This window comes from Puntigrus tetrazona, chromosome 8 (assembly GCF_018831695.1).
Source record: "Puntigrus tetrazona isolate hp1 chromosome 8, ASM1883169v1, whole genome shotgun sequence".
Classification (NCBI taxonomy): domain Eukaryota; kingdom Metazoa; phylum Chordata; class Actinopteri; order Cypriniformes; family Cyprinidae; genus Puntigrus; species Puntigrus tetrazona.
Genome location: NC_056706.1, coordinates 19,480,963 through 19,606,346, shown reverse-complemented (window position 1 = coordinate 19,606,346; position 125,384 = coordinate 19,480,963). Strand labels below are relative to the sequence as shown.

The 125,384-nt window shown below is 37.3% G+C and overlaps 9 protein-coding genes across 14 annotated transcripts; 4 read left to right on the top strand and 5 right to left on the bottom strand.

The window, feature by feature from the left end:
* Window positions 1-6,229: 6,229 nt before the first annotated feature.
* Window positions 6,230-9,769, bottom strand: LOC122350025 (odorant receptor 131-2-like). The gene is made up of 2 exons (XM_043246217.1): window positions 8,878-9,769; window positions 6,230-6,279 (listed from the first exon to the last, which is right to left on the bottom strand). The coding sequence occupies exons 1-2, from the start codon at window positions 9,767-9,769 to the stop codon at window positions 6,230-6,232; spliced, it is 942 nt and encodes a 313-aa protein (XP_043102152.1).
* A 6,064-nt stretch (window positions 9,770-15,833) lies between these two features.
* Window positions 15,834-16,763, bottom strand: LOC122350024 (odorant receptor 131-2-like). Its single transcript, XM_043246216.1, has one exon. The coding sequence runs from the start codon at window positions 16,761-16,763 to the stop codon at window positions 15,834-15,836; it is 930 nt and encodes a 309-aa protein (XP_043102151.1).
* Window positions 16,764-23,102: 6,339 nt separating this feature from the next.
* On the bottom strand, window positions 23,103-24,035 carry LOC122350022 (odorant receptor 131-2-like). The gene has a single exon (XM_043246215.1). The coding sequence runs from the start codon at window positions 24,033-24,035 to the stop codon at window positions 23,103-23,105; it is 933 nt and encodes a 310-aa protein (XP_043102150.1).
* A 4,421-nt stretch (window positions 24,036-28,456) lies between these two features.
* On the bottom strand, window positions 28,457-34,036 carry fmodb (fibromodulin b). Its single transcript, XM_043247731.1, has 4 exons — window positions 33,907-34,036; window positions 33,666-33,726; window positions 30,884-31,843; window positions 28,457-29,376 (listed from the first exon to the last, which is right to left on the bottom strand). Exons 3-4 carry the CDS (start codon window positions 31,824-31,826, stop codon window positions 29,225-29,227), a joined length of 1,095 nt encoding a protein of 364 aa, XP_043103666.1. The 5' UTR covers window positions 31,827-31,843; window positions 33,666-33,726; window positions 33,907-34,036; the 3' UTR covers window positions 28,457-29,224.
* A 1,077-nt stretch (window positions 34,037-35,113) lies between these two features.
* Window positions 35,114-39,068, bottom strand: mapkapk2b (MAPK activated protein kinase 2b). The gene is made up of 10 exons (XM_043247422.1): window positions 38,835-39,068; window positions 37,957-38,096; window positions 37,663-37,727; window positions 37,475-37,554; window positions 36,501-36,627; window positions 36,348-36,423; window positions 36,131-36,255; window positions 35,964-36,049; window positions 35,784-35,864; window positions 35,114-35,257 (listed from the first exon to the last, which is right to left on the bottom strand). Exons 1-10 carry the CDS (start codon window positions 39,066-39,068, stop codon window positions 35,114-35,116), a joined length of 1,158 nt encoding a protein of 385 aa, XP_043103357.1.
* Window positions 39,069-39,590: 522 nt separating this feature from the next.
* Window positions 39,591-45,516, top strand: eif2d (eukaryotic translation initiation factor 2D). Its single transcript, XM_043246130.1, has 15 exons — window positions 39,591-39,790; window positions 40,253-40,443; window positions 40,540-40,623; window positions 40,699-40,789; window positions 41,644-41,751; window positions 41,852-42,117; window positions 42,200-42,317; window positions 42,455-42,500; window positions 42,601-42,707; window positions 42,783-42,938; window positions 43,017-43,106; window positions 43,665-43,760; window positions 44,075-44,195; window positions 45,066-45,240; window positions 45,335-45,516. The coding sequence occupies exons 1-15, from the start codon at window positions 39,735-39,737 to the stop codon at window positions 45,403-45,405; spliced, it is 1,776 nt and encodes a 591-aa protein (XP_043102065.1). The 5' UTR covers window positions 39,591-39,734; the 3' UTR covers window positions 45,406-45,516.
* A 16,799-nt stretch (window positions 45,517-62,315) lies between these two features.
* Window positions 62,316-106,790, top strand: slc12a5b (solute carrier family 12 member 5b). Its single transcript, XM_043247413.1, has 26 exons — window positions 62,316-62,558; window positions 85,045-85,145; window positions 85,235-85,366; window positions 85,527-85,673; window positions 88,426-88,480; window positions 88,706-88,836; window positions 89,866-90,113; window positions 90,193-90,404; window positions 91,404-91,571; window positions 91,779-91,877; window positions 92,119-92,176; window positions 93,279-93,453; window positions 93,534-93,652; window positions 94,741-94,839; window positions 95,017-95,136; window positions 95,889-95,993; window positions 96,106-96,274; window positions 96,364-96,559; window positions 97,346-97,515; window positions 97,739-97,870; window positions 97,948-98,055; window positions 98,898-99,023; window positions 99,406-99,593; window positions 100,798-100,812; window positions 100,982-101,115; window positions 101,196-106,790. The coding sequence occupies exons 1-26, from the start codon at window positions 62,504-62,506 to the stop codon at window positions 101,285-101,287; spliced, it is 3,354 nt and encodes a 1,117-aa protein (XP_043103348.1). The 5' UTR covers window positions 62,316-62,503; the 3' UTR covers window positions 101,288-106,790.
* Window positions 106,791-106,938: 148 nt separating this feature from the next.
* rh50 (Rh50-like protein) lies at window positions 106,939-112,210 on the top strand. The gene is made up of 2 exons (XM_043247414.1): window positions 106,939-109,291; window positions 111,017-112,210. The coding sequence occupies exons 1-2, from the start codon at window positions 108,845-108,847 to the stop codon at window positions 112,007-112,009; spliced, it is 1,440 nt and encodes a 479-aa protein (XP_043103349.1). The 5' UTR covers window positions 106,939-108,844; the 3' UTR covers window positions 112,010-112,210.
* Window positions 112,211-113,847: 1,637 nt separating this feature from the next.
* rbm39b (RNA binding motif protein 39b) lies at window positions 113,848-125,080 on the top strand. Of its 6 annotated transcripts, XM_043246700.1 has the most exons (18): window positions 113,889-114,161; window positions 114,475-114,531; window positions 115,506-115,576; window positions 116,858-117,007; window positions 117,283-117,335; window positions 117,426-117,617; window positions 119,076-119,141; window positions 119,266-119,319; window positions 120,638-120,755; window positions 120,856-121,008; window positions 121,103-121,240; window positions 121,346-121,411; window positions 121,949-122,153; window positions 122,277-122,357; window positions 122,982-123,096; window positions 123,221-123,326; window positions 124,142-124,220; window positions 124,303-125,080. In XM_043246700.1, the coding sequence occupies exons 7-18, from the start codon at window positions 119,077-119,079 to the stop codon at window positions 124,401-124,403; spliced, it is 1,281 nt and encodes a 426-aa protein (XP_043102635.1). In that variant the 5' UTR covers window positions 113,889-114,161; window positions 114,475-114,531; window positions 115,506-115,576; window positions 116,858-117,007; window positions 117,283-117,335; window positions 117,426-117,617; window position 119,076; the 3' UTR covers window positions 124,404-125,080. The 6 variants fall into 6 exon arrangements, with proteins under 6 accessions (XP_043102631.1, XP_043102633.1, XP_043102634.1 ...); XM_043246696.1 differs by lacking the exons at window positions 115,506-115,576; window positions 116,858-117,007 and having other exon boundaries at window positions 113,848-114,161; window positions 114,472-114,531; window positions 119,272-119,319; XM_043246695.1 differs by lacking the exons at window positions 115,506-115,576; window positions 116,858-117,007 and having other exon boundaries at window positions 113,855-114,161.
* Window positions 125,081-125,384: the final 304 nt, after the last annotated feature.

The following is a 125,384-nucleotide window of genomic DNA, read 5'->3' as shown; positions in this document are numbered from 1 at the left end:
TGTAATATAATTTAAATTTGCAGATAATATAATATAAATGAGATAAAAACCCACTTAAATGTAACTGAAGCAAGTACACTTTTATAACTAATTCTGTAGTTAAAGTAAAAGTATTTAGCAATAATGTCAAAATTTAAAGTTGTAATAAAGTTTTAAAGTTTTGTAATAAATCTTAAAGTAGCCTACAAAAGCTGTCGTTGTACATATTAGTACCTTTTTTTGAAAGCTTTTGATAGTGTAGCGTAACTTGTGCATGTCATCTGAAAGGTGCAGTAAAATGTACCTTTAGAAATATGATGAATTTTAAAGAAATGTTGGCAGTCACGTCAGTTTTTGAGTTAGACCATCACAATCCAAAACTGTTAGCCACCTAGCGCCTGTCAGAAACTATCCAAGAGTAGGAATGACTGTTTTTGCACCGTTTATGACAATGAAAACAGAATGAATTGGCGAGGATAAATGCAAGCTTTCACTTCTCACCCGCATGCTCTCCCACTCCCACACTCCGTCAACGCAGCTCTAGACGTGCCAGAAATAGCAAAGACCACTGAAGCTGCCCGGCATACAGTGAGTAATTTACATACACAAACACTGACTTGGCACGCAGTCCACTACTTTTATGGATGACAAGAATGAGCGGTTGTGCAACGCCTACCAGATACAGGCTTGTGCGTGAAAGGAACAGGTGCATTCGGACGCGCACGCGCACACACACACACGCACACACACACACACACACACACACACACACACACACACACACACACACACACGCACACGCACGCACGCACTACACAAACTTCAAGAGGAGATATTGGGCACATTCCACAGGAAGCTTACACTTCGCTCCTTCCTCTCTGCCTGATCCGAGCTGATTGTCGTGGGAGGAACGAGAGATAGAGGAGATGAACCAACGACAGCAGAAACATCATCACCTTCCTCCTCACTGTAAAGTTAGATGAATGACTTCATGAGCGTCTGCTCTTATTTCACACCTTATTGATAAAAAAGAGCTAAAGAAAATAGCAATTTTGACACGTATTTTGACACAATTCATCCAAGATGTTCATGTCTTTCTTTTTTTAGTCAAATGTGTTAAAGTGCCCCTATTGACAGCTTTTATGCCGCGTGTAACGCAGCTCCAGCATCCTGCACTTTGTTTAAAGTTATTGTTTCTCCAAACAGAGTCGAATCTGAATCCATGTTGACGTCAACGGGACACATGAGCATACTGCCCGTCCACTTGTCAGTCTTTTTTTTTTTTTTTTTTTTTTTTTTTTTTTTTGGTTTGAATGAAAATGCTAACTCATTCTTTGCTGCTTTTGGAGCGGTAAAATAACAGTTTCCTTGGAAACGCTGTACGCAAAGAAGCACTACGCTCTCAAATGCTGCTCAGTACAGGCATGATTAAATGAAAATGAGACCAATCGGACCAATCACAGTCCCACAAAGAAGGGGTGTGGGAAAATTCATCATTGATAAAGATATCGTCTAGCGAGACGATCAGCTATTTTGTCATTTTGAAATTATGGATGTATGTACAGGCTATAAACCTATAAATGCCAGCAAACAGGATTCCTGGCTGAATATCAATATCCATATACTGCTGAATCTTTGTTAAATTGTAAGGAACACTATATATATCCAGTCCAAAAACCTGATTGATTATTGTTTGTTGTAATAATACTACTTTATTGAACATTTTCATCATTCAATTGACAAAATGACCTTTTTTTAGTTTGCTGTTGGTATTCCTTTTAAAAAACTAAAGTATGAGTCCATTCCTTTCTTCTCGTATTTGTCCTTGTCATAACAGTGGAAATAGTGGGCAGGTCTGAGCATTGTGGGAATGAGACGGCGAGGTGTGACTCTGGAGCAAAGCCATGCCGACATTGCTGTAAAACGAGAGCATCCTTTAGAAGGAATAAAACGGAGACAAACAGTCAGCAGAGCTGGAAGAGAAAAGTCTGACTTCAATTTTCTGCATGGCCGATTTCAGCATTGCGTTCAGTGTGTTCTTTCTCTTTGGGAAAAGAAACCACAAATTGTTCAGACTCGAGAGTTGTCAAATGTCTGAGGAGTCGTTTCCTGAGGCTATTGAAAATGGGCAACTATCAGACAACGAACTAGCAGTGGCTTTAAACTGTACGCTGATGCTCAGTTTTATTCTTCATGATAGATATGTTCTTCAGAAAAGGACAACGCTGAGCTGACTATCTGTGACCACAGACCTTAAAAAAAATTATAATAATAATAATTTAAAATGCACAAAATGACATTTTAAGTAATGCGTAATTTAATTCAACAATGTGGCAGTAAAGACGTTTTAAGTTATTAGTTTGTTTTAAATGCATGCTACTCTTCCGCAGCACAAATGTTTTCAACATTTATAATAATAAATCTTTCTTGAGCCCCAGATCAGCATGTTAGAATGATTTCTGTCATCACAGGAATAAATTACATTTATAAATAGATTCAGTTAGAGAAAGGTTATTTTAAATTGCCTTCTCTTCTTCTTCTTCTTCTTCTTCTTCTTCCTGTTTTACTGTGTTTTTGGTTAAATATATACAGTATGGGTACAAGATCTAAGAAACTAAAATCTTAATACCACAATGACCCACTTCACCCACAAACACATTCAGGTATTTAATAGAGTTCTTTTCGGACCACTTAGTCATCGAGCTCATGGTTAAACAACATAAATATTGTATCAGATGCTGATCCATTCTGCAGCTTATTATTAGTCCAAAACCACCCACTTCCACAGGAAGAGAAGCTTGACCGACCAATTGTGTAATTCATACAGGCCACATGCTGTTTAGGAGGTTATCTGATAAATATCACAACACAGATCAACTGGTAACACTTTACAATAAGGTGTCATTTGTTAACATTAGTTAATGTATTAACGAACATAAACCATGAACAACACATTTATTTGATGATTTATTCATCTTTGTTAACGTTAAAAATGTAATCTTTCATTGTTTATTCTTGTTAGCTCAAAATGCATGAACTAATGTTAAACACAAACTTGATTTTTTTTTTTTTAATAAAGCATTAGAACATGCTGAAATTAGCATTAATAAAGACTGTGAAAGTATTGTTCATTCTTAGTTCAAGTTAACTAATAAAGGTGCATTCATCTCTGAAACTATTTTAAAGAATTGATTGTTATTAATCTGATAAATTTGACAAATCAGTGATAAAACATTTCATTTTTTTAGAAACTAAAGTAGAAACTAACAATACAGTTCAATTTGTTAACATTGTTTAATTCAGTAGTTACTAAAATTATAAGCAACAATTTCACGGCCTTATTTTCCTTGGTTGAAATGTAATTTTACATACACTAATACACTAATACAAGATTTTGGCTTGCTAATATCAATTAAAAATGAACAATATTTATATTAGGGTATAAAAACATTTAAGGGCTATACATGTTTTATATTTTGTATGTTATGCATTAAGGGAGAATCCACTCAAAAATGAAAATGCTGTCCTCATTTACTCATCCTGTTCCAGATCAATATAAATTAATTTCTTCTCTAGTACATAAAAGAAGGGACATTTTAAGAAAAAACAACAGCGGTTTGGCGTCCAGCGTTCTTCAGCAGAAATAAAAGATCTCATCTGTACCTCACACAGCTTTAGAATGACTCGAGGGTGAGTGAATGATGCCAGAAAGTCCATTTTCGGGTGGACTGTCCCTTTAAGTGATGTAAACAAACGCTGTTATCATCATTGTTGTGTATATTATTCACACATGCATGTAAAGTTTAATGTCATATACCATGCATCTTCTTTTAAATAAAGTCCAGAAGAGTTTTCACAACAGCTGCTTTTGCTCTGAATAATAAATCACATCTTTTTATTTTCTGGCAGCAGTGTCCACTTTGTTTGGAGTTGGGCCACTCAGGACAGATTGCACTTGTTTTTTTTTTTTACCAGCATGTCAATTATCACAATTCTACTATTGCCCGTGCTTATGTTTTCAGGGCATTAGATCAGCTTTTGACTTGACTCCTGAAAGCACGGCGCGGTACACTCTGATATGATTGTCAAGTTCGGTTCATTGCTTGTGGAAATCATTAGCTCTCTGATAGATGCTGTGCATATTTAGAGCTGTAGCCAGAAGACTAGAGGAAGCTGCCCACTCAGGTATTCACCCCTGACTGTGTCCAACGCGCGGATGGGATCCAGATGTGCGGTGTGTTTCCTCATTGGCTTGAGTGAGATCAGTGTTGCCATCTGGAGCGGCGCGGGAGAGAAACCCGCATTTACATACATCTACCCCGCCATGATGCCGTCGTAAGAAATCAGAGATTTAGTGTTGCTGCGAAACAGTCTGCACTGAGACTACACAGTTCGCTATGCATGCAAATTTTGCTGATTAAAATAGGTACCACACACTACTTTTGGTAACTCCATTCAGTGCTTGACTTGGTCTATATTTGCATTCGGCTTGAATGTGGTGCATACTTTTTTGTTGTAAGATGACCTGATTCACATTTTGCCCTGTGATCAGACATGAGTCGCCCCACGAACGCAATCACACACGTTAACACCCTTTATTTGTAGTATGCCAGGTTGAGGGAGGGACTTTAAAGTCAACATGATATCAGAATCGACCCTGTTTACTTTATTGATGCACTTTACTGATCTTATTGTGATCGATTCGTCTGTATATGTTATTCCAAAGGAAAAAAAATGTTTGTCTTTGTAATCTTTAATCAAAGTGTAATAACTCGCTCTTCCTCTGTAACAACTTTCCTCTTCCGTTGACGTTAATCTGACGGCATGAATGAGGACAGACGGATCGGGTTTGGCTAGGGTTGCGTTATAAGCCCCTGCTGGTATCTGCCATAACTACACTATTCAACTGTTTAGTTAATAAAAATGCTTGTGTTTTAAAATAAAAATGCACTTCATTGTTTTGAATGTGCATTTGTTGCGTACTCAAAATATTTAAAGTGTGTGTGTGTGTGTGTGTGTATATATATATATATATATATATATATATATATATATATATATATATATATATATATATATATATATATATATATATATGAAGACTTTATTTGCAAAAACTATATTATTGTCTTAGCTATATGTTAACATAATCAAAATAGCCCAACTGCAGTTAAAATAACAAACTGTAATCATAAAAATTGAAAATGATAAAGTCTGTTATTATTATTCAAGTGCACTTTTAATTGCTGTTTTAAAATGCACTTGATGTTATTTTTGCACAGATGTTATATTTAAATGTAAGAATTACATTTATTTTGACGTGCTGACTAACATATAAAATTCCTTGTATTTCACACGTATGTTCTTTTAAAATAGCATATAAGACAAAAAACGATAATGGAATATTTACATTCTAACATATGCTAACAAAAATATGCTATTTATTTTATATTTTATTTGTGAGAAAGAAAGAACAGTGAAGGAAAAAGAACAGAGAAAGACAAATCATCAGAGAACTGAATGCAATGTTAAAAGATTGTCACTACAAAGCATTCAAACCATAAACAACACTGACACTGACTATTTTAAAATGGCACAGATAGGCAAAGAGGTTTTTAATTAGAGCGTTCACACATCAGTGAATTAAATTCTCCACAGCGGCTCCAGACCTCTACATTTCATTGCTTCATTAACAAGTTTCTTTTTTGATCATTTACTTTTTTGAAGTTAATACCTTTATTTAAACATTCTTCACTTTGACTGCATGCCACATCTACTTTGTGGAGCTCCTTCATATCTAGGATCATCTCTACCACGGGACTCAATCTCCACTCTAACTCTCATTTTAGTCTTCTCACGAAGGTTTCCTGTCATCTGCGATAACCCGTCTTCCTATCTTCCGCCCTGACCTTATATAAAAGATGCTTCACTTCAAAGAGTCGGGGAGAAGGAACTCGGTCCTGAGGACAGAACGGACATTTCTAGGACAGTGTGAGAGAAATCATCTTCTGCAAACAGAAGCTTCTCTAATGAGGCATTAAGACCAACCCAAACATATCAGAACTCATCTCTCTCTCTCTCTCTCTCTCTCTCTTTTATCCATTTGTTGAAACTGTGCATGACCCACGAGCTTGTGATTGTGAAAAAAATTCAATATTAGAAGATTGTCTGATTACACTGATTATTTGACTAATAAAGCAAAATCAACTTTTGTCTGTTACTAAAGCTATGTTGATGCCGTCTTAATGGGTTAAAGCTGAGGTGAGTCCTTTTCCTCAAATAAAAATGTCCTACTGGAGCCTTTTTATTTTCAGTCAAGAAGCTGAATTTCAAAATCTTTTTATACAAACAGAAATTAAATCTTAAAACACAGACATGGTATGAGACCATGACCATATTCTTGCAGAAGACTGGGAAATTTGCTTCATTTTATTATTTTAATAAATAAATTATGCTACAACACCACCATCTAGTGCTCAAATGGTGCTTCAGAAAAGTTGAATTAAGGCGTTCATTGGCTGACAGACTATTTGAAATCTCTCTTTGTCTCTATCTTTTTAGGCATAATGTTTACGTATTGTGTTGGTGTTTCTGAGTTCTTAAATTCTGTAGATAGGCCTATATATATTAGGACTATAACCAACATAGCACATGGGGTTACATTTTTAATGGTCTGCTTAATTATGTGGTATAATTGTAGATAGACGCTGTGGCATATATCAGAACATTACATCACTACAAGGGCTCCTACATAACAGCTTCTTTTTATCGGTTACTTTGTCTATATATATATATATATATATGTATGTATATATATATATATATATATATATATATATATATATATGTATGTATGTATGTATATATATATATATATATATATATATATATATATATATATATATATATATATATATATATATATATATATATATATATATAGCAGTGAAGGTCATAACTGTTCCAGGTTTGATTTTGTGATCCATTTAAAAATCCATGTGAATGGGTGTTGTTTTATTTCTGCACATGAGTTTTAGAACCAAACAGTGTATCTTGGTTTTCTGTAAAAGGAAGTCTTAGAATTTTAGAAGATTTCATGACCATATATTAGAGATATTGGAGAAAAATTCCATTTATCAGTGATCAACATCAACATCAAGATCAACATTTTTCTCTTTTTTTCTTATTGTGTCTTATATTGTCACACATTCTCATATGCATCAGTGTTTGACCCTTTTTTTATTGTGCATTTGAGGCAGAAAAAATATAGACTATTTTGGCAATGATTCGTTTTTTTTTAAAATCTGAACGGATATTAGAACAGCTAAATCAAATAAGAAGAGCAGAAGTGATCAAGTTCCTCCGTTATAAATAACTAAAGATAGATTTAAAGTGCACAGCGTGAGCCATCCAATTTACAACACCCTCACACAGACTCAGCCCCGAGACATACGGCAGTGCTGAAGAGCAAAATGCTAAATCTAAATATATCCTTTTTTTTTGTAGTGCTTGAGTGTGAGCATCCTGAACTTTACTGACACAGATATAAAATCAGTCATAATCCCCCATCCTCCTTCGGACCAATCAAATACCAGTTAATTATCAGACGGTATACTAACACAATGTTCATAAGAGACCATAACAAAAACTTATATTTAACAAACAAAAAATGTTCCAAGATTTGTTCTAAATTAACTTAATAAAAACATGATAAATATAATCAGTTTGCCATTGCAGACAAAACTGAACAATTTTAATAGCCGAAGCGGTAGTATAAGCCAGAGACTCTGAACTCTTAGACACAGAGTCTTTACACTTGATCCTTTTTTTTTTTCTATGGAATTCCAGAAGTTTGTTTTACATTTATCAAGTGCACAGTTGTACGGTTTCATTTTTTGCATCTTGAAAAAATATTTTGTTTAAATGTAACTTTTCTGTTTGGGAGATAAAGCTTTTACATCTCGTTTTTTGTAAATGCTTTACAAGGTATAAATAGTCTTCACTTTAGATGAGCTCACAAAAACGGACAGCTGGCAAATACTATACGTTTTATAACTACCTGACTTAATCATGAATTGCAGCAGGTGTGTTAATGTGTTAATAAACACACAAATGGTGTAAAATTTTGAATAAGTGTGCATTTGATCTAATGGCGTTGACAGAACAAGAGATATCTGCACAGCTGGTGAATATTCGTAAGGAAATGGAGGTCAAAATTCAGCTATCTCTGGAATATCCTGATAAAGAACTTAATTCAGTGCTACTGGAATGTAGCCAACATATTGCATAATTAAAAAAGGAGATTATTGCTTCCAGGAAGAGTGAGTTCAAGAGAGATGTTGCTGATTATGCCAATGATCAAGTTTATCAGTGGAGACATCATCCTTCAACTCGTTTTAGTACAATAACTAGCCTTTTCAGGTCTAAACAACAATAGGTTTAATGATCAAAATTTAATACAAAAATATATATTAGCCTTCTCACCACATTAAGCTAAAGCGCCAGATATAGTGTGAAATCAAAATAGACATTTCATAGAATAGTTCATGTATAGAGACATTATACATTACATTTAAGAGGAATTTCAGTCGCAGGAATATTTTTTTTTTTTGCAGTTCTCTCCTCTAGCCACACCATACAAATGTATTGGTTTTGCCACTATTTACACATTGAAACAAATATTTTGAGAATGATTACATTTTAATACAGTTTGACATTTTGTAGATTTTATAAAAAGTAACACTGTTTGAACTTTAACTATATAGTCTAGTCCATGTCTATGCTGAAATGGAAAACAGAATTTAAAAATGTGAGCGTGTGAGTAAAACCGAGCTTCCCAGCATTGTCGGGAGCCAGTTTACTAATCAGAAGGTTCAACGGTTCTCTTGTCGGAGCCACATATCAGTGAAATCTTCATGTACTTTTTAAACTTTTGATCCCTCATGCCATATATTAGTGGACTCAGCAGACGTGGTAAAATGCTGGTGAGAACAAAATCGCAAAAGTAGATTACAGACTGGTAGTAAGGAAAGAGAGAAGTTAAGGCCCCGTCCAGGACAGTTGTGAAGAGGGACAGTGTACAGAGCAGTAACTGGACTCCATGCAGTAAAATGGTTCTCCTAGCCTTCTGTGCTTGAGCTGGTTCTGAAGCAGCTGCTTTAGCAGAGAACAGAACTTTGAAGTAAGTGTAGAAGAGCAGTATCCACACTAAGCACATGTAGCCGATGTTAAAGACAGCATGACTTATTATATTATATTCAAAATCAAACACATTTTGCTGATAGCACTTGCGGCTAGAAGTGAAAAAGGAGAGCGGACGAAAAGTCAAGACCACGAGCAAGTCCACCACACTAGGCAGAGCTCCCACCAGCCAGATGATGCCGATCAGGATTTTGGTATTTTGGATGGTGCATACTTGTGCATGATGTAGAGGGTAGCAGACGGCCACAAAGCGCTCAATAGCCATGCCGGCCAGGTTTAGTGGTGTGTTCTTGTAGACACTGCTTCCAATTAAGATGAAAATGCAGCAGATAGCGACATTTATGTTTGGCAGTAAGTAAACAAACACAAACAAAATCACACTGACAGACAATGTAATGATGTCATTGATGATCAGATGCATGTAGAGAATATAGCGGGGCTCCTGAGCGAAGACAGGGTTCTTGAAGAAAATATAAAGCAGCAAACTGTTGATACAACTGATAATGATGCCAAATAAAACAACAGTAAAGTTTTTGAAAAATGTTTCCTCTAATAATTCTTGACGTTTGATAAACTGTGAGGTGTTCATCTTACAATCATGAATAGGTATTTTATAACCAAAAGTCCTTTTAATTAAATGTAATTTAGCTTATAATTAGAATTCAAAGCAATTATAGAGGTCTTGCATAATACAGTAGATACAAAAAGACCTTTCTGAGCAGCTTACAGTTTAAATCTGTACATCAAAGATGTCAAACTCTAATCCTTTTTTCTCCTTCTTGACCTGCCTTTTATTTATATACTGTCTTAGTGACAGGGGTTGCCATATCCTCAAGAGCCTTGCTGTATGGTTACCGAGTCCCCAGTCAGCTTGATACAAACAATACTCAACCTAAAAATAAATGGACCTTTTTTGTTTTTTTTCTTAAACAGTTGGCCATTTATTAATTTTCCAGGTGAAAAACAAGAATGGCTTTTTATATCTTATAAGCGGTGAGACATATAATATAAATAAACTTGAGTAGCCCAAATTTTATTAGTCGCAAAAAAATAAATCCACATTGGCATGCAGATCACACAGGTCACACATGCTCACCTATCATTCAACAACCTTAAACATGAATTATGACTTATCTGAAACTTTACATGGCCTCTTAATCTAATATTAACCTAGAAAAATGTGCACTGTTAAAGCAGAGCAGCAGCATACTAACTCTAGGACAGATGACTCACTTGTTCTTAAAATAATCCAAATATTGCAATTTTGTAAAATAATGAAACCAAACAGAATGCGCTTTCTGGCACCTTGGTCTCAGAACTTAAACACGAAACTATGTTTGCCTTTATAGACATGAAAAGAATGAAATGTCTATTTATAACAAACAAATTCAAATGGAAGACAAATTCTCAGATTAAGTAATTCATATGAAATATGTATATAGGAGCAGCCTGGACCCTTGTGTAGGGGAACCAGCTGTAGCCTTTGAGGCTCCCCCCAATGATCAGATGCCAATCGCTGCATCAGAGGGTAAGCCAGATGTTTCTGCAGATGAAGATTGGGCTGGTTTGGTCCCAGATATAGATCCAGAAGAAGGTCGGGCTTGAGTGCAAACTTCCAGTGCGTCCCGAACCCAGGGTACACCAGGATCCCTCCAGTGGAGCGGTCGGTAGCATTGCAAATGTGTCCTAATACTGCTTCCACATGACGGGGCGAACCATTGCTCCCCTCTTGAGGCTGTATGCACTCATCGGCAGTGCCTATACAGCCTGTGGAGAAGCTGTGACGGACCTTGTGCTATGGGTTGAGCCCGGGCCTACACCAGAAAGAGGGAGGCTCCCATCGGACACTGGAATGGGCAGCATCCATAATTTGTTGATCACTGATGTGACGCAGGAGTGACGACTAAAGGGGAAAGTCTCTGTTACGTATGTAACCCTCGTTCCCTAAAGAAGGGCACATCCTGTACCGCCGCTAAGTAGCTGGGCCACCGACACGGCTCCTCAGCAAAAACCTGAATATGCACCAGTTGCTCATTTATACTGACACTATGATCAGCTGCAGCTGGATGCAATAAGTGCATGATAATGTGCATTGCGTCATTTAAATACCCTCAAAGTGAATTGGCCTTAAAAAAAAGGTACCAATTCATCTGTCACCAACAAGACATTTAGTAGAATTGTCATTCCTCACTTAACCACCTCATCCAATTACCTCATTTCCCAAAACTTACTTATGTCAGGCCGACCTCTTCATTGTTCATCTCATTCTCTCAAACAACTATGGATACAGAGATGCAGATTAACTCACCTGATACAGACGATAATCTGTTCAATTCCAACTCCTTTCAATCGGCGATTAGCTTGCAGCCATTCATACACATTCCCTGAACTTGCTAACATTCTCGCTTGAATACTCCTCAAGAAAACTCTTCAACTCCATTGCGATCACAGGCTGCCTCATCTTCAGCATCAATATCTTTTAACAGAAATAGCTGTACCCACTGTAAACATGGAAATCGCCCATCTCACTCTCCTCGTCAGCAGCCATTCTCCCAGCACACAACTCCTGCTAGTGCACTCCGGCCATCTCACCGCATGTCCCCCAGAACAAATGACAACATCTCAAATTGGACAGTGGTTCTTCTTCTTAAATTAGAATCAACTAAAACTTCCAAAACAATTCAAGATCATCCACTCCTGGTGTCAAGCAGCAAGTACCTCCACCGTAGTTCCAAACAGTTTTGCCGGCTCCCCCTAGAGATGGACAAGTTGTAACTACACAGCTACGTCAGCCAAATTCGTTCAAACCATGTCATCTTTTTTTATCATCTTTTGTGTTTATAAATTTAATCAAAATCCCCAACCACATTCATCCAATCATCCATTCCTTCAGCTGTACACTGTAACATGGCTATGCTCCTGCCACTATCCCTCTAGTCCAGATAACCCAGCCAGTGCCCCAAGAGCGTCTATTCCACTCAACCTAAATTTTCTCAACCTTCAACTCTTCTTCCAAGTAGTCTATCCTTTGCTTTTACAATTGTTAAATTTTGTTTGTGTCTGTCAAATATTTTACCAGCTAACTGCAAGTTTTAGATTCCTGCTCCTTTTGTAGTGGAGCCCACGCAAGAAACTCCTACCCTCAAAATCCTACAACACCAGCAAAGCGACTGACTTTGCCACTGCTTTAAAAAAACACAAATGGTTTCCATCCAGGTATAGACAAAAAGCGACTAATACTAGCTACTAGAAAAATTAAAAATCATTATTGCCAAATTATAGCCATTCTGTCTTTCCACAGCAGAGCCATGTTATACAGTGCATGCAAAATAGAAATGTGCCTGTGGTAACAATTTCTCTCTTCTTGAAACGGCATCTTTTTTTCTACAATGAATATCACTAACCCTGACAACATTCAACTGTACACAAATGCTGCATCCTCCATAGGATTTGGTGGCTACTATTGAGGATGCTGGTTTGCCTCCATATGACCTTCAGAATTTGCCGCTCTCAGAGCTGCTCACATAACACGATATCTTAATGCCGTAGCTGACTCACTGTCTGGTTTCTCTTTTTAAGAAATTCAGGCTCTTGGCTCCAGAATCAGACTCCGAATCAGAATCAAAGCGAATCAGGCCTCAGAGATAAACACGCCATAACGTTTCGACGTGGCATAATGTCTCTGTTCCCTCCATCAGGTAACATAAGTAACAGAGACATTCGTCATGCTGCAATAACACTATAGTAAATACTCCAGTACGCTTACAGACTGCTGTCCTCTTCTGCTGACTGATTGCTTCTACTAACAAGTACTTGCAAACAACGTAAATTATACCTGGCTTTGGCCATGCCTACTTGTCAGACTGAAACTGCAAAGTCATGGGACAAGCATGAGGTCAAACAGCTTGCTTCCCTTGTGGCACTTCCCTTCTGGCTGTGTTTTGAGCTCTAAAACATTTCCTTACAGTCCTGAGGGGACATCATGTTTCACACAGACAACACATATGTGGTCTGCTACATCAATCAACAGGGCAGGGTTCAGAGCTCCCACTACGAAGAAACCTGTATGCACTGAAGCAGAAACTGTTTACTTCTTGATGTGGACAACAACTCCCGGACCCAATTGCCCAGTTGGTACAGTTCTGAGGTTTCTGCAGGACACTATATCTCTCTTGTGGGTGACAAGATACATAGCAGACTGTTGTCACTCAATAGCTGAATATCTAAGTGGTGCCAGCTTTTCATTGACAATTGGACAAGTTTTTGGGGCAGACCTGACCTGTTGAAATGAGGTTTTTATCACTTATATTATACATATATTATCCCAGATATACAATTTTACCTGTAAATAATTATATGAATAATTGCAATTGCATATTGCATTCAGTAAGCAGAACAAACAGATACACAGAAACGCACATATGCATTCACACACGCACACACACGTACCTATGTATATATTTATATATACACACACATACTCTATATGTACACTGTTATACACTGTAACTCTCTTTCCCAGATAACAGAGTCAGAGAGAAGAAAGAGATGGGAAAAGAAAAGTTAGGGTTAATTTATTGGCTGTTACAATGCTCTCCTCTCACACATGAGAGATTAACTCTTTCTTCTTGGCGTTACAAATAAAAAGAAAAACAAAAAAAAGACGGCAGAGCGAATCTATCATCCCTGTTTCTTCTCACACACTCAGTCACTCTGTCATCACCATACGGCGTGGGTTAATACTGAACAGATTTAGTTTCTTAAAGGGCACACCGCACAATAATATGATGCATGTGAATATAGGTTTTTGGTCGTTACAACACACACAAGCATACATATTCATATTCATATCGCCAAGTTATCGCTCTATCTACGACATAACTAGATATATTTATGTGTCTGTAAAGGCATCTCCGTCACTGACTAGCCTACTTTCTCCCGATCAGATTCAAAATGGTCAAAACACAATCTACATGCATGATCTATATTATGATCTATTATCTATTATCTCAGAACATTCTGTTTATGACAGCCATGTTTTTATTTTTTCAAACTCTAATCTTGAAGTCCCATAACTCATTAAGGACATGCGCTAGGGCTTCCCCTACCGTAATACTCCTATAACAGGGATTGACATAAAATTTGTCTTTGGGGAAAGAGTTAATAATGTATTTAATGAGTTTGGCATTTTAAAAACACTGTCTTAAAGCATTAAGTCATGTTAAACGTATTCCTCACAGGAGGAAACACTGTAATTAAACACATTGCATACACTTATCTGTGTGTTTGTACATCATATGCTTTATTAAAAATACTGTTTTAATGCATTAAGCCATGCTTAATGTTTAAAGTGTCCTTGCATCTGCTGCTGGATTTGCCGCTGCTTACTTTTACACTGAAATGTTTGCACACATCCACATATGAAATCACTTGCATATATGTATATACATAACTAAAGCATGCATCTTTCTTATCACAATACTATGTTTGTGAATTTTATTTTGTATGTTTGCGTGAGTGTTTAATGGGTGTGCATGTGCAGACTGAGTTTGTGCAAGAGATAATAGGTGTGTATGCATGCATCAAGTTTGTGTATACAGTGCATACAGTGTGTGTGGTGTTGTAGTTGTATATGCATGGAGTTTATATGTATATGCAAATTATTCACAAATGTAAATGCAATTATTACTAACATAAGATGTACTGGTGTGAATTTCATTAGTGTGTACATGTATTTCATATATATAAATGATTGATTGAACATCCCGTAGTATATACAGTGAGTAATTTGTAGGTGTATACTGTATATGCAAGTGTTTTATGTATGTATTGATGAGAAAAGTTTAATTTATATCCTACACGGCGCCACATAGAATAATGCAATTTTTGTACCAGGTAATATTTAATTGGGGGATGTATGTGTGCACCTGGAATTTATCATGTTATGGGGACCAAATTACCCCACAAGGACAGGAATACCTGTAAATTTTGACCTTGGGGGTACATTTTTTAGGTCCCTCTGATGAAACAAGCTAATAAAACACACTATTTTTTTTTATTTAAAAATATGTTTCCTGTAAGGTTTAGGCTGGTATAGGATAACAACACAGTTAATTAACAGTCTGTACAGCATAAAAAAACATTACGCCTATGGAATGTCCCCTTAAAACATGGAAACATAACATATAAGTCTGTGTGAAGTTGATATAACCTCTGTGAGAGCAGTCACAGAAAATAAAGTCCTCTTTGAGTCCAACTGACCAGAACACATGATGGATATTTATCATAATTCAGTTACATACAAGTTACATAAACTGAAGTGATGTTAATGGGTTAGATCAAGTACACGTTTCTCTGAAATAAAATATTACCAATTTTTTTCATCCATTGTACGCTTTAGTGTGCCACCTTTAAAGTTTTTACTCTGGCCACAACATAAAAATTTTCCTTTTAAGTGCCACTGCTACAGTTTTGGTGATTTTGTAGATTTGTATTTTTGTATGAAGTAACACTGCTTCATTTTATAATCTAGTCCATGTTTATGCTGGAATACAAAACAGAACATAAATAGCGGGAGGGAAGTTACAACTTGAACATTGCAAATATTTGATTAAGTGAAACTGAACTTCTTAGCATTATCAAGAGCCAGAAAATTAATCACAAGGGTCAATGGCTCTCTTGTTAAAGCCACACATCAGTGCAATCTTCATGTACTTTTTAAACTTTTGATCCCTCATGCCATATATTAGTGGACTTAGCAGACGTGGTAAAATGCTGGTAAGAATGAAGTCGCAGAAGTAGATTTCAGACCTGTAGTAAGGGAAGAGAGAAGTTAAGGCCCCGTCCAGTACACTTGTGAAGAGGGACAGTGTACAGAGCAGTAACTGGACTCCATGCAGTAAAATGGTTCTCCTGGCCTTCTGTGCTTGAGCTGGTTCTGAAGCAGCTGCTTTAGCAGAGAACAGTACTTTGAAGTAAGTGTAGAAGAGCAGTACCCACACTAAGCACATGTAGCCAATATTAAAGACAACATGACTTACTATATTGTATTTTAAATCAAATACATTTTCATGGTAGCATGTCCGACTAGTGGTAAAAAAGGAAAGCGGACGAAGAACCAAGACCACAAGCAGATCCACCAGGCAAGGCAGAGCTCCCACCAACCAGATGATGCCGATCAGGATTTTGGTATTTTGGATGGTGCATACTTGTGCATGATGTAGAGGGTAGCAGACGGCCACAAAGCGCTCAATAGCCATGCCGGCCAGGTTTAGTGGTGTGTTCCTGTAGGCACTGCTTCCAATTAAGATGAAAATGCAGCAGATAGCGACATTCATCTTTGGCAGTAAGTAAATAAACACAAACAAAATCACACTGACAGACAATGTAATGATGTCATTGATGATCAGATGCATGTAAAGAATATAGCGGGGCTCCTGAGCGAAGACAGGGTTCTTGAAGAAAATATAAATCAACAGGCTATTGATACAACTGATAGAGATACCAAATAAGACCACAATTATGTTTTTGAATAAGGATTCCTCATAGAATTCTTGTCGGTCGCTTAAATCTGAAATATTCATTTCACAATTCTTTTTTTTCTTTTAAATAATAAAATTTCTGTTAGTTAAATATCATTAAGCTTATGAAAGGGTTTGAATGCTTCATTAAATCCTAAAAGACTTCAGGGCTTCTTACAGTTGAAATCGGTACATAAAAGATATTAAACTCTGAACCATCTTTCTGTATCTTCATCTGTTCTTTATTTTATTGCTACTTGGTGGCTTTATTCAAGGGTTGCCATATTCTCATGAGCCCTATTGTAATGCCACTACTCAGTCTCCAAAGTCAGAAAAACAATGAGGTTGAAGCAAACACTCAAGCTAAAAATAAATTGACCTTTATCATTCAGAAACTGTCTTTACACTCTGGGCATTGTCATTCACCAGAAAAATCCCAGGGCCTTCCACACTGCATGATTTAGTACATTGCTCTGTCCTGTCTTCATTACCGTGCTCTAAGAATACCTTTTTTATGTTCTACACTCGATTTAAGCATTTCTTTGGTTTATGGTCATATTCAGTTCATGCTCCAAAAGCTGCTAATTGTGTCTTTTCTCTCTCCTTGGTGGATTATGCCTTTCTGTCATGGTTTAGTTGACATGGGCTCATTGGAAATATTTATCAAATACAACTCTGCTAAACTAAAAAAATAATGTGCTTACATTTATAATTCACTGCAATTTACAGCTGGAATGAACACTAGAGGCAGTTTCAGTACTGAGCTGAAGCAATATATATATACTTTAAAATTACAATACATATTTCATATATTTTTTAGAGAGACTGTATACAGTAAATGTATTTACACAGGAAGTGCATAGGACAGATTTATTTATTTTTAGTTCACACATCAATACGGGGTTGGCAGTCCGATCAGGCAAACAATACAGGTAGGTATAATCTGAGAGACGTGAAACAAGGAAACAAGCAAGGTTCATACACAACAATGGCAATCAGAAGATATGAGAGAAACGCTTGGTAAGGCAGTGAAACTGGCAATACTTCATGATTAGCACGTGGAGAGCCCTCTGGTTATAAAGGCTGCAGACAGGAAGTAACCAGTGAAGCAGTAGAGACAAGCTAATACTCAAATGAGGGCTCCTTCTGGTGGAAACCCCCCTCTAGGAGCGACTCCTGGAGCTCTATGTGGTTGTCCCTGTGGTCAACCTCGTGGTCGTGGAGCTGGACGATCGGGTCCGGCTATAGCAGGAAGCTCAAGCCTATAGTTCACATCATTAATTATTTAATTCTAAGAATCTTAAAGGGACCTACACACCTAGGGCTGAGCTTCCTGCTTGGTAGCCACAACCTGTTGACCTGATTGGTAGGGAGGGTGTGGCCGCCGACGCCTGTTGACTTGAATCAGGATGCATTGGAAGGGAGTTAGGCCTGTGGAAGAGTGGGCCAAGGAGTTTTGAGCATATTTGGCCCATGGTAGAAATTCTGACCATCTGTGCTGTTCTCAACAACAGTAAGTTCTGAGGTTTTGGTCGATCTCTTGGTTGAGGTGTTCTACCTGGCCTTTGGATTGTGGATAGTACCCAGAAGTGAGGCTGACGTTGATATCAAGTTGCTTACAGAAAGCTCTCCACAATTGGGAAATAAACTGGGTGCCACGATCGCTGACAATATCCTCAGGGATTCTGTATACTCTGAACACATTATGGAAAAGTGTGAGGGCTGTTTCCATGGCAGTGGGGAGTGCTTTTAAGGGTACTAACCGTCAGGACTTGCGCCCTCAAGCCAGTGTCACCATTCCTCGATTACAGCCTTCATAGATAGAAGCTCCTTGTTTCCCACATCATAGTTTCTTTCTGCGGGTGTGAGCTTCCTGGAGAAGAATGCACAGGGATGGAATTTGCCTAAGGGGTCAACTGAAACGTTGACTTCTACAATGAAAGGGCATTTTGGATCATGGTGCTTGAGAATAGGTGCCGAAGTGAATCTCTCTTTGAGGATTGTGAAGGCTTCTGGTGTCCAGTTCAGCTTGGGAGTGCACTTACTTTTAGGAGTGAGGTAAGGGGGGCTGCTACTAGACTGTAGTTTCTGATGAACCTCCTATAGAAGTTTGCGAATCCTAGAAATTGTTGAAGTTCTTTTAACTGTTGTAGGTTTGGGCCATTCTGTTATGGCGGTAACCTTGAGTTCATCCATCTTTATCCCATTTGGACTAATCTCATAGCCCAGGAAGGATGTATGGGTGACATGAAACTCACATTTTTCAGCCTTTACATATAGTTGGTTCTCCAACATTCTGGACAGTACAGTTTGTGCATGTTTAATGTGCTCGTTTCTCAGGGTCAAGGAAAATCAGGATGTCATAGATGTAGGCAATGTAGGCAATGACAAATTGGTTCAGTATATCTTTGAAAATCTGATTGATGAAGGACTGGAACATGGCTAGTGAGTTGGCGAGCCCATACAGCATAACTTGATATTGAATATTCTTGTTGTAAGAAATTTGGTTTTCCACTCATAGCCCTTCTTGATTCTGATGAGGTTATATGCCCTCCTCAGATCTAGCTTGGTGTAAATAGTGGCTTCCCTTATTTGTTCTAGGGCAGATGGGACTAATGGAAGTGGATACCTGAACTTCTTGGTGACTGTTACGACCCCACGTGAGGTCTAGGGGTACTGGGGTATAACATTTAAAAGATAGACATTAAAAACGTGTGTATAGTCTGTGGGACAAAGAAAACAGTGCAAACTAATGTACAAGATAATAATTTTATTTGTGTAGGTGATTATTAAATACAAGAGGTGCAATGGTGATAGAACTAAAAGGAAAAAAAGGTAGATACACGTACACTGTTTACATTATTTACAGGAACAAAAACACAAGACGAAGGGAACGGGAAGAAGAGACGAGGGCGGTGCTAAAATAAAGAAAATAAATCAAAACCGTCTCCAGCTACTTAACTTCCCCTAAACTATCTACCAACAGTAATTATATGGAAAGAAAAATGTCTTCAGCGTCCGTGACACTAACTTATACTACGCTCACTGATCCAAAACCAAAAGTACATGGGGTGGCAGCACGCGCTTCTAACCTAATGTACTATACAAAACAGATTCCTACGTGTTGCAATGTAAGTCACGTGATGTTCTTACCTGTCCACTTCTCCCCGCCCTCATAACACGCAACGAATGATAACTAACAATATGAGCGGAAAAGGGAACGAAAAAACAAGACACAGTAACGAACATCAAACAACGCAATATACAATGGTAATCAGTATTCAAACAGGTAGTGAGCAAACAGCAAAACAAAATGGGGGCTTGTGGGTGGTCTGGCGGGCTCTTTTATTTGAGGTAGTTTGGAATGATTGGAGACTGCGGAATGGGTGACGTCAGCGCTGATGATGATTGATGGGTGACGGGAACCAATGACCGGTGACTAAGAGTTTAAAGAGCGGAGAACAGATAGAGGGGAAAAACAAAACACACGACACAACGCGAACACGTGAACAGTGACACTGAGTCCATGGTAATCAATGCAGGGTCTCGGTCCTCCATCTTTCTTCTCTACAAAGAAGCCTGTGGCAGCTGGAGAAGTAGAAGGGCGGATAAACCCGGACTTGAGGGCTTCTGAAATGTATTCTCCCATGGCGAGACGCTCGGTTCGTGATAAGGGATAAAATTTTACTCTTGAGTGGCATGGCATTGTTAAGTAATTCAATTGCACAATCAACTGGTTGATGAGGGGGAAGTTTTGTCGCTTTAATTTTACTGAAGACTTCTAGAAAATCATGATAACAAGGGATGTTAAGTGTCTGCTGGGTTTCAGGGCTTTCGATGCGGGTGGTCAAGCATGGTAGGGGCTGGTGTGGAAGGCATTGGTTCAGACAGATAGGGGACCAATTCAGAAGTTCACCATGGATCGTGAGTGGATAGCCATGGAAATCCAAGGATTATTTCATGCTTGGGGGAGTTGACTACATAGAGGGAGATGGATTCTTGATGTTTTATTGATGTTTTGTTTTTGTTTTGTTGTTGTTTTGTGTTTTGAATATCACAATTCATGTTAGTTAAATATTATTATGCTTATAATTAGGATAACAATTAGTTAGATCACTAGTTAATATCACCTCACCTTCGCCCTGTTTGATCTCTATGAAATCGTCTACATGTGATCTAATTGAGAGTGCATATTATATGTCGATACCTTTGCAATATATCCATGTTCTAACAACAATTAACTCAAAAGCTGTATCATTAGACAGACATGGACTATTCTATCATTATTTCCCAGTTTAGAAGGTAAAAGGTTTAGTGCCATTCGCATTTGGAAACTATTGCTGTGAACACACGGGAAATAATGGAGTCTCCAAACCAGTCAATCAAATCGTCTTAAAAATGTCCATTGGTTCCTCATAATGGTTTTCAGGGGCCAGTTGTAACTCACCCTTAACAGCAGGAGTGTGGGAGGGGCTTCCCTTTAGACCCTCAACCTCCAAAAATCTCTCTTGGGGAAGGGCAATGCTGCCGGCTTAAACATCTGTTCAGACAACTTTTGAGGCTGAGGCTCCTGAGTGATGTTCAGCTCAGTCTCGGGTTTAAACGCTGGCTCATATCAAGCAAGATCATGCTCTCAGTCTGCAGTGAGTTAAGGCATTTGCTCTATAAAGAAGAAAGCTTTGGGAGTGGGGCTAGAGATAGCCTCCTCAGATGGGCATATGGAGAAATACAGTCCATTTTCCACATTATCCATTATCCATTATCCACTCCACAAAGTCCACAGCTGTGTGCATGTGATCAGTGCAATGGGTAATGTAGTCTAGGGTGACATGTAACAGTATGTGTGGTGTGATAGTAAGTAGAATCAATAGGCATGAGTCAACTCCTGGTGGCAATTGGATGGTTGTCCATTAATCAGATTCGTGACAGAACTCCTCCCCAAAGAGCGGCTTCCAGATGCACCCATGTCATGTCTGGGAAATGGGATTATAAGATTTTTGTGACACCGCAAACATGAAGACTTAAATATATTTTTGAGAATAAAGTAAATTTTAAATAAATAAATAAATTAAATTAAAATAAAATAAATGTTCCAGGACATATTGTAGAAACACTCTGTTGCCACAAATCAACAAGCTGACCCTCTATCCCTTCTTTCCCAATCACAGAGACAGAGATAGCCTGACAAAACAGTTCTTTTATCTGCATGGTCTAAGAGGGCACACATGGTAACTCATGTTTAAGTCTGTTGCATTTTGTGTTTAATGTTGTTTTATATCAGTTTGTAAACAATGCTATTTTTTGTGTTGTAATTGGATTCGGATTTGTCACATTCACTTGCATGTCAACGGATATTTGAATGAGGGACTGTGAAATAGGACTCTGAGAAATGCATGCTTGACTTTTTTATATGCTTTATTTCTCGTAGTTTTCATGGTGTCTGCTAAAAAAGAGAGAGCAGAGACAGAAATACATAGCAAAAAGACATCAGTACAAAGCGTGGCTATCATTTCATGAGACCATTGCAGCTACATATGTCAAACATTGATGACAGGAAGCACATGTATACATAGACAGGATAACATCGACGAGTCTGTGGAGAGCACAGCATCATCGTGACCGGACAAAACAAAATCCAACTTTTAAAGGGAAACTAATGACTGTAATTAATGTAACACACCTGGACCTAATTACAACAATAAAAAACACTTTACGAATGTTAATTTACTCATTAATCGCAGTCTGTAAAGGTAATATATTTGGTTTTTGTTTGTTGTATAGACTTAGACTTTACTATTTCCATATCTTAGTCACTTACTAATCAGTTGTTTTTGCATTAACCAATGTTTATGAATATTTGCTTTGTTTCATTTATTTTATTTTTCTTTCTTAATTCTGGATTTTTTATAAGCTTTTTAAGATTTTTCAACATTTGTGTAAAGGGTGGTTAGTTAAATTTAGATAAATGCTTGGTAAAGACATTACATACATTGTAACTTGGGTGCAAAACGTGTTTTTTTATTGCCTCAACACTTATTGTGAATCATTTAACAGAATATTCTTCATACATCAACAGGAGGGACAAATTTTCAAGAAAATGCTTTATTTGTCATTTATCAAAATAATGCAATATAAATGTTTTCAGTGTGCATGATCATATGAATTACAAGTTTAATGACATTTTTAAGCCTTTTAATTTACATTAAAAGTTAATTATTATATAATGTTTCATACATTTAGTAAACATTAATAAAGAAAATGAGTTAACACTGTTTGATCGTACTCTACTCAGTGTCAGTGCTGAAATGCAAAACTGAATTCTAAACAAAAATAATAAACTAAAAGTTTTACAGCTTAAATATTAAAATGTTTTTCACTCAGTGAGTGAACATGACAGTTTTGCTAATCAGAAGGGTCGATGGCAATTTTGTCTGAGCCACAAATCAGTGAACTCTTCAAGTATTTTTTAAACTTTTGATCCCTCATGCCATATATGAGTGGGCTTAGCAGACGTGGTAAAATGCTAGTGAGAATGAAGTCGCAGAAGAAGATTACAGACTGGTAGTAAGGAAAGAGAGCACTTATGGCCCCATTCATGAAAGATGTGAACAGGGACAGTGTACAGAACAGTAACTGGACTGCATGCAGTAAAATGGTTCTCCTGGCCTTCTGTGCTTGAGCTGATTCTGAAGCAGCTGCTTTAGCAGAGAACAGTACTTTAAAATAAGTGTAGAAGAGCAGCAACCACACCAAACACAAGTAGCCGATGTTGAAGACAGCATGACTTATATAATAGTTTTGATCATCATTGAAAAGATTGTGGGGGAGGCCAATGCGGTTAGAAGTAAAGAAGGAGAGGGGACGTTTAATTGCGATCACAAGCATATCCACAACACCAGGCACAGCTCCCACCAGCCAGATGATGCCGATCAAGATTTTGGTGTTTCGAATGGAGCATAATTGTGCATGATGTAGAGGGTAGCAGACGGCCACAAAGCGTTCAATAGCCATGCCGGCCAGGTTTAGTGGTGTGTTCTTGTAGACACTGCCTCCAAAGACGAGGATGAAGCAGCAGGCAGCAACAGGGTAGCCTGGTAGTATGTAAGCAAGCACAAACAAAATCACAGAGAGAGACAGTGTAATGATGTCATTGATGATCAGATGCATGTAGAGAATATAGCGGGGCTCCTGAGCGAAGACGGGGTTCTTGAAGTAAATATAAAGCAGCAAGCTGTTGATACAATTGATAATTATACCAAATGAGACCACAGTGAAGTTTTTAAAAAAAGCCTCCCCAAAAACCTCTTTACGTTTGCTAAATTCTGAACTGTTCATTTCGCAATCATTGAATTTAAATGTATAAATAAATGTCCTGTTAATAAAATATCATATAGTTATAATAGTTTAAAGTGACATAATCTATAATAGGAAAAGCAATTCAAAACAAAAAGGCATACTGCAGTAGATGATGCCAAAGTGACATCAAGGAATCCAAAAGACTGATCTTTGTTGCCTGTGTTGTTAAAGTCTGCGCATCGCAGATCTCTATTTTCTGTATATGCGCTTAAATTAAACATGATCTTATATTGTTGTTGAGTATGCAATTTGGGGTTTGCCATAGTCTCATGTGCTTTACTTTAATGTCAGTGTTGAGTCCCTTAAGTCAGACAAACAATGAGGGTGAAACAAACAACAGCCAAAAACATGTCATTTTCAAAGCTTAATCAGCTGATTTCCCCAGGTTTTTTTTTACTGTTTTTCAATTTTCCTTTACAAACTCTACTATGTGTCATACCATTCAACTATGACTATCTTCACAAATGTAATTTAAATAAATGCATACCATTCTCTGATTTAATCTCTCAAACTATTTGAACAGTGGTCTCCAAACTTGGTCCTGGAGGGCTGGTGTCCTGCAGAGTTTAGCTCCAATTCAAATGAAACACACCTGAATCAGTTAATAAAGGTAGAAATATCCGAATCAAATAATTATGCAAGTTACTAATCACAACATCCTCCTCATATTCATTGACCTTTAGTAATTGTTGGTTCTGAAAGTTTGAACAAAAATATTTTAAAACTGGAATACTTGGTAATATCATTGTTTTTTTATGTTTTCCATGCATTTATTTACTTAAAATGTCCATAGGTGAGGGTAAACCAATACCTAAGGTAAGGCTAAAAGTAGCTTATTGTTAATGTAATCTTTTATCAACAAATATTATAAACCCATCTTTTTAATTGCCATGGGTCATGTAGGTGGGCTATTAATATAGTATAGCATTTTCAGTATAACATTTTTATTTCAATGGTTATTCATACAGCCAATAAATTATATACAGAATGCTAGCTAAGTGTCCTGAATTGTGCCTCTGTGGCTAACCTCCCGGCTGGTAATGCTGAGTGTTCTCATTCTACCGTGGTGTTTCCGTGTTGATCTTAGACTGTTTGTTGTGTCTCTGATTGTTTGCTGCCTGCTTTTCTACCCCTTGCCTGGATTCCTCGACGCTGATGTCTCGCTGCCTGTCTCGACCCATCTCTGGTACGGTTTATGATTCTGTCTCTGATATTACTGACACTGTTGTTGACATTCTGGATCCGAACGTCTCTGACTTTTCGTCACACTAAGAAAATTAGCTTTAATAATTTAAAAAAATTATCTAGGGTTTTAACTCAAGAAGAAAGAAAAACATTGTTATATTCATTGAAGCTGTCGGCACTGTGAAGTTAGTCAGCTTAAATTGGATGTACATCACCAATTTTGTGCTTCAGGAAGTTCAGTCTGCAGTTAGGAGAGAGGCGATGATACTGAAGTTCTTAATGAAGTGCAACGAAAAGTTAGCAAAGCCAAGAAAGCCTTGCATGACTTTGTGCTCATAGTGCCCACTAGTCGTGGAAAAATTCATCTTCCATTCATCTCCCTCCTGAATGCAGATTAAATTGAATGCACTGCATAAGTCCAACTTGGTGTAATACCTTGCTTGGCGTAGTTGTACCAGGGTGGCAGGCACTAAAGATAGAAGGTGTAACTAGGTGTAAGTAGCTCAAAATGGGAACATTTATAATTAATTATAGCTAGGTATAATTAATAATAAATATTTAGATTAGATTTTAGAATTAACTGTAGCAAAATTAACATTTAAAATGAATTATTTATCAATTCTAGGAAAGGTTATATTCCTGGCCGAGGATGAATAGCTTTCCTACTCTGCAGTACATTTTATTAGTAAGCTCCTGTCAAATTTTTACTGTGTTACTCTGAGATGCACGGCTGTTCTGATGTGATCTTTGTTTGGAATTTAGTTTTGATATGCTAATCAAAATAGAGTATAAATAGTCAATATTGAAAATATTGTCTGAATTGTAGAGCACTTAACATCGTTTGAGCTCTTGATATTGAAAATTGACGTGTCTTATTGTGTTATTTTAATGTATTGTTTTAATTATGAACACATTGTTTTTTGTGTAAACAGTTTTACCATTACTGTTGTTATTCTCCTCATTATTTACCTATAACGTCTAACATACTGGAAGCCTCACTCATAGGCCTATTTCCATGTTGAGGAAAAAGGTGGATACCAGAATTATGGGAAGAAAAAATAAGGAGAAGTCTTGGAATGTCACAGATCAGCCAGACAAACTGAATCTCATTGCCGAGTCGGATTGTCCAGATGATCATCCCCCCATCGGTGTCAAAGACCTGTCTGGAGGTGTGCAGCAGTGGGTTGTGACACTGCCCTGATCCCCAGAGAGACTGGCCAGAATCATGTGGGGAGGCAGTCATTCTCCTTTCTTGGCTGCTGGCAATAAGAGGGGTGCTGTGGGCGGCAACAAGAGGGTTGTGAATCAAGCCTGGAGGACAAGGAAACTGCTCTCAAGGAAACAAACCGGAACCAAGTATTCTCCACCTGACCCTTCTCTGAAGAGTAGTGTCTTGCCTGCCTGAGCCCCCCATCTCAGAGCCACTTCATCGTCTTCCTAGAGGACTTAGAGGCTGGCTTTGACTGGGTTTCCGAATGGGTGGAGCAGGTGTGGAAGCTGCAGGAGGCTGCCCTTGGCGACGTGCAGCTGGAGGAACACTCCGGGGCAGGATGTGCTTGATCGCCTCGCACTGCTGAGAACTGCTTGGTGAAGTCCTTGACAGTGTTGCCGAACAGCCCAGCCTGAGAGATCGGAATTTCAAGAAAGCGAATCTTCTCAACGTCCTTCATTTCTTCCAGATTGAGTGACACTCCGGGCCAATAATTTGGACATCGCCTTCTCAAGCAAGAGCTGGCGTGGTCCTACAGGGCCTGGAAGGGAAACGCGGATGATCCCACCTGGCGGTGGCATTTTACACAAGTGCAGCGCAACTGCCCCCTCAACGTGGGAAGAGTACTGGTTGTTTCAAACCATTAAGGTTAACGTAGGCTACATGCTTCTGTAAGCCTTCAGTGAAGCAAAATGTTTTTTTTTTTTTTTTTATCTTCCACAGTTGTGTGGCATTGCGCGAACCTGTTTCTCAGTTCTTCAGACATTTTTTTTTATTCACCTTAATGTATGGTTTTTGCTCTGATATTCAGGGTTAGGTTCACTTCACATCTACAAGCAATATGAATGCTCCTGAGCTAAATTTCAATTTCCCCAGATAAGGGTATTGAATGCTTATGCAAGGAATCATTTTAGTTTTTTTTATTTTTAATAAATTTGCAAGGATGTTTAAAAACCTGTTATGGTGTATCGAGTGTAGATGTTCAAAAAGTATTTTAACATAAGTTTAGCATAAGGCAGCAACATAACAAAGTGTAAAAAAAAAAAAAAACTTGAAGGGGTATAAATACTTTCAAGCCTTATAGCTTGTAGTCATAAGAGAGAAATCATCCACTATTAAAACAAAGAAACCTTCTTCAAAGGAGAACTTACCAGCAAAAGTAAAGTGAGTCTGTAATGACTACTTGATTTAGACTGGCTTTTAATAAATAGTGACAACTCTTTAAAATAAAAACTTCAAACCATTTATACCAATCCAGAGATGGCTCTTTTCCTGCTCAATGGGTAAAATCTTCTTAGTGTTTTCCTCTTCCCGATATAAAACTTACCTCATATTTTGAAGATTTAATTTAACGTGAAAGGCCAGTATAAATATAAAAAGTCCATACTTAGAATTAGAATCAATAAATTGTACGACTTCAAAATGGGTTCAAAATATTAAATACATTATTGGCATGGTTAGGTTTTAGGGTAGGGACTGAGATAAAACTATATTTTTGGACAATAATGTTGATCCAGGATCATGTTTTATTTGGCAAAATCACAGCGACCCTGCTCAGAGACCCCAGTGCAAAACTGATTGTTTATGTTCTGCCAGGTTATTTTGACATTTCATCAGCTCCTTTGGGCAATGAGGAACAAACTCATCTCCAGTAATTAACATTAAAACCGTCCTTGTGGAACCAGCTCCCTATAGAGCTTTCACTGAAGGTCAAGGCTGTTTATTAAACCTAATGAATATGCCTGGGATTTGCACAATCTGGAGGGGAAACGTTAAAGTTCATCTGATTAAAGAAATCTCAAAATATTCCTAAGTGACAACGCATTACGGTAAACACTGATGTACTGTGACAAGAAGACAAGAAGGTTTGCACAATATATATATATTTTTTCTGTTCCTTTTTTATTCCTTTATCATAGATGTTATTGTTATTGGACAAAAGATAATGCCAGTGATGCAAGCTTTGAGCAGGATACTGTCGGGCTACTGTTGGTTTACTGAATTTTTGATCTTTCCTCAGTTTTCAGTTAGATTTTCATGAGGTCATCCTCATTGACTAACCAATTAAATTGACCTTCGGGCAATTTATCTTTTTCCACTTCCAAAAATACTGGCTAACAATTACAAAACAAAACCCAAAGTTTCCCAACCAACACCATTATTTGTATCATGCATTTACTAAAAAGTTAAAGATAAATGAATTTTAGCTAATACAAAAATGAGCTCATAATTCAAACGTTAGAGAATAAGGTAAAAAAAAAAAAATTCTCACAATTCTGTTTCAGAATATATGTATCAAATGGGTAATTGTAACTTTGTTTCTAGCAATTTATTTTCTTGCAGTTGCAAATTATATCTCCAGTTACTTTTTTTCAGAATTAGAAAATAAAAATGTAAATATGCAAATCAAATTTGCAATTACCTTTTTGATATTTTTATAATGAGACAGAAATGAGCTTCCATGCATTCCTGTCCTTATTGATTCAGTAATAAAATAGTTTGTAATCAGACATTCACATTGATTTTAAGATACCCATATCAAAATTCCCAGGCTTATTCACAGACAAAAAACACATGGTTTTGTAATGGTATCATCATTATTCGTACATATTTTCTTTTGATACTGCAAGACGTGATATTTTTACTTATTACAACCCCCACAATCATTTTACTGTCGAAAAGATAACTAAACCCTTATTTCCAAGATGTTCTCTCTCTTGCTCCGTGTGCTCATGTCTGACAGTAGGTTTCTGTGGATGTGCTGATGTCAGGCCTACAGGTCGATGTTGGTTGCCAGGCGCAGACACAGTACAGCTTCAGTCGGTATGTCTTGGGCTTTAATTTCGTTGGCCTCCAAGCGCAGTACACGCAGATTAGAGTAATTGTTTGTATCCACAACTCTGCAGAAGCTGCTCACTGAGAATTCTGAAAAAATGTAGGGAAAACTGTAAGTTCCTGTCTCATCCAAGCAGGCCCACAGAGAGCCCTACATTAGAGTAACCTGATCCTACAAAAAAGGTCAAATTAGCAGCTATCAGAGCTACACATTCATGTTTTTATGGAATGCATGAAACAAATGATTACTTTTAAAGCACATTTAAGATTCCTTCAAACACAAGTTTCTTCAACTAGGGATATTTTTGGTCCTACTTTGGTCGCATTACGTTTTGTGTCTTTAACTATAATCTATTAATTGTTTAGTACAGTCTATGTTTTGTGTTCATGATGTATTGTGAAACTTGCAGGAATTTTTGCAACTATAAATAGAATTTAAAAAATGTGTATACATTATGTGCATTTGGCTGTAATCCAATGGCTTTAATTGAAATGTTTGTAAAGACACTTTATTTAATAGCTTTGACTTTCTTGCTAGTTTGTTGTTTATTATCTGTATCTGCAGTTTTGTCTATAAATGTGTTTTTTAATCTGAATTTCACTTAAAATTGAAATAAAATTCAGTGGAGATATTCATTCTAGGCCAAGAGTAAAACAATAATCTCCATGCATAAAATAGTTTTTTATATTAGCGAAAAATAAATTAGGTCATAAGGTTTACAAGATAGTTATATAACAAATAGGCAAAGTTTAAATGTGTTACTTTAAGGCTTGTATGACTACATATAATGTGAATGATGTCTCTGATGTCTGAAATGTGTAGTAGAAAACCCAAGAAAGCTTTTGTTTTTTGTTATTCACATTGTGCCTTTGAAAACAATGTATACACCCCGTTTACGTTTCATCCTCTTCTTTTAATGGCGGTTCACAAACTGAACACTTTGTTGGCGCCATCTAGGTACGACCTAAACATTTCTCTTTTGCATATGACTTTTTCAAAGCCAGTTTAAGTTCAGTAATCCACCAGTCCAGCAAACGCTTGAAAACACACGTCAAAACCTTACCTTGCCAAATTTCACAGTTATTGGCTGTGTTTTTCGCTTGATATTTGCATAAAGACGAAGAACGCTCAGCCTCTTTCATGCTCTCGGGGAACACTCGGTGCTTTCTCTGCACCCCTTTCAATCCCTTTCAATTAATTTCCATAGAAATTCATTTAAATAATGGCACCCACTATAGTCAAAAATATGTAAATGTATAATAATGTAAATCTTCCATGGGTTTTCTGCTACATATTTAAGTAGTGTCAAAATGTACATTATAATAAGCCCTAGGGTTCCCTTCAGTGAACATCAACCTGGGGAAATAAAGTTGTCCAAAGTTGAAGAAACACTCTTGTTTGCAGATTTTTTTTAGTTCATGTACTATGAAACTATTTCACCTTTTTAAATGGAAATTTTTAAATCAACTCTTTATATATATATATTTTATTTTTATTTATTTATTTATTTATTTTTAGAAGAAGAAGATTTGCATACAGGCTTTTGACATGCCTTATGTGCTGTAACATCTTCACATTTTTCGTTTTTTTCTGTACCTTTGATCTTGTTGGCCTGCAGATAGAGATTCTCCAGACTGGTGCTAATAGTGGGAATCCTTTCCAGCTTGTTAAAGGATAAATCGAGCTCTACGAGAGTGCTGACATTGAAAGCGTTGGCTGGAATCCCCCCGTTGGTCAGCTGGTTGTGGGACAGACGTATGAAGCGCAGCTCAGGCCGCTGGCTCAGAAAATCAGCAGGAACGCTGGATATGCGGTTGTACTCGAGGTAGAGCTGGCTCAGCTTTGGCGGCAGGCTTTCGGGGATCTTCTTCAGTCGGTTTACTCGTAAGTCTAACAGGGTCAAGGAATGCAGACCCTCAAGTGCATTGCCGAGGTCTTCAATGGCGTTCACTTGAAGGTGCAGGGCGGTCAGGTTTCTCATTCCACGGAAAGATTGGACCGGCACCTTTGAGATATTGTTATGATTCATGTATACATATCGTAGGGAACGTGGTAAATCCTGTGGAACCCGACTCAGGTTGTTGTTGTGTAAAAAGAGGCGCTCGAGGTTTGGTAGTTTGGCGAAGACTTTGTCACCAATCTTGTCAGAGTTCAGTTTATTTGTGTGTAGGCTGATCCAAGCTAAATCTGGAGCATTATCGAAGACTCCATTTTTGATGGTCGTGATCTGGTTGTTTTGCAGGTATACATACTTGATGTGAGATGGGACAAACGGGACGTGCTGCAGTTTGCGGTTGTTGCAGTACATCGCACTGGGGTAGGAAGGAGGGCAGTCGCACTCCAAAGGACAGTCCGGTGCAGGAGGCTCATCCACATCCTCTGCTCTTAGAGAGGCGTGGATGTTATTGTGACTGCGGCCATAACCGTGACTGTAGGCTCGGTTGCGCAGATAACTTAGCCAGGTCAACGAGTTGGTCGGATGTGTCATAGACAAATTAACAAGCTTTGCCACCAACAGAAGTAAAATCCAGCCTTTCATTGTTACTGAGACAGTTCCTGTCAGAATACAAAATACAAATACGGTACATCTCTAAATATTAGTTTGGAGAAAACTAATAAATTCCTAATAATAATGAAATTATCATTTTTGTAATTACTACTACTACTACTATTACTGCTACCACTAATGTTTTCGTTTTTATAAATAAATGTAAAAACTTTAACTGGATACTCTTTATAACAAATTTTGTAAATCTAACGGGTAATTGTAAATAAATGATCCAGAATTCGGAATTACAAATTCTTGAAATTATTGAATAGTATTATTAAATAAATGAATACTTATGTTTAAATAAATTTAGAATGAAATCAGTAATTTGTATTTTTGTACACATTCTTTTTTTTTAATTATCAAATGACATTGTTATTGTTTTACTTTTTAAATTAAAATACAAATTTTTATTTGAAATGTAAAAAAAAATATTACAAATTATTTCAGCTATTACCGAATTGTCAAATACCATTTAATATAATTGATTTTAGTCAATTAAAATTAATTGACTAAAATTTATTTTTTAACATTTCATATATTATTTATTTATTCTACATTTTTCACATGTACATAAACAAATATATTAGACGGGTATGAAAACAATACCATGCATATAAAATCCCAGATATCAAAAGTAGTATAGAGCCAGTATAGGCACACAACAGCTATTTGTGTTTTATAAGCAGCTTCTAAGAACTGTTTTTACAACCCATAAGGATTAAGACACAGGCATGCATGCTGTAGATAATAATTGTTTCCATATATATGCTATAATTACAAGAAATAATCATCATTATTTACACATGTTTTATATCTCTCAAAGCAATGCTGTGGTTAAAAGAGACATCATAAAATTTCTCTCAGGTCTGGGCAAGTATGCTATATATAATACACAGGAGGGTCGTTACTAAGAAAACACAAGCTTTTTGGAAAGAGAAGCGAGTTTCGCCTGAGGAAAGCTTGGGTACTGTTTACACAGATGAAGATTGATAAATCCAGCTCTCAGTGCTGGTGACAGCTTCACATCTTGCGGCAATATTGAAAATAATACACTAATATACAATAAATCGTCTGTTTACATTCGTGTTTGAACGTGTACTGTGTTGGATTTGATTTTTAGGGATTAAACAGGTGTCACTAATGTCTAGTTTCCTCCTTCGTCAGATAAATGATTTATGTCTTCCTTCAAAACCCATGCATAATTTCCAAACAGTTAAATTGTAATCAAATTAGTAATTTTGTTTCATTACATGATATAACATTGATTGAATGACAAATACAAGGCCTAGGAGAAGTTGCCATTATATGTCCATATCTTCTCTTTTTATTTATTTATTATTAAATGTTTTCATATATTTATTTGAAAATTAAGTTTAAAGTTTTGGGCTGTAATGCCAATAATAAAGACATTATATTAACATTTTTTCATCTTCATATCAAGTAACTCCACATCAGAGATACTAAAGTAAAATGAAGGGAAGTTTAGAAAGGGGAATAATAATAATATTATTATTATTATTATTATTATTATTTTATACCGTAATGTTAACACTTTACAATAAAGGTGTCATATGCTTACATTAGTTAATGCATTAACAACAAACAAACAATGAAGAATATATGAATTGTGGTCTTTATTCATCTTTGTTGACTTAAATTATTATTAGTTAGTTTTTGGAGCATGTTATGCAATCAAATAGTGATTCACAAAAACACAGTCCTCGACAAAAATGCAGTCCTTTTTTTCAGTGAAGTAAAGTAGAATGTTTTATCATAATTCATTGTTTTCATGCAATATATCTGATAAACTATAGATTAAACGCATACCTGTGATTGCAGCCTCTGCTTTGGTTTTTGTCTTTTTGTCCCTTTTTGTGTTCTTCACTTGCTTTTGGGGGGTGAGGGAAAAAAAATAAGGCACATAAGCAAGATCGAGAGAGATAAAAAAAAAAAAATAATAATAATAATTACAATGAAATCATTATCCTAGTGCAGTTTGTATTACACTCATAATCGAACAATTTTGAAATACTTTTATACAAATGCGGAAATAAATAAATAACTGTACCTTATAATAACGTGCCCCGTACAGCTGCTTTTACAGCATTAATACAATAAATCACATTCCAGTAGATGGATACAGTCGCACAGCCCAGAGCCCTCGGTGTAAAGCCTGTATACAGTGAAGCTTTGTCTACTGCCTCACTAACATGTTGCGCTGTGTTCTGCGCCTCGAGGCTTTGTGAATATGAGTGCCATGTGTGGAGAAGGCAAAACATCTGCATTTTAACAGCCTTACTTCATGGACTCTGTCAGGACGGGACCCCTGCCTTATCATTATCCCTGCACGGGATGAGCCTCTGAGCGTGCTTTCCTGAGTACGACGGGACACGTTTCGTCTTTGGTTGGAATTACAGTGGTTTTACGTGCTGGAAAAGTTTCCGTAATGTTAAGCTCAAAACAAAAAAATAGCCCGTGTAGTGAAAACATCATGGACTTTAGTGAAAACTGTAGCAGTGGTGTCAAATTAGCTCTCTTGCAGTTAACCAGCTGGCTAGCAAAGTATTAATTGTGCCTTTTTTAAACGTAACTGTAATAGAAAAGCTAAACAAAATGAATAACCATTGTGTGCATTTTAAAGGTTTTTAATGAATGGAAGGTGTTGTTGTCGTGTGCAGATCAGTTCAGTCATATTAAGAAATGCCCAGGATGCTTGGAAATCATTATGCAGCCATATTTATTTGTTTTCATAAAAGGCCACGGTGCGTTTAATGACGTCATGATAAACATAATGTGGAAAATACTCATATGGAGTCAATTACTCACAAGGGAGTGTTTAAGCAGCACTCTTTTCTTTAGCTTAATGCAGATTCATTCGTACTGTATTTAATTAATGCACACCAGCGTTTATATAACGTTGTGATGTAATGTTTTTTGCCTGTTCTTTTTTTAGTTGCTGATTGGTTGGTTGGCTTTTTAACAGGATGCATAACATACTCCCCTTCAGTGTTATACACGGAAAACGTGACAAAACAAACATTAATATTTGGTTTTTTAAAAAAGCGAGTAAGACAATGGATACTGTTTTCAAACAGCAAGTACTCTTGCTACAGATAAAGTTATGTGATACAGATGTTAACACAAATATTATTTACGCTATGACTAACTTGCGCAGGCTTTAAAAAGAGAAATGAAGACTAAATGCCATTAAAGGCCCCATTTTTTAATCAGACTTTTTATTAAAGTGTCCTCTTCGTGATCAAGAGCTAAAGATGTCACGGTCCTTGTGCTTCTTCCATTGCAGCGGCCATTTTCTTTCTTCTTTTCAGAAGAAGAGGATTGGACGCATCCTTGATCGGTTTGATCTTTATTTGTTCATAGTCCACTCTTAATGTTGCTAAGGCGTTAGTCATCTCTTCCTGTTTAATTACACACAAAACAGACGCGGCAAAAGCACTTAGAAAAAATAATGACTGTCATTGTTCAAAAGATTGGGGTCAGTAAGCGTTTTTGGTTACACTTTATATTGTTTCTTTGTGTAATTATAAATGAGAAAAAAATTAATGAGTGATACTAATTTAAATACATGTACTTATATGGTTGCTTGCATGGAGTACTTGCACGTAATTATGTATAATTTATCATAATAGTGTAAGTACTGTGTAACAAGGACACCATAAAATAAAGTGTTACTGTGTTTTTATTAAGTTTTGGGTCAATATTTTTTTTTACCAAAGCTGCATTTGTTTGATTTAAAATAATGTCATTAAATGTGATGCTCAATAAGTGCAATAATTATTTTTTAGGAACAATTATATTGTTTTTAATGCAATAAAAAATCTGTGTGAAAATATAAATTCCTTTTCACAAACCCCAAATTTTGAACGGCTCTGCAGGATAAACTAGTTGATTCATGCATATCTGAAAAAGCCACGAGATACAGACCTTGACTTTATCCCAGACGTGACTCTCTTCCTTAAGAACTCGACTTGTGTGTAGATGTGTTGGAGGAACATTCATCGACATCTGCATACATCCCGAAAGAGAAACTTGCGAATTATAAATATGGAAATCAAAACGGGAGCGCAATGTTACGTGCATCATTGCTAAAACGGTAGCGCTCACATTGATCCAAGAATGGTTCATGAACTGTGTGATGGTCATTCTCTCCGTAGGGTCTGTTTTCAGTAGCTGGCAAATGAGCTGCTTTGCTGTCGGGTGAAGGAAAGATGTCATGTCGCATAACGTATTTTATTATGTTTGAAGAAAACGTGGCATTAATCTGTAATGACCTTCCTCCGACACCTGTGACCATTCGGGGTTGGGAAATTCATACTGGCCGTTTCGAATGCGTTTTTTCATTCCCGGTGAGAGCGGTAAGCCGTGGTTTGAGTAAAATGGTGGATACCCGCATAACCTAAGATTATAAATATGGGCTGTGAGCCAAATGGAAACGACACATGAAGAGCTGGTGTGATATTTCATAACCATGAGGTTGTTTTCACTCACAGGATGTACATGATGACTCCTAATGACCACATGTCACATGACTTATCGTATTTCTCTGGACCGAACACCTCGGGGGCTGAAAAGGAAGGATCCGCTTCAGCTTCACTATATTATGATTTCAAATTAAAAGTCAAAACTGAATTGTCTGCTTACCCACATAATAAGGTGTATAGCACGGGGTGGCCAAGCATTTGTTGGATGTGGTCTCTTTGGCGAATCCGAAGTCTGTAAGCTTGAGCTGGGCATCCGGTTGCTTTGAAGAGTACAGTAGATTCTCTGGCTGCCAATAGATTGAAATATAAGAGAAATGCATGGAAATATAGCTTTATGATGTGTGTTATCAAAGTATGTCCTATGTTGTTAATTATTAATAATAAGTTAGTTATAAAGAAATGGCATTGAATGAAATGTGAAGCAATGAATATAATTTCTTATGATCTTCTTTAAGCTTTCACACTAGGACTCAACAAGTAATATTAGAAACATTTTAACAGTGTTTTTAGATGGACTAAAATACCGATTGACTTCTAAATGAACTCTACATGTCGAGTTTCCTCTTGGCTTCCAGCAGTGAGCGGGTTTAAGGTTACAGAATGACTGATCTTCCATAAATTTGCTGTAAAATGTATTCTCGGTTAGATCATTTGCAGGTTTTAACACGGTTATTAAATTGCCATGTTCAATTAAAGTCAAAGAAACCTAATTAGCTACATTTTGAAATGGAAACCACTGCTGGTTCCATAATATGTAGGATAAGCCAAATGGCCTCAGGAAAACAAGCAAATTTACAAAGTTACAGTATTGCTGTAATACGTTCTGCCTTAATTATACTTCAACTTTGTGAGCCTCGACCAGAGTTTAAACACCATCTCTAACCATTCAGCATTGTTTCCATGTGTCTTTTTGTCTTTCTAAAAGAACTTTGAGGACATGGTTAGGTTACCTTATAAATTCCATATCATAAAATCATTTATAGAAACCCAATATAAAAACAGTAACATTAATATTTTAATATTAATACTTATTTTTAATGTTATTATTAAATCTGTGTTTACAGCCACTTTATTTTTTGCATTCTTGCTGAATAAAAGCAATATAATAATTTAAATAAATTAAAAAATATTTACCTTGAGGTCTCTGTGAGCAATGTTAATACCATGCAGAAACTCCACGGCTTCTCCTATATTTCTCATAATTTCTGAGGCTTCTACTCATCGTGTGGAACAGAAAAACGAAAAAAGACAATTAGTAATTGTGATGTGTTTACTCGTCAGAACCTGTGTGTGTGTGTGTGTGTGTGTGTGAGGATCTGTACCTCTTTCAGTGAAAGCTTGATCACCATGTTCCTTAATGTGTCGAAAGAGTTCTCCCCCCTCCATACTGTTTAAATAACAAATTTATTTTTTTGTCATAGACTTGCATTGGAAATTGATCAACACAATATATTTATAAAAATGACAATTATAAAAATAGAAAGCAATATCCCAGCCATAAAAATTAACATCAAAAAACAAAAAATTTCCTTGAAAAATCTGTTATGAAGGTACTTTGATCTGTTTTATTGTAAATAATATATTGATCAGGCTTTAGTTGTGTTAACAAGCCCTACCACTCCATGATGAGAAGCAAGCACTTTTTGCCTTGGTAGTAATTCTCAAAGACATCTTCAATTCCTACAATAAGGGGGCAGATGGACGCCCTGCAGTGAAGCTCCACTTCCCTTCGAGCCTTAGGAGTGTCCCGCAACATCTGAAAGTGAGCGTTCAAGCGTTAGATTAAACACTAATAAACAGTGTAAATTAATAATATCTTTTGTGTGCAATATAATAATTAGCATTTTCAAATATTTCTAAATATATTTAAAACTTACAAAACTATATGCATATATGCATTAAAAATTTTCTGTCTTTTGTTTTGTGTATTCAGAATGCATTATAGTTTCAAATAGGCAGATAATGAATGACAGAGTGCCAAGAAAGGGAGTAAAAAAGATAATTGAGGCTATATATACAGTAGGGTTTCTCAAATTACCACACTGGCAGAGCTCCTAGAAAAGGTCTAGACAGTTTTTTGAGGAATTTACAAAGTCTATAGCTTAAGTGCTTAATGGATCCCATAAGTTCCTGCCAGAACCCAACAGACGTTAATAGCTCCAGTAACCCTCTTATACTGGAAAAGGTTTTAATGCTCAGTTCCTTTTCTACAAGAATCAGATTTTTTACAGAATGAGAATGTCCATGTATTTTCAGGAATAACTGATTGGTCTCATTTACCAAAGCTTTTAATGATATGAAAACCTGGACTCAAAAGGGACCGTGTACATTGAATGAAATTAGTTTAACCATCATACCATGAGACTTTCATAATAATAATATAATTAACAATCACCCTCTTTTATTTGTTTCAATAATTAGAAAGTTAATTTGGTAATGAAGCATTCAAATTAACGTAACATTTTTTTAAAAGGATTAATAAAAAAATCAATACCTTTAGTGCGTAGTTTTTGCCACTTTTCTTCTGGAATATTTCCCAGACCTTGCCGTTGATTCCTATCCCAAGAACTTGTCCTGCAAGCTTATACTCCTCTGTTATTACTTTCTTCTTTATCTTCAGTGTGGATTTCAGCATCGACTCTGGAGGCAAAATGTTAATCTGATGCTGACTTTCTTGATGCTCATTGGAAAGCACTGAATCATTTTTATTTTCTGTCTCATCTAACATAGTGGTAGACCGTGTTCATCTCAGTCCAGGCAGCAGTGAAGACTTCTTTAGACCAGCTTAAAGGATTTTGAAAGGATCCAATTAACAGGGCAGGTTTGAATATCTTTACTCACTCAAAAGGAATCTTTACACAGACGCAACACCTCTCTACGCTGACCTTTACTACACAAGGAGATCCAAAGCAGACAGAAATAATCTGCACTTTGACTCGTTTGCTCTTTGACTGATAAAGTCTTCAACTTTAGGTAGTCGGTCGGTTTAGATAGTGGTCGGTCACTATTGATTTTCACTGCAGAACAGTGTCTCAGAAGAGTTAATTAAGAAAGACGTGATAATCAATAGCTAGCCTGTGATAATAACACGGTTTTTAGTTTTGGAAAATACTTAAAAAATAAAAAAAAAAAAAAAAAGATTATACAACATTCATCTTAGTACAAACAAATCAGTTCATTAACTGATATTATTGACCGGTCTGGCGGTCACTTGAACAGACACCGGTATTTTCCGGTCGGACATGTTTCAGCGTTGCACCCGCATGCCGCTCAGAGCGCAGCGTATGATTAAACGGCTCTGATAAAATAGCTTTTATAAAATGACGGATTAGAGAACTGCAGTTCTGTGGGTGATTTTAGCGGCTTCTAGCGAAGAGCTAATCGGAATACTGAGATGTTTGCAAAAGCGTTTCGTGTGAAATCTAACACCGTTATCAAAGGATCTGACAGGTATTCAACCAGTTTGATTTTTAAGCATAAGTTAAAATGAACGAAATACCCTTGCGAAATGCGTCTGTGTCTGCTTTGAGTAGATGAACTGTCCAGAGCAGATAGCTGTTCTTTATGTGTATTCATATTTCAACAAACTATCACATAACGCCAGAATTCGTCAGGTGTTTATTATTATTATTACAAGATACCGTGATGCGTTTTACTTATTTACAATCATCAACTGTATTTTCACATAAAGTGCCTTACAAACGTGCTGCCATGTTTCTGTGTGATTTTATGATATCTTGATGAAATGACTTTTTTTTTTTTTAAATATCTGTAACACAAAGGCTTCTAAAGAGACTAAATAAAATCAATAAAGACGGAGTTCTCCCATGGTTTTCAGATATCAGTTATGAGTTTTATTATTATTATTATTATTATGGTGACTATTCATCGTGGTCTGTTCTGTCTATACAGGAGGAAGCTGAGAGCGGACATCTCTGCCACTTTCCCTTCTCTCCCAGCTGAGGAACTAAATGAGCTGATCCCAAATAAAGAAGAGCTGAACATTGTGAAGATTTACGCACACAAGGGAGATGCGGTCACTCTGTACGTTCTCCATAAAAATCCCATATTCTTTCAGCTGGACAAGCAGCTGTTTCCAACAGGTGAGTCTGCAGGTAACCCTTGGTTTTGTTAATGATGATGGTGTTTCTTTGCGTAATAAATGTGTGTGTGTGTGTGTGTGTGTGTGTTGTTCTCAGTGTACACACTGTGGCGGTATCCCACCATGTTGCCGGCACTGGTCACGTGGCCTCCGGTCCTGCAGAAGTTAGCTGGTGGAGCAGGTCAGCACTTATTTGGTAGTGATCCATCTCTGTGACTCAGATCTCAATGACATCTGAGTGATTTGTCTCCTGCAGACCTCATGTTGCCTGGTGTGGTGGTGGCTGCTGAGGGTCTTCCTGAGGTAGATCAAGGAGACTGCTGCGCCGTCACGCTTGTGGCGAGCAGGTAACGCTCACTGCATTTCCTCTTCTTCCCGTCATTGGATTTTTTCCCCCTCTTTTTCTATGATCGTATGAACAAAAGCGACAAAAATGCTTAATGTAAAATTTAAACAGGCCAAAAAATAAATTCATAAAGCATGTTGTGTCATATTTAATAGGCACATTCCAATAAAACATTGCTGAGAAAAAATGTTGCACACAGTCTACTACATGCCTTCTGTAATCTGATTGAATTTTTTTTTTTTTTTAACAAATATGGCCTTTTAAAAAATTATTACTATTAAAATGCTTGTAATAAGTCAAGGCTATCACTTACTTTTTTTTAAATCATAGGCCTAATATATCAGATATGATATCCAAAAAACAGCATGTTTTTGTTTTGTTTTTATATTTTAGAGTCAATAAACGTTTCATTTCATTTTTCATATTTCATGTGTCAGAATACACAGGGTTAAAAAACTCATTCATGGATTTTTAATTGGCAGTATCTTCATTAAAATATCTTTATCAGACTAAAATGAACAAACAACGAGTATGTATAATCATATACTTTTTTTATTATTTATTTTTGTTTCTAAATAATTTTATCTGGGTAGTCAAAACATTATTATCCATATTACCTCTAAACTTTATCCATTATCTTCTAAATATTGCATAACATGACGTTACCGTGCGTATTGTCAGCATGATCGGATTACGTAAATGTGCTGAATTACATAAAAATGTACTGTTTTGTGTAACTGGCAAAATAACTTTTGTAGTTAAAATGACTCTATATAAAGTCTGTACTATTATAAATGCTTCTAAATGAAGTTCTCTTATGGGGAAGTAAATGATTGGTCATTTTGTGTCTTGAAGGGCCCCAGTGTCTGTTGGCACAGCAGCTGTGTCGAGCGCTGAGATGAGGAACAGCGGCATGAAGGGGAAAGGAGTGAATATTTTACACACATACATGGACCAGCTGTGGTGAGTTTTGCATCGCATCATTATCCTGTCTTCACGTTCATTCAGGCTTCATTCCATTACATTCACTTTCTACAGAACATCTCCCTCAAACTCTCCACAGGGCGTTTGGTGACAAGTCACATCCTCCTGTCATACCGGTCACAAACTCTCCATCGGAGGCGGAGGGGGAACCGGGGGGAGAGGAGTGCGAGGATGAAGAGCAGGAGGTGGAGGACGGCTCCCATCCGGCTCCAGTGGAAACATCTCGTCAGAGCATGCAGGAGCTGAGGCTGGATGAAGACGAGCTGTTGGACGAGGAGGAACCGCTTGAGGATAAAGAGGGAGAAAACACAGATGGAGAAGACGGAGACCCTAGATCCCCACAGGGTAAAATGTCTTTAACTTCCTGACGCATGTCCGCTTTGTGGCTGTTTGCCACATGTTGACTTTCATGCCTGTCTCTTTACAGAGCAGATGAACGAGTTACTGCTGCAGTGTTTCCTTCACGCGCTTAAGAGTAAAGTCAAAAAGTCAGAGCTGCCACTTCTGACCAGCACCTTCCAGCGCAACCACATGATGTCCTGCTGGTGATTATTACCTTTAAATCTCTGTCACCTTATCTGGGAACACTGTGATAAATCTATTAAAATAAATGGTTACTTTAAAAAGAATGACAGTAAGGACACATACGATGTTTTTAATGTAACTAAATTTTTCCCCACAGTCCGAAAGGAAAGTACTTGGATATCAAGAAGTCCCGTTACAAAAAGGTACTAACTGTTCACAGACTTTGTGAGATTATGGTCCACGTGACTGTAGACTTGCTATCTTTGTTTTGGTCGGTCGCAATGATTCTTTCTTCCGTTCCAGCTTTCTAAGTTCCTGCAGTGCATGCAGAAAGATCACAGTCTGATTCAGGTGAAGGAGCTGAGTAAAGGTGTGGAGAGCATTGTGGAAGTTGACTGGAGAAACCCTGAGTATGACAATGGTCAGAACACATAAAGAGTTAGATGTGGTGTATCTTTTTTCTTAAACTTGCACTACTTTTTCAGGTTATGTTCTTTCAGGATACCGGCGGACTTTGAGCCGGAGAAAGAGTCCGAGGAGGAGGGTGGATCTTCTGAGGTGCCGTACCAGCCCCCTGAAATCACACCACTGTATGGGGTCACCGCACGCCTGGAGCCTCTCTTTCAGGACGCCCAGAAAAAGTTAACCACTGGAAACATTTTGTTGTACTTCTAAGTGTGTTGTTGAGAGTGGTTTGAGCATGTGACTTTGTGTTTCAGGAAGGGGACTCCTCTAAAGGCCAACGAAGTGAGGAATATCATCACAGAATATGTGAAGAAAAACGAACTTGTCCATGAAACCAATAAAAAGTGAGTTTATAATTGCATTGATACACTTTTTATTCTCACTTTCATTCTTTGTAATATTTTGCTCATCAATTCCGCATCATAAATGCAGGAAATGTGTTATAAATGTGTTATAAAGGTAAATATAATGACAATTTAACACAACGGTTTTCTATTTGAATATATTTCAAAATGTAATTTATTCCTGTGATGCAAAGCTGAACTTTCAACATCATTAGTCTTTAGTGAAACATGATCCTTCATAATTCTTTTTGATGCTCAAAAACATGTATTATTATGATTATGATTATATATTAGTATGTTAAAAACAGTTTTTATTTATATTATATTAAATATAATTTTTATGCCTTCTTGGATGCATACAAGTACAAAATAAGAGTTATTAAAATACAAACATTTGTAATTTTATGAATGTATTTATCAATGTATTTATTGCATTCTTATTCAATAAGTATTCATTCCTTAAACAAAAAACCCTAAACGTGAACAGTAGTTTAAGTTGAGTCTATTGCAGGGTTTCACATGGATTGAATTGGTCTCCTCTCTTCTCTTGTTCTCCAGTTATGTCAACATTAACCCTACACTTTGCGACTGTTTGCTGGAGAAGTCTGAATACCAGGAAGTAGAGAAGCTGAAATGGGACGACCTCTTTAGCAGGTAACTCTACACCAGACTGTTCTTCTTTTTTTTTGTTTCATTTCTATGAGAATCACATAACTGTCTTTCAAACCAATTTCTTGAAAGGGAACGGTATATTAACCCTCTGTAAACAAAGCCCCTCTGTTTCCCAACTGTATATAACTGGCAGCTGCTTAAATTGTCAGTCTCCAGTCCAGCTGCGTCGGTAATCGCTAACGTATGATTTAGAATTGAAGTAACTAGCTTTTTCCTTTTTTATGATGAAATAGCTTTATGTCGATGACCGTGTGTAGACATTGATCTGAATGGGCAGTGTTTCTCTGTGTTCTCAGGACTCTCAGCAGAATGCAGGCCTGCCATGAGCTGCTGTTTCCAGGTCAGCCTCCCGTGGTTAAGAAAGGACAGATGGAGCCTATAGACATTACGGTTGCCTCCAGGGGCTCCAATAAGAAGGTATGAAGCTGTCCTAAGGCCGTGACTATATATAGTGGCCCTGATAAGCGTTTGAATGCTTGTGCCACAAATCTATGAATAGAATTTATTATAGAACGCTATATTAAAGTTTACTTCACTTTTCTGTGCTATTTTGAATTTTAATCAACTGGTTTCAAGATTAGCGTTCGTGGATATATGAAGTGAGTTTAACGCACTTGTCCTATCAGAGCAACCAAGGATCACGCCACAGTACTTTTTAACATTTTTTTTTAAAGAAGCAATTGTAATTATTTACAATTTAAATATACTGTATAGTAAACTTTTATTTATTCCTGTGATGCAAATCTTATATTTTTAATATCATTACTTGAGTCTTCAGCGTCACATGATCCATCAGAATTAATATGATGGTTTGCTGCTCAAAAAACATTTACTATCAATGTTAAAATCTGTAATAATTTTTTTGTATTCTTTGGTGAATAGAAAGTGCAAAATTAGAGCATGTATTTAATATGTGAACATTTTGTTATTTTATAAATGTCCGTCATGTTTGATATAATCATAGCATTCTTGCTAAAATTGTTCATTCCCTTTATAAAAAGCAGACCCTAAACCATTATTTGTTTTTTTAAAAAAACATTATTACTATCAATGTAGAAAACAGTTGTACCGATTAATATTTTGGTGTAAACCATATTGCATTTTTTTCTCCCATAAAAAGTTCAAAAGAATAACGGTTTAAATGTCTTTACTTTCACTTTTGATCAATTTAATGCATATTTGCTAAATAAAAGTATGAACTTCTTTAAACAAAAATGACCTTCATACCGTTTTTAAATGTGAAAACCCACAAAAAAGATCACACTCATTGTATGATTTTTTTTTAAGGTTACAATGATTAAGAATCTGGAGGCGTTTGGGTTGGATCCAGCTGTGGTAGCAGACACTCTGCAGCATCAGGTTCAGGCCAGCTGTGTCCTCCAGGATTCCCCAGGAGCCAAAAACAGAGTCCTGGTTCAGATCCAGGGAAACCAGGTTCAACAAGTTGGCAAACTGCTGCTAGGTACCGTATAAATCAAAATCTACATGACCGTTTGCATCTCTGCCTGCAACCTTCTGCTTGTGTGTGTGAGTGTGCTTTTTTCCCTTTGTTACAGATCGGTATCAGATTCCACGGAAATATGTGCAAGGTCTGGACAAAGCGTCCAAACCAGGCAAGAAGAAATAGCAGATGACACCTTAAAACAGGAGCCATATGTTGCTGTAATGTGTTTCAAATAATGTCTGGCCCAACCATAACATCATTTGTGCAATAAAATAAGTCTGATTTCATTCTGAACGGTCTCTTTGATGAATCTCGTTCTTCACATAATGTTTCCTCTTCGTGCCACAGCAAGCACTCATTCAGAGCTGGAGTCTCTAGTCTGTCCTTCTGATCTAACCCACAGAATCATCTTTTACAGGGATGTATTGCCAGGTTAAAAAGTATACAAGCAGCGAATTACAGCTAAACGTTAAGGAATGTTTGACTAGGAGTCGACCTGTTTTGGAAGAACACAATGGTTTTAAAAAATATGAGCCAGGACTGTGTGTAATATTCATTTATTCTAATGAAATCCCATTAGAAATTGGAGCCCGTTTCAGCTTGGGTCACAAAATTTTTATTTTGTTTATGGTTTCATTTTAAAATCACTGAGACTGTTATAGTTTTTATTAATTGCATTAGTATTTCATTTTTATGTTAAAGTATTCAACTTGGTAATTAAGTGTTTTGCCATGTTTTTAAAATATATTTAATTATCATTTTTTCCTTTGATCAAAATATTAAAATTTAGAGTATATATTTACAATTTGTGCCACAGTTCTAACTCTAACAGCTCTCAAATTAAATCAAAATTTACATCTTGCAATTCTACATTTCCAAACGTGTTTTTTTTATTATTATTTGTTTTTGCCATTTTATTGCAACTTTTTTTTTCTCGTACAAATTAAAACTTCTACACAATACATTTCTTCACAGAATTTCAAGTTTATGTCTCATGAGTCGATTCTACATTTATATCTTAATTCTGAGGAATCTGAATTGCTAAAGAATTTAGAATTGCTAAGAAAAAAAGTCATAATAGGGAAATATTAAAATATTAAGGGTAGTGTCTCCGTTAACTTTAATATTTTAATTCCACAATTATTGATCCCACCGTTATTTTGATTTTATTAGAGGAAAAAACAGCTGTTGGCCTTCTTTCAGCCTCTTATTTTCCTCTGTTGTGGAATTGCGTGGTAGTCTATTAAACTGTGTAACTAATTTGTTACAGTTAACTAAAAGTAAAGGTTAAGCATCACGACTTGCTTATCTCATTTAATGTGTAATATAATTTAGTAATCAGCTGCGGATTAATGAAGCTCTTGATGAATGAATGAGTCACGTGACACATTGACAACGTTTACCTGAAACATGCGGAATAATGGCCACAGTCATCTAACTGTGTGTGTGTGTAGGACGGCGTGGTGAAGGACCTGAAGGGACTTCCAAGACAACGGCCTTCAGCGTGACCGAAAGCGATCGTCCTAGTGACCAGCGCCTCTCATTGGACCGAGGGAGAAATGGATTTCTTTGGCCTGATAATGGTCGTGTTCTCGAGGAGGCTTCTGCACTAGGAGATAAAGTGGTTGAGGGGGTTCTGGATTTTATGTACAATAAATTATACAATAAAATATACATCGTCGTTGAAAAGTTTGGGTCTGTAGGTTGGATAACTAAACTTGTACTGCACTGAGCCGAATGAAATTGCTTTCCGTAGAGTTTGTATTTTTCCAGTGAAGCTGCTTTGAAACAAATGCTTCACTGGAATAAAAAAAAAACCCATGTATTTTACCCCTCCTTTTTTATGAGGAGTTCCCCCTAAAAAAAGCGACTGGGCTAGTTTTGAGTAGCAGTTGGGAGGGTTTTGCTTTGAAAATCTGGCAACCCTGTTCTTAAGCACACTTAAAGTATCCTAACTGGCCTCTTATTTATTTAATTATATTACATTTTTATAGAATATTAAGGTTTGAAATGCAGTGCAGTAAAACACAAGGGATGATTCATTAAGGTATGAAGTTTGCTCTGTTAAATGCCAACATGTAATGCTTGCAGGGTGCAGGATGTTGAGAACACCCTCGTCTGTCATGTGACCCAACCCTTCCCTTCCCTTCCCTTCCCTTCACCTGTCCTGATTATCCACAGATGAGAACAGAGACAGCATCTTCAACATCTTCTCCACTGTGAAGTCCTCTCCAGAAGAGGGAGACATTTCCTGCTGTACTGTGTACCATACAGCTCTCCAGAGCAGATCCAGAAGATGGGTGAGACACTGCTTTACTGCAGATTTCTGATTTATTTTCTGAGACATATGAATGTCGTCAGCGGTGAATATCCCGATCCTGTTCTGGTCTCTGACTCTTGTGCTGCTGGTGCTTTCTTCCTCATTAAAGAAAACCACTGCATGGGTTTGACACACACACACACACACACACACACACATATATATATATATATATATATATATATATATATATATATATATATATATATATATATATATATATATATATATATATATATATAGTATCTGCAGCAAAAAAAAAAAAAAATTAAGTGTAAATGCAAGACTGATCATCTTTCCTTTGCATCTTTCATTATAGACACGGATATCATAAATCAAACAAAAAAAGCACATCAAGACTTTTCCCTTCTAAAAGCACCACTATTATGGGTTCAAGAAAAGGACATCCTTCCCGCAGGAAGCACATGCGTGGATCTGTTATGAAGTTTACCGAGTGCAGTTTTGCCACAGGCACTAATCTATCAGCAAAGATCATTTCTGGCACGGTTCCTCTGTGACTCCCTAAGAAGCTTAGCCCAAAACATTGACTCTTGGAATGGTTTCGCTTGTAATCCGCGTCATCAGATATTCCTGACCATGAAAAGAGATCAAGGCTTTGTTTTGCCTGTGGGATATAAACTGATGCATGGACAAACTCAAGCCAGCAGGTGAAACCAAATCCAGTCGAGCTTTTTTTTCTTCTTTTCTTTTCTTTTCTTTTTTCCCCCCCGAAAACTACACACCGTCACCGATGCACATTTCAACCGAATGCATTAGCAAAAACTATTTGCGTATAGATATTTGTAGATATCTCTCGCAGCGTTTGATTTAACCCAATCCAATTAATGACTTGAGATTTTCTCCACTGTATGAACCGCACAGGATCAGCGTCCAGAACATCGACCAGCAGGTGGCATCCTTTGAAAGAACGATACGATTATAACCAGAGGCTGATCAAAGCACGCGGGGAGGATGTGGAGCAGACAACCTGTGCAGGGTACAGCCTGGAAGTCATAGAAAGAAGCGAAGGGATCGCATGTCAACTCCAAGGCTGTTAGCTGATCTCATACTGACTTCAAGGCTATCATGCATTCTGTAAACTTATTGTGAGATGCCTAACGTACAGACCGTCACTGCCCAAGAAAAAATAAATGCATCTCTCCTCTATCCATGACACTGCTTTCTGCAGTGAAACGGTCATCTTGTCAGGGGAGAAAAATGCACAGATCAAGGAGATTTTATAGATTAGACTCACGTTTTGAAATAAATGACAGCTCGTTTCTATCAAACACAAAGCTTTTGTCTTCGCAATGGGAGTTGCGGTGTTTATATCAGCTGTTTGGACTCTCATTGTGACGGCACCCGTTCACCGCAGAGCAACCATTTCTGAGCGAGTGATGCACCGCAATGCTTCATTTCTCCAAATCTGTTCTGATGAAGAGACAAACTCATCTACGTCTTTGAGTGCGTGCGGTTGAGTAATCTTCACACACACACACACACACACACACACACACACACACACACAATCGTTGCATAGGTTTCCAAGAAATTCTCTTTAGTCGCTTTAACCAGCAGCTAACCCACAGAGAGAAAGAGAGAGAGAGAGAGGTGCCTAGAGCTGATTGGTATTCTGCGCGTGTCGCGGATGCGCTGCAGTTTTCCCCGGCTCGCGCAGCAGCGCCCCGGCGGTCAGCTGACGCGCTAAATGACCCCATGCGCGCGCTAATATGGGTTTGTGCGCGAGGGAATTCCGTTCAGTGATAGTTCCTCTGGGACAGGCTCTCCTCCTGGATGCTGCTGCCGCCGCAGAGCCGCGCGTGCAAACGCCTTCGTAGCAAAACATGAATTAGATATTTTTATCCTAAAATTCTTTCATGATCCTCGGGCTATAAAAGCCACGGTAACGCTATGTTTTCGGTTAACGTTCACCCGTTCCCTCCAGCTACCCACAATTGTTGCGAAAAGCTGACAATAGTAGCTGCATTTAAACGCGTGCGTAGACTTCAGCGCACTTATAAAACAAACAGAAGTAACGTGTGGCGGAAACAATCAAACGAACGCGTTTTCAGCAGCTGAATAAAAATAGAATTTAGCACAATAAGAAAAATTAGTCTATGAACTCGATTCGCGAACAAATGAATCGGATTTTTGAATCGGAAAAGCTTTTAACTGCATCGAGGTCATGTGATAGGAAATGGATCGAGGTAGTGTTTATATCCTCATTATATTTGGGCCTTTTTTAAGTAACTGCTCTCCCGCTGTACTTAAACCACGGACAGCCTTTTTCAGCTTTGTTTTCTTCGTATACGAAGATCTCGATCACGGAAACTAATAGGTAAAGAATCAAATCTTCATTTTAAACATCGCAACGAGGCGCCTCGTCCCGTCATTTCCGGCCGAGACATCAAAACAAACACACCTTTTAAACATCACGTTACGCTTGATTTGATTTCTTTCGGATAAAATTGGCATTGATAAATAGGCACAGTCATGAAATCGTCTCTCTTCACTGATATTTACATTTTACCTGCAAGTGCATATAGCCTGCTTCCGAGGCTTAAAATACGCTGCAGGCGCACACGCAATACATTTAAGCGCACTTAAGCGTCCTGCAGGTAAGGCTGGTTAAGAAGTCTAGCACACAGGTGACGTTTACCACAGGAACATGAGAGGCAGGGTGAGGTGAAAAGATATACACACCCTCTCATCCATCCAGATTATGACTGTGGTGCTGAGAGGATTGCTGGACAAAATGGATTACAACATTTATGTTTTTTTTACCTTCTTTTTTCTATTTCCCAAAACGGCTTAAACGATTTCGTAAAAAAAAAAAAAGAGAGTCCAATGAAATGGCCTAAAGCGGAGAGATCAGGTTTTGGGCCCCTGTGCAGTTTTGGATTGGTGCTCCTGAGTCACAGATAACTCATGTCGGCTGGACAGATATACACACCAGATGATATTTATTAGCAAATGTAGATGCTTTGAGCTTTCATTCATGTGCTCTTTTAGGTTCGTTTCGGTTTCGTCCTCATTGCGTCTGGCAGAAATCCCCGTAAGCTTTCACTGCCCAAAATGAATCCACCACCCATCGCACCGCAAATGAAAATTTATTATTTTTTCATTGTTCTTAAAATATTTTGAATCTCGTTTTTTGGCGTAGTGGAAAAGCAAAGTACGAAAAGCAAATAAATATACACGACGGCGATACGGAGTGCTAGAAAACAGCCAGGCGATGTGTTGTGTCCATGCAGATGTGTGTGAGGAGAGGTGTGAAGTTTGCAGTGCAGTGTTTATGGCCCGTGAATGATTCATGTAAAAGGCCTCTGGCGGTGTCCTCCATTAAGGATCTGCATGGCTTGAGGGAAGTTGTGTCGGCCCTGAGGCTGCGGGAGCTACCTTTTCGAATGCCCTCCGACACCCTCGCCCTTTCAAAGTCAAGTCTGCTCTGTTGTCCAATGCGGTCTAGTAACATCTCTGCCGCGTGTTCGCCGTTTGAGGCGGACGGTATTATTTTGCAGACGTCAATGGCTGTGGCAGGCCTGCTCACTGCCGCTGTAACTCATGTGTCTTCGTGTACTGTAACGGTTTCAGATGATGGATGCAGTTCACCTTTATACACCTGTGCCTGGACCTGCTCGCGCTTTCTCACCGACTGAGGGGAATCGGACAGAGATGGAGGGATTTTGGATGTCTGCTGCATCAACAGTCTTCTCACTAGCGTAAGGGGAATTCAAAACACAGTTGCACCACTTTTGCACATACTGTAGTGTTTTAGGGCAAAGTCTGATTTGGAAAAGGCTAGAATTTAAATCGAGTAATTATTTTTTTTGTGCGTTCACACATCTATTATGCATTAGTTAGGCTGATTATATAGGTTTTACAGAATAACAGTGAAGAGGAATTTAATTTATAGCAGTAATTTAGCAAATGATAATCCAATTATGAGAGACAATGGTCATGAAAGGGCACACGGTATTTACGCAAAAAAAAATAACAAATAAAATAATTGATTTAGGAAATAAAGAGAACATTTTGCACTAACGTATGGAATGTGAAAATGCATTTTAAGATCAATTTTAATTGCCATAAATGTTAGTCAGGCACGCAATTCAAAGACGATTTGCTAATTAAAAATAATATAAATTGAAACTATTATACTTTTTTTTGAATTGTAAGGTATATTAAGTGTCCGAAATAATTAAATATATTCTTTCATAGGATTCTGTAATGCATACTCTTTTTAAAAATGTACTTGTTTTTTCGCAAGACCGTACTGTCAGTATGCTAAGCTAATACACTAAGTAGCTAGCTTAAATAAATAGATGTATAATGTGATTAAAATTTCATACCGTACATTATAAAGCAATTTGGCTTTAATCAGGCAATAAATCGAGGTAACAGAGTACCAGTAGAGTTATTGCAGTCAGTGGAATCTAGATGCGTTCAATTCAAGACGCGGAGTAAATTGATTATTAACGCCGATTTTGTCCGTTCTCTGGTTGATGTCCGTTTAGCTGCAAATCACGGTCAATGTGAATGCCTCTTTAGTGCATCTGTCTTTATGCCTCATGTTTTGCACTTTGCACAATGAATATTTACGACCATTAATTAAAGAGCGTTCCTGCAGATTTTCCTTGCTTTATTTATGAGTACTTGTCAGGCATTGTCATTGTGGGTGTTCATTCAACTACGTGATTATGTGAGTCTGAACACAGCTGAATCACGGCATACATTATACTTTAGTGGTGACTTTCTGTTTTATAAATGCTGATTTAAAAGGTTGTTACTGAATAATAAGCATTTGCTAGGAGCTGTTTGGTCTGGAGAGGGTGAGCAAGCACAGTTTTGCCGTCACTGTTCACACACACACACACACACACACACACACACACAGACACACTCAGAGAGAGAGAGAGTCAGTGGGATTTACTGCAGTGACGCAATGGTTCTAATCTTTACAGGTCATTATAAGGTTGCATGATATACGTGGACATATGTGCAATTCATATTTATTACAGGATCTGCATCGACTGCCATCCTTCGTGGTAATGACATAAAAATTCACAAATGAGGCGAGCATCGTTCACATGCAATATTCATGCTCAACGTGACTGCAGCACAGAGGAAGACTGGCTCTACACTCGCAGCTCGTATACTGTAAAAACTGATCCTTACCCTGTTTCTACTTCATCTGACCCTAGGTGTTGTCTTACCTATAATAGTTTACATATTAAAAAAACTATTCTTCTTTGGTGAAATAAAATACATTAGTTATATTTATGAGTCCAGAATAAAACATGAGGCACATTGTTTTAGGTTCATGAGAACTATATTTACCGTGCACACTACAGGACATCTCTTGTAAAAAAGGAAGTTGAGTTGAATATGCACATGTTGTGTACCCAAAGTATGTTTAAAAAGCTGTGGTATGTTTTAGTATACCATCAGTGCCTTCAGCAGAGTATTTAGTGACATTTTAGACAATCGGATAGTCTTGTGAATTTAGTTAAAAAATGAGAATGTCACACTGTTAGTGCAGACTTACTACGAGTTGATTTCTCTAAACTGTACCTGCAAAAAGCACGGAAATTAAACCATGGTGACACTGTGGCTGAAATGTGTATAGTGTGAGCAGTGATTCACAACTCAACGATCAGATCATATAGTGTGAGCTTAGGCTTGCATGTGATTTAATTTTATTTACAACCCTAATTCCGGAAATGCTGGGGTGTTTTTTTAATTGAAATCAAATGAAAACTAAAGGACTTTCAAATGACGTGAGCCAATATATTATTTACAACATAGACAACACAAATGTTTAAATGGTGACACTTTCATCCACTAAATGATGCCTGCTACAGGTCTCAAAAAAGTTGGCACAGGGACAAAAAAGCAAGACATTTTGAAAACATTCAGCTGGAAGAACATGTAGCAAGTAAATTAGCTAATTGACATCAGGTTTGTAACATGATTAGCTATAAAAGCAATGTCTTAGAGAGTCTGTCAGAAAAAAAGATGGGCAGAGGCTCTCCAATCTGTGAAAGAGTGCATAAAAAAAACAACATTCCTCAGTGTCAAAGGCTTTGCATCTCATCTGCTGTGCATAACATCCTCAAAAGATTGAGAGAAACTGGAGGCATGTGTAAGGGACAAGGCCAAAGACCTTTGTTGGATGCCCGTGGTCTTCATCCCTCAGACAACACTGCATCATGAAATGGGCCCAGGAATACTTCCAAAAACCACTGTTGGTAAACGGTCGCCGTGATTTTGCCATGACATGGAAAATATAGACTTTTTCCAATCCCTACACTTAAACCTAAACCTACCCAAAATGTAAACCTAAAATCGATGGCTAATTACCAACGGTCATAAGCCTAAAACAGAAGTTTCCTAAAAGTCTGATTGATTAATTGGGAATGTTGATCCAGGAACACCTTGTATTTGGTGAAATCACACTCATCGTCGGTGAACACAATTCGCTCTGCCAAAGCTCACTTAAAATCGGACTGTTCTCAAAAAGCGCTCTATGGTCAGACAAGTTCAAATTTGACATCTTGTCCTCTGGGCCAAAGAGAAGGGAGACCTTCCAGCTTGTTGTCAGCGTTCAGTTCAAAAGCCAGCATCTCTGATGGTACAGGGGTGCATACGTCAGTGCATACAGTACGGGCAGCTTGCATGTTTTGGAAGGCACTATGAATGCTGAAAGATATATAAAAGTTTTAGAGCAACTTATGCTCCCCTCCAGATGACGTCTATTTCGGAGAATACTGCATACTGCAGCTATTACAACAGGATGGCTTCTTAGTAGAAGAGTCCGGTGCTGAATTGGCCTCCTGCAGTCCAGATATTTCACCTACAGAAAACATTTGGCACATCATTAAAGAAAAATACGACCACAAAATCTTCAGCAGCTGGAAAAACCAATTTCAGGCAAAAATTCAACACCAAAATTCCAGAATCTCATAACATCGATGCCTAGATGTCTTCAAACTGTTTTGAAAGGGAGAAGAGATGCTACAGCATGGTAAACATGCCCCTGTCCCAATTATTTTGAGATCTAAAGCAGTCCATGCCTTGATTTGGTGTGCTGCACTGATTCTGTATATTCTTGTCAACATTACTGTGTTGTGTTTTACCATTTTGTACAGGTTTGTAGTTTCTGGCTTAAATAGTATAGTACTAATGAAAATAATTCCTTCTTGCCTTTATTTTCAGTATTTCTAGCTGATGTTTTAAGCAATGGCCTTTGACTTCAGGACTCATTTTCCCTGGTTTTCTACAAAAAAGACACACAGAGACATATTTAGGGCTTTTGTTTGTTGGAAGTGGACATAATTGTCATCCTGAATATGCCTTAGCTCTCTACTGCATAATTTATTTGCCAGGACTCCTTCCTTCCTTGATCTATTTATAAACACCAGTCTTTATTCATTACTCAACTCTCTCTTATGCGCGCACACACATACACACACACACACACACACTGTGTATGTCTTTCTTAAAGACATCTGACCTTTTATTTTTTAACTTTCTTTCTTTCTTAATTTAAAAACCACAGGTTATAAATCACTAGAGTGCAACCTCTTTTTCTGTGGCCCTGGTCCTAAACGTGTTTTTCCCATTCATTTTTTCCCCCAGATATTTTTAAGTCCTAATTGAAGTGTTACAAGCCATATACTAAACCTACCAGCTATGAGGTAAAGCACAACATTACAAACTTTGATTTGAGAGTACTTGAAAAAAAGCATGAAAAAAGTACAAGCCTGTATTTATGCACAAATAGCTCAGTGCTATTCTATGCTGTTCTGTTATGTGATTCTATTATGCATTTTACAGGGATTCATGTGAGTTGTGGAACACTGTAGGATAATTTTTAGTATGGTGTGCATGCCATTCATAATTTATGCAACAAAATAAGGTTTTTACTAGACAATTCCAATGTCGAGCATGTTTGTTTAATAATAACTTGAAATAATGCAGTCTGGTGGCTCCAAAACAAGCAGATACCTTCAATTAATTACATTGTAACTCACTAAGTCTTCCTTTAAAGTTTTCGTAAAAAAAAAACAGCTTTGTTTTAGGATATCAGTTGATATCCTCTGTAATGCTTTGGATTGTGTTGCTAGTTTATGCACGCTTTTTTCTTACTGTAACTTTTAGTCTGCCTCTATGTTTTATAATTGCCTTCCTGTTGGTTGGTTTTGTGTGAACACTGTTCCCTATTCATTTCTCTGGCCATGATTTATACATGCTTTGCACTCAAGCCTGCACTCTGTCTACACTCCACTGAAGTTAACACATCCCAAGGTCTTCTGTGGAGAGATGATATAACTCTTAGGGAAAACCCAAAAACCTTAGAGAAACCTACCGCGTCGCTGCAACGGTACAAATCCAGATCAGGTTGTGCAAACAATAAAAAAAAAAATGAATGCATTCAGAGCCCACATAAACAAATAAGCGGCGTAGTCCCAACAGTGGCACCTCTTCAAACAAAGTGCGACTCAGATGGCTGAGAAAATGGGACACATGCACATAGATCCTGTTTATTATGTGACCATCAGCCATTTAGAGTAAATATAGACATTAGAGATACACCGTATACTGTAAAAAAAAAAAAAAAAAAAAAAAAAGACTATGGAAGCCTGTTTCTGCCACTGAATAAAACTATTTTTTTTTAAAGATTATTGAGACTTTTTATTTTAAAAAATCTGAAGGTTTTTTTTTTTGCATGATACAAACTTGCAATTGCAAGAAAAAAATCAGAACTGCCTGATATAAACTGATAATTGCAGCTATAAAGTCAGAATTGCGACTTTATATCTTGAAAAAACAATTTCTACCTTTATTAGTTGGTTCTGAGATTCTAAATTATTTGTATTCATTTAGATTTAGTATACATCATATATATTATATGTGAAATAATATAATGCCCAAATGAAAGTCTCTGTTATTAAAATCCTTACAATTAAATCAGATTGTATAAGATGCTGTTTCATAATAAAAAAACACTATTACTACATTGATAAACACTAAGATGTCAAAGGGTCGAATATTTCTTTGGGCCACAAAAATTAAATATAATATAGATTATAGAATTGCATCACCTTAACTGTTTAAAAGAGTGTTATGTTTCATGGATAGATCAAATTGAATGGATAAAACATATTCGTTTGGAAGTATATGTTGGAAACTGAATCTGTGACCTTCCGTTGTTGGCCTATGGAAAATATATGAGCTGAGCGGTAAGTTCACTGATTAATGAATTATATTGAATTTAGTGTCATGACATGCATACGTCCTGCCCTGCTGATTCAGACAACTGTAAATGAATGTCACATTTCCTTAATATTCACGCGCAAATCCATGCCAATAACAGAACAGCACACTTAGCAGTTTTTTTCCTTTGCAACAGATAACACATCATTTAGGGTCAGAATATCTGCAAGAGCGGAATGAAACATTCAATATGCCCTTGACTTCCTTCAGGGGTGCATTCAGGACAGGCTCAATTTCTCTTTCGGACTTTTCTTTTAAATGGTTGCTCCTCTCCCTCTCTCTCTCTCCCCGGCTGCTCATAAATCTCAGCCGTTCTCGCTGCAGTGCCAATAACAGGGTTGCAGAGGTTATAGCGAAAGGTGAAATCAATATGTTCTGCAACGCCTATCATACCTGTATCGTAAAAACATATTGTGCAGACTTTATTGTTACATATATATACTTACATATATACTCCAATACAAAGGTAAACTTTCACAAGTAACATTTGCCTATATTTTTGCCATAAACATAATTTAACTCATATTTTTTTCTAAAAATAATGTTTTTTGGTGTTTTTTTTTTTTTGGTGCTCGGGCAATATTGCTTATTATTTGTTTGTAAGCTTACTTTTCCAATATTCTTTGATGAATTTTTAAAAGTTTTAAAAGAACTTTTATTTGAAATAGAAATGATCAGTGTAAATTAATATGCCCTAGCTGTATAACTATTAATTTAGTTCTTTTTAATACAAACCTTTTTTTGAATGTTAGTGTATATAATTCTATTAATAGTGCATTTAATTCTATCGAATGCTATCATAACCATGGCAAATGCGTGGAGTCTGATTAAGAGTCGTAAAACCTTTACTTAAAATACACATTAGGGATATATATAAACGTAATAATCGAACTGTCCATCGAAACCTCTAAAAGGCTTTGCAGTCGAATCATGACATTCACACAGCTCTTGGAAGTCCATCATGTCCTGTGGCATTTCACCTTACGCAATATCAGTTAATGATAACCAGAGAGCACTTTGTGAAAGATCGTCATCGGAAAGGTCATTTTCTGCCCTCCGGTTTTAATCTTCACCCCAGTACAGCTGCTGGTCAGCCTAGCGCTTTCTGTAATCCCAGTGAAACGTCCTTGCTTGTCCCGGAGCTAAATGGACAGCTCATTTCACTTCCATTTAAACACCGGCGAGCCTTGATAAAAAAAAAAAGAGAATCCCCAACTGCTCATTGCTCAAACGAGCTTATTAGGCGCTCATATCCATGTCTTGTTCTGTCGAATCGAGTGAGATGACTCTTACATTCTTGTTTCATTTTTAGCTTAAATGAAAAAGCAAATTGCAACATTTTTCTATGGCCTTAATCTGTGGATTAGGTCAGCTTTTGCAGTCTGGGAGGGTTGTGTTGTGTATATGTGTATGCGTAAAGATGGGAGGTGCCCTCCGGGTTAAGCGCTAAAGCCGCTTGGCCCAGATGAAAATGGTATTCAGGATGGATGCCAATCATGGCAGAATTTGAGATTCCAGCAAACTTGAGGGAGTCTGTCCACATCTGGACCAGGCCTTTCCATTTCACAGCACAGAAGATGCGTGATCCTTGAAGACTCTGTCAGCTCCGCTTCCATAAATAATGATTACTGCCATTGTAAAAAAGACTGCATTTAATTCATTTTTAGTGTACTTCACGCATTCAGTGCATGCATTAGATTCCATGATTGTTTCTTAACACAGGCAAGCGCTTTTAAAAGTGCATTTTGCATCAAATTAAATTTAAAGGTTTTACTTCTATTTTAAAACGTCTTAAAATCTGATTGCAATACTGTAGCCATACTCCATAACCATATTTCAAAGACTTTAGAGTTATGAAATTACATGTAAAGAAGAAGTCGTATTTAAATGTATTCAGATCTTCAGCTAATTGCATTTTATGTAGATTTGAACTATAATGCATGTTTAAATAATTAGTTAATTTGCACGATGTCAGAAAATATTACATTGTTTACACTTTGTGTATTGGAAAAAGCTTTTTTTTTGCAATCTTTTAACCTAGTCCAAATAACCCAACTGCAGGTTGATTGAGATGAATTGAAATAGTCATTGAAAATGAACTCTTAATTTGTAAAAAACTAAATACAGTAAGTGTAGCCTATTGTTTTGAATGTATGCGTGAGTGTACTTCTTATTACAAAGGTGCAGCTGATCGATGTGAGAACAGATTAGAATTCTCAAATATATTAACTGTGCCAAATTGTACAAATGAGCCATAACTTGTCTCATCATTAGATAATTCATTGGTTTAATGATATTTAATGCCTAGTTGGACTTGACTGTGTAATTATCATGTAGTTTTCCACTGACGTTTGGTTCTCTTCCTATACAGAGAGAGATTTGATATATTTCTTTAAGCGTTAATTTGAACTCGTGAACATGCACACAAACGGCATTGTAAGTTTTTCGCTTTTGGGCAAAAATGCAAATGACAGTGAAAAGTCTGTGAAGGTGCTTCAGTCTGTGAATTCATGTGTACTGCAGGAAGGTTTTTGTTCTCATCTATCTCTTATATAGACCATATATAGAAACGTGTCTTTACACAGAAAAAGATATGCACAGATATGAGAACATATTCTTTAATCTTCAGAGTTCAGAAACGTTTTCTGTGTCTTTGAGCTTCTGATGCTAAAAATAGGTGAGAAGCCGCATTTAAATGCTTTTAGGAGGGAAAGTGTCGGTCTCAGAGGAGATTCACTGCATGAATACAGCCAGGCCAGCATGTTCTCATGCTTCCCAAAACCTTCCCTGCTTTCTTCACCCTGGACCTTGATACCACTTAATCTGCACAAGCTTCATTGGTCTGTGTTTTTTTTATTCTCCTCCATTGTTTTTATGTTTCTTTAATTCAGTTTGAATAACATTTAGAACATTTAGCAATTTTAGTACATTAGAGACAAGATGCTCCAAGTGAAAAGGGTAAAAACTAATAAACATCACAGTATATAAATATACAATATATGTATGTTATGTGCTGTTCTTGTTTTTTACTCATCATTTTTTCTGGCTTAGTCTAATTAAATAGAGTGTGTGTGTGTGTGTGTGTGTGTGTGTGTGTGTGTGTGTGTGTGTGTGTGTGTGTGTGTGTGTGAGTGAGTGAGTGTGTGTGTGTGTGTGTGTGTTTAGGGATATGAAATTGTTTGATTTCTTGGACGTTTTAAAGTCAAAGCTTACAGACTATATTTCTGTTATAAATCAGAAAATACTGTCAACAGCCAGAAAAATAAATAGATGCATCACCATATTAAAAAAAAAAAAAGGCAACTATATAAACAAATCTTTCTGTAAAACCCTTCCCACATTTTATAGACCGAAACAAAACTAACACTAAACTAAAACTGCTATTGAAGTTATTTCTAACTCATTTAAAACTGCCTTTTAAAAATGCACATTGGAATCGAATTCTATGCAAATAGATGAAGTGCAATAATATCAACATATACAAGTGTATTTTTGATGTTTTCCAAAAACGGTGTCTTGCCTTTAGTAACTTTTTTTTTTTTTATTAAATATCAATGTAATTTGAATTTCAAAGAGCATGAGCTCCACAAGCTGATCATGTCGTCCATCGAAAAATACTGTATGCTCAATTTCATATTCAGTAAAATCAAAATGTTTCTATTTAAAACTGTTTAAAACTTAGTTTATTCAGTTTTAATTCGTTTTTAAATTCCATGCGGTTTTATACATTTAAACCCTATGTATGAGAACATTTTATTCCAAAGCCTCATATTCGTTTCCACACTTTGACCTCTTCAGCTTCACACAGTGGCTTTTATCCATCGGTGGGTCTCTCCGAGCAGATCTATCATTTATGCGTCTAACCATTTTGTGCGTCCCTGATTCCTGATGTGTGCTCTTTCTCACCATACTGCACTTTAGAAAAAACCTTTAAAATCTCCCATACCTTAATTTATTCTCTGTATTTATAGAAAGCTCTCAGGAAGGAAGGCTCAGTGGAGTTTACCTCTGAGGTCAGAAGGAAAGTATGTATAAAAGACAGCAGAAAGCAAGATTTCCACCTCACTTCCTCTCGCGCCGACGCCACAACCTGTAGCGTGACATAGAGCCTGTAAAAGCCTCTGGCAATCATTCCTTACATGGTTTATTCCTCATAAGTATTTCATCACGTATAGAAACATTAAGGTGGAAGGTCGAGGTGTTTGATTCACGTGTCTCATGAAACGGCAGAACTAAAATATCGATCAAACCCTGTTTTCTGTAAAATAGTTGAAACCTTTACAAATTTTTAACATTATTAATACATATAGTTGTTGTTTATGAAAAATTACTTTGAAAACTTGACGTGCTCATTAAAACAAATGAATTAGCAAATGTGGAAATTAACATAAACCATACTTTTTAAATAAAGTATTATATTAAACTAGAATTATGTATTATTATTAATTTATTTAATTATTAAAATTCATTTTAAATTTCTTTTGTAAATTATTTAATTGTTTAAAGCCCCAAAATATATTATATTTTTATATTATATTATATTATATTATATTATATTATATTATATTATATTAATTAGCTAATTATGTAAGCCTGTTTCTGCTACTGAATAAAAAATAAAAGTAATAACAACTTTTTATCTCACAATTCTGTGAAAAAAAAGCAGAAGTGCGAGTCCAATTACCTTGAGGGTAAGGCTTTCATACCTACTGTTAAGATGCAGTTTTATCAGAAAATAAAAGCCTCAGCCTGTTAGGGTCGGTTCGGTGTTGGTCTAGCTGGTTCCTAAAAAAACAAGAATTCAGAAACAAGCCCTTTACGGTGATTGTTTGTTTGTTTTGATCTATTGACCATCTAAAATAAATCATTCAACAAGCCGTGTTGGTCTTTCCAGCAAGCAAGGGCAAAAATATAAATATCTCTAGCTTTCAGACTTGCAAATTGGAAATGCATTGGACTTGCAAATTAGCAGCATCCAGAACAGATTAGCAACTGCATAGCAACACCTTTGCAACCACCAGAACACCAATATCAGCACACGTTTAAATCCACCTTAGAAACAACCTAGCAACCAGCCATTACACCCTTACAATCGTTCAAAAAAAAAAAAAAAAAAAAACATGCAAAAATGCAGATTGCTGGTTTTTTGGTTGGTGCGTTCTCCAACAACCTGAGAACGAAAGCTACAGTTTTAACCCACAACCACGTGCAATCTTTTCCTGATGCGAGCACAGTTTGACACAGTGATGACACAGACATTGCAACAGACTCTACATGTAAGCGAAGGCGATTCCTGATCGCTGCATCGTGCGTGTAGTGGTGAGGCGCAAGCAGCCTGTAGTTGCGTAGCAGGGAGAGAGAAAGAGACGACATGCTGTGTGAGTGTTTGAGAGAAAAAAAAATGTGCTCTTAAGCATTCCATCATTTACGTCCCTGCAGCCTCTCTCTGTGTCCCCCCCCAACCCCTCCTCCTCCTACAGAGAGAGAGAGAGAGAGAGTCAGTACGCAGAGAGGACTCCAGTCTGCTGGAGCACAGCACTGCTCGCTTTCTTGAGAGGAGAGAGGCAGAGCACCACGAGCCGTCTCCTCCTCCTCCGTCCGTGTGAGGCTGGTACACGCGTTGGCTGGTGGACACAGCAGCAGTGTTAGCATTAGCAGGGGATCTGGGCTCCAGCTTCCAAAATGCTCAACAACCTCACCGAATGTGAAGAGGGCGATGGGGGACCCAACAGTCAGGGTGAGTGGGCTGATCCTGCAACAGCTATTGGGTGTGTGTGTGTGTGTGTGTGTGTGCATGCAGAGGATGAGCAAATGTGTCTTGTACCGGGAACTAGTGATGGTACCAGTTCAAGCTGGAGTGTGTGTGAGTGTGTGTGACAGTCATGCACCAATGACTGATAGCTGCTTGTCAGTGTGTGTGGGTGATGCGAGATGTCAGAATATGTCAGAGTGCAAATACTCCGTGCATCATAATCAGTGGTGCTTTTGTGGTTGTTTGCATGTGTGTATGTGGCAAGGAAGCATTCACAGGAATGATACGGCTGGAAATGATTGTATGTGTGTGCGTGTCGGTGTGTATGCAGCTTTGGCAAAGGCTCGTGCTGCAAGGTTGCTGTGAGGAGAATGATAATGCTTTCTGTGTCTGTCTGAGGAAGTACAGAAAGCAATGTGTGTGTGTGTGTGTGTGTGTGTGTGTGTGTGTGTGTGTGTGTAGATTTTCATACTCTAAGAAAAGTCAGTCAAAATAGACTTAAAAATACAACAAAAATTGTGTTTAGTATAATTTAAATATATATATATATATATATATATATATATATATATATATATATATATATATATATATATATTAAACTGAACATGACTTAATGAACATAAATATGTAAATCAGGTAGAAATAGCTCCTTAAGGTAACAGTTGCTGGTTACCAATTTTTACAGTGCATGAAGGAATTTTCCATATTCATTTTTCTATTTCAACTCACACATTGAATTGTGCTATTTTAGGGTTAAAATTACCAGCTAATGTCCTTGCATAGTTTTTTTTTTGCAATTTTTTACAATGCACGATCTTCCTCTTGTCTGTCCTTTTCTCAGTCTGTCTTTCTGCTGCTTAATCGCATTTCATTTCTGCAGGCAGCGGATTCGTCTCCCTGTGTCTTAGATCCTTGGGAATAATTGGAATAATTGGAGCGCTTTAACAAAAGCAGACCTTCGGTGCATTTCATGTCATTAACCTCTTGAAAAAGGGGAAGGGGCTCTTAGATGCGAGATCTCGGTCTCTAAAAGCGTTTCGTGCCTACAGGTACAGCTCAGCTCCAGCCCGTGAGAGAGGAATTAAATTAGCTTGTACCTGACCTCTTCTCGCATGCGTTCTTATCAGCCCCCTGCAGTACAGCAGAACCTGCACTCATTATGAGTGTTGAAACGTTTTTTGCATGTTTCACGCACATTACAAATTGAGTCAGTTTAGCAAACAGCTCTTATTAAATGCGCTGTGGTGTAACTGTCATGATTGGATTGCAGCGGTTGCAGCAGAGACTCTGTCCGTGGTGCTGAAATGGATGCTCATTGAGCCGCTGGCATCGGTGGAACTCTCCATGGTTCTGAAACAGTCAGCGATCGCATGCGTTGTGAACGCAAAAGCCATTCCGGGCCCTCCGTCACTGACGGACTGATCGGTTTCGTGTAGACATGAGTGGAGCTGGCTGCAGACTGCTGCATTATAGCTTTTGCTTCTTTTCAAAGGGTTTCTCTCTCTCTCTCTCGCTCTCTCTGCTTCGCTTCCTTCAAAGTCCAATGCTGCCCTGAATTCGTTCTCTCTCTCTCTTCCTCCCATCAGGGGGTAGGGACAGTACTGCAGTGGTGCTAATGCCTATTTGGTCATAAAATTCATGCTTGGAAGCTCACCAGCTAAAGCTGTCCCAAAACAGTCTCGTTCTGTCATTCTTATTTTGGGGGAAATAAAAAGCAGGCATAATTCCCTCTTAAATTTAGACTCAAGTACATCCAGCGTAGTGTAATTAAGTGTAATAAACGAATAAGCAAACTACATAATATAACATAGTATGCACTGGACAATTGTTTGCATGTAATTTTGCTAACACCACATTGAATTAATTAGAAATTTTGAAATCGACAGAAAAAAAAAAAAAATGTTATTCATCGAAAAGCAACAGGGTTGCACTTTACAGTTGGTTTCTTGCAACAACGCATAAAATTCACGCACTCTTCAAGTCTTACGAACTTTCTTTCAATGTAGAGAATGTCGTTCTTTTGTCTAATGGTTTGTCAGTTAACAGCCAAGCTGCACTGTGTGAAATGCTGAGCGTTCTGTGAACGATTAGGTGTGTTATTACCAGTCACAAGCTTCAGCAGCTTCACAGATAATGTGCATTCTAAGGACAGTCACTGTGACAATGCCGTTACATCACTCATAGAGCATTCTGCCTGACGCATCAGATCGTTTCGGACCTAAGGTGCTTTCTCTCAGTGGATAATGAGGTTTGAGATTGCATTATGACACCGGTGATCTTTGGCATTTCTTAGCAGTGAAGAAGGCTGGATTAGATTAGCTGAGAAATTGGATGGGAGGCAGAAAGAAATTGATTGTTGATCGACTTCAGGGGAGCAAATAAAGACCCTATCAAATCACAGCTCCGAATTATACACACAACAGAGGAAACTGATATACCATTTAAATGTAATGTTTTTGAAAAATGTCTCATGCTCACCAAGGCTACAATTACTTGATTTCATAAACACAGCAACTATTTAAAATAACTCTTTTCTATTTGAATGCATTTTAAAATGTCATTTATTCCCTTCGGGAGATCATTTATTTGAAAATAATTAATTATACATAATTATTGCAGACCTTAATCAGAGATGAGTGGCTTAATTTTGCATACTGCAATTTAAAGAAGGAATGCCGGAAAAGAGGGAAAAGAAATGCGTTCTGTGAAGAGCGTACGGGCTGCTTGTCCTTGTGGTGAAGTCTCAGGTCAAGTAAGCATCAGGCCAGATGGCACGGACCTGTTTTAACAGCCGCAGACACATTAAAACATAACAGGACCACCCTAAATTAGCAACATCTAGAGCACTAGCTGTCCTCAAAAACCATACAGACACCAAGAGAGAACTATTTGTTCTTAAGCAAGCTTAATTGCATGGGTATAAGAATTATGCAGGATCCAGCTCTGTTTACTTGATGCATTCAGGTTGCTTTAGTCATGTAAAAAATATTTTGACTCGAAGAAAACCAATTTAAAAGCGTGCTCGGGTTCCCTTACAAAACACTTTGCAGGCAGACACAGCCATCATCATAATGCCATGACGCACTCTCTCTTTGAGAAAAAAGGAGCTGCCAGAAGCCATAAGTTATGTCAAAACATACAGTATTCATAATGTCGTAATACTCCACTTTTACATAAACCCTGACTATGAATCCAGTAATATATTCTACTGTATTATAAACCTCACCATGCGACTTTGCCTCATAAACTCATGAAGTATAAAAATATATTCAGAACTTTTCCTCAGAAGCTAGTAAATACTATTACACTTAATAGCCGGCATTTGATAAAGACAGAATACGGCGTCACTGGATCTGTTTGATGCAAGGTTTTAATCAACACTTCATGTGTTAACAACAGCTTCTCCCCGCCAATCAACTCATGCCATTGAAAGCCCGTAGTGTGAGTGCGTTTGATAGACAAGCTGCCACAGTCATGACAAGCAACAAAAAGGCAAGCAAGAAAATGCATTTCCTGTCAGCTCATTGCTTAGATCCATGCAGAGTCGGTGTTGGATGTTTATGAACAAAAATATCTTTGGGTGGCTTAGCTCTGAGCTATTGTATTCACTGACAAGTAGACTGTTGTGATAATTGGTTGCGATTTATCTTTTAAGACCATCTGGTTATGTGTATTATGTCATTTTAAAGTTTCAGTTATTTTTATAGTCAGCCCTACCCTTTTCAGGCTCGCGTGACGTTCGCATTTTACATTTAGAATGTGCATTCAGCTGAATTTCAGTTTTGTAATATTTACATATCGGCAAATAAACATAACCACGATCGCAATTCATGAGGTAGGTGTGTAATTCATTTGTTTTAGGGTCAGGGGGATGTAGTTCTTATGTAATTGTGGCGGTGTAGTGAGTATTATGTCACTGCAAAAGACCATGCATTATATAAGAATATTTCCCTAATGCCACATAAAGGATTTTTATATGCCCTCCTGTAATCCTGCTGATGTATTTGCCCTTGATGGATGGTTTTGTTAAGTTGTCGTGGCCAGCTGTCTCTGGCAGGTGCCTGGGAAGCCATTTTAGGGTGAGAACAGAGAGGAGGGCAGAGGCTGTGAGGTGAGACATGTTAAAGAAAAGAGCAGCGACAATACTCTAAAGCGAAAGGAGGAGATGAGACTTCACGCAGGGTGGAAGTTATAAGAAGGTTAATCACATGTTGATTAAACGCCATTCTGTTAAGACGCTGGCTAGTTATAAAAAAGTGGCATTATGTAACAAGGAGCATCATGCACAAAATCTTCTCAAAGAGGCACCGGCACTCGTACTTCTTTCAACGGCTACACAGAATGATAGTTTAGTGGTTTATGATTTGCATGCCTATGTATTTTCGTGCTAAAATTAATTGTTTCTTTTTAATGAGATATTTGAGAGTTTAATATCTATGCGCATCGTTTATTTTTGTTAATCGTGTGTCATTGTAATCTTTAACCTTTAAGACCTATTTTTTCATCAGAATTCCTCTAAACCCTCCACCTCCCCCAGCTCCACCTGTCTATATGAATATAATCTATGTACATAATGTATCTGCTTCTGCTGGAAGAACAGGACAACTGAAGATTCACCTGTTTGCAAAGATGTAAGATGTTAGTCATTCCCAAGCACTGACTGTGTGAAGTTGTGAACATAGCCATAGAGAGTTGGCAGCACACTTGCTGGTTATGCATGAACACTCTCTACAGCGATGCACGCTTTGCATTGTGTTACTGCAGATTGCAGAATGTAGTGCTGCTAATCTGTGCCATTTTTATCTCACGCAGACAAGCAAACATATATCTTCAGAGTCTCTTTGTCCACTGTATTGAGAAGAATTAAGTCTGTCTGGGACTTCTGATGGTTGTAGGATTTTTTTTTTCTCCGGCTACACGACCGTGTGAGGTCTGCAACTTCACTCTCTTCTTATCGTCACCTTCCTGCTGTCAGTTAAGAATTCATTAAGTTTCACTCTGAAGTGGCAAATCATAGTAGGCAGTGGCCTTGAAAAAGTAATGAAACTGTTCTTGCATAACCACAATGAAAATTGAAGAGCGGGGCACACATTGAGCTGTGGTGCTCATGCAGAGGATTCCAGGTTGAATTCCTAATTCTGTTCACGTACCTTTTCTGTCTTTTCTGGTTATTCAGATAAATAGGGCCTACAGATCTGCTCCTTGAATCTGACGATGCAGCATTCCAAGATTACTGATATAACAGCCCAACAGCACTGGGAACTTTCATTGTTTGTATCATTCCATTTGTCTTTGTTTTCTCGTTTACGACTGTCAGTTTGTGCATTAGTGATGCAGTTTTTTTTCTGTGGGCCCTATGATGGATTGGCCATCTTTCCACTGTGTTTCCCTGCCTATGAGAAAATAGAGAAATGGATATTTCAGTGACTCTTTTTGAAGGTTACGTAATATTATTTTTTAAATTCAACCAATTTGACGCTGATTCGTTCAGAAACAAAATAAGTGGTTTGATGAATTCGGTTCTATATAGTAATATGCTACTCTTAATATATTTTTAGAAATAGTGTTTTAAGGAGTAAGTCATTGAATCTAAAGCTGTTTTTCTTTAGAGTGATGGGTAATTCGGGAATTGAGCCATTGAATCATTTACTCAACCAATTGATTCAAAACACGAATTTATCCAACAACAAAACGCCAGTACTTTGTGTTGTGCAACTGTTTGGGTTGGCGAAGTAAAAACACACAACTTACCTGGCAATGTTGTCTAAAATGTAAATTAATTTTGGGATTACCGCTCAAACATTTAGTTTACTTTTATTTGCTCGTGGATTCCCAGGGAATCACATTTTTAACTTAGCATTACTAGTGCCAAACACAACTGTTTTTAGTTACTGGAATGCTTTCTTTTGCGTGGCTGTCTTTACTGACTGATATCCAGTCATTTAAATATAATTATGTACAATCGTGAGATGAAACTGTGCTTGTATTTGTTGTTTGTGAAATTTGCATTTTAATAGGAATCCATGTGATTGGCAATGTCAAAAGATTTACCTTTCACGGATTTTGCATCAAGTTGGTCTGACGAATTCCATGCATTAAACAACAGTAAATGGCTCTTTTTTCAAAGTGGTGAATGTTGACAATAGACAATGGACCTTTTTTGAATGTGAAATATCAAAAAATGTTGCGACCATACCAAAACAACTGTTTGGTGTTAAAAGAGCTGATATTCATATATGCAGTCACATTTGTCCATACGCTCACAAGAACAATAAATTACCTTGAGAGCAGAGATGAAAATGAAGAAATGGTACATGCTGTCCCTGTGAGTGTTGGATGAGTCAGTTTCACCCCAAGCGCACTGTGTGCTTTCTCTATTTCTCTCAATCTCCTATTCTTTCTCTCCCTTTCTCTCTCTCTCTCTCTCTCTTTTCTGAGTAGGGCGAGGATCTCCTTTCTCATCTGGAACTGTACTAAATCCCTCAACCGGTTTTCATGCTTGTCTCCCTTAGTTCTGTTCTCCATTTACACTGGTCTACTGTCCCCTGTATTCTCATTTCCTCTTTAAATAGGGAAGTTAGCCGAGCAGGACTTGTCTCTTGCTGTAGCTGTAGAATTGATGGATTTCAATGCATTAATCCTTTGTCAGACAATAATGTCAATTTTATAGATTTTATTTATGGGAAATTGATTGTCTAACTGCTTTGTGTGTTTGCATGTACGTGGAGTCATGCTCATCCACGCGGCGCTTGCAGAGCCACAGTATTTTGGACATTTTTGACCTTGACATTCATATTGCACTAATCAACATAAATCATGCTTGATTTTGCACAGTAACAATATAATTAGTAGCTCGTTTTCGCAGTCAGCCTTAACATAGCACGACAGTTAAGTCTTTAGTCATCTCTCGCGACCTTTTCCACAGCTCTGTGTGCCGCATATGAATGGCTTTATTGATAAAGACAACATGATCTCCAAGGGCAAGATGATTTATGACATGGCACGTGTTCACGGACACAACAGATTTCTAAGCGGAGCTTTGCCTGGGGTTTTGTGGCAGTTGACATGTTCATGCGCAAGACAGTGACATATGACGTTCCATCCCATGTGCTAAAAGAAGCTGTGTGTGTGTGTGTTCAGTCCAAAACCATGTCCTCTTTCAACAGGACTGTTTTCACACCATGTGCCATTGAAGTCTGGTGAAGTCTGCCAGTATTGGCTCTTAACACTTTGTCCTGCTCTCCCACTCTGTGGGACGAATCTTTAATAGCCGCTCAGCTGGCTGGGGTTCTGTGTGCGGGTGCTGATCTCTGTAAGCTGGCCTGTTAAGTAGCAGTATTCAGAACTGTCTTAGACTGGTCTGACCTAAGAAAGCTTTAATGTCAGTGTGACCAGCGGCTCTTAGAAAAGGTCATTTGTGTGATGTGCAGGGATGAACTGGCCATAGGGAACACAGTTCACTTGTGAGGCTCCTGTTAAAATGTATACAATTTTAATACAGCTGGGAATTATACAAAGGGTTAAAGGCACAAATGTTCTTGTGGGTGGAGTTTTTCAATTGACATTTTCCGAATGTCTTGGTTATTTGAGTATGACTCAAAATCTGCAAAGAGGTAATTAAATGTAATATACTGTGTAAAATGTTTAGTTTATTGAACAATCAAATAATATTCAATCTGGTCTCATAAAAATACGTACCTCTGTGCAGTTTTTGTGCGACACATATGTCTTACTGCATGTTTCCCCACAGTTTTTAAATTAAACGTTTTAAACGAATGCTCTATCATATTGGAAATATGCCCTATTCCAAATCCAACCAACAGATGCAAAACTGATATAAAAACACATTTGTTGGTGCAACCGTGCCATTTCAACTACCTTTTACACAAATATGAACTGTTTTGTCGAACCATAGTTATACAGAATTACTCCTCGCCTCTAAAGTACATTTTTGTAATCAAGTCAAGTCAAGTCAAGTCAACTTTATTGTCAAATATGCTCTATGTACAACATACAGCACAGATGAAATTCCTTCCCTTCTGACCTTGCAATCATGCAGAATAAAAGAATAAAGATAAAAGAATAAAAAAAAACGAAAGTATAATAAAATAATGGTAAAATATCTAAAATATCTAAAATATAAATAGTGCAACATTAAACATACAGACATTAAACATACAGACAAGGCACTTGTTGGAAAATTAAATCGGTGAGCTACTGAACAAACCTACCATCTATGAAAACCTATAGATATGAAGCTGATGCTAGATATGAAGTGTGATGCTAATGCTGAAAAGCAGAGGACTCTAGAGTTAATTTATTTTGGAAAACTGCATTGAAATGTACTTATTGGAGCAAATCACCCTCCTCCATCCCCAACTCCTCCTTTTGCACAGTCAGGACTTAGCCTTCTGATACAGACTCCTATATCTTGAAATGTTACATTTAAATATCATTTAGTGCATTAATGATATTTGCTTTGTTCTGTTCTGTTAGCCCTAGGGGGGATTTAAGGCTGCTCTTCCTGCTCATTCATGACAAGCTGCATGGATGGGCAGAGAGTTTTTCACAGAACAGAACCATTCTGCCAAACCAAACTTTATTCTAGTATCTATCATTTTGACAATAGTGGTCATGACAGAAATGAAAATGACTCCATTATTTACCCACCCCCGAGCCATCCTAGGTGTATATAACTTTCTTCTTTCAGGTGAACACAGTCAGAGTTCTTTACATTTTATCCTGGTTCTTACAAGCTTGGTAAGGCTGGTGGACAGTGGACATTTTTTTTGAAGCTCTACAAACCGTATGTATCTGTCATAAAACTAACCTAATCACCTCTTGTGAAGTAGATCAAAAATATTAGATTTGTAACAAAAATATTTGTATTTTTCAAAATTATAACTCAAATAACTGACTTCAGCAACACCCGTGTGCGCGTTCACGTAACAGTCGAGTTCCGGTTTCTTGGCTGACCTCTGACTCCATGTAAGCAGTGAACTCCAGACGTTTTTTCTCATTTTCTGCTTGTAATTCATTACCGGCATTTAGGTTTGCTCTATCCTTTTTTTTTTTTTTTTTTTTATTGCCTTCCGAGCTTATGCTACGATACTTAATTTTAAAAATGTACTTTTTGTGTGAACTATTCCTTTAAGCACCACGGCTATTTTTTAACATCAATAATTATAACAAGGCAAATCAGTGTATATACATACACACAAGCACACATGTCTATTGTTACACACATTTTATGTTTAAAGGAATCACAACAGTAATGAAAAAGGTGAATGAATCATGTGGATTTCAAGCATGAATACACATTATGTCTGGTGCATTACATGCGTATCTGATTGTGTGTGTGTGTGTGTGTGTGTGTATATTCTTGTGGCAGCTGCATGCACCATCAGGCAGTAGTTCTCCACTATGTAGGTCAGACTGCATGGAGAAAAAAAGATAGAGATCTGCGTTTGCTGAGCTGAATGCCATCAACACTGAGACTCTGTTTATTGAAATTGGAACCAAGAGTTAATTTCTTTTTCATGCATTCATGTGTTCAATTTAACCAAAAACAATAATAATAATAGAGGTAAGGTTTGAGCCTGTACATGTCAGTGTGTATGTTTGCCTGTGTGTTTGTATGTGCAATTAAGGATCTTGTCATGGAAATTGTCCTACAGTAAAAGTGACTCCCCTTGGGGTTTACACAGGCAGCTTAAGCTTCAGGAACTCTCTAGAGAGACAGGGGTGAATGTGTGTGTGTGTGTGTTTGTGTGTGTTTGTGTGCAGGTGCACGGATGGTGAAGGTCAGAGATGCATTCCTGAAAGAACCTCCAACAATAGGCTTATAGGGATAGGTGCTCAATCACGCTGTTGGACGTCTCAATTTATCATCAGAAAACGTCACAGTTTTGCCTAAGGCATGTGATTACAGATGCATTTGCACTGGATTTTAACATAATGCAGATTCAGGGCCAGATTTGCTAAACCAAGCGAATTATCATAAAGCCACAATCCCATAAAAGTGGAGTGACAAGTTGGTTGATCCGCTGACAATGAGCAAATCACGCATGAATATCCATATACTGAATATAACAGTTTTATTACTACCTCATCAGTTATGGTGCTTTTGCATCTTTTTAAAGCTTGAAAGTCTTACGGCTTACAGTCACACTGACTAAAAGACAAAATTTAGAATAGAATAGAATAGAATAGAAAGGAGATGGTGGAATGGACTGCAGGAGAATGCAATGTCAGTGCCAGACGAGCCATTATGGAAGATTAAATCTGATCCACGCTAAGAGTGACCCTGTGGAGAGAGAGAGAGAGAAAAAGAGAGAGAGAGACGCTCAGCCTGGCTTATTGTATTAATAGCTGTCTGTGGGTGTCAATAGCTGTATATCAGATCTGGAGAGACTTTGATTTGATTTAAAGTTTGGCTGTACAGTGGGTCAGTCCCGGTCCTTCAGTTACCCAGCACTACAATGTCTTTTCTTAAGTATCTCCAAATGTGCATTCATATAACATCATAAGTAGTATAAAAGAAGCCATAGAACACAAGATTTTTCTTGCTGTTTTGAAATAAAGATTAAACTGCCCACATCAGTATGACAGTTCAATCCAGTATTCATCAACTTGGCTCACCTAGTCAACAAATCGGATGTAGGATAAATTATTTCAGAGACACAACAATTAAAATTTCTATATATATAGGAGGTTCAGCCATAATGAGGTCATTCAAGAAAATTTCATTCTTAACATCTACAGAGACTTTTTATACTACTAATGCTTTTATTAAGCTAGGGTAAATTAAAATAATTAAATAATACGTAAGTAATATTACAGAAGGTTTTCTATTAACAGTACTATTATATCAAAGTAGCCTTGCTAAGCTAAAGAAAATTTGCTATAATGTAGTTATAAATGAGATATAATGTCTTAAATGCAAAACATAGATATAAATAATTAGTAGAATACTTCTACTTTTTCTGCTGCTCTTCAGGTAAGAAAACATTCTGAAAAACATGAATCTGAAAAAGTAGAAGATTAAGAATTCTACTTAAATGAGATTATGGCTTTAAAGGAAAAGTTCATTTCCACAATGAAGTCAAAAATAAGTTTTTTTGAAAGGAGAAGGTTTCTGAGGGAAACATTGCAGGATTTTCATCCATATAGTGGACTTGAGTTGTGGCCAACAGATTGAATGTCCAAACTGGCATTCTGTCACAATACCACCTGAGGAATAAGGGTCCTATTTAGTCAAATGATTGGTCATTTTCTAAAAAAATACAAATTTATATACTTTTTAACCACAACTGCTCATTTTTCACTAGCTCTGCTTAGGAAGGAGATTTGACCTACAGTTTTTACAAAGTGAACGTGCAAAGAAAGTCAAACACCCTTTACAAAAAAGAAAGGTAAAACAATGATGGAGTTTTTCATCCGACCCTACCTTTTTGAACCAGATTACTCAGATAAAGAAGTAACCATGCATGACTTTTCCAATGTCATTGCACAATGTGTGTAATTTTTATTTTTTTAAGAAAATGACAGATTGTTCCATCAGATAGGACACTTATTACTTAGCTGGGATCATGCAGTCCTTTGAATCTGCATTAAAAATGCAATTCAGACCTTCAACGCATTGCCTGCGATTTATGTCTACTGTATGGAGAAACTTCCTAGAATATTTTCCTCAATAACCTTTGTGGCGGAAGAAAGAAAGATCTTGGATGACATTGTGGTGAGTAAATCGTCAGGAAATTTTCATTCTGGAAGTGATCTAATCCTTAAAGGTGCTGATATTACAGAACGCTATGCAAAATAAAAAGCATCATATGGCACCTTTAAAGTGTAAATCATTGCAAATAAATGTTCTCCGGATGGACGTTTAACCTTGCTGCGCCGAAGGACAGGCGGTTTGACAGGCTAGTGAAGGTATGTTATGATTAAGCCGTTGAATACCAGTCAACTCTTTGTTGTTACTAAGCAACCTGTTTCCTGGCAACGCTTTACTTGTCCTTCGGCAACCATTGATTTAATTCAGAATGACTGTTCCCCCTTCACTCCCATGCTGTGTCATCTCTAAGTCAATGCAAGTCTCGGGACCAATGAACCTAGACATTAACGAATGTTCAGCATCCAGATTTGACATTGAACCGTTCTCTGCTGTAAGTGTTAAAAAATTGCTGCGTCAGAGCACCGCATCCACGTCGCTTCAGAACAGCGCAGACTTTATACGGCCATGAATCTGTTCAGATAAGCGGCGCCTATGAAAGGTACGTTTCCGACCGCAGCGCGAGGAGAGCGAGACAGCTGGGGGATTTCATCAAAGAGTCTGCGACGAGCAAGAGTGGGAGGAAGATGAAGACAGAGAAAAGGAAGGAGGGAGACGTAACTCAGGCCAGCGGCAGCACCTTTGCAGCTCTGCAGCACTTTGTGTGTCAGTACCTCCGGAGGAACATTAATCTGACAGCTGTGGCCGTGTGTCTGCGCGCGCCTTTGTACATGTGCGCCAACGTTCAGGTGGCCTATTTACTGAAATTAATGCAATATCTGGCATGCCACGGTCACCCACTCCGCATGTGGGATAATCCTAGCGAGACACACTTCTAGCAAAGCCTTTGAAAGCTGGTGTAAACTGTCCATTTTAGGGTAAAGCTACCACGTGAGAGACACGACCTGTGCTGATCTATCTGTGAACAATCTGCTAGTTCAATAGACTCGTATTTAGCGGCGTTCAATTGTTAAATCAGATTGTGCTATTCCTGTATCTGTAGCGCTATTCGTGTTGTAGTGAGCCTTGTGGGTCCGCGCTGTCGAGAACCTTCTACTGTAGGTCTGCTGTGAACCAGACCCTTGTGAAAAAGAAGTGCACTTAATTGTATCGAATGTGCACTTGCAATGTACTTCACATCTTAAAAGTATATTTGTTAAAAACTACATGAAGATTATATCATATTAATGGAATATATGGCCACTTAAGTATGCTTGAAGAGAGTACACTTGAATACAGTTCTTAATATTGTACTTTATAATACACTATATTGCCAAAAGTATTGGGTCACCCCCTTCCAACGAACAGGTTTAACTACTTTAGTAATATCTATGAGTGCATATTATGATATTCTAAGGAATTGTGTGCTTCTGATTGTATAGCAACACGACCCTTTTCTATTTTAACATGACAATGCCTTTGTGTATAAGGCAAGGTTTAAAAAGAGTCGGTGTGGAAGAACTTGACCGGTCTGCATAAAGCCAATGACTTGCACATTCACTATACAACATAAAGTACAAAAGTACTGGGACACTTCCCTGGCAACAAAGATGGTAACATAATTCATGTATTTAAAATTTGATTTCCATCTCTATTGCAGCAGTTTTGGAAGTGTCTAAAATGACTGTGTTTGATGATGACTTTTTGGTTCAAGGACTGCATTTAAAGTCGCACCAGAGGAGTTCAGCTGGGATTAGGAGTTGGCTTTATGCAGACCGTTCAAGTTCTTCCACACTGACCCAATCAATCATTACTTTTTTTATCTCGCCTTATACATAGAGGCGTCCTGTCCAAACTGTTGCTATAAAATAAGAAGCCCACAATTCCCTAGAATGTCATTCTGTGCTTTAACATTAAGATTTCTCACATCATTCTCACTTAAGTCTAGTTCAAGTATGCTTGCTCCTCTTTCTCACATGGGAATATTATCTTATTGACCTAGTGAACCATAGGTCTGTAATGAACCATTTAGGTAAGTAGACATAGACAGCTTAATAGATCTGTGGTGAGAATTACAGGCCTGTAATGTACTGTAATATACTGTAGCTCTATAGCAGCTGACTTTTATTTATTTATATATTTTTAACAAGGAATCAAACCTGCAGTCATGGCATTTTTGTGCTCTAACACTAGAGCTAGAGCATGCATGTGTGTATCCATATATTTGCATATTGTATATTGTCTGTTTCACTAGACTGATCCACATTCACTTTCATTGTAACGGCAGTGCTGAGGGATCTCTGCAGAACGTCACACACTGCAGCTGCAGCACTGCCTTTGGCTGAAGTCTCCACACACACACACACAGCTGCGGTCCTCTCTGAGCTTCTGACTTGTGGTCTGGACAGTCATTATGTAAGCCTTGAGTCACTGAATTGGTGGTGAGTTCTCCTGGGGAACATGAAGGTTTGTGTCAATAATGTTCACGCACACCACACAAAGGATTTGAGGGCAAAGACTGTGAACGAGCAGCGATTTAGACACAGAACAATGATCGCCATTGTTGCACAGAACCTATTGACTCTGACTTTAATAGCTCACTGCAAACAGACAAGTATTATTGAATGAAAAAGACTATACGCTGTATTAGTTTGTGAACCCTTTGAGAATATCTGGATTTCATTGCATGAATATACAGTAGTGCGGTCTTAGTTTAATGCACAGTTGTAGACAAGCACCATCTGGCTACACCGATAACACACAAACTGTTGAACTTTCGCGCAGCTCTCTTTAGGTTATACTTCAGCGTTCAGAAAAACAAATATTTTTAGCCATTCATTAATTGATTTACTTGTGTGCTTTTTGCATTGTCTTTACTGTCCTTACACAGGATTCTTCACTTCTAGACTTTTGAATTTCTTCAGATGAGCATATGGTAAAACATTACAACATTACTGTTTTTATGCATTTTTAATCACAAATATCCTTTCGTTCACGCAGTTCAGCTTTTTTCATCATTCTAAGTTTTTATCTCACACTTTCAAATGTATTTGTTTTTGCATTTTTATTGCAATTCTAAAAAAGTCAGAACCGCATTATATAAACAGAATTATGACATAAAAGCAAAAATAATATTCGTCTATGTTTTTTATTGTATTACTGTGAAGGCACAGCTGAAGTTTCAGTGGCATTTGATCCTTCAGGGATCATTCTAATATTCTGGTTTGCTGATTAAAATTACATTTGTCAAAATCACAGTACATTTTTAACCAGTTGTGCAACCTTCATAACATTGGTAAATTGGTCTGGTGAAATTTGAAGCAATATCATTTAGTCAGCATTTCCGCTTGCTGAAACTGGTGTATTTATGTGATATTTTAAGGCAATATTTCATTGGTAACTTGGTCTGCCACCTGAAAATGCTTGAGAAACGCCATGACAGTCAAATATCATGCCATGGCACTGAAATACTAATTTAGATCCACCTCAAGACATTCACAGCACATACAACTGAGCTTCTGACGTGAGATAAATGACTGCTGGTCTGCTCACCCTGGAGGGCTTCTCAATCAAATCTCCACCATATGTCCAATTCTGTGCTCGTGAATTCAGACAGTTTGTATGTTTTGCCCACACTGAAGGCTTCCACCATTAAGTTTGTTTGGATTAAGCCAGTTGGCATAGTGTTACTTTCTTTGTCACCAACTCCACATTGCCAGCTCCATGAATCAGCACTTTTGGCTTGAGGATAAATGCTTGGATATTCAGTTCATCTACAGGGACAAAAAGCATTTAAAAGATCCACACCAAAACAGACCTGTCAGATATGTCATTTTCCTAAGTCTAGGTTAATTTCTGCTGCATTAAATACACTTGAGAACTGTGAAAGAGAGCTGACATGCCTCAAGCTCTTCTCTTGTAACGTCTCTATTTCTCCACCTTTATTACTTCTCTTGTCAGTTTTCTCTAAAACAAAGCCTCTCAATGCAGCTTATTAGCAGACATCATCTGATTCCATATTTAATATCTCAGGCCTTTAACTGTCTTTTATCATCAAAGCTCCTGAATCTGAGGATCAGCAGTTATTTAATTAACTTTTGTACAATCACTGGTTTCTTTTCTCCTTTACTCTAGACTAAATGGATGTGACCTAATATCACTGTGAAAAGGGATCCACGTAACAAACAGGAAATCTGGGGCTTAATCCTGTTTGGGTTATTTTCTTTGACTCTGCCTGTTTCAGGATTGACCCAGATGCTCTCCCTATGTTCTGCCCCTGCTTCCTGTCTAGATCCGATAAAACTCGTGCTGAAACATTTCATTCAGCATAACTGGTAGCCATAGGTTCGATTCCCATGAAACACACTGGCTGAGGACATTTTTTATCAATTAGGTTCCAAAAGAATGTGGGTTCAGTTATAGAAATTCCCACAGTGTGCATGAAACCGAGACGGTTGTCAATTATGCATTTAGATGTGGATCATAGCTATCCATTTACAAGGAATGAGGTATATGACTAGTGTTTTCAGGTCTTGCTGCAGGATCGCTTTATGAGCTGTGCCCAAACAACAAGCCTAAAGCTTATATGATCATCTATAGTGTGAACATGGCAAGCTCTTCGAGGTCATGCTCTCATGTTTGCAGCCTTCTAAACATAAAACACGATGGCTCTGTTGGTGGTTTACTTAAAATGGCAAAACATAATGAGTCTTTTGTAGCTGTGTCAGTCATGGCAGTTTCGAGAGGTAGTTGTGTTTTGTACACACAAAAAAGTGGATTCACTCCCATATTTAAAGGGATGGTTCACCCAAAAATGTTAATTTTGTCATTAATTACCCTGCATAGAGCAAAAAGCAACTACCATATTCAAGACCTGTTACAATGGCCTGTTAAAATATGATTTTACTTAAAATAACAGAATTAAAACATTTTGGTGAACTACCCCTTTGAGGTTGTCACTCCTGAAACTTTACAGCGTGTATGTGGCCAAAAACTCAGATAAGCTACTCTAAAAGAAATGTTCAGATCAAAAATGACTATCAAACCCTAGATGATGCATCACAGCAGAGAATGCTTGTCAAAACAGTAATTTAAAGAAATCTTGACGCTAATACATCTGACACCCATCCTGTATAATCACTGATGTGTTGACTGCTCTTAAAAATAAAGTTGTTTTTATTGTCATCTGTGGTTCCGTGAAGAGCGTTTAATATTTACAGAGCGTTTCCATTGCACAAAATCATTTTTATACTGGAAAACGTTTCTTTGAAACATTAAAATATTCTTAACATTTAGTAAAAATGGTTCTAAGAACTGTTGTTCTGGGAACTAAATATGTTTCTTATATGGCGTCTATGCGAAAACTCCTTTTGGAAGCTTTATTTTAAAGAGTGTGGAGGATCATTTGCGAGAAGCAGTGAATTCTGGGTTATCAGGGCAAGCAGTACTTGCAGTTTGGCACTATGTGTGTACTAGACAAAGGCCTTTGTCCTGAGGGAAAGCTGTGTTGCACTGAGTACCATCGTGATTAAAAAGGCATATCATGTAATGCTACTAGCGTAAAATCAGGAAAGAGTAGAGTGGAGCGCTGTTTATGGAACAAAATAAATAGTTTTCTGAAACACAATTCCTTCAGTAAACAAAGATCAGTTACGTCTTTGGCCACGACCCAGAAGTGATGCAACGCGATTGATTTCTTCTCAAGAGACTGGATAACGTTGCCATTATGACATATAGAGGAAGTAAAAAAAGGCATCAATTAAAGAACCTCAAGGGAGCTGACTGTTTAAAAGCAAGATATTTAAATTGATATACTTTGATATATGTTTAACTGCACTTAAGAGCTTCTCTGTACAAAAAGTACAAAAATCTGTTGTTTAGTTGCTTTACCATTATAAGTCAATAATCAATTATAATCAATCAAGTGAATAAAAGATATCTGTGGGGCAACTAAACAAACTAAACACTTCTGGGTGCATCTCTTCCCTAATGCAAACTGACCATTTAACAAGTGCCTTTTACCACCTGGACACAACGGGAGTAAAGGAGGCTTTCCTTGAAGTAAACCGGATAAGACGTGTTCTGTGAGTCATACAGCGACACAGAGGTGCTTTAGTGAGGACGTGTTGTATTCCCCAACAACAAAACATGAATCACTAAAGATCTGAAACCTGCTGAGCCAAAGAAAGGTGGTCTGAAGACAAAAGGGGAATTCAAAGAGGATACAGGAAGGCATGAAAATGTTACTTGAGATAGGGAGAAATGATAACAGCACAAGTGTGATTGCAAACTTAGTCAGAACAGCATGAAGGAGGTGTGGAGTGGGATGAAAACCACCACCGACCGCAAACTGGCCAGTAGCCATGCATTAAAGCAAAGCTTGTTTTCGACAAATTTGGTTTGCAGTTGCCCACTATAACCCTTTCATGCAGCGAGGACACTGAAGCCTCTTTCCCACTCCCTCGGTCTCAGGCTGGCTATCTCTGCTGATCAGTTGTGAAGGGAATTGAGGAAGCTCCACACAGCGGCACAGCCTGATATAATCAGCCTCAGGGAGCTCGAGACACAAGCTAACCAATTCTGCAGGCTTCTCAAACACCTGCTCTCTCCTTCGGTTAGATAAAGGTGCTTCAATTCAGGAGCTGACAAAGATGACATTTAGCCCCAGGGAATATATAGGCTCTCAGATCATGAAGTCCTTTAAGGGGCTGGACCCGAAATAGCTCGAATCCCTGGTCGTCTAAACTGGATTCATTGCAGCTTGATGGCCTGATCTTTATGCTCCAGAAAGACCCACTTTTGGACTTTGGGTTTGTCGAATTTAAAAAAGAAATTTCACATTTTGAGTATTTCCCATTCTGATCATTTATTGAATATTTTTCTGCACTTGCACATTATATAACACTTATGTTTTTTAACAAACTTAAGTACAGGTTTTGTAACAATGTTAAAATCTTTTCTTAAATGCATACTTTAAATATTTTTTAAATAATCATCCTTTAAAGAAGTAGATTCATTTCGATATGTTGACTAACATACTAGATTGCATGTAAGGTGCTTGATTATAAATTGCGTTTTTTAAGTGTTGCATTTAAAGATATTATATTCGAAAAGCATTCAAATTAGAACTTTATCATGACAAATGTGCGATTGCAAGCATGTGCATGAAAAATACGTTTCAATAGAAATAAATTTAGGTATACGAGTATTATGTAATTATGTTAATGAGTTAAAAAAGCACTGCAAAGTTAACAATTCAAAGTGATTAATCTATACAGAATATGTCTATCCATAATAACTGCTCAAGTGTACTTCTTTGTCATAGGATGGATCTTACATAACATAAATATTTAGAGTACTGAATGTGTTATGAAGCACTAAATACTAAATGTGACCACACAAATGCAAGAGAAAGGGGCATGCAAAACATTAAAAATTAAAAAGCAGATTACTTTGATGTCATGGGCTGAAATGGGCTTTGAAAGCAGATTTTAAAACTCTGGATTATAGAAAGGCAAAGGTGCTTAGAGGGAACGAGTGCAGTGCTGTCTTAATTTCACTGAACATTCCCGTATTAACAGATGTATCTGAGCAACATGGCTGTTTATTTGTAGTTTTTGTATTTCTGCTTTTTATAGCACACTGGGCCTTTGCTTGGTTTTATTGTTGTTTTATATTAGTTTTTTGGCTTTCCTGTTAAATGTGCTGATGTAACAACAATGAACTTTTACTGTTGCTACAATTATCACTCACCAGTGTCCATTAGCATTTTTAAAAAATGTTTCTGAGGCATACTGCGAAAGAATATGAGCTCAATAAAGAGACAACACCCTAACTGTGGAAGTCAGACAAAGGCGAACAAAAGTTTAATAGCTTTGCTAGCATTGTAAAAAGCAACAAACAACAACTTAGTCAGCAATTAATTCCTTGCGAAAAAGAAGTGTGCTTCCTTGTATTGAATGTGCACTTGCAGTACTATAAAATGTATTCAAAAAATTAAAGTTTACTTAATTGTAAAGTTAACTTTTATGCATACTTTTTATAAATTAAAGCCTACTTTTTTCACAATAGCTGCTAAGCTAAACCGCATGAGATAAGAACATCATGCTCATGTTCTGCTTTAGCCGACTCAGCCTACACACATTGCTCATCACTAATTAGCATTTACGTATTTAGTCTTTGATGCGCTCTATATATAAAATATGCATAAAGTTTCCATGAATTTCTTCCCTTGATCTGCTGTAGGCTTTGACTGACTCACCATGCTAATCACACATGCAAGTGTTGACTAGAACATGAACGCGCTGTAAGTATAGACTGATGCACCGATCATTTCATATTAATACTACTAATGTATCACTGTTACAAACAGATGAGTTATATTATACGTAAAAACAGCCTTGAACAAAATAAGGGTATGGAACAATACTATTAAAATTGAGATTCATTCAAAACGCTGATTCGTTCAGCTGAATCGCTCACTCAACTTGTTCAAGACACTGATTCATTCAGGAAGCCAGCTGTGTGTTTTGCTGTGGATAAAATAGACAAAGTAAGTGGCGATAAGTGGTTTGAAATGTAAGTTGTATAATATCAACTTCTTGTTTATTGAACTCCTTTATGAAGGCAGTGTTAGAATCGTGTTTGTATGAATATTACGACTGCTGTGATTCAGTTACAGCCTATTGCTAGTGTGATATTGCTTGAATATAACTTGATCGCATTTGATATTAGTTTATAGCTAATAACAAATAGAATAGGCCAAGAGAGCTGGCCTGAGGTGTGTGTGTGTGTGTTGTGTGTGTGTGTGTGTGTGTGTGTGTGTTTCTAATAGTGAAAAGAATGTGTAGAAAAAGTGGTGGAAAGAATAGCTCTGAGAAAACTACAAGCATCAGCTACCCGCTCTTGCCTCTGCAACATCGCAGAACTGTAGACATAAAATAGACAGCAGGGCAGAATCAGCAGACCCCCTCATCCAGCAAGCTTTGATATCCGTATGATGCCCTATAATAAGTCTAGTCCCTTCTGGGGTTGTAACAATAAACCAAATGCTCCTGTTATAATATTTCACCACACAGCACACAAGATGTCAGAGATTAGGATCTATCTCAATCTGTATACCAATCTTTTTCTCATTATTGCTTATTACATTGTGAGTCTGCTGGGGTTGTGGGATGGTGTGTGTCAAGAGAGCCAGAAGTAGGTGGTTTCGCAAAGATTAGCGCAGGAACCAAGTGCTAAACCAGCATGATTCATGAGTTTTCAAACCTTGTGAGATCGGGGATGCCTAAATGAAATATTTGACTTTAAATCATTAAAGCGGTATTTGAAAATGTCTGGAAATTACAACATTGCTTTACTACTCACTTTTTGCGTAACGTTCAATATGTAAACCTTAAAATAGCTAAGTAAAAATCTGATTACATTTAGCAATATAATTGCAAGAGGATTGTTTATCTCTTAAAACGTAATTAATGTGATCCTTCACGGTTGCACATGAAGTCATGTATACAGAATTATTAAATTAATGTATTATATGTGGCTATAGACCTATTCAAATTACAAATCTTTCTAGCCTCAGCATTCTGATCAGTTGCGATGGCTTCGAAAAAGCTAAAAGCCTTTTAAAAAAATGAGCTATCATTATTTTCTGTGTCCTTGTATTTTAAACTACCATATAGTGCACAGGCTTGGTGGCGTATTGATTCAGCTTTGACAGATGAAATTACAAGGTGATGAATTGTGTGTTTAAAGGTCATAGGGTCGCAGGTCAATAAGCAGGCAAATGCTGTGAAAATTAAAATGTACAACGCTTTGCCAGGAAGCATGATTAATTAAACTAATACATCAGATTAAACCGGGCAAGCGAAGAGGCAGGATTCCCTTGGCCATTTAATGAGCATGCTCCCACATATAATTATGTTTGAGAAGGCAGGGAAGGTGACAGCATACTATAGAAATTACAATACGCACTACAATTTAGAAATACACACAATTAAAACCGTGATGTATTGATAGGACACAGCAGCGTCGTTCCGAACCTGTGAGAGTTTATGTTGCTCTGCTTCAGAATTAAGTGATCAAAGGTTCCTGTGATAAAGGATGTGCGGCTGAAAGCGGCAGTGTAAAAATAGGCTCAGAACCGGGTTGTTGCTATGGAAGAGTATGTAGAAATCCTGGAATTCCTCACCCACACACACACACACACACACACACACACAGACACTGATACACAAGGAGTGCACTGTGTTGATGCGCTGCTGTTTTTCTTCACAGTATTTATCCACCTCCTTCCTGTTCTTTTCTATGAGAGGGACAGGAAGCGTGGAGTAATTGTATTGTACACAGCGCTTGTAGTTTGTGTGAGATGTGAAAAGATGATCAGCAAATATTGTGAGACAAAGCTGTCTTGTGGAAACAGAACATTTTCAACCAAACCTGCTTGTGATGTAAATCTGACGATACTGCTACAAAATGGTTCTGGGTCTTTACATGCTAGTGTGATGATGTGCTGTTCAAGACACATTACTTTTTATTATCAATGTTGAAAACATAGATTTTTTGATCTTCTGTTTGATCTTCTGATTTTATACTTTTTAACCAATTAAATGCATCTTGCTGAATAAAAGTAATAATTTTTTTCAAAATATAATCTTGCTAACCCATAAATATTGCCCTAAAGTGTCACAATTTATGCACTTTGTAAATCTATTCTATCTCAGATTCTAACAGTGTTTTATTCCTATATGTTCGCAGGAGATGCTACATCCAAGGAGAGCAGCCCCTTTATTAACAGTAGCACCAGTGACGTAGAGAAAAGCCAGCAGTATGATGGGAAAAACATGGCCCTATTTGAGGTAGCCAAGTGTTGCTAATCATTTAAAACAGTCGGAGATGAATGTGCAGTAGGTTTACACGTTTGTTTGTATGTGTGTGTGTTATGTAGGAGGAAATGGACACCAGTCCAATGGTGTCTTCTCTCCTGAGCAGCCTCGCCAACTACTCCAACCTGACACAGGGCAGTAAAGAGCATGAAGAGCAAGAAAACAACGAGGAGGCGCGCAAGAAAACCGTGCAGGTGACAAGAACCCTTCCGTTATCCTCCGTCTTCTGTGTTGATGGATGGCGTTTAGTCATTGACTGGCTGGATGTTGATTGACAAGCAGCTAATATGGCCTTTTAATGATGCTGTATATTGAAGATTACGTTGTCCTGATCATTGATTGGTTGATTGACAGGCTCCACGTATGGGCACCATCATGGGCGTTTACCTGCCATGTCTGCAGAACATCCTGGGAGTGATCCTGTTCCTCAGGATGACCTGGTTGGTGGGCGTTGGAGGCGTTTTGGGAACCTTCACCATAGTGTTCATGTGCTGCTCCACGGTCAGCCTTAAACACACATATACTACTGGAGGCACGGGAGGGTGGGGTCTGGTATGCAAGTGGGTGGGACACACGAGCTCAAAGACTCTACAAATAGACAAGCTATCCTTTAGATCTGAACGCGTTTTACACTGACAGAAAGGTCTGCTCGAGCCTGGAAAGCAGAATTCTTTATTACCTTTATGCTGCATGAGCCCCAGAGACTCGCTCTCCAGAGCTTAGGGTTTCCTTTTACCTCTCTGCTCCTTTAACTGGAGATTGCTTACAGTTATACGATCACTTTGTTGTAAGTCACTTTGGTGAGTTGGTTTGTGAGCGTGCCAGACGGAGTTTCTGCCAAGATCATAAATGTAAATGCTTACATGAGGTGTTTGATTTCCGAGCTGTCAGTTTAGCACATGTCGCTCCTGCTGCTGGTGAGACTTGTGACGTGAGTATAGGGCCCATGTGATACACTTGATTTTTTTCACAGATACTGTGGGATATTTTTTTTTGTTTTAAAAATTTGATTAAGTATTAATAAGAATGTGTTTAAATAAATAATAATGAAACTTACATAAAACAACATATATATATATATATATATATATATATATATATATATATATATATATATATATATATATATATATATATATTTTTTTTTTTTTTTTTTGCTTTAACAATTTAATAATTTATTTTATTCATCTGTATTTGTCTGTATTGGCAAACGAAAGTGCTGCATTATGTAATTAGAAAAAAAAATTATATTGCATGAAACCATGAAACAACAATTATTGTTATTTTGAGAAATACATTCTACTTTTAATAGAACTTAAAACAGGAATATTTTTGTCACAATTTCTTCAAGTTAAACCAAACTCATAATTTGATTGCTGAAGTTAAAGAAATAATCCACCCAAAAAGAAAATTCTGTCATTATTTACTCTCAAGTTCCAAACCTGTATGCATTTCTTTGATCTGCCGAACACAAGGGAAGATATTTTGAAAAATGTTTTGGTCACCATTGACTTCCATAGTAAGAAAAAAATACTATGGAAGTCAAAGGGTGTCATACAGGTTTGGAACTACTTGAGGGTGATTAAATAGTGACAGAATTTTCATTTTTGGGTGAACTATTCCCTTAAGACCTTTGTGTGCATCTGACTATACTTTTTAATGAAATGAAATGGTGAAATGCTGTTTAAGTGACCCTTAAAACAGCTCTGAGATGAAGTTCATGTGTTCATATGATGTCCTCATGTATTGAAACTGCATATACTAAAAACATCCTGAGCGTCATGCATGCTGGTGTGTAGTAGATGAAATTGCACAGTGTATTCAGACAGATAAACAAAACCTGTTCATATTTAAATAACAGTCATATTGCATTTTAATATTAATAAACGCTAGCCCATATAGTGAATTGATTAAATGTGCAGCCTTTAAATATAATAAGGTCTATAGGTCTGTGACCTTAAGTAAATGTGTGCTTGGGATAAATATTAGTGAATATTTGTTGCAGTATTTAGTTTGAGCAGTATTATGTAAGTGAATGTGCAGTGTGGTCCCACTCTGAGCTCTTCCCCTCCTGTCATATCTGTTTTAATATTGTTTGATTTAAAAAAGCTGAAAGCTGTCCCTTCAGATTCTACCACCATAAATCCCCCATCATGCCCTTCTGACCCTGCCAAACCCCAGGAAATACACACACACACACTCACAGAGTAATTCTGCACCGCCACACTCACTAGTCATCGTCACAAGGTTTTGTTTCGGTCCCTGCTGCTCTGGCAGGCATTGTTTTTCAGAGTTACACGTTTTATGTGTGCATGCATGTTAAAGTATGATGCCATTCAAAAGTTTGAAAAAAATTTGGCAAAGATGACTTAAATTGATCAACTTAACACCTACTCGCAGAAACAAATTACATATTAAAATATCTTAGAATATTTCAATTGTGATATTATTTCACAGTATTGCTGTTTTTTGTTTGGTATAGTGTGTACAGGTTGAAGAAGACATAAAAATAACATTTGTTTAGAAAGAAAAATAATAACTGTTAAACAGGTTTTTGAAATTCTCATAGATTGGTTAGGTATGCACTGTAAAACTTTTTGTTGTAAATGTACAGTAAAATACTGGCAGCTGGGTTTTTACTGGTTTCTACTGTAAACATCATTTACACTCTAGTACCAAATACAGTATTCTACTGTGTATATATATATATATATATAACTACAAACCACAAACTCAGAGTGTTAGCGTGAGTTGCATGTAAAAATTTACTGACACTTTACAACAAGGTCTCCTTTGTTAACAATGGTTAATGCATTTTTATTATTAATAATAAGCAATATATCTTTAATACTCGCTGTCAGTGTTTGTTAATGTCTTATTAAATGATTCGATTAATGTAAATACAGAATGTAATGTCAGTGTTAAGTAGTGAGAACTAATGAAACCTCGTTGTTAAGTATTGCCAAAGTATTTAATCGACAAACAAACAATAAAAAAAACTATAATGGTACAATATACTGTAATGTTTTCTTCACCTCGGACACGATTATTAACCTCGATTCCCTTAAGATGAACGAATCAGCTAAACGGCCGTTAAACCCCCCCTCAACCACACGATGTCTTAATGTGCTCAACATTTCTTTTCTAATAAATACATTTTTCTGTCACGAGTGACTGGAGGGCTTAGTGGGGGCCTCCTGTCTCCGTCACTCACTGTCCCCTCTGTATTGATCTTTATTTACTCTATTTTCAGACTATGCTGACTGCTATCTCAATGAGCGCCATCGCCACCAATGGAGTGGTGCCAGGTGAGCAGAACTCAGCGTGTTTGTGTTTGTCCTGTTGTTCTTCATGGGCAGTTACACAGCGCGGCGTACAGCTCCCAACTGTGCTGAGATCAGCTCCGCATTCATAACCGTGCGGATGCACGTCTGTCTCTGTCTCTTATTATTTGAAATAACCGTAACCCGACGACGGCATGAAATGCTCTGCTGTGTATATTCCTAATGCTGCGATTGTGTGTGCGCTTACAGCTGGAGGTTCATACTACATGATCTCTCGTTCACTGGGGCCGGAGTTCGGAGGGGCCGTTGGTATATGTTTCTATCTGGGCACAACTTTTGCAGGAGCCATGTACATCTTGGGCTGCATCGAAATCCTGCTGGTACACTTTCATTGCTATATATAATTTTTTATTTTAAAACCAAATTAGCTGGCGGGTCTTTCAGGCAATGGTGCGAATAATAAATTACATCGTTTCGTTTGAGTGTTATTTCGGTATCGTTGAAATGCTGAGTTATCCTTAGTATTTTATAGTGCTGCCAAATGATTATCGAATCAGTATCGAATAATATTGTGTGTATTATGTATATTTAATATGTATATATAAACATACATACACACATACAGCGTATATTTCGAAAATGTTGAATTTATTTACATGTATATATTTATATTATTCATATAATTTATATCATATATAGATATATCTAATATATAAAGTTATTTTTATTAAATGTATACATGCATATACATATACATATGCACACACATATATTTGGATGCGATTAATCATTTGACAGCACTAGTATTTTAGTATTTTTTAATAAACATTTGAATGTTTTTATTTTTGCCTTTTACATAAGTTTTAGTAGTTTACTTGTATTTTTGCTGTTTTAATCCAATTAATTTTTATTTCTATATATAATTTTATCAATTTTTATGTCAGTATTAGTTAGTTTAGTACCTCAAGTTAAACTAAACAAAACAGAGAAATATTGCCTTTGTAACTAGACGAATGAGTTATTTTTTAATATTGTTTTTTTTTAAAACAAATTTTAATTTAACTTTTTTGCAACAAAATGCGTTTGTAAAACACTTTTAATTAAAGTGACTTTTAATGCATGCTCTGAATCAGAATTATTCACTGTTTCGATATTTGTACAGCACTTGTACATTAATTTTCCCCAATTTATGAAAAATAGAAAAAAAATTATCAAATTCTACCTAAGTTTATTTATTCTGTTGAACACAAAAGAAGATATTCCGAAGGCTGCTGGAAGCTGTTAACTTCCATAGAACCAAGAACTATTTAGTTACCAATATTCTTCAAAATATGTGTTCAGCCGAATAAAAATTAACAAATTAAAAGTCACTACTTCATTTTATTTCTTTCTTTTGAATGTTTTTGTAGATTTACATCGTGCCAGCTGCTGCCATATTCAAGATGGAGGGTCTGGAGGGAGCAGAGGCCGAGGCGGCGCTGCTGAATAACATGCGTGTGTACGGTACCATCGTGCTCTCCTTCATGGCTCTAGTCGTCTTCGTCGGCGTGAAGTACGTCAACAAGTTGGCCCTCGTGTTCCTCGCCTGCGTCATTCTCTCCATTCTCGCCGTCTACGCCGGCGTCATCAAGACCTCTTTTGACCCGCCTGACTTTCCGTGAGTAGAGTTTTCTATCTTTAGGGTACGGGACACATTTCAGGAGCGACTGTAATCATGCAGCCCTCGTCCCGCGTAGGGTGTGCGTGCTCGGGAACCGAACTCTCGTGTCGAAGGGGTTTGACATTTGTGCCAAGACCATCGAGCGAGGCAACGCCACAGTCACCACCAGGCTTTGGAGGGCCTTCTGCGACTCTGAGTTCCTGAACGCCACCTGCGATGAGTACTTCACCAACAACAACATCACTCAGATCCAGGGGATCCCCGGGGTCACCAGTGGCATCCTGGCAGGTCAGAGAACACCGGCACTCACACTGATATATCAGTAATCATCGCCACAGTTTACTGTTGAAATAATACTTTATTGCTTTTTTATTTTTCTTGTGATATTTCTGTTCAATGAGGAAGCCTAAAATAAATATTTCTTGAAAAATATGAAGCAGAAAATCAGCTTTTTACAATGATTTCTGAAGGATCGTGTGACTCTGAAGACTGGAGTAATGATGCTGAAAATTCTGCTTTGCATCAAAGGAAAATAAAATTACTTTGTTAAAAATATTATATAAACAATATAATATAATATTTTCTGAGATGCTAAATGATTGGATGTTTTATCATGAACACTCCCTCTTCAAATATGTCTGATATTAATTTAGTGATGCTCTTATGGAAATATGATATTGTTTTGTAATTATCATTTTAATCTGTCTAATTAATTTTATAAAGTATGTGTCATACACTAACATCTCAGGAAAATGCCATCGGTTTCAGATAATATAAATAAAGAAGTAATGACTTTATATGAGGACACCGGGACTAAAAACATATTTATTACATATTTTGGGAGAGATAACAGATGAATAGAGAAAGAAATTATATTTTGATATTCTATGAAATATTATATATTATCAAGGCAATTATATATAAAATCTTGCCAATTATTACACTTCCTTTTTCATTACATGTTGCCCCAACAGCACATTAACATGCAAATTAGATTTAGCTTATAGTTGCATTGTATATAATGAGAAAACCTGTTCTTTGTTGCAGAAAGAAAAACTGTATATATCGAATCATCTTTCTACAAAGTATGAAAAAATAAAGAAATAAAACTAAAAATGTACTGGTGATTTCTAAAATTAATAGTTTTTGGCTGTGCGTGTTCAATCATGTCTTTTTATTATAATTTTTTTTTAACTGAGGCCCAATGACCTTTCAATATCCTCCTTTACTCATTGTGTATTTTATGGAATTCTGTTACATGGAAAAAAACTTTTTTATTCTTTACAGAAAACCTCTTCAGCACCTTCATGGAGAAAAATTCGATGTTAGAGAAGCGAGGTATACCAGCAGTGCTCGACCCTGAAGCCCCGGAAACCAACTCTAACCGATACGTCCTGGCTGATATCACCAGCTTCTTCACCCTGCTGGTTGGCATCTACTTCCCCTCTGTCACCGGTCAGTACACCTCCTCAGTAGGGCAATTATTACCATAAATGTCTAGTTTTTGGCCCTTTTTTAAAATGCTAGTCCACATTAATTAGAATCTTACTCATGCTTTTGTCTTTTTTCAATTGTGCAAAAACAGTAAAAGAGCATTCTTAGTTCTCATAATGTCCCTTCCCTGTTTCTAGATATAATATGTACGTTATGTGTGTGTCACAGGTATCATGGCTGGATCGAACCGCTCTGGTGACCTGCAGGACGCTCAGAAGTCCATCCCTATCGGCACCATCCTGGCCATCACAACCACCTCCATCATCTGTATCCTTTACACCGAAGGCAATAACCTGCTCCAGCTTTGCAGAAGTAAATGAGCCGTGGCATTCACGCGGTGCAGAACTGCACATCTCAGAATGTACAGAATTCAGTGTAATTGGATCTCCGGGAAACGACGGCGATAAAATCATATGACTTGATGTTTCCATCTGTGGGAAAATAGCTGAAATATGGTGAATGCCTTTTTGCTGCTTCGTGTCGTTCTCCTGAATTTTTGCTCTCGCAGACATGTCTAGCGTGATTCTGTTTGGGGCCTGTGTGGACGGAGTCGTTCTGAGGGACAAGTGAGTCTCTAGCTCTATTTTAGAATGACTTTGGGTTCAGTATAACCTCCAAATGAACTGAAAATTAGGTGGGTGCTTCAACAAAACATGCGTCTGTGTGTGTGTGTGTGTGTGTGTGTGTGTGTGTGTGTGTGTGAACTAGGTAAACCCATACGTTATGGGCATAAAATGTCCCCACAAAGATGGCAATGTCCAAACTCCTTGTCCTCCTTGTTCTCCTCCTTTTTGGTTGCCGTGAGAAAAGAAGCTTAGAAATCATACTGAATTAAGTTTTTTTTTTTTTAAATATAAAAATGCAAAACATTTTCTGTTACCATTTGCATAGTATAAAAACCATTACACCTATGGAATATGCCCAATTTGTGTTTTTTATGTACTAATATAGCATTTAATAACGTTTAGAATTGCCTTTCACTTTTTTGATTTTCACTTTCTCTTATTTTAGTGTTTTGTTATGCTAGCTTTATTTTAGTTTTTTATTAGGTTTAGTCATTAATTAGATTTATTTAATGTAAACGCCAAGGTAGCATTTCTAATTTCCTTTTGATGTTTCATCTGATATTTTTATTTTATGTCCGTCTGATTTCGAAATGAACAAAAATGACATTAATACTATTAATTAATTATTAGTTAATAGTTAATTAATATTAGTTTATTAGTTAATTACACTGATCTAGGCACAAAGATTATTTATTTATCTTTTTATTCTCATTTTAGCTTACTGCTTTTTTTAACATTTTTATTAGTTTTTATTTTAAATATTAGTATTTAGCTTTCATTTATTTTAATTATTTAAACAAATTATTCAATGTCACATAATGATATTATTTCAGTTTTTGGTTAATTATATGTATTATAATATGATAATGTGTAATTATTTATTATTAGTTAACAATTATAACTTTAGTTTATTTAAAATTTAGTTTACATTTGTTCATTTTGTTATGTTTTTGTCATTTTATTAATGTGTTCTACCCAGCTGTACTTTCTATTTATTTTTTATTTCAGTAAAATTTTTAGTGATTTTTGTATTTAAAGAAACTTTTTGTATTCATGGAAAAGTGGTAATATAAACAATGACAGCACTGTTTTAACCGCACAGATTTGGGGAAGGTGTCAACGGTAACTTGGTCATTGGTACCCTGGCGTGGCCCTCTCCGTGGGTCATTGTGTTCGGCTCCTTCTTCTCCACCTGCGGGGCCGGGCTTCAGAGTTTGACGGGAGCGCCCCGTCTCCTTCAGGCTATCGCCCGAGACGGCATCATTCCTTTCCTCAGGGTAAATCTCTGCGTCTGCCCCTGATCGATGTTCGATCAGATCGTACTGACTGATCGCTGATGGTGTTCTGTATTCGACAGGTGTTCGGTCATGGCAAAGCTAACGGTGAACCCACCTGGGCTCTCCTGCTGACGGCCTGCATCTGCGAGAGCGGCATCCTCATCGCCTCCCTGGACGCAGTCGCTCCCATTCTGTCCATGTAAGTAACTCTCCCCGAAATTACACATCCTTTACGATTCCCAGAGAAACAACAGCAATAAACTGTCCGCATCGCTTTAATAAAACTCCTTCAACTTGCTGAATAGCCTCTTTTCCAACAGCTTGTTCTTCAATAATTCCTAAACTTATTTACAGGTATGCAGCACAATAAAATACCATTAATTCAGCACTTTGTATTTGCTAAACTACATTCCCCCTCATAACCTTTGCGGATATGCATTACAGATGCACAGCTGATAAAAGTATGGACTTTGTCATGCTTTGGGGGGGTTTTCTCTCCACTTTAAAACACGACGGACTTCATTTGTCTTTTTTTTCTTCCCTGTTGACTGGTCTTCGATTTCAAACAGATCTGGACAGAGTGGTCTAGTATAATGATGAGCATAAAATTGAGAATAATTGAATTCATAAATATTCAACACCTTTAATGTGATACACATAAATGATCACTAATGCAGCCCATTGGTTTTTTAAAGCCAAGGTAGTTAAATGTCAAGAGGATTCAATTAACGGGTCAACATCTGGCATGAGCCTGTTAGTCCCCGCTCGTAGATGCCATAACTACACCATTTGGCTGCAAAAAGCATCATAATCCAATAATAGCCTTTCATTCATCCAACTATCTTCCAGCCTATCCTTTAGTATGCTTTCTTTAATTGTATTAATATTATACAATTAAGCTATTATAAATTATTTAAAGTATATTATTTTCTTTGTAAATTACAATTTATAATTAATTTAAAATATTGTTTTTTTAGTATTGTTGGAAATATTTTAAATTCTTATAAAATAAAGTCTAAAAATGATATATATTATTTATTGTATTATATTAGCCTTTTGAAATATAATATAAAAATGATCTGGCTATTTTTATTAATTATATTATTATTATTTTTAAAGTAAACATTTCCTTTTAAACAGAAATAAAATTGTGGTAGTAAGTAAAAGTAAGTAAATCAATCCTTACTGCAAAAAATAAAAATTAAAAAAATGAAGAACACATCCAAGGTGGCAGTATTTTCTCTTTTTTACATGTACAGATGGGTTTTTGATCTGTTTTGCCCACAGGTTCTTCCTGATGTGCTACATGTTTGTAAATCTGGCCTGTGCTCTGCAGACGCTCCTCAGGACCCCGAACTGGAGGCCCCGCTTTAAATTCTACCATTGGTACAAACACACACAAACACCTGCTCCATTAACCTTAAAATGAAGGCAAACTACACAAATGTCCTTTATGTCACAAAAGTCCTTCTTCCACCGTTAAAATCATCAGAGGTGTTGATCATCAATTTGCTGACACTAAAACCAGGATTGAGCCTGAGATGGCCTGTGTTCTCTCTCCAGGGCTCTGTCACTCTTGGGCATGAGCTTGTGTCTTACTCTGATGTTCCTCTGCTCCTGGTACTACGCTATCGTTGCCATGGTAATCGCCGGCTGCATCTACAAGTACATCGAATTCTGCGGGTAAGCAAACCTAAACAAGCCTCAGGAGGAGGCGACAGGAGAAAAAAAGGGAAAAAAAAGCATAATGAGTTTCACACTAACTAGATCAATCTCGTTCTTGGCAGAAAAGGCATTATGGTCTGTACAGCTATTAGCTTTTCTATAAGGATTTATTTAAAGGCCTGACGAATGCAGCTAAGTAATAATTCACTGTAAACGTACATAGCGTAGTTTTATATGATTACTAGTGGAAGATGAAGTGATCGCTTATGTTAATCTAAATTTTGACCTATTAAAAGTGATGAGACCTTTCAAGGGTCCCTCACAGAAATGTAGTAAATTATTAAAATATTAAATGTTTAGGGTCATTATTTATTTTATTTTATTTTTATTATTTTGCTTTTATATTCACCAAGGCTATACGTTATTAGTTAAAAATACTGTAAAACAGTAATCATTTTAAAATGTCATTTAATCCTGTAAAAAATATTTCTGTAGTAATATCTGTAGTGTATATATGTAGTAATGTTAAATGTACTAGTGCTGTCAAAAGATTAATCACCATTAATCACATTCAAAATAAAGTTTTTTTTATTTACATAATATATGAGTGTGTGCTGTGCATCTTTATTATTTATATATAAAGACACACATGTACAGTATATATGTTACAAATATCATCACATTATTGTGTTAATAATTTACATTTGTAATATCTAAAAGTTAGCATAGTTTGAAAACTGAATTACCAAATGTGTATTTCCTCTTTGTAGGGCAGAGAAAGAGTGGGGCGATGGGATCCGTGGCATCTCTCTGAGCGCCGCCCGCTTTGCTCTGATGAGGCTGGAGGAAGGTCCTCCTCACACTAAAAACTGGAGGTCAGTGACTGATTAGCAATACGACTCCTCACACAACAAATAAGCAGTAACAAATTACATTCATCCAAAATATATTTTTTTAAAAATTGTTAAAATGTCCTCAATCTTCCAGGCCCCAGATTCTGGTGCTCATGAGTCTGGATGCGGAGCAGAACGTAGAGCAGCCTCGACTGCTGTCGCTGACCAATCAGCTGAAAGCAGGCAAAGGCTTGACCATCGTGGGAGCGTGTGTGGAGGGCACCTACTTAAACAACCAGCCACAGGCGCAGAAAGGAGACCAAGTACGCTCACACACAAACACACACACACACACAGGACCGAAGCTGAGATCCTGAAGAAATGAGACACTAAAAAGCTCCATCTCTCTCAGTCCCTAAGGAAGCTGATGGAGGTGGAGAAGGTGAAGGGATTCAGTCAGGTCGTGATCTCTTCTAACCTGCGGGATGCCACCTCACACCTGATCCAGGCTGGAGGTCTGGGCGGCCTCCGTCACAACACGGTCCTGGTCAGCTTCCCAAAGAACTGGAAACAGGCTGAGGAGCACCACCGCTGCAGGAACTTCATTGGTAAGACAAAAGACAGGTCGATGAACTTTTTACCCATGTTTTTATGACTTTTGTGTCAGTGTAACTTTACTGCTTGATAATCATATGTTATCAAGCAGTAAAGCTATGCTCACATAAAAAAGATTGTAAACTGCCTGTTATGAGCAAAGATTGCATAGATATCTACAAACATAGAATATTAACTACATGCATGGCTGGGAATAGGGTTTTGTTGATATAATGTATTTTGGTTGATTCTGTGATTATTTTTCCCACATAATCAAAGGACATTAACAGTATTACATCATATATTCATATTACAGAATGTACAAAACCCTAAAGATAAAATAAGATTTTTTGATTCTTGATTTTGGGCTGCTTTGGCATGCATTTGGGAGTGAAACCCACACTAACATTTTTTTATGTGTGCGTACAGTATGTGTGGCTGTTTCAATTTCTTTAAACAGTAAAACATATATAATGTGTATATATATAAAATGAAATGTAAAAAAAGTTCATTAATTATAATTGTACAGTCGTAATGTTAAATTAAATCTATATTATTATGTTTTCTTAAATACTTGATTTACAGTGTAATGTTAAAATGACAAGTCTTGTTTTGTTGTAGTGTTTTGATATTATTATGTAGAAATGGCTATTATTATTTTATAGCCATTTGCTGTATAATGAACCGATTTTGCAACAATAATAAACAAGCACAGCAAACCTGGAAGTGCAACGAACAAAAAGCCCTATGCATGAGTTTATTGGGTGTATTGAGTTTACTGCGTTTGTTGTTCCCCGCAGAGGTTGTTAGAGAGACCACTGCTGCTCACTTGGCCTTGCTGGTGCCGAAGAACATCTCTGCGTACCCATCAAACGGAGAGCGCTTCACTGAAGGCCACATCGACGTGTGGTGGATCGTCCATGATGGGGGCATGCTCATGCTCCTTCCCTTCCTTCTGCGCCACCACAAGGTACTGTTCATGAAGTGATCAGCTCAGTGTCGCAGCAAATGTTTTAATATCTGATCTAATGTTTATATCAGTCTCATGTGTTGTATTTGACTGAGTAATAGATGATTAACACAAGTGGTGATGTTAGTTGCTGCCTGGTGAGGGTGAACTAGCTGTCGAAACTGAGATCGCATTCAGTTCACGTCTTTGCATGAGATGGTTAATCGCATCGTTTCAACTGTAGGTGTGGAGGAAGTGCAAGATGCGTATCTTCACTGTGGCTCAGATGGACGACAACAGCATTCAGATGAAGAAAGACCTGATGACTTTCCTCTATCATCTGCGGTTTGATGCTGAGGTGGAGGTGGTTGAAATGGTGAGAAAATGACACGCAGTGCCTTCACACACACACACGGACAACAAACGTTAATCTGTTCTTTCATTTCCTTCAAGCATGACAGCGACATCTCGGCCTACACCTACGAAAAGACCCTGATGATGGAGCAGCGGTCACAGATCCTGAAAGAGATGCACCTGACCAAGAACGAGCGTGAGCGAGAGGTATCGTGGGGAGAAAGGACACTCTGGCACACTTAAAAAAATACTATGGAGGTCAAGAGGAGAATAAATAATTCTTTAAAATACCTACTTTTGTGTAGAAAAATGAAAATGTTCCCCAATTTGAGGGAGTGTAAATAATGACAGAACTCTCATTTTTGGTTGAACTAGTCCTTTAAGTGCAAATGAATGTCATCCAAAATAAAGAATCGACTCTATACAGCCTAAACGAGGCGTTAGTAATACTATTTCTACCCATTTGCATAATTCCCACCTACATTGATTGGCTGCAGACAGCTTGACCACGCCCACAAACACCTCGTTTTACTGACGACTGTTGTATGCGGTAGACCAGTCACACCCGACCAATCAGAGCAGAGGAGGCTCCCAGGAAAGGAGGGGTTTAGAGAGATTAAATCTTAGAAGTACTTCCAGTGAATTATTTGAGAATCTTTGGAAAATGAGATGACATTAAACACATCATTTGAGAAAAACAAAACCATTTTTTTACCTTGCGTGCATGTAAACCTATCATAGGAGGCTTAAAAATGGCATTATACTGGAACTTTAAAATCCTGAGCTTTGATATATAGTCAACATATTAATTGATCTTTTTTTAATGCATGAAAAATTTACTTTTACAAAACAAATTTTTTTAAACCGTGAAATATGCTTTGGTTTTTTTAAGGGAAACAAGTTGACCCAAAAATAAAACTGTATATGTAAAATGTACAGTAGAATGAAGAAAAGCTGCTTGGCCCAGTCCAGTTGGAGACCCGTAAATAACTGTTATAAAGAAATACATAGCATGAATCGGTCTGACAGCACTGATGTTGTCTCTTCAGATTCAGAGCATCACAGACGTGTCCCGTGGCTCTATACGGCGAAAGAACCCTTCAAACCTGCACCCCCAGAGGAGTATCGCTGAGGAGTCTGTGGGAGGAGGCGGTGAAGAGAAGTCTGAGGAGGAGGTAGCTGCTGTCTCTGTTAACCATCAAGCGTGTGACTTTGTGCTTGTTTTCCATCTGAGCTAATCACGCCGTTCTCTCTTCTGGACGATCAGATGATGGCACGGGCCTATCAGCCATGAAGATAGCATCTCTTTATCACTTTCTATTTTCGCCTTTGTCTCTCTTCTCTCAGTCATTATCTATAGAAAACCGTTCTCTTCTTGTTAACACCCTGGCAGTGCGTCTCTCTCTCTCCCCCTCTTCGTTTTCCCTTTATCCTTCTGAGAAAAGAAGGTTACCAGAAAAGCAACAATTCTCACTTCTTCATTTTTTTTTATCCCTCTCTACCCTCTCACTCTTTTTACCTTTCTCTTAGTCTGTCCGTCTCTCCCGTCCTCGACAGGTTCAGCTAATTCAGGGAAAAAATGCCACCCCCACCCCAACTAGCCCCACCTCCCCTACCGCCCTCACACCAGCGGCCATGAGCCCCGGAGAGGAGATGCAGAGGACCTGGACGGACGATACGGAGAAGCCCAATAACCCTGCGGTGGCCAACCCTGAAAGCATAAAAGATATGTTCAACATGAAACCGTGAGTCAATGGCGGTCTGTAATGAGTATGTGTTGTATCAGGTGAATACAACACTTTTAATTGAATTGAAATCAATGTTCAGTCAATCAATGTATGATTCTGTTAGTTGAGAGTGAGATGCTAGACAAACCTTTGCGTAAAGATGCTTAAATGCCCATTTTAACAACAAAACAGCAGGATAAGATATTTAGCTCATTTGACTGTGGAACACCAGATCATAGTATTGGCATTTTAATTTAGCAAAACGTAATTACAGCCCCACAGAGATGTGCAAGAGCTATTTGCAATGTCACGTTTAAGTATTTCCTCCGAGCATTGTTCACCAATCAATGTGCATCGATCTGTTGGATGTATAACAAAGCCTACAATGAAAGAATAATTTAAATGCTTATTAATTGAATAATTTATTTCAATAATATATTTGCAATATAAATACTCACTTGTGTATATTTATATAATTTATATCATATATATAAATATAATTAATATATAAATATATACATACATTTATTTTAGATGCGTTTAATCACAATCATTTAAAAAGCACAAATTTATCATTATTATGTCATATTTATTTTATTAAAATAAAAATATCTATAAACAAAAAAATGTAACAACGTAACTTTATAGCTGTTTTTTTTCTTGCATATATGCAGCAAGCATCAGTAATATAAGTTTAACAGACCTGACTCTGAAACAGAAACACTTTCGCCGGCATGAGATTTATTGTAGCACTTGCATTCGTTTTAGTTGCTTAGAGGGGGAAAACAGTGAGAATAGTTTTTGACACCTTACAAAACAGAAAAAGAAAACCAGCCAGACATGACACAATAGCTAAAGATATTATCAGTAATCACCTGGGATATATTGCTATCCGTATATTTTTAGTGCATCCCAAGATTTAAACTTCAGCTTAGTTGAATGTGTGCTGAGTTAAAGACTTTGCTCACTGAGTTTGTACTTTTTGCACGTCAAAAAGTAAATACTACCTCATGTTGTGTTAATCATGTTTACACACTGTCTCCGAAAATCGGATAAGGTTAGATTTTCTGTGTTTTTCACATCCTTAGCAAGCATTTTAATAGGAAAGGATGGTGAATACGAAAACAAAATTCAGACTCGGTGTTCAAGGACCTTAACTGTATTTGTGTTGCTCTTTGTTGAGTGTGTTTTTCACTGTTATTTTCCTTCGCTTGTGCCTCAGGGAATGGGAGAACCTGTGAGTATGCTTTCAATATAACGCTACTTTATTTGATAGCTTCTGGTTATTTTAAAAGATGGCGCACTTAATTATCACATCAAGTGTGCTTCGCATCTCCTAATTGTGTAGGCATATAAAGAAACCTCACACCCGCAAAAAAGCCTTTGCAATATGCTGTTTCAAACAGGAACCAGTCCAACGTCAGACGCATGCACCACGCACAGAAACTCAACGAAGTCATCGTGAAGAAGTCACAAGAAGCTAAACTGGTCCTGCTAAACATGCCTGGTCCACCTAAGAACCGCACTGGAGAAGAAAACTGTATCCTTTGTTCGTCTAAATACAAGCCACTTCGGATTTTTGTAGATGTGAAAGTGTGCTTCTTAACTTCATTCACACAGACATGGAGTTCCTCGAGGTCTTGACCGAGGGTCTCAACAGGGTCCTCCTCGTGCGTGGAGGTGGACGTGAGGTCATCACTATCTACTCTTGAGGGGCTCAGCTCAACCACCAAATATTCCTCACCCCTCGTCCCCAACTGCATAGGAACGTCCCAGTAACCCCAACCTACACCATGAGCAATAACGCCCCAGCACATATCAGATGACTTTGCACTACATAGTCTAAAAAGACACCAGCTTAGTAGATGTCACTTCTTCCACACGATTAAGTTTTATCCCTCTATCTATCTTCCTCTTATTGGCTCAGTTCTCACCTCATAAACTCAACAGCTTATGTCACACACAGATCAGTATAAATGATTGAGTTGGTCTTTTCTGACTAATTTCCAAAAGCCCATGTTCTCCAGTGGCACCTGACCAAATACTCTGATCCAGCTTCTTTTTATTTCATATTATGTATCATAAGAACACGTTTAGGGGACGGTCACACTAGATTTTAATCATGCAAGACAACTTTATTTTTGGTGGGCACTTTAAAACGGTCCATTTTCCAAAGTCAAAATGTGGCATTTGTTTTGATTCATCCAGCATACTTTAAAAGTTTGTTTTTATCTAAATTGTCTTTCACAAGTTTGGGGTTAGTGAGATTTTGAAATGTTTTTGAACGTTTAGCACGCTTATCAAAGCAGCATTTATTTGACGGAGAAAAAAATGCAGCATTTTGAAGTATAAGTACTATTTCAAATTTAACTGTCCGTTTCCTATCATTATTATCAATGTAAAAAAAAATAAACTGATTTAATAAGCAGCTTAATATTTTTTATGGAAACCAGGATAGTGTTTTATCAGGATAATGTTTATATTTGTAAGAAATTATTATGTTACTGTGTATTTATTGCGTTTTATTGTGTTAGCTGTTTTTTAAAGTTATTTTTTATCCTAGTTGAAGTTTGATTGAGATAAATTGGAATGCACAAAAAATAAATAAATATATAATATTTATTATATATTTATATATTTATTTTGGTAACATTTGCTTAATGTGCTTGCAAAATAAAAGTTTCTTTATTTTTTTTTAAATCTCTCCAACCCCAAACCTTTGAATGGTAGTGTATATAAAACATGGCTGTTGAAAACCCCCCAAACTGATCATTATAACATTTTATAGATATTCGAATAGGCAGCTCAAAGTCCACCAGACTATTATTCTTCTGTTCCACTTCTGTGTTTGTGAATGAAAGTATGGAAGTGAATGAAAGCCTAAATCTAGTGTGACCTTCCCTTTACGCTTTATGTTTTGTTCCTGTGCCGTCTCTCCATTGTTTCATTACCTGTCATAGGGTAAATAGAGTGGAATCTTTCTTTGTTGAAAACAAGTCTTCCAGTGTACCACGTAAATGTCCGAGGTGTGTTTTTACACCAAGGACGGAACTGACCAGGGTTTAATGTGAGCCAGGTGTAAGCACTTCTGGATCAATGACTATCAGCTTTGCCCTTGACCATCTGCATGTCCTCTGACTACATCAGCCTTTCAAGAGTCATATATACTGTACAATAGGAGAGGGCTGGACCGTGAGTGTGCGCGCGCGCGTGTGTGTGTGTGTGTGTGTTTGCACATGAGTGCATTTAAAGGGGTTTTATAATACAGAAGAGGGTTTGAAGGCTGTGTTCCTTTCACAAATATGTGTTCACTTAAAATATCATCAGCAGACATGAATTATATTGCTCGGTCACACACGTGTACATACTGTGAAGAGAGTCTGAACAGAACCGCTGTATAATGAAAACTCGTATACAGTTTCCATCAAAATATAATCCTGAATAATCTCATTTAATAGTAGAATCACATATATATTAAGGGAATGTAAATAGAAAAGAATTAGCATTTATATTTCAAATATTTATTTACAAAGAAAATTATTTATTCATCCAGCAATTTCTGATTGATTGTAAACATGGAAAAACATGGTATTTACGTCTCTTGCCAAATCACTAAATATAAACCGTGCCATATGAGAATAAAAAATAAAAAAAAGCGAACAAATTTTCATATACAAGAAACAGATAGTGCTGGGTCACGACATTAAAACATATCATGCGTCTGATGTTACCAGTTACTTTATAAAGCAGATGCAGTTTTATCATCCACCAAATTGAATTTGTGAACAAAAGCGTATTTTAACTGCATAGTATTTTAAAATCACGTCTGATGTTTGTCATGAATGTTTGAAATTTTCGTTTATTTTTACATTTGTAAAGACGACACTAATTTGCTACATTTAAGCAGCATCTGTGAGCGACTGATGCGGACTGTTCAATTCACGAGCACGAGCATATCATTTAGTTCATGTGTGGTAGAAATAGAAGATATTAAAAGACATTTATCTGAAGAACTATTTTATTTTTTTGTAAAATTGCAACAATGAAAAAAGGAAGTATATTAGATTACTAAATAGACTAGTAAAATATCGTCTTGTGTAACTGTGAACCTTTAAAAAAAGCGAAATAGCTAACTGTATGTTTTAAAATTTCAAAAATCTAATTGTGCTGAGGTTGCTGCTACCGTCATTCAAATGTAAATAGATCGCACTCCCCCAAAACATAAGACAAAAAAAAAAAACAAATGCAATATTTATCATTTTTTGCATTTAAATCAAAAGTGTATTACGTTCACACACCCAAATTAGCTATAAGTCATTTTTCACGTGATGTTTTACAGGGTTTCGAGTTTTACAACTCAAAAACAGGAAGTACTTTACCGGCAAACCGTCTCGGGCAGTTTGTCAAAAACGCCACCGACAGTCTCTCCTAATACTATTCAAGCATACCTCATACATTATCATGTCAAAGTTCACACTTGTAGTAGAAAGGTAGTGCGTAAAGGTTGTGCTGTATAAGTTCATAGAAGTGATATTTAACTAAATCGTTGTTTGCGAAAAGAATTTGAATCCTAGCGAAGTAAATTTTCTTTATCTGTATTCTAGTTATGCTCAGAACCAACCGATCCTTTTTTTTTTTTTTTTTTTTTTTTTTTTTTTTTTTTTTTAGATCCAAAACAGGAAATGCGAAGTGCTACCTATCCTAAATCTTCCAAGTTATGTTTCTAGCTAAAACGATAATCTTCTCTGAAAGGAACTTTTGCATTGCTGTACGTTAGAATTTACACAAAAGACCAGTTTTGGCTTGTTTGGAGTCCTATGCAATTACAGTTTAGTTCTTTGAGGGTCTAAAACTACTTTCTACTGAATTGTTTATAGTGGTACTATTGAGTATTATAGATTGAAATCAGAGCTTCCGTATCTGCCAGGGTGACTTGCGGTTCGATGACAACTTTCCACATTTATTTAAAGTCATGCAAAGGGAAACGTGCTGGGACAATGTCGCGATTAAGCCATATTGGCTGCGTGCTGTTGGATACAGAGGTTTCACTCTGCGGCTGACGATGACGATGACGATGATGATGATGAAGACGTCCCATTCATCGTGAAGTATAGAATATCTGAATTGAATTCACATTGATGTAAAGGGCTTTTCGATATCATTTTATCAGATTCGTCTTATCCTTCCCCAAGGCTGAAGGCATAAAGAAGCATCATAAACCCTACGCTGTATAGCGTGTCGTTCCTTATCTCTCCCTTTGGAAGGGGCAGTAAACTCGAAAGTCACCCCAAATTGGCCAAAGCGTAACTAGAAATGAGCACTGTGAAAATTCAAAGTTACTTTCTTTCTCACATACTGTATCTACATTCAGTCACTTATCTTTATTTCATGTCCTTGCTGTGGAGCACTGTTGTGGGAAACATGAAGTTAACGTCTCTAGATTGTGTTTAGATGAATCGTGATGCTTTTTATGCAACGCTGGCTCGTAAGAATCCTGCGACAATGGTAGTAGTGGACTAACAGGGCTTATAAATAACCAGCGAACTGAATTTGATATCGCAGGTGTTTCAGAAGGTGCTAATGATATTTGTAAGTGGTTGCTGAAGCGGCGTGTATGAAAACGTTCAAGTGCATTATTGAGAACGCTGACTCGTGTGAAATGAGCTATTTAGCCAGACTTGAAGTTAATCGAGGGTAAAGAAGGCGCCATGGTTGATTTGTTATGTTGTATTGGGATATACGCTGTAAAAAACAAAGGTATTGGCATCGGTGGTTCTGTGAAGAACCTTTAAAGTGATTATTTGCCCGAAACTGGATGAAAATTTACTGACAGACCATTTAAGCTGTTGATTAGTTTGTTCAGAACGTGTTTGGAGAAATCTAGCATTGCATCGCTTGGCTAACAGTGAATGCTCTGCAGTGAATGGGTACCGTCAGAGTCCAAACAGCTGACAAAAACATCATAATTCATAAGTAATCCACAAAACTCCAATCCTTCAATAACATCTTCTATTACTCTAAACCATCACTTCTGCCCAAAAATGTCAGCTTATCCTTTTATCGAAAATCCACTGATGTGTTTAATTAGAACAGTTTTGAACTGTTTCTGCGTGCTCGATCTGTGCATGTTCCCCTCCTTTTCACTAAAGAAAGACGTTTTACAGATAAAGCATATTTCAACATAAAACAACAGTTTAAAGCAGACGGTTGTGATCAGCTGTTTGGACTCTTATTCCGACGGCACCCATTCACTATAGAGGATCCATTGGTAGTGATTTAATGTTTCTCCAAATCTGTTTAAATGAGAGAATAAACTCATCTGCAACTTGGATATTCTGAGTGTGAGTAAATATTCAACAATTTCTGGAAAGAAGTTCTTTATGTCATTAAATATTTCCCTCACTTATAAAAAAAAGGCTCTAAATTTAGTTTAGGAGCCTAAAATTGCTATGAAAATCACTTTTGGAACCATTATTTGTGAGAGCGAATAAACCGAAGGTGCTGTTGCAGTTACTTTGCATCGTTCGTTCAGTGCTCCTGATTCCTGTTTCAGCATGTTGGTGTTTTAAATTCGCCAGGCCTCACCCGTTTCCAATTTTAAGCATTTGTTCTGATTTTGTAATGGCAAAGTACGTCGTCCGATACTTCTGAGTTCTGAAACCTTCCCAGCAATGCGTGCGAGAGCGTTTCTACACAGACGACATTTCTACTTTCTCCATAGGAGGGCAGTTTGACACTTTTTGTATGGTAGTACGTGTAGATCCAAAGACAGTGATTTGATTAGTGACGTGTTTTCTGTTTTCTGCTTCGGTTCTCACGAGGAGTCAAAACGGCGTGTGTGTCTGTGAGCGTGACTGTAACGGGGGAAAGAGGTGGCGTGTTTCTGTTTCTTTATGTATTTGACTGTGTGACATATCACTCTGTTGGAAAAAGAGAGGTTAAACCGTGGCAGTTACTTTTGTAAATATATGACACATTATAGTTATCTTAGCCTAGCTGTTTAATTTGTGTGTCCATGCAAGTTTAATATTTTAAAAATAAATAGAAAATTGTGTCTCAATTGTGTTATATGAAAATATATTTAAACTAGATATCTTAAAATATTGTTTTATCTTGTCAAAAGCTTCTATGTTCTATGAATAATGGTTTCTCTGGACCATTTTATAGACTTGTCTGCACAAAATGCAATAAAGTTCAAGTCATTTATTACAACTATTTTTGAGTTTTCATTTGTAAGTGAAAGAAATCGGTGGTCGTTTCTTCTATAATATGGAGGTTTTGTACAGTCATGGTGAGAATTTTTCTCACAGCAACAATAAAAACAAGAGTACATTCAGACTATATGTGAAAAATGCTATTTACATTTAAATGCAAAGAGTGATGGCTGCTACGTACACACAATGTAAAGATAACTAATGTGCTGTTTGCGTAGAAGGTGAAACATCTGATCGGTGTTGGTTTGAGATAGTGAAAATGGCCTTTGCTAACAGGGTTGGCTATTTACGCTCAGTGTAAACAGATACTGACTGAATGCAATGAGTTAATATGCCTAAACAAATATATCTGTAATGTGCTTGTTCGCTTGACATTTTATGATATGCTGTTAAGACAAACACAAAGTCAAGATAAAAGAGTACACATGCATAGTTTTACTCATTTTTTTAAGATGGCTATAATAAAGCATGCTGTGTTCAGTTTTTTTTATCATTGCTGTGGTGTTTGTCATCCTTTAGTCTTTCATTTAAATCTCAGGGTGTTCCTGTTGATCAAACAGGATGGCGTTGGCCAAGGTCATGGGTTTGATTTCTGGGGACTGCGTGAACTGACTAAAAATAATAATAGGAACGCCATCTTGGATAAAGCAAATGTAAAAGCTGGACTCCATTTGGACACTTTTCACTTTTCCGGAGTTCTCTGGAGCTCTCATAGTTGGGTAAACTTTACATGGAAACTATATATTCTGCATTTCCTTTTGCCCTAATGTGAAAAGAAAACAAAAATGCATGTATAAGTATAAAAATACAGACATTCATGTCAAATTTGCAATGGGAAACACCATTATAAACATCACGCAGCAACACTGACTAGTTTTTTGTAGGGAAAGGTAAGTATACACAAATTATGAGTGTTACAAAAATGTACATTACATTTTTAAAAAATGTAATAAAAATACTTTTAATAACTATGGAAACGTGTCATAACAGTCTGTGAAAAGGGCCTAACATGGACTAAAATGCTAAAAACGTGTCCCATAAATAGAGACCTAAAAATTAATATTACCCCATATTTTACTCACCCCAAAGCCATCCTAGGTGTATCTTACTTTCTTCTTTTAGATGAACACAGTCTGAGTTTTTTTAAAAACGTACCCTGGCTCTTCCAAGCTTGGTTAATGCTGGTAGATAGCGGACATTATTTTGAAGACTTCCATTTTTTTTCTGTTAGAGCGCCAAGTCCTGGTGAATTATTCCTATCTTAATCTTGCATCAGAATATAATCTTATCTTCACAATAATACAGATATTGAGGTGCAGTTTGTTCTTATAGGTCAGCAAAAAATTTCAAACCACAGTTCAGTGTGCATAAAAAAGAAAAAAACTACGGCAGAAGAAAATATCAGCAGCTACATTAAAAGAGTGCATCTATCTATCTATGTATCTATCTATCTATCTATCTATCTATCTATCTATCTATCTATCTATCTATCTATCCAAGATTTAACACAAAAACTGATTGTACTTTCTGTTGCCTCTCAGGACTTCATCATCAATAACATCTTTCAAATGAAACCTCGCTAAAAGATTCACTTCTGCATATTTAAATGTGCATGGTTTTGTACTGCATTATCAGCACTATTAGGAAGCAATAATATGAGCCCTTGTTTAAAATGCATTGCTCTGAACCCATTGAGCTTCTATCATGACTGTAACTGATTGTGCCATAGATCTTTGCAATAAACATGTTAATGAGTTGCTGTATGCCTTTAATCTTCTATCAGTCTTTTGTAATATGATTTCACCCAATCTATAGCATAACCTTTGTTGAAGTCGAAAAACTGCTGAATGAAGTAAAATCCTGAGAATGGCTATTACTAAGGACAAAGTGCAATTGGCTTCCCCTTTGCCTAAAGCAGCATGTGGATGATGTAACTTTGTGGTTTAGCCAATGGCCAGCATCCTGCTTATCAAACTACAGTAGATAAAATAAATAAGTGTCACAGGAAGGGAAAGCCAGGCAGGGCTGCAGGCTGTGTGCTCAGTTACAGCCAAAATGAAGAAAAAATCTACCAACCTGCGTGTGCGGCTCCCTGTGCTAATTTTTGCATTGGAGGTCATGATTGTGGTTCTCTATGCAATGTTTGTGACTTACGAAGATGATGCTAATGCACTTTTACAGAACAACAAGACAAGGCCGATGGAGAACAACCTGTATCAGAACTATCCGTTTTTTGCTGACATCCAGGTGATGATATTTCTCGGATTCGGCTGCCTTCTGGCCTTTTTCCGGCGCTATGGTTTTGGTGGAATGGTGTTTAATTTCCTAGTGGCCACATTCACCATTCAGTGGGCCATTCTGGTGCAGGGCTTCTTTCAGTTTTACTACGATGGGAAGATTCATCTCGGTGTGCTGAATCTGATCAATGCTGAGTTTGCCTGTGCCGTCGTGCTCATCTCTTTTGGAGCAGTGTTGGGAAAGACGAGCCCTGTGCAACTCCTGGTAAGTGTGTTATTTTTTCAGCAGGCGGCTTGAAATTAGATATTGAATCTACAAGAAGATGTTTTGCATTATTTTCCGATGACCGACAGTACAGTGAAAAGATGTGTTGAATATTAACATTAATCTGTTATCTATATTCTTTCACAACACTTTCACCTGTAATATGTGTGAGATGAAGATCTGCCATGCACAGATGTTTTATATTAAGCAATGCAAGACTGTCACCAATCTTTTGCATAGCACGTCTATGTCTATTAACTCTATAAAGAAGTTTCTGTTTAAAATTCACTGCCTACTGCCAAAAGCATCTTTCTTCTAAGAAGGAGCTTAATTGAATGTTAAAGGCGTAGTTCACCCAAAAATGAAAATTCTATCATTAATTACTCAACTTCATGTCCTTCCAAACCCAAAAAGGCATTTGATCATCTTCAGACAAATTAAGATATTTCTGATGAGATTCGAAGCTCCATAGACAGCATAGACTGGGGGGTTTGTGGAATTGACAAAATGTTTTATTAATGTTATAGTAAAGTACTCTATTTAAAAATATTTATTATTTTAAATTAATTAGCCTAATTATGTAAATAAGAAATCATTTTAAATAAGTCTGCGTTTATCTTGATTTGTTTTGTTTTAAATATCTTGAATGAATGATTCAAAAACGGCACAATTAGCCGGCGGCGTCAGAGAAAGACGGGGAGCTGGGCAATTATAGACATAACTGATATAGACATAAGAAAGAAATCTGCAGAAGGCTTTCAACCATAAAAAGAAATTTTAGTCCTTATAGGTGTATTTCTCTATTTAAGATAAGTTCTTTTTATTGTATGATGGCAACGTATCCACATACATACTTTGCATGTGTTCTTTATGTACGTAATGCTCAAAATGGCTTTGAGGGTGACTAATTAATAAAAGGAACTTTAATTTTTCTATTTAAAGGTTAACTATTACACAAAATTTACTTTCAGATTAACAGATCAAGGCCTGCAGCTTCTTTAGCTTTACAAACAAAACCATTTTTTGTGTGTTTTTAACATAAGCTTGTGTCTATTTGACAGCTTAAGCACCTTTAAAACGTGAAAGGTAGCTTAGTTTAGTAGTCGCACGCTGTCTGTGCTTTGCTTCAGTGTGTGTGTGTGTGTGTGCTCTGAAAACCGCATCAGAAGTATAAAATGATATGGCTTTAAAAACTCATCATTTTAGCATGAAAGAAATGACAGTCAAAATCAAACAGGTGTTTTGTGGCTCTGATGTGAGCTGTGAAGGCCCAGCCTTTTTCTGGAAAAGAGGGTGGGGAGCAACAGCTCAACTGCATTTAAAGAGACAGTACTCTCACGTTTGCTTCACGTAAACAATGCAGCATGTGCCTGTGTTGTTTGCCCTGATGTCACATTGACTATTAGGGCAAACAATGTCCTTGCTATGTTTTTGGACTTTGATTTTGGTAAGACCTTTACTGTCAGGGAAGGACCCGTAGGGTCCGAAAGGTCTGTGAATTCATCAAAAATATCTTAATTTGTGTTTCAAAGATAAAATAAGTTCTTTGGAATGACTCAATATGTAGACTCAATATTATACTCAATATGTAGACTTTGTTAGTTCATTTGCATTACCAAGATCAATCATTTCATTGGTAAATAGCTTATGATACATGCACCTCCCGAATGCATGTACATTTGCACGTATCACACATCCTCATTCTACTTATTGTGTATTGTGCAGATCATGGCTTTGCTGGAGATCCCTGTGTTTGGTGTCACAGAATGGGCTGTACTGAAGTACCTGAAGATCAACGATGCCGGTGGCTCGATCCTCATCCACATTTTTGCCTGCTACTTCGGCCTGGGTGTCACCTTTGTCCTGTACAGACCCAGCCTAAACGATGGACACCCAAAAGAGACGACAAGCTACCAATCGGATCTGCTCTCTGTAATAGGAACGCTCTTCCTCTGGGTGTTCTGGCCCTCTTTCAACTCGGCGCTGACCTTCAAAGGTGACGACCAGCACCGAGCCGTTCTCCACACGTTCATAGGTCTCAGCGCCTCCACCATCACCGCCTTCGCCCTGTCCAGCATGCTCAGCAAAAACGGCAAGATCAGCATGGCCGATGTGCAGAACGTAACGCTGGCCGGCGGCGTGACGGTCGGCGCTTCGGTGGACATGATGATTTCGCCCGCCGCGGCTTATGTGCTGGGCATCCTGGGATGCATTGCGTGCATGCTGGGGTATAAATACTTGAGCCCGTTCTTGGCTCGCCGGCTGCGGTTGCAGGATCAGTGCGGCATACACAACCTTCACGGCCTGACGGGACTCATTTCCAGCTTGGCAGGAATCTGCGCCATCCTGCTGGCGACCGAGGAAACGTACGGCCCCAGTCTCTACCAGATCTTCTCCCATCGGGCCCCTCCGGAGGGAGACCCTCTGCTGGCGGAGTTGCAGCAATCGATCCCGGATCTGGAAGCGGGTTTGGGTCGGACGGCACAGGAGCAGGCGCTCTTTCAGGTGGCTGCCGTGTGCGGGACTATTGTGGCGGCGGCTGTGGGAGGTTTGCTGACCGGTGCGGTGCTCAAGCTACCGTATCTGGCTTCCCCCTGCGATGAGAAATGCTTTGATGATGAGCTCTTCTTTAATGTTCCTCCAGATTACAACTGCGCCAACGGTCCACAGGACACGTGGTCCTACGTTCTCAGAGAAACAAATAAAACGGCTGAATGAATCAAGAAGACTGAGCATGAGTAAGAGGAATAAACGTCAGACTGTTGTGTATTTCAGAACTGAGTACTGTGTAACTTGCTAAATGTGATTGTACTTACCCAAAAAATTGTTTAATATTTGATGGGATGAGGTTTGTGTACTGTGTATCAAAATATATAAAGTGTATGTTTGATTTTCATAAAATATATTATATTTGAAGAATTTTTTTTGCGAATCAACAAGTTTATACTACTTCATTTATATATAAAAAACACATATGCTGCACTTTAGCATGCTTCTAAAAAGTAATTATGATAGAAATGGACACCATTTCATGTTAGCTGCACTTAAATTAAAATGCATTACAGTTTAAATTTATTTTAGATGCAGTTAATTGAACTTAAGAGTGTTTTCTGACCCACCGAAGAACAGGACTCAAATACATCTTTTTTTATATGTAGCTTTATATACTTACAATGAAATGTGGTTTAATATGTACTGACAAATGTACTGACAAGCATTTGTGGTAAGTAAAATATACTTGTAATTTCTATTGAAACTTGTATGTCGTGTATTTAGAAAATTGCAGTTTAGTACATAACTTTAAATGTAATATCAAGCACATTTAAAATCATTAGCCAGTGCTTTACATGAGCTTGTTTCTTCCATAATCCATTTCCTTTTTTGTTAAGCATACTTTAAAATTTGAAGTTCACTGTAACTGTACATTCAATACAATGAAGTGCACTTTGTTACAAATGGATGATTAATGAAATACGAGTATTGTGAGGACAGGCAGTTTGAGATTGGACACCTCCCACTGAACGATAAAAGATAAACAGGATTAAAGTTAAACCATTAACAGTTCAAAAACTGTGAAATATGAACTACAGTGTATTTACAGGTAATGAACGTTATCTTGAAGAAAAGTTAGACATTAACAGGTGGATTGTATTTCTTGGGGTCATGTCCCATCTCTTCTGTTTAGACAGACAGATATCCGTAATATAATATCTATATAGAGAGAGAATATTATTATTGTATTTAGGCTGTAAATGCATGCAGTTAAATTACATGGAATTTTTTATATAATTGACGTGCAAAGGTGTATTTTATAATGCACACTTTATATCTGCTGCATCTGAAAATGAAATAGTGTACAAACAATTTGTATTCAGAAATCTCACAAATAATTATAACTAACAACAAAAAGCACACATAAACATGAATGGGATATACTAACAGTTGTATTGCTACCGTACAAGACTTTGACTGTGAGGTCTGGGAATAACCTAGTTAATAGACATTAAATACAAATTGTATATTTTTACATTTTTAAGCATGTGATTAAAATGTAAAAAAAAAAACAGAATGAATCTACTGAAAATATATTTTAATCAAAATAAATTTATTTCAAATAATGTCCCTAAATTTAGCTTTGGAGAAATATTTCAGACAGCTGTAAAGACGTGTGAAGAACTACCATTAGAATGAGAAGGAAACTATTCCCTTCAGTAACATTAAGACATTAGTTTTATTTTTCTTAAAATACACATGCACTTTCTCAATGACGTAATTAATGTTAATTATACCATAGTATAAAAAAGTAAAGCCTATTATACATCATAAAATACAGATATACCAAAAATTATATTAGTGTATAGATATAATAATCGTGTGAATTAATTTTTTAACTCAATTCCGTTCAGATATTATCATGACTCCGCCCTTGTTTACAAAGCGATAAACATGTTTAAATGAATGCGCAGTAAACAGGGCAGCTCTATTAAAAGCTCGTTTTAAAGAAACAAAATCGCCGCAGATACTACAGCAATAGCCGCGCAGGAGAAACAGAAAGTCGGTATTCTCCTTTCCTCCTCGACTTTTATCTGCGTTACGAAACGATAGGAAACCCTGCCCCTCTCGGCGTCCATTTTGGGTAAAGCAGGAAGTTGTCTCGTGAAGGAAACCTCATGACAAACCGAAGCTGAGCTTATTAAATATCCACAGACACGCTCGCCGATATTAGTTTTTTTCTCGGATGGTTATTCGTTGCATGTTGTGCTCGTCTGTAGGCGGATCGGACCGTTTGTTTCGCGGCTGTGTTTATCGTCAAACTTCGCACGCGCGTCGAAGAGGTCGCGACGGTAACCGGAGTGCTAAATAAAACCAGGTACGTTTTTTTTTTAAACCAACGAGCTGCTAGATATCGTCTAATTGAGAGTTGGGCTGCGGATTAAGCGTAATTATAACGCAAATTACAGTGTTTTGTCGTGTGGATACGAGTGTGGCCTCTAAATTAGCCGCTTATGTAATGCTGTTGTCGTTTCGCGAGCGTTTACTGCGGAGTCGAGCGGCTCGGCTGTAAGATGGCTTTTGTTTGTTAGCTTCGTAGATTAAGCGAGTGCTTAAACGGAACCGTAAGTTATGACACATCAGGTTGGCCGTGTTTGTGAAATGTGTGCTGCTGTTTTCATATTCAGCAGGTCAGAATGGCGGATGACTTCGACGTTGAGGCCATGCTGGAAGCTCCTTATAAGAAGGTGGGTGGACGACCGGAAGTTGACTTTTTTTTTTCCTTTGTAGTTCAACAAATATGTCAGAATTTATTCACCTTTATGCTTTTCCAGGCCTTATGGATATCATTCTAATGATAAAAGGGAGAAATGTAATGTTTTTCTTTCCGTCATGAATGAGGACTGAAAGTGAAACTAAAAGACAAGTTTATTTATTTTTCTTTATTCTGTCTTTATAAGTACAGTATTAAACTTCTAAAATAAAAAAGAATAAGTTTTTTTTTCCCACTAGGGAATTTCTTGATAAGGATAAACTATTAAATACAGACCAACTTTGACCTAGAAGGTAGTAAGTCAGTAGTATATTTTTATTGAAGATATTATCATTTAGTTTCTAAATTAAGATTTCTCACAAGAAAACTACACTGTGAATATAAAAGTCTGTGGATTATGTTCTAAAATAACTGAAGTGTCTAATAATGCATATATTGCAATAAACAGAATGTGCTGTTACTGTATATAATAAAAACTTAATCGGCAATAGTTTTAAATTTAGCCATTGTTTAAAATTTGTTTTCATTGTGTTTTTCACAATGGTTCCTAGGAGTGTAGATTTGTTGTCCAAATTAATGTCATGACGCATACACAGTTTGAGATACCACTTCAAAATTAAATGAAAGTTTGTAATGTTGGGATTCACCTCGTGGTGCCCATTCCCGAACATTTTAATGGGTGCAAATTTCTTAAATTCGTAGTTTCTCCTTTTGTGTTCGTTAGAATGGAGGTTTGGAAAAACATGGGTGGATAAACGATAACTAAATGTTCATTTGTGTGTGAATTGAACTTGTCTGAATTGAACTCATATGGCTACTCAGAAACCCTGCTTTTATTGTCTGTGCCTGACTAAAGTGTAAGATTTTATCATGTGTATGAGAGAGAGCTATGATTTATAGTGTGATATCCTGAATTACAAATAAATGCCCATCTATCTCTCTTTATAGACTTGCCTAATGATATCTCACCTCTACTCCCCTGAATACATCTTTGATTCCAGTGTGAACTGTGAAAAAAAGTAAGGTAGTAATTGCGCAATGTATTAATGTACTTTGATCCGAAATACAAATAGACCGCCACCATATATACCTTTTAAATCAATTTGGTTTCATAACGTTGAATGAATGCCAATAGATGAAATATAATGTGACATGGAGCAGAGACAGTATTCAGGTTTCAGCCATGTCACCAAAAATCTGTTAAAAGTTGAATCTGATGAAGTGACAGATAAAATATACACCACTGTTCAAAATCCTGGGGTTGGTAAGATTATTTAATTTAATGTTTAAAAAAGAAGTCTTGTGCTCACCAATGTGATTAAAAATGCTGTTAAAACGGTATTATTTCTTAGATATCTTTTAGAATTTAAACTCTTAAAAAGTGTTTTTATAATTCAATTAAAACATTTTCAGCATCATTACTCCAGTCTTCAGTGTCACATGATCCTTCAGTAATCATTCTAATATGCTAGTATGCTGTTCAAGAAACATTGTTTATTATTATTAATGTTAAAAAACAGTTCAGCTGCTTTTTCAGAATTCTTTGATAATGAAAAAGTTGACAAAAATAGTGTTGCAGCAAGACATGTTTCCAATGTCTCTCCTGTCACCTTTGATCAATTTAATACATGCTTGCTAATTTAAAGTATTAGTTTTTCAAACAGAATATAAATAACATCTTGCTGACCACAAATTTTGAATGGTGGTGTACATACTATACATTATGTGAATTAAATCAACCCCTGCCCAACATTTAAAAAAAGAAAGGGAAAAAAAGAATAAATTCTTCATATTTTTTTTTTTTTGCAAACATTTTGAGAATTCATTGCAAATGGCATTTCATACGGTATAGCCTTCTCATTGGACCTGGAGTCTGGAATATAAACCCTGAAGCCCTGGACTGTACTTGACCTTTACTGAAGGCCAGCTTCTGTGATCGAACCTGAAAAGAGCAGAATTGTCCTATAAATATGAATACTGTCTCTCTGCCCAGTGTTTTGATGGTCTCTAAAACCGTTGACATTGGCATTTGGTTTGTGCATGCACTTGGTGATATCTCTTTATCATAAAACTGTTTGCTATTTAGAAAATGCATTTCCCAATAATACATTTTAACAGTAACGGTAGATATAAATAGAGTCTTTATTAGAATAGTTGTGAAAATTAGACACATGCGGAAAAAAAAAAAATCCCTGAAAATCTTTTGATGAGGTTAAGTTGTGTCTTTTTTTGGCTGACTTTGATGCGGTGTCTTTTGGGAGGCGATATGACTAAGCCGTGTAAATCCCTGTCTGCTTCAGGACAAGCTGTGAGACAGAGATGGCATCGAGCTCTCACAGTCCAACAGCGCAAACTGGGGAAGATCACACGGACTGACAGCCTCCACTCTGGAATGCCCTTTAGCAGCTCTATAGCATGACAACAACAAGACTTAGGCTAAAAATAGCAGGGTACCTATACTACCCTAAAACACATGGCCTAGCATGTCAAGACCTTGAACTTAAAAAGTTAAAGACAGGCCCCGTAATTGCTTACAACAGACCATTTGATCACATTCAATTTGTACACACTTTTACCCAAAGTGATAAAACGAGGAAAAAAAAAGAAGCAATTTATCATAAAGGAGCAATAGTTGCATTCCTGTCTTTTCTCTTATCCCCCTCCCCTCTCAATTTCCAGTGTTGCCTTTCCATCCTCATGTTGTTCTTTTGTCAATCTCGTTCAGGGTGAAAGCAAGTCCGCTAGCTCCAATGGTCAAAATGAGGAACGCAGCAAAAAGTAAGCAAAAGCCTTCTGTGTTTTGGTCATTCTGCTTTTCAGGTCAAGTACACTTGTTGGTAACGATTGAATTCGTGTTTTTGCACGTAGGAAAAGACGCAGCGGCAGTCGTAGTCCGAGCCCAGGACGGCGGAGGAGTAGAAGCGGGGGCCGCAAAAAGAGCCGGGAGCAGCGCAAGAGCCGCAGCCGCGAGAGGAAACGTTCACGGAGCAGAGAACGCAAGCGCTCGCGATCCCGCAGCAAGGAGCGTGGAGGACGTTATCGTGGGCGCAAAAGCCCCTTGTAAGTAAACCTCTGACTGTTCGGTTTAGAGACTGTTAATTTTGTAGGTCAGGATTCAGATGATCCTCTGTTATCAACAAACTAAGTATGAAATGACATGAAAATTTTCTCATCATTTGCTCACCCTCAAGTCGTCCCAAAACCTGTACGAAGCGAAACGTGCACACAACGTTTCATTTAGGCCTTAACTCCCATATAAACATTTATGAACACACTTGTATATAGTTATAAAATGATTAACGTAAACTCAACGGTACAAACCTCATTGGATTTACCAAAGACTATAGAAATACAAAGACAGTTCACTATCATACTTATGAATGGAAGAAAATGCAACACGCAATAAGGTGGGATAACACTTTCTAAATAAAAGGGCTAATTGTTGATTGGTAAAGTCATTGCGTCGCTACAGCTGCTGTTAAGAAACGTAGAAACCTGGGACTGGTCATGTTGAAGCTACGCATGTGCATTGGCTGGTCTAGTCTGAAATATAAGCTTTTTAAAAAAAAATTGAGCATGACATTAAACATCAATGGGGCAGTTAATTTCAGATTTTATTGCTGATTTGTAATTTAGTTACGTGTTCAGCCAGCAGTATTTTGAGATTTCATCATTCCTCCATTCATTTAGGTAGGACGTGGTCTTGCCTGAGCTGCCCGGAGCCGTTGCAAATATGGCAGCTGAGTGAACAGACTTCCCTTAAAAGGCAAACAAGCGCAATTAAATTTCCGTTTACCTCTTTGAGCTCTACTGTATATTAGATGAGTTGAAATCATACAACATGAGGGCAAGGAAATGATGACAGAAATGGTCACATATATCCACATGTTGTGTATTTGGGAAGCACGGTTTAGTTTGTAACTAGAGAGTGGTCATGTTTTGCTAAATGTGCATCTGCTTTGCTAAAAATGCAGAAGTACTTGAGTCTTGCATTCCTTCATACTGTGGCACATTGCAATGCTTTTGAAGATGCCTGGTACTTGTTTTGAGGAATTCTCAGAATAGAAAACCTGGAGGCAACGTCCATCCAGGCCTACTGTGTTCTGGTTCTCGGGGGCCACATTAACCACAAGTTCATTGGCCAATTGCAATCAAATTATTCAGTAAGCCCCTATTGGAGCAATCATCGGGTTTCTTCAAATATTTATCATAATATAACATAATGCCTTACGGAGGAAACATTAATCTCTCACTTTTTCAGTGACCTTGTTTGCGTTTTATACAGTAGAATAGAAGGTTAGTGTTGTGATTAGTGTAGTTTTTCATTTCAATTTGTCTGCTTAACATGATTTGCAAATAAACTGAAATCACACTTGTGATTCCTATCAATGTAATCACACAACTCATGTTTGGTATGTCTTTGCATTGGGGTTTCAATGCACCCGTATGTAGTAGCCCTCACATGGTTAAAGTTAACTGGTTTAACGCTGAGACAAACCCTTGTTTTATGTGTCATAGTATGGGGCCGAAATTAAATGGTGGTCCCGGAGCGAAGACCGGCCCACAGCATTTCGCCAAACACAGGTGACCTCATCTGTGACTCCTGCTGCTTGTTGTGTGCTGAATGTGTGCTGATGTGTGCGTCTGTCTTGAGTAATCATACACGGATGGGTGATAAACACAGACTGATGGAGTATTCTGACTCTAGTCGCAGGCGCTCTCGGAGCAGAAGCCCGTTTAAGAAGGACAAAAGCCCTGTCAGGTGAGATGCTCATCACTGTCTGACTCTGCTCTAGTCCTGAAATAAAAGGTTTTTAATTGCCACTGTTGGTTCCGTGAAGAACCTGTAACATCCATGGAACGTTTCCAGCGCACAAATGGTTCTTTATAATGGAAATATGTTCCTCTGATTATTAAGGAAACATTGTGCTTTGTAAGAACTGTTCACTGAAAGATTCTTTGGGGAGCCCAAAAGTGTTGTATCACTGTGAAAACCACCTTTTGGAAACTTTTTTATTTATAGTGTTACTATAAGTTATTCCATAACCACATGTGACATGTTATTTTATATGACACTAAGAAGATGCAAAGAGAAATCTGCCATTTTAATGCACTTAAACTGAGAAGAGGAAGTGAGTGTAGTTATTTTAAGGCGTTAGAGACACTTTTGACTGTACTGCCTCACAGTAACTGTATATCAAGCATGCAGCTCTCAGTAAACGTGCTGTAAGGTCTAAATAATTGTGCAATTGATTTAATTCATTAACGTTTTCATAATGGTTTCAAACGTCCAGGAACATATATACGTTGGGAAGATTTAAGTCATGGACAATCTAATGTAATATTGGGTATCTTGTTTCACTCCTAAAGAGCCTCAATTTGGTGTGATCTTATGAAATTATGAAATCTGATCTAATTTATTTAGTCTGTAAACATGTTTGGAGTGCATTGTTTGCACGTTATTTTAAAACATAAGCTAATTTACAGGTAAAAATGTTTTTGTTCTGCCTTTCTTTTGTTAACATAAAAATGTATCCAATATCAAGCTTTGTAAAAATAACTAAAATATTACTAAATCCTGAGAACATCATAGCCTACAGTTATTCATCTGCTTAAAAAAAAAAAAAAAAAAAAAAAAAAAAGGTTCTAAGCATAAATGTAACTTAAATTTCAAATTTTGCCAATAGGTCAAGAAAAATAAACTTAATGATATGTAAAACATCTCTCAATATTTTACAGAATATTGCTTCTCCGGGTAATGTCTTATGTGTTTAGGTGTGTTTTACTAAAATAATACTGGAAAAAGAAAAGGCTGTTTTTGAGTGTGCTTAGTTATATAGAACCTGGAACAGGAGTTTCATTTCAGCACATTATCTTGTGGCCGAGAGATAAGAATTCAAACCCTGGTGGTTTATATTTAAAGATCATCTTTATGGAATGGCCATCATTTTTATTTATGGTAAGATAAGTATTTATGCTGTGGGAATGTCCATTGGAGATTAATTTAAGGTCATAAGCTTTATTTCCAGAGGAATGGTTGGTATTTGAGTGGTTGATGACCTGTGTGTTTCTTCAAACAGGCAACCGATAGATAATCTGAGCCCAGAGGAGAGAGACGCCCGCACAGTGTTCTGCATGCAGCTCGCTGCCAGAATTAGACCCAGAGATCTGGAAGATTTCTTCTCTGCAGTGGGAAAAGTATGATGCCCTTGATTAAAATAAACTTGGTTGTGCTGAAATGTCTTTAATCTCTGTTTGCTGATGTTAAATGACGAACTTTTGAATCTGTCATTTTAAGGTCCGTGACGTAAGGATGATCTCGGATAGAAACTCTCGCCGGTCGAAGGGCATCGCCTACATTGAGTTTGTGGAGGCGACTTCGGTACCGCTGGCCATCGGCCTGACGGGGCAGAGGGTTCTGGGAGTGCCTATCATAGTCCAGGCTTCACAGGTCAGAGCCTTAACACACAGCATATTGTTAGCTTCCTAATTCAGTGCATGTGAATCATTTTGTTGAACCGTTTGCAATATTTGCTGTATTTCAGGCAGAGAAGAACAGGGCAGCAGCCATGGCCAGCATGCTCCAGAGAGGCGGCGCAGGACCAATGCGGCTGTACGTGGGCTCCCTGCACTTCAATATAACTGAAGACATGCTCAGGGGCATTTTTGAGCCCTTTGGAAAGGTGTGACTGGCATTTGAAATGGTTTTAGATGCATAAAAAAGCAGCTAAACCAGCATAGAACTAGTGAATCTGCTATTTAAATGCTGTTTTTCCCCCTCGTTTCAGATTGAGGGCATCCAGCTAATGATGGACAGTGAGACTGGCAGGTCGAAAGGATACGGCTTCATATCAGTGAGTTCATCAAAATGCAAATTTACTCAGGTCAAAGGGTCTATGTTTGACATTTTATTCATCTGATTGAATAGATAATCAGTGGATGAATAGTCAGCCATCTTGGTCCTTGTTTATTGTTACTGTCATCATGGATGTGAGTAGAGCTGCATGACTGAATTGCGTGTTTTTTGTGATTTTTAGTTTGATTATAGTATGATATGATGTTTGCAGGACTTTGCAGAAATTTTTGCTAAAAAAAGGCCCTTAAATCAATTTATTCCTGTTTGTATAAGCACATCTCATTACAAGGCATGTGCAGTTCTTCTATGATTATAGATATGTGTTCATGCTCTTCCAAATTCTGATTCATGCATTCCTCATTGTGAGTTCATAACTATGAATTCTGAATAAGCCGTGTTGTGACTGGCAAAGGAAACACTATATATCCATGATTGTATCTACATAATGCAAAAATTAAATTTCAGAAAGACAAGGACAGTTCTATTTTGCCATGGTGTCATGAATCCAATGCTGATTAGCTGTCTGCCTGTGCAGTTTGCAGATGCAGAATGTGCTAAAAAAGCCCTGGAGCAGCTGAATGGTTTCGAGCTTGCGGGACGGCCGATGAAGGTGGGTCATGTTACCGAGCGTTCGGATGCCTCGTCTGCAAGCTCCTTCTTGGACAGTGATGAACTGGAGAGAACTGGCATTGACTTGGGCACAACGGGGCGACTTCAGCTGATGGCAAGACTCGCAGAAGGTACAGATCGAACGCTCTATTAGTTTGTACCGATGACCGATTTTACTTGAGACGGACTACTTGTTATTCTGTGTGATACTGCAGTCCTGTAAAGATTTTTACTTGTCTCTGGGGCGTTTTTAGGTACAGGACTACAGATTCCTGCTGCTGCTAAGCAGGCCTTACAGATGAGCGGCTCTGTAGCATTTGGAAATCTGGCGAATGGTGCGTCTTTGAATCGTTTTCGTATTCTCTTCTTAGAAATGAGTTGATGGAATTTGAAGTACACTGAGGTCTTGAGAATTTGCCTCTGGGCCGATTTGACATACGAGCTTGTTGAGCTGCCGTCTTGTTCCCACCATTTATTGTTTCTTCAGAAGGCTTAAGCCGTTTCACATTGAGAGCAATGCAAGAAAAAGTGCTTTCACATGGAGCACGGAACAATTAATTGTCTTCTGCTAATTCAAGCCTCCACACTAGGTGGCGCTAACCAACAATGCATTTTCTTCAGATATGTACCTTGTTTTTTTAGCAGCTTATTTATACAGTTTTTTGGGTTTTTTAACAGCGCCACGACTCTTGGTCTTTCGTACGACAGTAACTGTGCTGGGCACGTGCTCTAAGCTCAAATCTAATTTAGAAACCGGCACACGGGATGAGAAAAAATAAATGAATAAAACTCGAAACAATAGATTCCTATAGGGTTGTTCGCACCAGGTGTGATCTGACCTGGTGTGAATAACCCGGCAGGAATCTATTGTTTCGATTCAAAAACGTGTCGTTGCACCAAATCCTAATGTGAAAAGGCGTTTACAGTGACAGTTATGTATGTTTTTGTGCCACTGACAGCCTCTACCACACAACCTGTTGTTCCCAGTCCCGGGATGAACCAAGCTCTGAACCTTCCAAACCAGCCGCTGGCTACGCACTGTTTGCAGCTCTCCAACATGTTCAGTCCACAGATGTGAGTTGTGCTTGTTATTAAAACTATTCTTGACAGCGTAGATCTGGGATGTTGAATGAATGGCATGTCTTTTTTTATTTTAAGAAATTTATCATACAGTGGGCTGCTTTGCTTTGCTTTGTAGGGAAAATGAACCTGGCTGGGACCTGGAGATAAAAGATGATGTCATCGAGGAGTGCAGAAAACACGGAGGCATTATTCACATATATGTCGACAAAAACTCTGCTCAAGTAAGCCGTCGCCTTCATACAGCGGCTTTACATCACTTTTATCACCACTTTCAATGCGGTATATAAAAACTAGGTTTACAATTAAAAAGCGTCAGTGTAACAATGTGTGTGAAATATTTATAGCCGCAGTAGTTAAATATAACCAGATGGTCATGGGCATATTTCTCTTCAAAATGGGGAAAATGATTCCTGTTTTTAGGAGTGATTATTTATTTTTTATTTTTTTCTCCATGTCTGTATTTTATTATAGAATTAAAATGTTAAAAATGTTTTACATGCATTTTAGTTGATCAAAAACAGCAGTTCTATTCTATTACAGTTCTATTTTAATATATTTGAGAATGCAGTTCATGATTATGATATAGCTGTATTTAAAAAAAAATCAGTCCCGTCACATTATCCTTCATAAATCATTTGAATTTGCAGATATTCTGCTCAATTTTTAAAATGTTTTATTTAAATATATTCTCCAAATAAACAAAACCCCAAACGTTTAATAAATTGTATTTATTATACAAAATAAAACAATTAAATTACCTTTTCAGTCAATTTTAATCACATTAAAAAAAAAAAAAAATGTTGTCGCGTTTTTTTTTTTATATGAAAATGATCATATACAGAATATAACATTTGTGAAATAATTTCAGACCCATTATGGCTGTGACAATTTATTATGCAGGAATCATGTTTAAAATGCAAATTAGTTTTTTGAACTTTTTTTTTTTTTTTTTTTGTCACCTGTCCCTGGATTCTAGAGTTCATAAAACTGCCTGTATTTTTCCCCCCCGAAAACAAATTTTTCTCTCGTTTGGCAGGGAAATGTTTATGTAAAGTGTCCAACCATCCCAGTAGCAATGGCTGTTGTCAGTGCCCTTCACGGCCGGTGGTTTGCAGGTAAACCCATCTCGGTTTCTCTTTGTAAAGTGTCTTGCGTTGTTGTGTTCAATGTCAATTACACTCTCCTTCACTTTCACAGGTAAAATGATCACAGCTGCCTACGTGCCTCTCCCTACGTACCATAACCTGTTTCCAGATGCTGCCACAGCCACAGAGCCCCTGAGGCCCATGCACCGGTGATCCACGGAGTGGCCCCTGCTGACCCCGCTTCATCTGGATCCCTACGCTTATCCCACAACCCCCTTCCCAAATGAACAGAGGCAGTCCTGTCATGGAGGGCCACCTATTGTATGAAGTTAGATTTCACAGTTGGACTGTATTGTATTTTAGCAGGGGTGTTCTTCTGCAATTAGAGTCACCCACTCAGCGTTTCGCAAGCTTCAGACCAGCTCTAAGCTTTATGTACAGTGGTCTATTGGTAAGTGAAAACCTGTAACACCATCGCCCTCTCTAGATGAGCTCTTGACTCCCGAAAACCGGTTTTGAAGGAGATTCTGGTGTTTTTTGAAAGGTATTTGAGCGTCTTTCTGTTTGTTTGGGTTTCTTCAGCTGTTTGGTCTTCAAGTTAAAATTTTCATTGGTCTTCATCTTTCCATGACGGACATTGTGTTGTGAACTGCTGGTTCATTATCCTTTGTTTCTTCATTTTTAAGCAACAAAAGGCAACCAAAAAAGAGTTTTTTTTTTTTTTTTTTTTTTTTTGTTTTGTTTTTTTTTTTGTTTTGTTTTTTTCTGGAGAGTCTACTTGAGCTATTTAGCTTTCTAAAACATCTTTGAATTTATAACTTTTCATAATCAAGGATTGATTTTTCTAAAATCTTCTACTGATTAAATGACTTTCACAACACTGTGTAAAACTTGAGTTCTGTGTTTGCTTTCATGCCGTTATGAAGGGATTTATTAAGAGCAGAGCGCCTCTAGAGGGAGATGTTTTAAAATGTAGTTTATTGGAGTGTTTATATTAAAGAAATAATTCCTTAATTTGAGTAGATTTCTTAATTTACTCGCTTTAATGTTGTTCCAAACCTGACTGACTATATTTTGATTAAAATATTTAAATTCATTTCTTGAATCATCAATGCTGTTTGGTTACCATCACTGTCTAAAATATCATATGTAAAAAATAAATTCATAAACTATGCTGGTTTGGAATCACATGGG

Bases quoted from the DNA above. Each gene is read 5' to 3' on its own strand.
- LOC122350025 (XM_043246217.1), bottom strand. From the start codon at position 9,769: ATGAACACCTCACAGTTTATCAAACGTCAAGAATTATTAGAGGAAACA. The intron at 6,280-8,877 runs GTGGCTCCGACA...GAAAATAAAAAG, and splicing joins CATGAAGATTTCACTGATAT to GCTCCAGTAGGACATTTTTA.
- LOC122350024 (XM_043246216.1), bottom strand. From the start codon at position 16,763: ATGAATATTTCAGATTTAAGCGACCGACAAGAATTCTATGAGGAATCC.
- LOC122350022 (XM_043246215.1), bottom strand. From the start codon at position 24,035: ATGAACAGTTCAGAATTTAGCAAACGTAAAGAGGTTTTTGGGGAGGCT.
- fmodb (XM_043247731.1), bottom strand. From the start codon at position 31,826: ATGAAAGGCTGGATTTTACTTCTGTTGGTGGCAAAGCTTGTTAATTTG. The intron at 29,377-30,883 runs GTACAGAAAAAA...ACATTTTTTCAG, and splicing joins GCAGGCCAACAAGATCAAAG to AATTCTCAGTGAGCAGCTTC.
- mapkapk2b (XM_043247422.1), bottom strand. From the start codon at position 39,068: ATGTTAGATGAGACAGAAAATAAAAATGATTCAGTGCTTTCCAATGAG. The intron at 36,256-36,347 runs GTGAGTGAAAAC...TTATAATCTTAG, and splicing joins GGAGTCATCATGTACATCCT to GTTATGCGGGTATCCACCAT. The intron at 36,050-36,130 runs GTCATTACAGAT...TTCACCCGACAG, and splicing joins GTCACAGGTGTCGGAGGAAG to CAAAGCAGCTCATTTGCCAG.
- eif2d (XM_043246130.1), top strand. From the start codon at position 39,735: ATGTTTGCAAAAGCGTTTCGTGTGAAATCTAACACCGTTATCAAAGGA. The intron at 42,118-42,199 runs GTAAAATGTCTT...GTCTCTTTACAG, and splicing joins AGACCCTAGATCCCCACAGG to AGCAGATGAACGAGTTACTG. The intron at 43,107-43,664 runs GTGAGTTTATAA...CTTGTTCTCCAG, and splicing joins GTCCATGAAACCAATAAAAA to TTATGTCAACATTAACCCTA.
- slc12a5b (XM_043247413.1), top strand. From the start codon at position 62,504: ATGCTCAACAACCTCACCGAATGTGAAGAGGGCGATGGGGGACCCAAC. The intron at 94,840-95,016 runs GTACAAACACAC...TTCTCTCTCCAG, and splicing joins CGCTTTAAATTCTACCATTG to GGCTCTGTCACTCTTGGGCA. The intron at 96,560-97,345 runs GTAAGACAAAAG...TGTTCCCCGCAG, and splicing joins CCGCTGCAGGAACTTCATTG to AGGTTGTTAGAGAGACCACT.
- rh50 (XM_043247414.1), top strand. From the start codon at position 108,845: ATGAAGAAAAAATCTACCAACCTGCGTGTGCGGCTCCCTGTGCTAATT. The intron at 109,292-111,016 runs GTAAGTGTGTTA...TGTATTGTGCAG, and splicing joins CGAGCCCTGTGCAACTCCTG to ATCATGGCTTTGCTGGAGAT.
- rbm39b (XM_043246695.1), top strand. From the start codon at position 114,481: ATGGCGGATGACTTCGACGTTGAGGCCATGCTGGAAGCTCCTTATAAG. The intron at 123,327-124,141 runs GTAAGCCGTCGC...CTCGTTTGGCAG, and splicing joins TCGACAAAAACTCTGCTCAA to GGAAATGTTTATGTAAAGTG. The intron at 124,221-124,302 runs GTAAACCCATCT...TCACTTTCACAG, and splicing joins TCACGGCCGGTGGTTTGCAG to GTAAAATGATCACAGCTGCC.